The sequence below is a fragment of the Macaca mulatta genome, chromosome 5, assembly GCF_049350105.2.
Source record: "Macaca mulatta isolate MMU2019108-1 chromosome 5, T2T-MMU8v2.0, whole genome shotgun sequence".
Lineage (NCBI taxonomy): Eukaryota > Metazoa > Chordata > Mammalia > Primates > Cercopithecidae > Macaca > Macaca mulatta.
In genome coordinates, this window is record NC_133410.1 from 41,227,848 (window position 1) to 41,359,365 (window position 131,518).

Below are 131,518 nucleotides of genomic sequence, written 5' to 3' on the forward strand. Positions count from 1 at the left end.
AAAAAATTGGCTAAAAAGTAAAGGCCTGGGTATTTTTAGAAAGAGCAATAATTAGTGTAAAATGTCACAGAAATATAATATGTTTAGATTAATGTCAGGCAAAAGTTATTTCCAGCAAGCTTCTCAAAGACAAGAAAAGGAATGTTGGAGATACTGGGAAAAATTATAGTGAAATTGGTAAGAACAAATAAGCTGCAGTGAAGCCTATCTGAAGCCTTTGGAAGAAGACTTTGCAAGAGGCTCAGAATAGAATAGAGTAAGAATCTATCTCTGTTTATCTTTTTACCTCCCTATCCCTCTTGTATAGATATTGGAGTAAAAAGATGAGGAATGTTGCCCCTTGTTCTTCTCTCTGTGACTCACAACAGTGATGCTAAAGTGAGGAAGTGGCTTCAGACATGAACAGAGGTGGGGGATGGGAAAAATGATCAGTATTAAGAGGCATGTGGCATGCGTGAAGATTTAGGAAATTAAAACGTACACACACACATGGTGGAAGCTGGTAAGCCTTGCCTTTTATATACAGTTCTGAATTTTAACTCTGAGAAAAGCAAGGTTTCTCAATAGTGGCACTATTGATGTTTTTTGGGGTATAATTCTTTGTCGTGAGAGGCCGCCCTGTGTGTTGTAGGATGTTTAGCAGCATCTCCAGCCTCAACCCACTCGATGCCAGTAGTATCCAGTTGTGACAGCTAAAAATGTCTCCAGATATTGCCAACAGTTGTCCCAGGATGAGAACCACTGCTGCAGAGGTCACATGATGTGGTTGGGCAGGATGAGTATGGGACCTGGGGGGCAGAGTTGTGAGAGTTGTGGGGAACGTTTCCAATTTCTCCTGTGGAGAAATGGGAAGGTGGATGAAGGAAATGGAATGGCATGGTGGGAATGGAGTATGTAAATTCCTTAAAGAGAAGGAAAGAATCCTAAAGGCTGAAATAATTTTTTAAGACAGTAGATAAAAAGTCATGTAACATTTAAGGAGAAAGGCTTAATTTTTCTAGAAGGTTGATTTATATGTTTATTGAGAAGGCAGGAAAGTTAGTTGATCAGAAAAAGAAGGGGAAGGCGGGGATGGTAAATGAGTAAAAAATATATATATATAGTTAAATAATGAATAGGACTGGCCAGGCACGGTGGCTCACCCCTATAATCCAAGCACTTTGGGAGGCCGAGGCAGGTGGATCACAAGGTCAGAAGTTTGAGACCAGCTTGGCCAATATGGTGAAACCCTGTGTCTATTAAAAATACAAAAATTAGCCGGGCGTGGTAGTGGGAGCCTGTAGTCCCAGCTATTCGGGAGGCTGAGGCAGGAGAATCGCTTGAACCCAGGAAGCAGAGGTTGCAGTGAGCCGAGATCACACCATTGCACTCCAGCCTGAGCAACAGAGCAAGACTCAAACAAAACAAAACAAAACAAAAAAGACGAATAGGACCTACTATTTGATAGCACAACTGGGTGATTATAGTCAATAGTAATTTAATTGTATATTTTAAAATAAAGAGTGCAATTGGATTGTTTGTAACTCAAAGGATAAATGGTTAAGGGGATGGATACCCCATTTACCCTGATGTGCTTATTTCACATTACATGCCTGTATCAAAACATCTCATGTACCCCATACATACTCCTACTATGTATCCACATACATTAAAAATTGAAAAAAAGAAGTGGAAATAGATTGAAAGCTCCCTCTGTAGAGCAGAAGTTGGACAGATTTTGCAGAAATAACCTTAACCCCTTATTCCTCTCAGTGAAGAGGCCTATGAAATAAAGGAGAATTAAACATTATGTAGTTCTTATAATTTTCATTCCTTCATTCACTTACCTATATCCTAAGTCCCATGTACTATATTATACACTAGACAGTAAGGATAGAAAAATGGATAAGAAACAATCCCTGTCTAAAAATGTCCATAGTATACTAGGATAGACAAAGACGTGTAATCAGTATGATTGAGAATCTCACCTCAAGAGGCATAAGCATGAAAGTCATCATTTCTACACTTGGTATTTTGTCAGATTTCATTGCTTCTAAGTATCAGCCTCCTTAGTTATTAAAACTTTCATTCTAGGTATTGAGATTAGGTCCTACTCATTTAAAATATTAGTCTCATATTTATTTCAAAAACTTCTTCCGTGCCTTCCAGAGCAGACTAGACCTGTAGTTCCAATTCTCTTTACACGCAACCCTCTTTTCCATGTGTCTGCTCTTCCAATGGTGGGATCAGGAAGCTTAAGAAGGAAAACTGGCAATGCCTTAAATGTCTGACTGCCGCCACGTTGCTATGTGCTTTCTGTAGGTCATTGTTAGTGAGAATGCATGGGGTTCCTAACAGCTCCACTGATTAACTCAATATCAAGCAGTCCTCTATGCTTTGATAGCCCTTTGCAAGACTTCCTGCATCTGTCAGCTGATTCCCATTTGGCAGTGGTGAAACACATTCTTCTGATACATAGAAATCCCTTGTCTCATGTTATTCCATGGCAAGTGTGTTGGCCTCAATCTCATGTGCTCTCTGAGATCCCAGCTCTGTGGCCTGTAGATTCCGACAGGATCCATAGTCCAGATATCACCGGATTTCTCTGTAGTCCCTACCAACTCTCCCCAGTCCTCCAAAATTCCTGGAAATTCATAGCCTAGGGACAGTCAGCAAGCTTTGTGGCAGAGGAAACATCCAGATGGGGACTGGAGCTATCAGTCTCCTCTTGGAAGTCCCCAAAACTTTACTAGTATCATGTAATAGGTACAAATGTCCTGAACAGAACACGAAAGATACCATTAATGAAACAAATTGACAGTTTGGACAAATCCATAATTTATTTACTTATTTTTCTTTCTTTTTGAGACAGGGTCTTATTCTGTCTCCTGGCTTCGCTGGAGTGCAGTGGGGTGATCACTGCAGCCTCAACCTTCTGGGCTCAGGTGATTTTCCCTCCCGTCTCCTGAGTAGCTGGGTCTACAGGTGTGCACCATGCCCCGCTAATTTTTGTATAATTATTTATTTATTTTTTGAGACAGAGTCTCGCTCTGTTGCCCAGGCTGGAATGCAGTGGCACAATCTCGGCTCACTGCAAGCTCCGCCTCCCGGGTTCACGCCATTCTCCTGCCTCAGCCTCCCGAGTAGCTGGGACTACAGGCGCCCGCCACCAGTCCCCCCTAATTTTTTGTATTTTTAGTGGAGACGGGATTTCACCGTGTTAGCCAGGATGGTCTTGATCTCCTGACCTCGTGATCCACCTGCCTCGGCCTCCCAAAGTGCTGAGATTACAGGCGTGAGCCACTGCGCCCGGTCTAATTTTTGTACTTTTTCAGAGACAAAGTTTCACCAAGCCGCCCCCTCTGGTCTCTAACTGTATTTTAAAAATACAGGCGGCCGGGCGCGGTGGCTCAGCCTGTAATCCCAGCACTTTAGGAGGCTGAGGCGGGCGGATCACGAGGTCAGGAGATTGAGACCATCCTACCTACATGGTGAAACCCTGTCTCTACTAAAAATATACACATTAACCAGGCATGGTGGCGGGCACCTGTAGTCCCAGCCACTTGGGAGGCTGAGGCAGGAGAATGGCGTGAAACGCGAGAGGCGGAACTTGCAGTGAGCCGAGATCGCGCCACTGTACTCCAGCCTGGGTGACACAGCGAGACTCCATCTCAAAATAAAAAATAAAAAATTAAGAAATACAGGCAAGGCGCGGTGGGCTCATGCTTGTAATTCCAGCACTTTGGGAGGCTGAGGCGGACAGGCTGCTCGAGCTCGAGTTTCAGACCAGCATCAGCAACGCAGGGAGACCCCATCTTTACAAAAAAATTAGCCGGGCGTGGTGTCTCGAGCCCATAGTCCCAGCTAGGTAGGGCAGAAGTAGGAGAATCACTTGAGCCCAGGAGTTCCAGGCTGCAGTGAGTCGTGGTCGGGCCACTGGACTCCAGCCTGGGTGAAAGAGCAAGACCCTGTCTCAAAAAGAGAAAGGAAAAAATTTAACATCAAGAACTTTCGTCAAGACGCCACTGAGAGAATATGACAACCCACAGAGTAGGAAAAGAGACTTGTAATACACATCTGCAACAAAGGACTTGCTCCCAGAATACAGAGATAAAAATTAGCAACACTTCCGTTCGCGCCCGGACGGAACTTCCTGTCACGGAAAAGAACATCCTGAAGAATTTCCTGTCACGAGCAACAGTCCGCAGGAGGAAATGGAGGCGGAAAGGCTGCGACTCCTCGAGGAGGAGGCCAAGCAGAAAAAGGTAGCCAGAATGGGATTTAATGCATCTTCTATGCTCCGAAAAAGCCAGCTAGGTTTCCTCAACGTCACCAGTTACTCCCGTTTAGCCAACGAGCTGCGTGTGAGCTGCATGGAGAGAAAAAAAGTCCAGATTCGGAGCTTGGATCCCTCCTCTTTGGCGACCGACCGATTTAACTTCATTCTGGCGAGTACCAACAGCGACCAGCTCTTCGTAGTGAACCAGGTCGAAGTCGAAGGCTCCAAGTACGGCATTATCAGCCTGCGAACTCTGAAGATCCCTTCATTCCACGTGTACGTGCTCAGAAACCTCTACGTCCCCAACCGGAAGGTGAAGTCCCTGTGCTGGGCCTCGCTGAACCAGTTGGACTCTCACATTCTGCTGTGCTTCGAGGGAATTACAGATGCTCCAAGCTGTGCGGTGCTGCTCCCAGCGTCGCGATTCTTAAGTGTTCACACAAGAGTAAACCAGCCTGGCATGCTCTGCAGTTTCCAGATCCCTGAGGCCTGGTCCTGTGCCTGGTCCCTCAACACCCGGGCATATCACTGCTTTAGTGCAGGCTTGTCTCAGCAGGTCCTGTTGACCAACGTGGCGACGGGACACCAGCAGTCGTTTGGTGCCAGCAGTGATGTCTTGGCCCAGCAATTTGCTAGTACGGCTCCTTTGCTGTTTAATGGCTGTCGCTCCGGGGAGATCTTTGCCATTGATCTGCGCTGTAGAAATCGAGGCAAGGGGTGGAGGGCCACTCGCCTGTTCCATGACTCTGCAGTGACCTCTGTGCAAATCCTCCAAGAAGAGCAATGCCTGATGGCGTCAGACATGACTGGAAAGATCAAGCTGTGGGATCTGAGGGCCACTAAATGTTTAAGGCAGTACGAAGGTCACGTGAATGAGTCCGCCTATCTGCCCCTGCATGTGCACGAGGAAGAGGGAATCGTGGTGGCAGTGGGCCAGGACTGCTACACGAGAATCTGGAGCCTCCATGATGCCCACCTGCTCAGAACCATCCCTTCCCCGTATTCTGCCTCCGAGGACGACATTCCCAGCGTGGCCTTCGCTTCTCGGCTCGGGGGCATCCGGGGAGCAGCACCAGGGCTGCTCATGGCTGTCCGGCAGGACCTTTATTGTTTCCCCTTCAGCTAATTCCGCAGATTGCAGCGCGGCCGAATGTGGATTTGACTTAAGGAAGTTAAGAGTATCTTACTACCGTTTCTGTGAGAGCAGTTTAAGAGACGTGATATATATAGATCCCATCTATCCGGCTGCCAGGGGTAAGGTGTTAAGAGTTTTATGTGGAGACTTTTCCGTAAAGTTATTTCAGTTAAACTGGACTTAACTTGAAAGTCCTTTTCATAAAAGATACCTATTTCCTCTTGTTGAATGCCTTAGAACAGTTAACCATCTCCCCCACCCTTTTTTTTTTTGTAAGACTTTTCTAAGGACTGAAGATTGGCAAAAACTAAAATAAATTAAAGCAGCTTCTTTCACTAGTAGCCCTTTAGAGAAGCATAATGATGGTACTAGTAAGACTGACTAGTCACAAAGGGTCCCAGGCATCTGTGCTTGAGGAAGCCAGTGGGAGTGGAGACAAGGGAGAGGTAATTTCTCGGAGTCTCTACAGAAATATTTAAGGCTGCAGTTTGGAATCATTAAATTTCTCAAACTCAATAGCAGATCCCTTAAGATTCTCGTTTTATTATTATCCATAGGCATTGGAAGGAAAGAGGGATCTTCTTAAATACGAGAAGTTTTAAACAGTCTTTAATGTGCTTTTGTTGAAGTACCTTTCAGAATGTAAGGTGCAGCAGCTCCGGTTTCTATTATGGTGACTTGAAGTTCAGATTCAAGGAATTGGCTTTGACTTTTTGTAATCTAGGAGCAGCAGTTTGTGAGAGGTTTATTAAAAATGTTAAAGAGCCTGTTTTTCTACCAAGCAAGGAAGAAAAAAAAATGTAATAATGTTAGTTGCTATTTCTTAATAGCCGAAGCCTGGAAATTATCTGAATTTCCAAAATGCTAAAACTCGTGCTATAATCATACAATTGGATACTGCATAATAATAGAAAATAAGGCACACTTGCTATGTGAAACAGTATGGACCAATCTCAACATGGTGATTGAAATTAGGTAGAAATGAGTACAAACTGTATGGTTCAATTCTGAAGTTCAAAAGCAGTAAAAACTTGTCTATGGTGATTAACGGTAGAATAGTAGATACCTCTGTAGAAAGAAAGGATTTTTTTTTTTCTTTTTCTTTTTAGGATGCTTGAGAAGTGACATGGGGAAGCTTTAGGAATGCTGAGTTTTCTTTATCTTGACACTTGATAAATACATAATTCATATAGCTATATGCTTCACATTTTTATAGTTTACTGTATATATGCTATTCTTAAATAAAAATAAGAAAGCAATTAGGACACTATTGTAGTTAGTCAGGCAAGGGACAGTGATGCCTTGGACCTGCATGTGAGAAGTAGAAATGATCAGAAATGATTGCATTGGAAGATCATTCGAAGGTAGTATTATTGGTAAGACTTGCTGATGAGAGTAAACTAGAAAGTGAAAGAATAAAGGATGGCAGCAATTTTTTTTTTTTTTGGAGACGGAGTCTCGCTCTGTCGCCCAGGCTGGAGTGCAGTGGTGCGATCTCGGCTCACTGCAAGCTCTGAGGATGACAGTTTTTTTTGTTAACTTTAGAACTGGTAGATGATGGTGTCGTTTACTAACCTAGGGAGGATAAGGAGAAAAAAACTTTAGGTGAAGGGAATGATGCTGAGTTTTAGACATCTACTAAACCTCCAATTGGAGATACAAAGTATTCTGTAGATCTGTGGTCATGTCACGGCTGGTATTACAAATTTGGTGACTTCAATACATAGAATTAAAGTAGATGGGATAGATGTGCTTTATATGACCTAGATGAGGTTACATATTGATAGAAGATGAGTAGATCAATACAGAAGATATGGGGAGTGTGGTTAGGCACAGATTTTTGGAATCCTTTCAGTCAGTTTTTGATAACTAACTTGATATGTGACATGAGAAATTGTGTAAGCTTTACTTGTTGTTTCTTCAGTGTAAAATGTCTTAGACAATAAAACTAAATGATAAAGTAGATACAGGGTTAAAAGATATATACGTTGTCCCTTTTACATTATAAGCATTCAAAATAAAACAAAAAAATTAATGAAAAAAAGACATTGTAATCATTCAGTAAGAACTAGCTGCAGGTATATATATACACACACACATACATATGTCTGATAGTGATATGTCATTTCTTTGGCAATTGACAAAAAATGACTACATAACTTGATAAACTGTTTATCCTCATTTGCAAAGAAAACAAATGCAAAAAAACAAAAGAAAGAAATCAGTACGAAAAGCACAGACACCTAAAAGAAAGGTGGGCAATAGTCTTGAATAGGAGAAAAAGAGGAGATCCAAATGGCTAATATACATTTGAAAAGGCATCCAACTTCATTTATTGTCAAGGAAATGCAAATTAAAATCACAGTGCCACACCACTTTCACTATAATGGTTAAAATAAAATAGATCAGGTGGAGTGACACTGGGAGTTAAAAAAGAAGCAAATGTTGGTGCAGTTGTGAGCAAATAGAACTTTCATATACTATTGAGAGTGTATACTGGTACAAGCACTTGGAAAAGTTGGTAATTGCTAAAGCTAGGAGTTTGCATACTCTATGACCCAGTAATTTCAGTCCTAGGAATATATTCATCAGAAATGCATACCTGTGTCGACCATAATTTGTTAATAGCCCCAACTGGAAACTACCCAAATGTTCATTAATAGTAGAATGGATAAATTGTGGGATATTAACACAATGGAATCCTTTTTGCAGTAGTAAGAATGAACATAGCAGTATGGACAAATCCCACAAACATAATGTTGAAATAAAGATGCCAAACACCAAAGAGCACATACTGTACAATTAATGCACATAAAGTCCCTAAACAGACAAAATTAATCTATGTTCTTAGAAGCAGGATTAATGGTATACTTGCAGGGTAGGAGAGTAGTGACCAGAAGGGGATTCTAGGAAGCTAGCAATGCTGGTGTCATGCCAGACACCTGGTGACTCCAATAGGAATGGCACTGTGTCCGAGAGGCCAAAGAAGACGTGTAGACAACGAACAAGACTTGGGTTTATTGGGGGAACTTATATATAGGGATGGTCCAGTGGTAGTAGGCTGAATGGAAGAACCACTACTGTTTGTAAAAAGCATGCAGTTTATATAGCATTGTCATTTAGCACACTCCACCTAGCAACCTCCATTTAACCCAAAGCAAAGGACCTTGATCCCCTGTATTGCCTGTGTTGTAAGGGATGCGCTGGGGGTTCAGATGTCCTGCATAGATAAGGAGTGAAACTCAGGATTAGTCACTCCTGATTCCTTAATTTGGGATTCTGAGCACACACTCATTTTAGATCACAGGGTCATTGTCAGAGTATGGTTGTTACTGCTGTCAGGTGCATCTGCTGTATAGTGGGGTACTGGCTACACAGTTTTTGTTCACTAGTGATAATTCTTACAGCTGTGCCTTTATGTGTTTTCTTCTGTGTATTATACTTCAATAAAAAGTTAAATTTTTAAAAACCTAGTAAGACTTTCTCTTGCTGCCTCCCCCTGTGGCTTTGGGGAAAGAATTGACTCTTCACAAATGCTACCCTCTCTAAAAGTATTACATCTCCATGCTCTGTCTCAGCTTAATTCCTCTCAAGGATAAAGGTTATCAAACAGTCAGTCTCTTGTTTCCAGGAGTATTTAATAACTCAATTATTCCAGCTGTAATCTGAATCTTGTTTACTATCCTCTGAGGAAAAGGTGTGTGTGCATGTGTGTATATGTAATTTTTTCTCCACCACACAAGGTAAATTGCAGGAGCTTTTATTGGAGAAGCTAAGAAGTGTTGAATAAGAGAGCTATGATCCAGGAATATAGTTATCATTGGAGAAATCATTCTCCTTTTCTTGGATGAAAGTGGCAAAGAGTGAACCTAAGTTTAATGGTAGTGGAATACTAAATGGCTATTTGACAAGATAATTGTGATTTTAAAAATCCCACAAGTAATTTCATAGGATAATGTCAGAGGGAAAACCTGTAAGAACAAGCCACTCCTTTCTTCTCTCCTCTACAGTGCTCACTCAGCCACGTAAATTGATTTGGAGTTAGAGGACCTGAGTCTGATTCCATCTTCTATGACATTCTTGCTAAGTGAACTGTGGAAAAACCTTTCACCTCTCTGAAAAATGGAGATGAGGATTAGCAACCTGGTCAGAAACCATATCAACTGCATGTTTCATTTCTTTTGCATTTTTGCGTTTACAGGCCAAATGTGTCTGTGCAGACCCTTATTGCTTCTGACTATTGTATAGGAGAGAGGGGGTTTGACCAGATAATTCTTTTTACCCATGTATAAGCCACTTCTGTTTCGTTTTTTGTTTTGCTTTGTTTTGTTTTGTTTTTTGTTTGGTACAGATGGGATCTCATCGTGTTGCCCAGGCTGGTCTTAAACTTCTGGCCTCTTGCCTTGGCCTCCCAAAGTGCTGGCATTACAGGCATGAGCCACCAGCACCTGGCTATAAGCCATTTTCTTTCTTGCTTTTTTTTTTTTTCGATACAGAGTCTCACTTTGTCGCCCACCTTGGAGTGCAGTGGTATAATCTCAGCTCACTGCAACCCCCGCCTTCTGGGTTCAAGTGATTCTTGTGCCTCAGCCTCTTGAGTAGCTGGGATTACAGGTGTGCGCCACTACGCTCAGTTGATTTTTGTATTTTTAGTAGAGAAAAAGTTTTGCCATGTTGGCCAGACTGGGCCAATTTCTTATTGAAGTGTTCAGATGGGCAAGCTCCCTCCTTCCCCACTCCTAGAGGCAAAGAAAAAAATCCCCAAAACGTGATGACAACAAATATGTGTGTGTTCAAAATTAAATTTGTGTTCTTGGTAAGCCTCATGATAGAGCCACTTACTTTATTTTTAATGGATTATCTAAATCAGTTTTCCAGATAACCAGCCAAGTTTATCTCAAGATCAGAATTATTTTCCCAAAGCTATAGACAGGATGAAACCAAGGAATAGTAGTCAGCTCAACTGCACAAGCAAATTTCTGAAAGATGCTGGAACTTCTTCAGAGTTAATGGAAAACCTTGCAGGAATCATGGTATATGGTAATAATCAAATGACACTTCACTCCTCTCTTACTTCTATTTCTATCTGACTTAATAAAGTTCCCTGTATTTAGGCATCTATTTATATCATGAATCCTCATGAAACTCAGACAATTTTACACCACGTTGATCACATGAAATGATGTAAAAAATATCTGGGGAAATTCTCTTTTAACGTACATCCCAGAAAAAAAAAAAATAGAAACACCACATTTTCATTCGAGTCTTTTGAGAAGACCTCACATTTTTTTCCAAAGGGGTACCCACTGACTTAGAAAGAGTGGTGCTTAAGAGCAAGATCTTTGTGCCTTGGTTTCTCCATCTACCTATAACTTATTTAAAGTATTATGAATCAGACAGTGTACATAGAGGGCCTGGCAATTAGTAAATGATTAATATTACTACCGTTGCTATTACTGTTTTAAATTATCAATATGTTCATTTATAAATTTGCTGCCTCTTCCAATAGAAAATCAGCCCTATGATACTAGAATCTTACCTGTTTTGTATAGGCAACGCTGAATGTGTCTCAAATGGAGCATAAAAGCAAAGTCTCTTGGTAAGGATGGGATTTAGAGTCAAAGGAAATTCCCCTGAGGAACTCTAAAACTGACATTATCTTAAGTTTTAGCACTTGGGGAAGTTTCAAAGACTTTCCAAAAGGATAAGTATATCATGATATGTAGGTATAAATACCACGACAACTGCAGAGTTGTTTTAATCCAAGTCTGTTGAGGCTTTATTATGTGACACAGCAATGTGAGGGTTAAACAAGGTAACACGGAATGATACACTTTGTTCTTCAAACTTATTTGGCAAATCAAGGGTACTGGTAGTTTATAACAAATAGTAGTGTCTAAGTCAAGTTACACCTCAACTATACCAGGAAAAAGAAGGACAGGAAAAAATTAACACACGGTGAAATTTTACTGTGCACCAACATTATATTTTACACATCAGGTGGGCCGTTATGGAAATTAAGAACTCTGCACAAAATGTATTTTTTTTTAAAGTTTTGTATCACAAAAGGAACATATTTTCTTCTAAAAATGATTAGAACATACAGGTAAACAAAATAAAAATAATCCTATCACACAAATTAAAAACAAAACCTGAGAAGTTCTGATCAGGCTTGCCTAAAATGACAGTTGAAACCAGAGCCATTTTAAGAATGCAAAATATGAGATTAGTTTTGTTCAAAAATAATTATCCATAAAAGTTAACAGATGTCTGCACACAGTTACCATAAGAGGTAAGCCTTTATGTATTTTTACTTCATAATGTTGAATTTCTATTAAAATCTATTACAAGAAAGGGAAAGTAACTTTCCAGTAATATTCAGATTTTTTAGTAATACTGAGCCTACATTTATGGGACATCTCTTTATAATGTTTGTCCACTGAATATTTTAAGTTATGTTTGTCATAGGAAATTAAATTTGCTTACCATTCTTACGATAATTTCTTCACTTTCCTCATTTGGTTATACTTATCTCAATTAGTATAAAAGACTTGTTGATTTTTTTAAAATTAAGGACATACTAAATTTCCCCCGAGATAGTTATTTTGGAGTAATATAGATAAGCGACTCAGATTAACTTCAAAACAAACCACCATACATTCCATTCAATTCATTTTTGCCAGGCATTGTTTTAGCCTCTTTATACAGCCATGTACAAAATAGACAAGATTCCAGCATCATGATGCTTATTTTCTATTCTAGGTCACAAAATAGACAAAAAAAACCCCCAAAACCAAAAAACAAAACAAAAAAAAAACCCCATAACCTCAGAGTGATAAGCATTTTCAAGAAAATTACATAGGACAGCGGGGTAGAGAATGACCAGGCCTACCATAGCTAGGGTGGTCAAGGAAGGCCTCTCTTGAGTTTGAGCTAAGAGCTGAATGAGCATGGCAGAGAGAAACAGTTAACGTGGATACTTTCTTTCTTCCTGGGACCAGACTGTTTCGAAGTCTCCATACCTCCGTTTACCCTAACATGTCATGAACATATAAAACCTCTTATATTACAGGCAAAAATCCGAGGTTCACAGATTAGTAGGGCAAGTAACTGATTCCGAAGTGTGTACTTGCCTTTATGATACTGGATACACACTGGTGTTAACAAGGAGAACGATGTACGTAGCAGAGGTTCGGAGATTACTAGACATGTTGGCTCCAACCTGAGTTTATCCTGGCAGGCTCTAGGTAGAGAGGCTCAGAAAACCTGCGTCCATCCTTCCCATCTTTCCTCCCATTTCCAAAAGCATGGTCCTGGCTTCGAGTCTAGAAAAAAGGAATAAGTAGACAGAACTCCCAAAGGACAGCTTTCCTGGCTGACCAAGATGTAAACAGTTTACGTGATGATTTCCAAGCAAGTGCAAAAGTACAGGTGCAAAAGAAAACGGCGGACACCAAATTTCCCCTGCGGCCACGCCCTCCCCCCTTTGGGGGTCTGGGTCCCTGGGAGGGAAGGCCTCCTTATTGGTGTTCAACGCGTTACGTCACTTCCGCTGCTTCCACGGCAGGCGTCGCTAAATGACGTCGCCGTTTCCGGGTCACTGAGGCAGCCCGTGGCGGCGAAGGTATCAGTGTTCGCTGATGTCCAGTCTATGGAGTCAGTCGGTGTCGGTGGCGGCGCGGAGGCAGGAGGCGGTGTCCGAGTAGGGGCCCGTGCCCCGCCAGGATGTTACCGGGTTTGGCCGCCGCCGTCGCGGCCCACAGATGTAGCTGGTCCTCCTTGTGCCGGCTCCGTCTGCGATGCAGGGCGGCGGCCCGTGGCCCCAGCGACCGCCAGGGTGAGTGTCCCGCGCTGGCCGCTGGCTCCGTAGAAGCCGAATTGGAGGGCCAGGATGGGTTCGGCGCCTCGCCTGGGGCAGGTCCCCCGCTTGCTTTTCGCCAACCTCAGAACCTTCCTTTCCGGCCTCCGCCTTTCCAGTTCACCCTGCGCAGCCCGCGGGTGTCCTGACAGGTCTCCCTGACTCTGATGCCTCCTGCAGCCCTAGCATGGCCCCCGCGGGAACTTGTGGGCATCTCGCGGGCCGGATTGCACCTCTGAAGCCTACTGCTTTTTACCAAACAAAATGTTACGTGCGCATCGCGGTGTCCCGCGGTGACTCACCTCCGCGGTTGGAAATTGCGGACTCCGCAAAGTTCCAGGGTCTTTGGAGCTTTCCAGCGCACCTTCATTTAACACTAGGTTGAGATTTTCTTGGCCTGTTCTTTTTCTTATACTCCCAACTTATTTTCTTAAATTTTCTAAAAGGAAGGAGGAGTGCTACTCAATACGGATCTTTCGGAAGAAGTACGAAAGTATCCGACGATCATTGAATGAACCCAGTTTGGAGCCGAAAAACAAAGGAACTCTTCAGCTCGGCTGAGCAGTCTTTTTGGTGAAAAGGTGTCAGTTGTAATTGTAACCCAGAAAAAAAAGGTGGTTGAAGAGAATTTTCATCTCTCTCAACATTCTTTTCTGACTCAAATTTAAATGGTTTGAGAGTTTCCAAAATAACATTGAACTTCTAATAAGGCTTACCTTCGTTTTTGCCGTAGCTTGACACATTGCTTGACACTGAGAACTGATAGGAACTCTGAGGGAGAAGACAGAACTAAGTCCACCCTTAATCTAATCCCTCCATTCTTAGGATGCAGAGAGTATTTACCGAAACATTCATGTTTGAAGCCATGCATGGTGGTGCGCTCCTGTAGTCCAGCTACTCGGGAGGTTGAGGCAGGCAGATCTTTTGAGCCCAATAGTTCTAGGCTACCCTGGGCAATATAGTGAGACCTGTCTCTAAAAACATATCATGTTTGAAAAAACCCGTAGCATGTTTGTGACCTCCTGAAAGAAGGTGGAAGTTGCAGTCATTCGAGATTTTATGTAATATAAGCTATAATAACTGTGCTGTGCATATAAATTAGAATATATTCATATCTTTTATTTGCAACAAATGTAAAAGCTGGCTCTTAAAATTTCAAACGGATAAATTTTAACAGCACTATTCCCAGGGCTTTTTGGTAGTGATAGAAAAGTGTAACTGTTGAGTTTTTCCATATTGGCAATATATTGCCAGGTTCTCTTATGGACAAAATGAATCGTCGGCTGGGTGCAGTGGCTCATGCTTGTAATCCTCAGGAGGATTGTAAACCTTAGCACGCTGAGGTGGGTGGATCGCTTCAGCCCAGGAGTTCAGACCAGCCCGGGCAACATGGCAAAACCGCCTCTCTACAGAAAATTAGCCTGGTTTGGTGACATGCGCCTGTAATCCTAGCCTGTACTCCGGAGGCGGAGGTGGGAGGATCGCTTGAGCCCAGGAAGTTGAGGCTGCAGTGAGCCTTGAGTGTGCCAGTGCACTCAAGCCTGGGTGACAGAGTGAGACCCTGTCTCAAAAAAAAAAGAAAAAGAAAAATGAATCATCTCCAGAATCCCCAAGTAAGTTTTTAGCACAATTGTTTCTATTGACCAACCAATTTTGGCATTTTACACTGAAATTACAGTGGCTGTTAAATTTAGTCTAAACTGCCCTTTAAGTGTTGACAAAAAGGAGTAGAAACAGTGTAATTTGTAATCGCTCTTCTGTGTAGCTGTAATCATGTTGAAAATTATGTGTTCTTTGTCTCATCTGTCTGTGAAACATAGATAATTATTACCTATCTTAGTGGTCAAAATGACTTTGCAAAGTTGTTTGGAATGTTTATTACTACAAAAAATTAAAATGTTTTTTCACACTTAAAAATGCTTAGTAGGGTTTTAAAAATAACTTTGTGAAAATTTAGTTTCAATAATGAAACATTTCTTAAAAGGGCAACCATTATTATGGCAAAATTTAAAAATCATTTAGAAAAAGAGTACTATTTAAATTGGATGCATGTGAGAAGACTATTTGAAGAACTTTTGGAAAAAGAAAATCAAAACAGATGTTTTTATTTGTCTAGAAGTAAGGTTTAGTTTATGCTTCTAAAATGCCTGTGGCTGGGAAAAACTTATAAAGCGTAAAGAGAGGAGGAAACCTTGAGGGATTGCTTGAATACTTAAAAATGAGAAATGCCTTTAAAGGCAAAATAGAAACTGTCTAAAAGAAATATGAGAACCCTGTTTGTAATTTTGAGTTGTCTGATAGCCATATTTAAAAAAAAACAAAATTAAAGATTAATTTTAATATATTCTAGAATTAATTTAAATAATGAAATTAATATATTTGAATAATAAAATTAAAATTGAATACTATTTTATCAAGTATATTCAAAATATTTCAACATGTAATCAATATCAAAATTATTGAAGTATTTTACATCGTCTTTTTGTACTGTCTTTAAAACCCAGTGAGGTTTTTTTTTTTTTTAATTCTTTTTTTCTTGGCTTTTTTTTTTTATTATACTTTAAGTTCTAGGGTACATGTGCACAACGTGCAGGTTTGTTACATATATATACATGCACCATGTTTTGCTGCACCCGTCAACTTGTCATTTACATTAGGTATATCCCCCAGTGCCATCCCTTCCGCCTCCTCCCACCCCACGGCAGGTGTGTCATGTTCCCCTTCCTGTGTCCAAGTGTTCTCATTGTTCAGTTCCCACCTATGAGTGAGAACATGCGGTGTTTGGTTTTCTGTTCTTGCGATAGTTTGCTGAGAATGATGGTTTCCAGCTTCATCCATGTCCCTACAAAGGATATGAACTCATCCTTTCTTATGGCTGCATAGTATTCCATGGTGTATATGTGCCACATTTTCTTAATCCAGTCTGTCATTGATGGACATTTGAAAACCCAGTGAGTGTTTTACACTTACAGCACATCACAGTTCAGACTAACCACATTTTAAGTGCTCAGTAAACAGTGACTACTCAATTAGATAGTGTAGAGTTAGTATCTTTAAGTTATAAAGAATTTTTACAAACCAGTATACATTCCAATAGGAAAATGGACAAAGGAATTGAATACAAAGTTCATAAAGTTGTTCAAGTGGTCAATAAAAATGTAAAAATGTTCCATACTTACTAAAAAACAGAGACTTTAAAGGGTTTTACTTCTCACTGCCTATCTCATTTTTGCCGAATTTTTCATAATGATGATACCCCATATTGAGGATGTGGGAAAACAGGAACTCTCTTAACTACTGATTGAAAACTTAAAAGGTTTATGCCCTCTGACCTAATAGTTTTTACTCAAAAGGATTTAAAGAAATAATCATATACATATTAAAATGTTTGCAGAAGTTTACTATAGTAATAAATTGGTAGTTTATAGTTATGGAGAGTTGGAAACTGAAATATATTATGATACATTTATTATGGGCTGGTGATATTTACAACCATTTTTTAAAAACTTACAATTCAGGGCCGGGTGTGGTGGCTCACTCCTGTAATCCCAGCACTTTGGGAGGCCGAGGTGGGTGGATCACCTGAGGTCAGGAGTTCGAGACCAGCCTGGCCAACGTGGTGAAACCCCATCTCTACCAAAAATTAAAAAATTAGCTGGGCGTGGTGGCGGGCACCTGTAATCCCAGCTACTTGGGAGACTGAGGCAGGAGAATCACTTGAACCCAGGAGGCGGAGGTTGCAGTGAGCTGAGATTGCGCCACTGCACTCCAGCCTGGGCGACAAGAGCGAAACTCCATCTCAAAAAAAAAAAAAAAAAGAAGTTATAATTCAGAAGAATAGTGACATGGAAAGTACTCTTGTGTTATTAGGTAAAAACTAGAAAAATACAGTAAAAATGTATACTGTGATATTAACAGTGAGTTTTCATATCTAAAATTTTTTTAATTTGTGTTTTACAAATGATCTACAGTAGACATATACTTCTAAAGAATAAAAATGTTACTTAGTTTCTGTAGTAAGTATATCCTTTTTTATAAAAAGTTCTTTGGGTTAGGATAGAGCACATATTTCTTTTCTTCATGTATTTACAGGTGGCCTCATTTGGCAAACATTTGAGAGGGGAAGACGCTTAAGTATACTAGATGAACACTGAAATTAATAAAAGTGTAATTTTTAAATAGAAAATAGAAATCAAACATACTCTGTTATTATTGTCTCTAATCTGCTGGTATTTATTGTCATAAGGAAAGTAGACTGAGAATTTAACTTTTATCCCCAGCAGAGGTCCCTCCTCCTCCTCAAACTCTTTAAATAACTAAGAGTATTGACAGTTATAAAAGACCAGCATGGCCAATTTGGTGAAAGCTCGTCTCTACTGAAAATACAAAAATTAGCTGGGCATGGTGGTGGGCACCTGTAATGATAGCTACTTGGGAGGCTGAGGCAGGAGAATTGCTTGAACCCAGGAGGTGGAGGCTGCAGTAAGCTGAGATCGCGCCATTGCACTCCAGCCTGGGCAGCAAGAGCAAAACTCCGTCTCAAAAAAAAAAAAAAAAAGCAAGCAAACAAACAAAAAGACCATTTGGGCAGGTCGACAGAAAGATTCTATGCAGATCAAGTTCATTGTAGAATTTATTGTACTTAAGTATAAAATGAAGCTAACTGTAGTATGTACCTCCTAGAGTTGTTGTGAATGAGAATCAGCATTGGATGCCAGGCATTATTGTTGCTGATAGTGTAGTGCTGAACAAGGTAGTTGGTTTCCACCTTTCTTCCATCAGAAGCAAATATATTTAAAGTGCCATAGAAGAGATAGGCAGGATGATGGGCTAGAAAGTAGCCAGGACGGGCTAGTTCATTAGATAAGATGGCCTGGGACTCCAACTTTTCTGAGGTGATGACTGAGCCTAGGCATGAAAGATGAAAATGAGCAAGCCATGTGAAGGTCTGGGAGAAAGAGCAATTTGGGAAGAGTAAAGAGGAACTGTAAAGATCAGACTAGTATGTATATATGTATGTATTTTTAAGAAAGGGTCTTGCTCTGTCACCCAGGCTAGAGTGCACTGGCACGATCCCAGCTCACTGCAGCCTTGACTGCCCGGGCTCCAGTGATCCTCCCACGTCAGCTTTCTGAGTAGCTGGGACCACAGGCTAACACCACCATGCCCAGCTAATTTTTGTATTTTTGTTACAGACTGGGTTTCACCATGTTACCCAGGTTGGTCTCGAACTCCTGAGCTCAAGCATTCTACCCATCTCAGCCTCCCAAAGTGCTGGGATTACAGGTGTGAGCCACTGTGTCTGGCCCAGACAAATAGTTTTAAGGAGCAGAAAGAAACCTGTTGTGTCTAGGGTGTGGTGGGGTGGTATGAAAATAAAATTGAGTTTTTTCATTTTTTGGTTTTTTTTGAGATGGAGCTTCGCTCTTGTTGCCCAAGCTGGAGTGCAATGGCGGATCTCGGCTCACTGCAACCTCCGCCTCCTGGGTTCAAGCGATTCTCCTGCCTCAGCCTCCTGAGTAGCTGGGATTACAGGTGTTAGCCACCACGCCTGGCTGATTTTTGTATTTTTAGTAGAGACGGGATTTCACCATGTTGATCAGGTTGGTCTTGAACTCCTGACCTCAGGTGATCTGCTTGCCTTGGCCTCCCAAAGTCCTGGGATTACAGGCATGAGCCACTGCACCTGGTGGAAATTTGAGTATTTTAAGCCACAGTCTTAGAAAAAGAGGAGTGTTTTTAAAATGTCACTCTTGGCCAGGCGTGGTGGCACATGCCTGTAATCCCAGCTACTCGGGAGGCTGAGGTGGGAGAATCACTTGAACCCGGGAGGTAGAGGTTGCAGTGAGTTGAGATCATGCCACTACACTCCAGCCTGGATGACGGAGTGAGACTCTATCTCAAAAATAAATAAAAATGGAAAAAAAAATAGAATTAAGCAAGGCAGTAGAGATGTATGTCAAGATGCAGTCCAGGAAGTTGTCGTCATCTATTGTTTCCTAACTCAAAAAAAAAAAAAAGAGATTCTCTGTTTCTTACTCTGGTCTGGAGAAAAGTTACATCAGCAGTGATCTTCTAGACTAAGCTGCTCCATCCAGGTCACACTTTTGCTTGCTATGTGATTAAGGATAAAAAGGATTTTCCTTTAGTTTTGGCCAGCTGAAAGGATTAAAGTAAACCAGAGATAGTCAATCTGTTAATGGTAGACTATATTACAAATTGTGATGATGATGTTAATAAGACCTTGATGAAGTTTCAGATGATTTAGCAATTGATATATTCTTAGGGTTTTTTTTTTTATTATTATGGGCATTTTTTAAAATACAGGGAAAGTATAAGGTATAAAGTAAAAACTGTGCATAATCCAGATATTTCACCACATTTTTAGTAGTTGAAATCATACTGTACAAGTCTCCTGCTTTTTTTCATGCAACATTAGAGCATGAGTGTTTTTCCTTGTTATTAAAAGTTCTTAATGAATACATAATAAAAGTATAAGGACCTGCGGTAACTTAATCATTGTTCTATTAGGAAACATTTGAGTTGTTTCTGTTTTTTCCTGCGATGAGTAATACTATAAGGAATAATTTTTGTGTTCTATATTATGTATTTTAAATTCATAATAACTTCTTTAAAAGGTTATATAACCTCTTGGTAACCTCTTTTAACAGCTATTTAGCTTTCATATATCACTGCCTTAGAAATTTTGGAAAATAATTACTGAAATAGTCTCTTAACTAAGGAGACTGAAATCTAGAAGACAGGCTGCAAGCTTGACTTTGTCTCTGAGGTTAGGCGGAAATAAACTCACATTGCAAGAAATCTTTTTGTTTATTTTTAGTTGTTGTTGCGGAAGCAACATATAGAGTAGACTGAGTTGTCAGTTTGTGTGAGAGAAAAGGAGCATCTTTTTGTTGTTATTCGTAGCCTAAAAATGATGGTCAGATTTTCTCTGGAAGCCAGAGTAAGTGGTAGGTGACAAACTAGATTGGAGAGAGAGGACAAGTAGTGATCACTGGCAGTGGCCATTAGGTCATTAGCTACAAAGGCCATGAGAGTAAAATAAACACAGAAGTGTGGCTGTTCTGAATAGACTGATGATAGGATACCAGTAGCTCTGCAGTCTTGAAGACATAGCCCTTATGTACACAGTTCTTGTCCAGGCCAGTAGAATAGTAAGTGCCAGAGTAAAGACTTCCATATGTAGGTTGTTTAGAAGTTACCTTGAAAAAAGAGTATTAATGGTGGGTAATATTTTTCACTCTGTCTCTCTGCTTACTAGAATTAATGAATTCAGTAATTCTTTTTTTGTTGTTGTTGTTTTGTTTTGTTTTGAGATGGAGTCTTATACTGTCGCCCGGGCTGGAATGGAATGGCACGATCTTGGCTCACTGCAACCTCCGCCTCCCGAGTTCAAGCAATTCTCCTGCTTCAGCCTTCTGCATAGCTGGGATTATAGGCGCCCACCACCACATCTGGCTAATTTTTGTATTTTTAGTAGAGACGGGGTTTCGCTATGTTGGCCAGGCTGATCTGAAACTCCTGATCTTGTGATCCACCCACCTTGGCCTCCTAAAGTGCTGGGATTACAGGCGTGAGCCACTGCACCCTGCGGAATTTAGTAATTCTTTAACCAGTGGTTGTGTTTCTATTGCTATGTGTTAGGTATTATATTTGTTTTATTGAGTTAAATGTGCTCCAGTACAGTTGTTATAATATACAGTGTTAAAGGTGGTAAATGTATGTGCCATTTTCTGTCTTGTATTAATGCCAAATGTGTACTTTTAAAGTTGCTGATACCTGAATTTCTACTGGTGTTAAAAATTAAGGACTTTTCAAAACAGCCAGCAAGAAAGCTTTCAAAGATTATGGGGACAGTGTCAAAAGCACTTGGGAGTCAATTTTAAGAGACCTCTACTGGCCCAAAATAGAACAGTTTGAGCATTAGTCAGGATGATGACTAAACTAGATTGAAAAATGCCAAGTAATGTTTAAATTTATGAAGTTTTCATGATATACACACAAATTAAAAATGTGTCACTATTACAGGACCTTAGGTAATTAACGTATTATTTTGAGAACTGGTAAACAAAGGGAAAGAAGCATTTAGTCTGACTTTCCTATATGAACTACTTTTCTGAATAACCAATAAATGACGGATATTTTCTCTTTGTAGAAGTATTCTGAGTAGTAAATGAAGGAGTAATAAAATTAGTATCGTTTTGTAACCACCTAATGAATAAATGATTCTAGGCATTGAAGAACAGTAGACATTATCATCCCAAATAAATCAACCAATTACTGTGTGGTTCCTGATTAAAAAAACTCATCACCACTTAACAAAGTACTGTTGACCTAATAAAAAGAGCCTGAAGTTAGATAAAGCCTTTACAGCCATTGAGTTATAGAACATATAGAAGAATGTGCTAAACAATACCATAGGAATTCAGTCAGCAAAATCAGCCTGGGAAATCACCAGGACAAAAATTCAGGACAAACAACCTGGCTTTTTCAACATAAAAATTGCAGTTAAACAGAACAAAACAAAACAAAAAAAAGCAGACATTCTGTAGCTTAAAAGAGACTTAAAAGACATCTCAATTAGTCCCAATATGTAAACTTTGTCTGAATCTATTCACGTAGAAACTGAAAAAAAATTATAACATTTGTAACAACTGGAAATTTGAAATTGAGAATATTTGATGATACTAAGGATTTTTTTAAAATTTCTGCTAATGGTGTTATGGTTGTGTTAAAGTGTTTGTTTCTTGTAAATACATACTGAAATATTTATGGATGAAATTATGTCTGAGATTTGCTTCAAATTAATATTGGTGCAGGTAGCGATGAGATGAAATTGACCATGAGTTGATCATTGTTGAAAGTAGGCAATGAGTACGTGACAGTTTATTGTGCTGGTTTTTCTACCTTTGCATATGTTTGAGATTTTCTGTACTGTTTTAAAAACAAAGGAGAATGTTGAAAAAAATCTAGCATCAAGTCATGGAAATGGGTCATCTTCCAAGGAAGGACTTTTAAACTGTGGAGTAATCCCTCTTTAAACATCTTAGCACAAATTCTATGAAAGTATTTCATCAGTGTGTGAAAAAAAAAAAGTAGCATATTGCCTTTGTCAGGTAATAATTACAGAAGATATTTTGAATAGGGCTGAAGAGTCGGAACACCAGTGGCCAGGATGAAGAAGATGCTTTTCTGGAGTGTGTTTCCTATGAAAATCTGCTTTAGCCCATATTTACTAATTATTTTTGCTAGCAGGCAGCATATTTTAATGTGTAGGAATCTTCTGTTATATTTGCTTTACTGACCCTTTAAAAAATAGACACAAATGACCAAAAACATTCTAGGCCTTCAACAGTTTCCCAAATAAGTAAAAGAATCAGTTGACATCAGAAACTTTTTCAAGGAAGTAAGTTCTAGGCCTGAAACTTGAGTGAATACTTATATTCCCTTATGCCCTTTGTGCTCTTCATATTATCTTCAACATTAGTAATTTATGTTCCTGATGAATTCTCTGCGCCATTAAGAAATGACTTTTCTTTCAGAATGCATATATCTGCACACACAATACATGAATTAACATTTTTGGAAGATCATTATTAAGCAGTTAAAAAAGTTTCAACTCTTAAACGCTCAACCCTCCATCCTTGGAAAAACTTGACTATCTGTAATGATGTAATTTGATTTCACCTAAAACTTTACAAAATATATGAATATTATCTAGATAGGGTTTTTGGGTTCTTTCAAAAAGAGGAATTCTCAGTACTCATAGTAAAAAATAAAAGAGAAGGAGGGTCACAGGAAAATAGAGACAAATTTGGTTTTCTTGTACTTGGGTAAATTGTGGAATATATTTTCCTTCTGTATTTGAGCCCTTCAAAGCTCACAGTAAACCCAGAGGAAGCAGCTGAAGTGCTTTGTAATTAGTCTTCTATTCTTCACTCAATTAAAATTCCCCATATACTGAGGCATCTCACCAAATGTTGATCTAATTATCTGATTAAAAAATTGGTGACAGTATGAATGAATGATTAATATAATTCACTTATTGATTGTGAAATGAAAGAGGAATGAATCTTTAGCTAGTGGAAGAAGGACACAGGATAATTTTGTGTAGGAAGTCTTCCTGACCTTCCCTCCCAGAGTCCTTTATTCTGAAAAGTAATTATGCCAAAATTTTTTTAGCTTGCAACCAGCATGCAAAATAAAGGGTTTCTATTATGTACTATATACCTTTCAAAATAACTGACTAGCATAAATATTTTATTTGATTTTTTACTATTTTTAAAAATTTCCAAATAAGTTTACAGGTTAGAGAAAATTAGAATGTTGTCACTAATTTTTCTTTACAAAATGTATTTCCTGTGTACCTAGAAGCAGTGAAACACCTCCTCTGGAGAGGGTGACTTGGCAATTAATTGTGCAGCTGGGAGTTGGTTTGAAATCAAAGTATATATGTTTTTTCTTTTAGAGTGGCAGAATTTAGTGACATTTGGAAGCTTTTCAAACATGGTTCCCTGTACTCATCCATATATTGGTACACTGAGTCAAGTAAAGTTTTACTCCACAAATGTTCAGAAAGAAGGACAGGGATCACAAACTCTCAGAGTGGAAAAAGTACCGTCATTTGAAACAGGTATGTATAAATTTTTTTAATGTATTTTTTTCTGTATACTGGAATAGTTTGTGTGAAATTATTTGTTCCCTGAATGTTTGATAGAACTTACTTATAATACTGTCTGGACTGATGTTTTCTTTGTAGGAACTATTAAACCACTTGTTTAATTTCTTTATTTTTTCTGTTTCTTTGTGACTCAGTTTTCTATGAAAAACTATCTACTTATCTACTTAAACTAAATTTTTAATTTATTGGTATAAGGTGTATAATGATATTCCCTGTTTACTCTCAATAGCATATGTAGTTGTGTCCTTCTTTCATTCCTAATATTTGTTTTATTTTCTTGACTAGTCTTCCCAGAGGTTTGTCTTTTATTATTTTTCCAAGTAATTTTTTTTACTTTGAACCATTATATGTTTGTATCCTATTTCATCAATTTTTGCTTTTTAATTATAGCCTCCTTGCTGTCTTTTTTTGTGTGTTTGTTCTGTCATTATTTTTTCTCTGTTTTATTGTTTTATAACTTCAACTTTTATTTAGATATAGGAGGGTACATGTGAGGGCTTGTTACATGGGTATTTTGTCTGATGATGAGGTGTGGGGTACACTTGATCTCATCACCCAGATAGTGAGCCTAGTACCAAATAGTTTTTCAACCATTGCTGCCCTCTCTCTCTCTCCCTCATCTAGTAGTCCCCAGTACCTGTTTTTGCTGTCTTTATGTTCATGCGTACCTAGTGTTTAGTTCCTAGTTATAAGTGAGAACATGTAGTACTTGGTTTTTTGTTTTCTGTGTCAATTTGCTTAGGATAATGGCCTCTAGCTACATGCATGTTGCTGCAAGGGACATAATTCATTCCTTTTTGTGGCTGCATGGTATTCCATGGTGTATATGTACCATATATTCTTTATCCAGTACACCATTGATGGACAACTAGGTTGATTCCAAGTCTTTGCAATTGTGAATATTGCTGCAATGAACACCAAGTGCATGTGTCTTTTTGGTAGAATAATTTATTTCTTTTTGATATGCACTCTCTAATGGGATTGCTGGAGTTCTTTGAGAAATCTCCAATCTGCTTTCCACAGTGGCTGAACTAACTTACATTCCCACCAGCAATGTATTAAGTATTGACTTTTCTCTGCAGCCTCACTAGCATCTCTTGTTTTTTGGTTCTGTCATTCTGTTATTAATTGTCAGTTAGATACTTAGTTTATTAATATTAACCCTTCCTTCCTTTCTGAAGTAGACATTTAAGCCATAACACATTCCACAGTTTTGATATATAATATTTTTATTATTTATAATTCTAAATGTATTCTTATTTCTGTTGTGATTCTTCTATGACTTTTTAGTTGTTAAAGTATCATTTTAAATTTACAGATAGATGGAATTTTTGTTTATCTTTTTGTATTAAATGTTTTTCACAAACTGTGGTCTGTGTTGATTCCGTCTTGAAATTTGTTGAGTGTAACATTTTGGTTTAGCAGTTAGTCAGTTTTTCTAAATGATTTTCCTGTCTTGAAAATAATATGTATTTTTAATTGCTGGTGTGGTGTTTATACACATCAATTCTTATTTTTAGTGTTCAATACAAATCTTTGTCCTGTTTTAAAAATTCATTATTACCAAGGGAGATGTTGGAGTATCAGAGTCTGATAGTAGATTTGATGGTCTTTTTTTTATGGTTCTGTAAATTTTTACTTTTTATAATTTGAGGCTGTCATTAGATGCATACGTATTTAGAATTATTACATAACACTGATGAATTATACCCTCTATCATTGTGCAGCTACTCTTTTTCTTTAGTGACCTCTCCACTACATTTCTTTTGGTTACTATTTTCCCATCCTTTGATTTTAACTTTTTGTCTTAATACAATCATCTATGTCTTTTAACTGGAAGTTTAAGCAGTTTACATTTACTGTAATCACTGATATAGTTAAACTTATTTCTACCATTTTGTCATGTTTCTTTGTCCTGTTTTCTTAAATTCCTTTTTTGCCTCTTTTTTTTCCCCTCATTCCATCATCCCCTCTCCAATATTCTCTTTCTTTCATGTGAAAGTTTCAGACTCTGTGTCTGTACTTCAAAGACTAAAGTTAATTGATAAATTTACTTTCCTTCTGAAAAACACAAAAGCTTTAGAGTGCTTTAATTCTGATCGCCTCCTCCAACTTATGTACTACTTGTTGGCTAATATTTTCTGTCTATTCTGCTCTTTCTCTGCTATGAAATATACATTGTTGTTTGCTTAGATTTATTCAGAGTCTTTGTTAGCCACCTTTTCTTATATCTAATCTTTCTGTCTGATGTGCATCCTATAGAAGTTCGTTTAGGTGAGGATCTTTTGTGGGAAAGGCACATTTAAGATGTTACTCAATTGTCTTTTGGCTTCCACTAATTGTTGAGAAGTCAGATACTATGCCTTTGTTTGTATATCTTTTCTATTTGACAGCATTTTAAAATTTGATTAACTTTAATTTGAAAGTCTTTTTCTTTGGTATAAATGGCAGTTTTATTATGAAGTAACTAGCTATGTATCTCTTTGTATTTATTCTACTTGAGATTTGTTGGGGTTCCTAGATCTGAAGATGGGTATTTTTCTACAATTCTGGAATTCTACAGTTCTCTTATTATCCCTTCAGATATTACATCTTCCCATTTCTGTATTTTCTTCTGGAACTTCAGTTAGAAATATGTTACATCATATGTTTTTCATGTCTCTAAACCTCTCTATCATATTTTCTATTTCTTTACCTTTTTGGCCTGCATTCTGTATTATTTCCTCAGGTCTACCAGAATCACTAATTTCCTCTTTAGTTGCCTCAAATATGCTGGTTGATTATGTATGTTGGGTTTTTAACTTAAATGATTATATATATATATATATATATATATATGTACGTCTGTGTATATATGTGTGTGTGTATATAGAGATGTGTGTGTGTATATATGTGTGTGTGTGTGTATATCTATCTATCTATCTATCTATATATATATATATTTTTTTTTTTTTTTTTTTTTTGAGACCAAGTCTCATTCTATTGCCCAGGCTGGAGTACAGTGGTGTGATCATGGTTCGCTGCAGCCTCGACCTCATGGGCTCGACCTACCTCAGCCCCCCAAGTAGCTGAGAAAACAGGTGTGTGCTGCCATGCCCAGCTAATTTATTTTTGTATTTTGTAGAGACAAGGTCTCTCTGTGTTGCCCAGGCTGGTCTTGAACTCCTGGGCTCAAGCAATCCTCCTGCCTCAGCCTTCCAAAGTGCTGGCATTACAGGGGTGAGCCACCATACCGGCCATATTTTTCATTTTTAGCAATTGTTTTTTACCTTGCTTGGTTGGTCTTTAATTCTTTGGTTGTATTTTCAGACTTACCTTTTATTAGATACATTAAACATAACTATTTTAAATTTTTAACAGAAAATTCTGCTATATGAAATCTTTTTGTTTCTCACTATATGATCCTTTTCTTACCTTTTTTGCTCTTATTCATGATGTCATAACTGTGTTTTATAACTGTGAGTTGTTCATTTTCCATGATGTTTTTGCATCTTTAAAGTATTTGATGTTTATCTGGACTGAAAATGACTTTCTGCCAGGAGGGATTTGTTTTGGCTTTTGTATGCTACTCTCTAGTAGCATTATTGGGACCACATTAAATTCAGTTCTCTGCTTTAGATTTACATTGTGAATTCAGATGTATACTTGTGTTAGGGTTCACTTGTCTGTAGGATTTTCAGAGGAGTAGTTTTTTCTTCCCCACTATTTAACACCAAAATACAGACAGGCCAATTTCCTTGCTGTTCCCTTCTATGTGTATTATTTATTTCTAGTTCATAGTGATTCCATGGCTGTGGCTTTTTACTTCAGTGTCCCCTGTTAGACTCCTTATCTTGGGCAGAACCTAGTCTTATTCTCTGGTCTTCCATGCCCCTTGTAGGTCTGGAGGTAGAAATAAGCTCAAAGAATCCAAGCTTCAATAGAAATCAAGGGAGAGCTGGCTTTGATGTGTTCATTTATTCTGTAGAGGTTCTACTTTCACTTCATTTTTGCCCTCTTCATATAATTTTTTGCTAGACTAACAATGCATTTAAAAAGATTTTGCTTGAGGTACAATAAAAGGAAGCATTAAAGGAAGTCCTTTATTCATTAATTTACTCAAGAAGTATTTATTGAGTACTTTCTATATGACAGAAAATGAGAATGACTCAGAGCTGATACTAAAGCAGAAAATTAAGCAAACAAATATTGTATTGTAACATTTAGCCCTGTATTCATATGTTCTGCATCTGTGGATTCAGCCAAACAAGGATCAAAGGATTTGGGGGGAAAATGGATGGCTGCATCTGTACTGAACATATACAGACATTTTTTCTTGTCATTGTTTCCTAAACAATACAGTATAACGATGGTTTACTTAGCATTTGCATTGAATTAGGTATTATAAGTTATCTAGAAATGACTTAAAGTAAATGGGAGGATGTTCATAGGTTATATGCAAATACTGCACCATTTTATAAGGTGGACTTGAGCATCCATGGATTTTGGTATCTATAGGGAGGTCCTGGAACCAATCCCCAACAAATACTGAGGGATAACCAGACTGTGATAGGGGAAATTCATTGTGCTGCAGGGGCACACGGGAGAGGCACTTAACCGAGTTTTGAGTGGTTAGGAAAGCTTTCCATAAGGAAATGATACCTACTTCGAGACATGAAAGAAAAGTAGGTATTGGCCAGGTGTGGTGGCTCACACCTGAAATCCTAGCACTTTGGGAGGCCAAGGTGGGTTCGAGACCAGCCTGAGCAAGATGGTGAAACTCTTGTCTCTACAAAAGATACAAAAATTATCTGGGCATAGTGGTGTACAGCTGTAGTCCCAGCTACTCAGGAGGTTGAGGTGGGAGGGTCACTTGAGCCTGAGAAGTCAAGGTTGCAGTGAGCCATGATAGTGCCTCTGCACTCTAGCCTGGGCAACAGAGTGAGACCCTGTCTCAAAAACACACACACACACACACACACACACACACATACACACACACACACAAAAGTAGGTATTGGTGTGGTGAATGGTGGAAAAAGGAGGTAAAATTCCTGGAATAGTGAGTAGAGGATTTGGTGGTGTCGGTAGCATTGAAAGTACAAGAGAAGGTAATCCATCTTCCATATTCCTTTTAATTTTTTTTCTACCACTCTCTTGCTTACTCATTGTGTTTCAGCCAAAGCAGTCTCCCTTTTTCTCAGCCATCTTCTGAGAAAATGGCAAGAGTTAAGCAGTGGTCAGATCGGACTCTTGTTCGGGAGTTTGGACTTTGTTTTGTAGGTAGTGGGAATAACAGAGTATTATTAATACAAGTAGGGGACCAAGACCAGCTCGGTCGGAGAGACCCTAACTCAGCGGCGCTAGAGGAATTAAAGACCCACACACAGAAATATAAAGGTGTGAAGTGGGAAATCAGGGGTTTCACAGCCTTCAGAGCTGACAGCCCTGAACAGAGATTTACCCACGTGTTTATTAACAGCAAGCCAGTCATTAGCATTGTTTCTATAGATATTTGATTAACTAAAAGTATCCCTTATGGGAAATGAAGGGATGGACCGAATTAAAGGAATACGCTGGGCTAGTTAACTGCAGAAGGAGCATATCCTTAAGGCACAGATCACTCATGCTCTTGTTTGTGGCTTAAGAATGCCTTTAAGTGGTTTTCTGCCCTGGGCGGGCCAGGTGTTCCTTGTCCTCATTCCAGTAAACCCACAACCTTCCAGCGTGGGTGTTATGGCCATCATGAACATGTCACAGTGCTACAGAGATTTTGTTTATGGCCATTTTTGGGGCCAGTTTATGGCCAGATTTTGGGGGGCTTGTTCCCAACAGGGGAGGTACTTGATCAGGTTTAAGGTTTTAAAAAGATAACTAGTTGCAAAATGGCAAACAGATTGCAAAGGAGGGAGATTGAAAGTAGTAGTACAAATGGAGTTCTGGACTAGGGTAATGATAATGCTTTTTTTTTTTAAAGGGGTAGATGATCTTAAGAGACCTAGGAGCTGAATAATTAGGACTTAGTAATTGAGTCTGGGGGATGAAGAAGAGGGTCAAGCCAAGGGCAGTGCTTGGTTACTGTTTGGCCAATTGTCTAGATGATTTCAATAATTTCTAAAATTAGGAAATTAGGAGTACCAGAGTTGGAGGATATTTTAATAAGATGATGATGATGGCTTGGTTTGGACATCCGAATTATAGATACCTATGGAAGATCTTAACGGATGATGCAGTGACCAGTAGGCAGTTGGTTATCCAGTGAATGTACTAGTCACTGCATCATCTGTTAAGATGTCACACATCAGATCGGGCGTGGTGGCTCATGCCTGTAATCTCAGCACTTTGGGAGGCCGAGGTGGGCCAATCACGAGGTCATGAGATCAAGACCATCCTGGCTAACCTGGTGAAACCCCATCTCTACTAAAAATACAAAAAATTAGCTGGGCATGGTGGCAGTCACCTGTAGCCTAGCTACTTAGGAGGCTGAGGCAGGAAAATTGCTTGAAACCAGTAGGGAGGGGTTGCAGCGAGCTGAGATCGCACCACTGCACTCTAACCTGGGCGACAGAGCAAGACTCCATCTCAAAAAAAAAAAAAAAAAAAGAACGTCACGCGTCTTAACACAACTACTATCCTACTTTGAGCCATCATTATCTCTTGTCTGATTTACTGTGGTGGTATTCTCCCTGGGATCTCTGTTTCCATTCTTGTCCTTCTGTAGTTCATTTTTCACATAACAAATGTGGTCTTTTTAAAAACAGATCATGTCACTTTTTTAATTAAAACTCTCCATTGGCTTCTAGTTACCCATAGAACAAAGCCAAGACTGCTAGAATAAAATTAAAATTTATTAATCTGACTCTCAGAGTTCTCTCTAGCTGATCTGGCTTCCATATTCCTCTTTATTTTCTTCTACTACTCTCTTGCTTGTTCATTATGTTTCAGCCAAAGCACTCTCCTTTTGGTTCTGAGAAAATGGCAAGCTTGTTGTTGTAGGGCCTTTGCTCTAGTTGCTTTCTCTTTCCAAGGTGCCCTTCTTCACATGGCTTAACCTCTTCCGGTCATTCATATCTCAGTTTAAATGTCACCTCTGCATAGAGACATTTTAAAATCACTCAACCTAAAGTAGCTACCCAGTAAGTCTTTAATACTACCCTAATTTAATTTTCGGCATAGGTAGCACTTACTCCTGATTGATGTTTTCAATCTTTTATTTATTTCCTCATCACCTACATGTTTGCAAGCTCCATGACAACATGAACCTCAGTGCCTTGCTGATAGTAGGGACATAATAAATATTTATAAGTGAGTGAATGCTTAGAGTTCTAAGCTGGAGCTAAAGATTTAGGAGTTTTTACGTATACATACATGGTAACTGAAACCATTGGTCTGTTTGAGACAGTGCGGGGAGTGTTTAGAGTAAGAAGAGATCTTCTAGTATAAAATCCCCCACATGGGTGAGGGACAGGTAGAAGAGGAGCATGCAAAGAAGACTTGAGAAGGAGTGGCTGGAGAAAAACCAGACTATCTGGTGTCAGGAGAAGACAGTGTTTGAAGAGTAATAAACATTTCAAGACCATTTTTCCTTTAGTTAGATGTCTTTCACAGGGGAAGATTTTACAGATTCCTTGAGAAACCTGTATATATTTTAATGGTTCCTTGTTTTCATTATTTTTCCTAAGCCTCATCCTCCCTTTGGGTTTACCTGTGCAATTTCTTCTCTTTCTTTTGTGGTGATGGAGAACTGCTGGGGTAAATATTGATTGAGAGTTTGATTTTATGCAATGAAAGAATGCAGAGTGTAATGAGTCCCTAAGTTCCATAAATAAGCATGTTTATTAGAACATAGTTAAGGGAAAAGAAATAGGGATGAAATAATATAATTAAGGGTAAAATATGTTATAATGCTCTGCAGAGGTGAACATAGACAAAGGGGAAAATATTTAATATGGTTCCACCATTCAGAATCTTTCAAATTGAGATCCATGATTAAGTTTCTTTTTTCTCTGCTGACTGGAATAAAAATGTTAGTTTATTTTCTTATATTAGAAATGTATTGTTTATTGACAGTTTTATTTTGGGCTCAATTTTTCAGTACTTGCTTAGGCCACATTAGACCTTGTTAGCCATCAGATAGAGAGCAAGTAATTGCTTGATTGAAAGGTAATTTGTATATTTAAGGATTTGAGATTGAGTTTTGAATAATTCAAATCACATGATGAAGTCAGGAACAGCTCATTAAGAAGCAGAGACTTGCTAAGGAATCCTTAAGTTTTTAAGGAGCATTCAGATGTGTTAAATTTTGGTAAAATTAGTTTTAATTTTGCTAATGACAGCAGATGTGTGGCAAACAGCCAGCGTTGGGTTTGAGCTTAAAACAAATGTCTAGAGATATTCATGGATAGAATGTTTGGTTACTGATTGAAATCATAAAGATTCTACTCCAGTGATGCAGTGTGAGTTTATTAAGTTGGTGCTATGTAAAATAAGTATTCATACATGCGTTTAAGCCGTTTACTAGCATTCTTGTTTGTGCTGTATAACACTATATATTTAGTAACATCTAGACAGTTTGTAGTGAGAAGAATATCCAGAAATACACAGCTTAGAGCAACTCATTTTATGTGATTTAGTTGAATAAATTTGAGCATTGTAGAAACTACTGTTGTTTCTGAAATTTTTGACAGTAGCTATCAGTTGTTTGGACATTAGGTAAGTTTTGAAAATGTATTATTCTACCTTTTTCCCTTCACTCTTCTCTGCCCTGCTCTCTATTTCCCAAAGCTAAATTGTAAGAAATGGATATATAGATTCTACAGATAAAGATAGTTTAGAATTTACTTGCTGTGTAGCCAGACAAAAATAAAATAATAATAATTTAACTTTTCAAGGTCAAATGTAGTTAGTAAATAGAAGTGTTTTTAAGCTTATCTTCAGTTTACCAGTATGACATCATAACCTACTTAGGATTTGACAAATACTTAAAGCCTTTTTAGATTTTCTGTACATGCTTTAGGTATCAAAACATACCGTATTTTGGTCAAGTGCAGTGGCTCACACCTGCAATCTAGCACTTTGGGAGGCCAAGGTGAAGGATTCCTTGAGGTCAGGAGTTTGAGACCAGCCTGGGTAACATGGGGAGACACTGTCTCTACAAAAAATAATTATCCAGGTGTGGTGGCATGTGCTTGTAGTCCCAGCTACTTGGGAGATTGAGACAGGAGGATCACTTGAGCCCAACAGGTTGAGGCTGCAATGAGCCCTGATTGTGCCACCACACTCCAGCCTGGGCGACACAGCAAGATCCTGTCTCAAAAAAAGGATAAAATAAGCACACACACAGTATTTAGTCATTTTCCAAGTGGTTTTCACTGCAAAACAATTGCCAAGAAATATACTAAAAATTATGTGTAAAATATTTTGCTTTTATTTCAAATAGGGCTTTGCTTTTGTTAGTGCTTAATATATTGGCATTTAATTGCTTCACATAAGCTTTGAAAGAGGTAACTCAGTGGATAGGCAGAACTTCTGATCACAGTGGTATTGTGAATACATGCTTTGAGGCACCTGTTCTACTAACCACTCATTTGAATAATAAAGCATAAAAAGAGAAAATTGAAGACATAGTTGGACTAAAAAAAGACATGTTATATCAAAGAAATGGAACAGAAGCTTCTGGATTCTAGGTCTGTAACCTGGAAGTGGCAGCTAGGAGTCTGGCTTGTTTGGAGTAATATGCTGCATGTGCTACATGAATAGCAAGGTACTGGAGTCAGACTCACTATTTGAACTTATCCACCCACCCCCATAGAAGAAGGCTGAAAATAGCTAATTCCAGTTGCTACCCGAGGCTGTGTCTTACAGGAGGCTGTAGGTCTAGGGAGGCAAGGAGAAGACCAATGTACTAGTCCATTCTCATGCTGCTGTGAAGGAATACCTGAGCCTGGGTGATTTATGAAGAAAAGAGGTTTAATTGACTCACAGTTCCACATGACTGGGGAGGCCTCAGGAAATTTAAAATCATGGCAGAAGGCACCTCTTCACAGGGTGGCAGGAAAGAGAATGAGTGCAAATGGGAAATGCAAGACAGTTAGAAAACCATCAGATCTCAAGAGATTCACTCGCTATCATGAGAACAGCATGGGGGAAACTGCCACATGATCGGATTACCTCCTCCTGGTCCTGCCCTTGACAAGTGGGGATTATGGGGATTATAATTCAAGGTGAGATTTGGATGGGGACACAGAGCCAAACCATATGAACCAGGAACTGAAACCTGCTGTTTCCTGGCTTAGAGAATGGCTTGAGGGGAAGGAATTTCAAACTGGCAATATGAGATCAAACTGGCAATACGAGTTCTGCATAGAGGTATTAGACTGAACTCTGAGCACAAGAATGTGAAGAGGAGAATGAAGGATATACCCTATTCAGGGTAAGATGGTGAACTCTGAAATTTCAAAGTACATGAAGAATCCTAATGCTACGAAAGCCAACAGAATCAACAAATGTGAATTAATTCCAGATGAAGCTAAAATAACAGCTTCAATTGCTTTAAAATAAGTTTAATGTTCTCAAAAGGTTAAATGAAGGACTCATATTCATTAAAAATGACAGGGAGTTTTGAAACACAAACTTGCAGAAATAAAACCAGAGCAAATAATTAGGTAAAGGAGACAATTAAAAATCTTAGAAATGAAAGCGTAGCCACTAAAGTAAAAATGTAGTAAACTAAATAGTCATCGTCAGCAGGAGAGTTAGCAAATTGAAATTCAGTCTGAAGGCACATAGGAAGGCAGAAAGATTTTCCAAAAATTGAAAGCATTTAAGAGCATGCAGCTCTAGCCTACATTTAATAGGTAGAGAAATGGCGAGGAATCGATATATAAAGAGATAATGGATGAGAATGTTTCAGAATTTGAGAAAAACAGGAATTCTCAGATCAAAAATATGTTTTGAGTACCAAGCAGGATAAATAAAAAGAAATCCACCCCAGACACTGTGTAGAGAAACCACAGATTTAAAAACCAAAACACGAAACAACCCAACTTAAAAGCTGACAAAGAGAAAAATCAGAATACTATCAGCCTAATTGTTGTTTTACTGAGGTAGACTTTTTACCTGCAAAAATATGCAGAAAGCAAAGATGGGGGAGTGATTTGGAGTAATATCCAGGAAAGAGTAAGAGGAAAAAATCAATGCTACTCTAGAATTTTATAGTGATCTAAATAATCCTTATAAAGTGAGGGTAAAAATAGGAATGTTATCATACATATGAAGATGAATGCCATTTTTAAAAAAACTTATTTTCTAAAATTTTGGGAGGTACATAGTAGGTGTATATGTGGAGTACATGGGATGTTCTGATACAGGCATGCAATGTGAAATAAACGCATGATGGAGAATGGGGTATCCATCCCCTCAAGCATTTATCCTTTGATTTATAAACCAATTACATTCTGTAAGTTATTTTAAAATATGCAATTAAGTTATTGCTGACTATAGTCACCCTAATGTGCTATCAAATAGTAGGTCTTACTCTATTTTTTTATCTGTTAACCATCTTCATCTCCCAAAGATTAGAGTCATTTTACTAATCAACCCCTCCACATTAAAAAACAAACAAACAAAAACTCTTAAAAGCATGTACTCCTGCAAGATGCAGAAGAAACCCTGAGTTACAGAAGGGATGAGATATCCAAGAGACAACGATGAACAAGAAATGGATAAAATGTCCTGGTAAAACTATTGATAATAAAACAGTAAACTTTCTTTTAATATTAAATGCTAAAACTCTAATCAACCAGGCTCAGTGGCTGAGGACTGGTACTATAACCAGGCTCAGTGACTCAGGCCTGTACTTCCAGCACTTTGAGAAGCTGAGGTGGGAGGATCACTTGAGCCCAGGAGTTTGAGAACAGGCTGGGCAACATAGTGAGACCTCATCTCTACAAAAAATTTAAAAATTAGCTTGGTGTGATAGTGTTCACCTATTGTCCCAGCTACTAGAGAAGCTAAGGTGGGATCACTTGAGCCCAGGAGTTGGAGATGGCCGTGAGCTATGATCTCGCCACTGCACTACAGCCTGAGTGACATAGCAAGATCCTGATGCTTAAAAAAATAATAATAGTATGATGGAAGACATTTAGATCACTATGAAATTCTAGAGAAACATTTATTTTTCCTCTTACTCTTTCCTATGTATTATTCCAAATCACCCCCTACCCACCTTTGCTTTCTGGGCAACAAGAAAAAACTGTGGAGGAATTATATTACCTGACTTCAAATTGTACTACAGGGCTTTAATAATCTAAACAGCTATAGGTTTAGGTTACTAAACCTAAATCCTTTGTGCTGTTTTACTGGCATAGAGACAAACACATAAACCAATGGAACAGAATATGGAGCCCATAAGTGAATCCATAGATACACAGTGAACTCATTTTCGACAGATGTGCCAAAAACATACATTGGGGAAAGGACTGTCTATTCAACAAGTGGTGCTGGGGAAAATTGGATATCCATATGCAGAAGCATGAAACTAGACCCCTTCTCTCGCCATACACAAAAATCAAATAAAAATGGATTAAGACTGAAATCTAAGACCTTGAATGATGAAACTACTTAAAGAAAACATTGGGGAAACTCTCCAGGACATTGGGCTGGGCAAAGATTTCTTGAGTTAGATCCCAGAAGCATAGGCAACCAGAGCAAAAATGGACAAATGGGGTCCATTTTTAAAGGCTTCTGCACAGCAAAGGAAACAGTCAACAAAATGAAGAGACAACCCACAAAATGGGAGAAAATACTTGTAAACTATCAATCTCACCAGAATATATAAGCTTAAATAACTCTAGGGGGAAAAAAATCTAATAATCTAATTAAAATGTGGGCAAAAGATCTCAAGACACGTTTTCAAAAGAAAATATGCAAGTGGCAAAAAGGTATATGAAAAAGTGCTCAACATCATTGATCATCAGAGAAGTGCAAATCAAAACAATAATGAGATATCATCTCACTCCGCTTCAAAGGGCTTTTATCCAAAAGACAGGCAATAACAAATGCTGGTGAGGAAGTGGAGAAAAGGGAACCCTTGTACATTGTTGATGGGAATGTAAATTAGTACAGCTACTCTGAAGAACAATTTGGAGGACCCTCAAAAAACCAAAAATAGAACTATCAGCAATTCCACTACTAGGTATATTCCTAAAAGAAAGGAAATCATACCAAAAAATTAGCTGGATGTGGTGGCACACGCCGGTAGTCCCACCTACTCAGGAGGCTGAGGCAGGAGAATCGCTTGAACCCAGGAGGTGGAGGTTGCGGTGAGCTGAGATCGTGCCACTGCACTCCAGCCTGGCGACAGAGTGAGACTCCCTCTCAAAAATAAATAAATAAATAAATAAATATGGAAATCGGCATATCAGAAGAACTATCTGCATTCCCATGTTTATTGCAGCACTGTTCACAATAGCCAAGATTTGGAAGCAAACTAAGTGTCCATCAGCAAAAGAATGGATAAGGAAAATGTAGTCTATGTATACAATGGAGTATTATTTAGGCATGAAAAAGAATGAGATCCTGTCATTTGCAGCAATACGGATGGAACTGGAGGTTGTTACCTTAAGTGAAATAAGGCAGGCACAGAAAGGAAAAGGGCATGTTCTCACTTATTTGTGGAGCTAAAATTAAAACAAGTAAATTCATGGAGAGAGAGAGAGTAGAATGATGGTAACTAGGGACTGGGAAGAATAGTGGGAGGTGGAGAGTGAGGATGGTTAATGGGTACAAAACTGCAGTTAGATAGAATGAATAAGATCTAGTATTTGATAGCACAACAGGGTGACTGCAGTCAGCAATAATTTATTGTACATTTAAAAACAACTAAAAGAGTATAATTGGGTTGTTTGTAACACAAAGGATAAATATTTGAGATGATCGATGCCCCATTTACCCTGATGTGATTATTACACTTTGTATGCCTGTTTCAAAATACCTCACGTACCCCATAAATGTATAAATCTACTGTGTACCCATAAAAATTAAAAATAAAAAAATTAAAATATAAAAGCAAATGTAACCAAAAACCCAAAAAATTAATAATAAAAAGGTTTTTTTAAAGAAAAATAATGTTAAACAATAGAAATATAGTCTTGGAAATTCTAAATAGCATTTGGGAGGACAATATAGAAAACTTTTTCAGTCTAAGAGATGGCAGGAAAAGCGAAATAAAAATAAAAGCAAAGAAAACAAGATGGTAAACTGAAAAATGGCAGAAGTACAAATGTACCACAGTTAAGTAGTCAGACTTAGTGATATTCCATATCATTTAAATGAACTCATAATCTAAATATGTGGAATTAGTTAATTTCTGTTTCATTCCATGTTTTCAGAGACTTATATTCTGGGTCCCCTACTATCTCATCTGCTCAAGGACTTTGCTTTTGGGATTATCCCGTTAGCCTACTTTATATTTTCTTCATGGTTATTGCATCATTCCCATCTCTATGTAAAATGCAGTCAACCTTTCCTTGAATCATTCTCTTTTTCAGCTCGTGCTGAAAGTCCAAATACTACTTCCATTTAATCTCCTGTTTTCTCCCCAACTACTGTGTCCATTCCCATTCTTGTCCAGAAACTGCTGTTTTCAGGAGGTTCCAGTGATCTCCATGTTGGTAATCCATTATCTACTCCTTTTTTACCCCCTAGAAAAATGCACAAATACCTACACATAAAATTAAATATTGTTCTAAACACAGGCAATACAGGAAAGTGGTTAAGAGTATAGAGTAATCAAAATAACTGTACCTCCATGTTTAAAATACTAGCTGTGTGACTTTGGGAGAATTTACAAAACCTTTCCATGCCCCAGTTTCCTCATAATAAGGAAAACTGGCTCTGTGACTTTGGGGGAAGTTACAATAATCTCTGTGTCTCAGTTTCCTCATAAGATGAAGATAATAGTATTTTCACTCAGAGCAATTTTTGGACAATTAAATGAAATAATTTGTAAAGTGCATAGGACAGTACATGGCACATGTTAAATACTTAGTAAATGTAGCCATTCTTCATAAACTCTGAAATATTATTGAATGAGGATATAAATATAATGGAAAATGTTTTAAGGGTGAGATTTTTACAATGTATTTGATACATACAAAAGGATATTATAATGCATATATAAGTTTAAAAACATAAAATCAAACCTTGGAATTTACTACTCAAGCTAAGAACTTCACTGTCTTGATCACATCCTCACATCTCCATTTGTCCTATGTATCCATGTGAAAAAAAAGGAAATAGCTTTGTACATTTGTATATAGCCCTGATTGTTTACTTTTGCTTGTTTGTGAACTTCATTGTGATAGCTTATTGTATGTGTTCTTTTGTGATTTACTTCTTTCATTAAATTTAGTTGCTAAGATTTATCCTGTTGATTGGTGTGTGTGTCTGGTTCATTAATTTTCTTGGAGATAATTATAGCACATACTGTTCAGGGATGTTGTATAAGTTAAATGAGTTGATACATGCTTAGAGTAGTACTTAGCACACAGTAAAAGCTCAGAGAAAGATGGCCATTATTATGTTTGTTATTATTCATTGCTGTATGAAATGTTGTGTGAATATAACATGTTCTATCTATCTATCTATCTATCTATCTATCTATCTATCTATGTATCTATCTATTCTCTTGCTAATGGGCGGTACTCTGAACACTCACGTACCTCTGTCCTTGTGCCCTCATGCAAGAGTTCCTTGAAGCCAAATATATTGACCTAGAAGAATTGCTGGGTCATAATTTATGCTTGTGTTCAACTGTAGTAGATAATGCCTACTTGTTTACCAAGGTATTGTGCCCGTTTATATTTCCACCAGCAGTGTATGCGTTTTCATTGTGCCATACCCTTGCCAATATTAGGTATTGTCATATTTTCCTTTTTCTTGATCTGATGGTTATAAAATAGCATCTTGTGATTTCATTTGGACTCTATTAATGATGAGGCAGACATTTTTTCAAATGTTTATTGGTTATTTGTATATCCTTTTCTCTGCAAGATTGTCCTTCCTATTTTTTTCTAATGGATTGTCATTTTCTTGATCTAGAGGACTTATTTAAATATTCTTGATTACTTTTGTTGATTCTATTTGTTGGAAATATCTTCTCTCAGTTTGAGGCCTTTCTTTTTTCTCTGTTTTTTATGGGATTATTTGATAAACAGTTTTTCTGAGTTTTAACTTGGCAGAAATTTATCCAGTTTTTCTTGTGTTGTTTATATCTTGTTTAAGAAATCTTTCTGTACCATAAAAGTTTTCTGTATTGTCTACTATGAGGCATGTAAATACCTTAACATTTAAATAATTAATTAATCTACCTGTAATTGTTTTTTCTTTATGGTGGGAGGTAGATTCAAATTTTTCTTATTTAATGTGTTTTTTTGTAGTTGTAGGGTTGTAGAGTTGTCCCAGTCCTACTTGATAATCCTTCTTTATTCATTGAATGATATCTCTGTACAGTTTTAAATGGAAGAACTGCGCATTCTTTTGTTCCTTAATTTAAAAATGCATTTAAACGTTCACCATTAAAGACAATGTTTGTTGTAGGTTTGTTTTACCCTTTAAAGAAATTCCTTTTTGTCCTAATTTTCTAAAAGCGTTTGAGATTTGCATGGATGTTGAATTGTATTAAATGCTTTTTCTTTAGCTTCTGAAATGATGGTACAGTTTCTCTTCTTTAATCTGTTAATGAGATAAATAGCTTTTGTAATGTTTAACTACTCTTACATTCTTAAGATGAATCCAACATGGTCTATGATACATTGTCGTTTTGATGCATTGTTATATTACGTTGGCTAATATTAATTAAGTTTATAGATTTGTGTGAAAGCAGTTGTTCAGTGTAAACTTGTTTTAATAAACTTTACAGCAGAAGATATAGGCGCAGAACTCAAAGCTCCACTTAAGCAAGAACCTCTCCAAGTAAGAGGTAAATATATTTTATCCTATTTTTTATTATAAAAATGTTTTGAATTAAATATATAACATTGGTTTATGTAGAGCTCTTTATAGTTATATTATTCTAAGAGTATAGTTTATTTTTGCTTTTATTTAAATAGATTGACCATAAGGATTTATTCTCTTACATATTAAAGTAATTTTCCATTAAATTTATTTTGCATTTTTGTCACAAATTTTTTCAAAAGCCCAAAGAAAGGAATAATGGCAAATAAGAATCATCAATTGCATTATCATTTTTAGAAGAGTAATGCAGTTAAAGAACAAGAGGCCCACACCTTTCAGCTACTGCTTATTCAAATCCAGGTAGAGTTTGGCCGTTCTTGTCTGACTTTCTTTTCTGGGAGAAATGGAAGGAATTCCCGTTTGTAGCTCTTTTCTGTATAACAGGCTATGGTTCTCATCTCCAAAGCAGCTGTTTCATGGAGGCAGCAACTCTATCATTAATAGCACTGTGGCTTTGGCATCAGACAAAACTGAACTAAATTTGTGGCTCCAGTTCTTACCAACTGGCTGACCTTGAGCAATTTACTTGACTTCTCTGAGGCTTAGTTTTCTCCCCTATAACGTGGTGCTTGAAAATGAGACTTCTTTTCTAGGGTAACTTTGATTAACACATGGTAGACAGTCAATTAACTAATGTTGTTATAGCAGCCGTGATTATCATTATCATCCTCATCTTCATCATTAATAACCTGGGCCAGGATTTTTTAGCTATTTGGAAGACATTTAAAATAAAAAACTTTTTTTAAATGTAAAAGGCAGTTTAGAGACCTGAAACTCATGCAAAAAAAAAAAACTGTATTTTCTTTATGTATTTTTTTCAGATAAGGTTTTGATTTTTTAATTGAACTTTATTTTTGAAATATTCTTATTACACAATGTTTGTGCATTTAATGTAAGTATGTATTATTTTAGGAGTCTTTTTACCCACTGTAGTGATAGGTAATCTTAGGCTGAATTTGCTCTTTCAACTTGGAAGTAGAACAGAAAATTGTGAAATAATAAATGTGAGAATAGAACAAGTGAATAGGTGACAATTTGAAATAGAACACGTGAGTTTGTTATTTTGCTCTTGCACTTAAGGTATTTGCTTATTTATCTCTATCATATGACCAAAAGTCTCACCTTATAATGATTTATTAACATAGACCAATGTTGTGTAATTTTTAACTCACAGACTATAATTGATGCCAAACTGGTATTGGTGTTGGTGTCACTGGCCTTTTTATGAGCAGTTTGATACTTGACAATAGAAAACAATTTATTAGAAGGCAATATTTAACCTATAATCTGTAATGAATTTTTTTGTAATTTTTAACTGATGAAATTATTCCATCCTTTTCTTTAGTTGTATTACATTATGTGAAATGATCTAGTGGCTTTAAACTTTTATGACTGCAACCCACGTAAGAAACACTAATTAGCAACTAGTATACATATAAATTAGTATATGTAAATGAAACAAAGGTTTTCACAAAAAAATACTTATATGTAATAGTCTTTAATTACTTTATAGTTCTGCTTTGTATGAAATGCTAATTTCACCTCACAATTTGAAAAGCACTCAACTACTCTGTAATTTTTTTTTTTTGGACAGAGTCTGACTTTGTAGCCCAGGCTGGAGTACAGTGGCATGATCTGGCTCACTGCCACCTCTGCCTTCCAGGTTCAAGTGATTCTCATGCCTCAGCCTCCTGAGAAGCTGGGATTACAGGCAACTACCACCACACCTGGCCAATTTTTGTATTTTTTTAGTAGAGAGAGGGTTTCACCATGTTGGCCAGGCTGGTCTCAAACTCCTGACCTCAAGTGATCCACCCGCCTCAGCCTCCCAATATTCTGTAATTTTTTATCGAAACTTCAGTTCATTTTCATTTAGACCCTAAGCAATTTAAATTATACTAATATTATTTAGACAGACCAGTAATACCTATTCAAGGTGTTCATTAGGCAGAGGTTGACATTTTGGCATCGGTTATAGATGATCTATAGAGACAAAAGCTAGATGGCTACAAATGCAATTTCATCCTATTCTGCACTTGGATAATTTTTTCTCTGATGTCATTTGGTGAAAAAGATCAGTTTTCTGTGAAATTAATTCGTGAAGCCTCTTAAATATCAGCCTATATTCATCTTCACACGTGATTTTCAATGTGCATATTTATTGTGTTTTCCTGTTTTTTGTTTAGTTAAAGCAGTCCTTAAGAAAAGGGAGTATGGATCAAAGTACACTCAGAATAATTTCATCACTGGAGTCAGAGCAATAAATGAGTTCTGCCTCAAATCCAGGTAATTAAAAAAAAAAATGTAGCCGTGTGCCGTATCTAAATAATCTAAATAACTTTTCCTTTATTAGAGTGTGTTACCTGCTACCATCCATATATGGAACATTTGCTACTGGCTCCTTAAAATGGAGAAATATTTTTATTCAGTCAAAAATGTTAAAAATTGTTAGCAAACTAAACTGAATCTTGCCCCAACATTACCAATTCTAGTCTTTCTTAGTTTCTTAAACCCACAATGGTAAATTCTTCAAAACCTCTCTATCACATAAGAATCTTAGGAGTTAAATTTTAAGTCATTGATATGTGACAGAATTCTCAGTAAGATTATTTGCATATTTGTGTGTTTGACTCTTTTGGTTTTTTGGCCAGCAGAGTTGAGTACTTAATTTAGAGTTAAATTTATATTCATGCTCCCAACTGTGGTTTCTGTTGAGTATAAGTTATTTTTACTATTTTCCAATATCTGTCATTATTTATTTCTCATATTTATATTTATTGAAATTATGTTAGTCGCAAATTTAAACTTTTCTCCCTCCTTTGTGTGCCAGTTAGAGAAATCAGATGATCTTTTTTTCAGTCTTCCTCATTGTCACAGCCACTTTGGTATATATCAAGAAATAGGTATTCCTATAATTTTTAACTTCTATAACTATTACATCAACAACCAATTATAATATTGATTTAGTTCTCACAAAAATTTTGTGAATTAAGTGGATTAGGCATTGCTGTCTCCACTTTAGTAGGCCAGGATGAACATAATATAAGATGTTAGTGATTGACCCAGCTCATTTAAGTGAGTCAGTGACCGGGAGAACTAGAATATGTATCTTTTGAAAGCTGATCCATACATTTTTACTAACATGTGATGGCTATTGATGTTTTTTAAATCTAGGTTTAATTTCTAGAACTTGATAACATTATATAGTCACAGACTTTTTATTTATAGGTTATTTCATTGCTTTTACAAAATTTCTATAGGAAGATCCATGATTAAATACAGAATGACTATTTAGCAGTGACTTGATGAATATATAAGCCTTTCAGAATTTAAGAGAAAGGGAAATAAATAACATGTAATTGACATATACTCTTTATGACTTCATACCTTTGAATAGCTATTACCACTTAGTATTAATCTACATATAAACAAATAATGACTGTAAATTTTTAACTTAAATTCTTAAGTAGAGGGATGATATTCTAATCCATGTTCTTTCTTCTTCTTTTTTTTTTTTTTTTTTTTTTGAGGCAGGGTCTCACTCTGCTGCCTAGGCTGGAGTACAGTGGCACAGTCGTGGCTCACTGCAGCCTCTGCCTCCTTAGACTCCAGTGATTCTCTGACCTCAGCCTCCTGAGTAGCTGGGACTACTGCTGTGTGCCACCACGCCTGGCTAATTTTTGTATTTTTTGTAGAGACGGGGTTTTGCAGGTTGCACAGGCTAGTCTCGAACTCCTGACATCAAGTGATCCACCCATCTCAGCCTCCCAAAGTGCTGGGATTACAGGTGTGAGCTACCACACCTTGCCTATTTTTCACTTTTTTTTTTTTTTTGAGACGGAGTCTTGCTTTGTCTCCAGGCTGAAGTACAGTGGCATGATCTTGGCTCACTGTAACCTCTGCTTCCCGGGTTCAAGCGATTCTCCTGCCTCAGCCTCCTGAGTAGCTGGGACTACAGGCAGGCACCACTACACCCAGCTAATTTTTGTATTTTTTTTAGTGGAGACGGGGTTTCACCATGTTGAGCAGGCTGATCTCGAACTCCTGACCTCAGGTGATCCACCTGCCTTGGCTTCCCAAAGTGCTGGCAGTGAGCCCCCATGCATTACCTAACTTTTCACTTTTTTTCCCGTATATTAGAGATGGCAGTGGTGTGCCCATAGCAGATAAAAATATAAGCATTGGTGAGGGAATTGAATCTCTACATATTATATTGTAGTGTCTACACTGAGCATCAAGAGTAATTTTTTTTCACCGTCTGTAGAATATTTTTTGTATACAAAATGTCATCTTTAAACAGATCTTTAAAAGCCATTCACATCTCTATTCCTCTAAGATGGGGATCAGTGTTGTTGCTTTTATCTGCCCTTAGTAATCCTCTTTAAGTATATAAACTATATGCACTTTGTCTGAATGAATTCAACATGTTTCTTTCTCTAGTGATCTAGAACAACTTCGAAAAATCAGACGACGAAGTCCCCATGAAGATACTGAGTCTTTTACTGTATACTTGAGATCAGATGTGGAGGCAAAGTAAGAACATAGTTCTTTCAGAATAAAAGTGCAAGCCAAATTTTGGATTAATAAAAATAGATTTTAGACAGATTCAGAATTTTTTAAATGACTTTTTAAAAACAATATTTTTGTATTTGCAAATTTGTATATTTGTGAGTTACTAATATGTACTCATCAACTAAATATATGTCATAATGTGTAAGAAAATTTGCTGTTGAATTTATTCTAATTGTTTAGATTTCATTTGGAAAAGTTCCTTAAGTTCTTTATATTTCTCTGAAAGCACCTTATGCTTTGTTGTAAGATTCTCACTAGAGAATTTAGATTTAAATGTGATGTCAGTAAGTCATTAAAATTATTCATTGTGGTGACCATGTGTGTATGACAGATCTTTGGAAGTTTGGGGAAGCCCTGAAGCTCTTGCCAGAGAGAAAAAATTGCGTAAGGAAGCAGAAATAGAATACAGAGAAAGTAAGTATATTCAATTTGAAGTCAAGTTAGTTGAAAAGTAACTTGTAGGTGAGAACTGTGCCTGTAAGAACTCTCTAGTGCTAGCATACCTGTTGGCCTAGGCTCTGTTGCTTCCAGCAAATACTAGTTTCCGTTTTGGGATTCAATTATTTCACAAAAACAGGAACTGTGTTTTTGTTTTCTCCCGTATAGCTTTTTGAAGATGATGAGAGGAAGAGAAGCTACAGTTTATCATTTTTATAAGACATATAACTATCAGAACTTATGATCTGATTTGAAGATTATGCTTGTTATAAAAGTGATAGAATAGGAAGTAATTGCTGTATTAGTCTATTTTCACACTGCTACAAAGATACTACCCAAGACTGGGTAGTTTATAAACAAAGGAGATTTAACTGACTCACAGTTCCACATAACTGGAGAGGCCTTAGGAAGCTTACAATCATGGCACTAGGAGAAGCAGGCACGTCTTAACATGGTGTCAGGCGAGAGACAGCTTATGTGTAAGAGGAACCGTCAAACACTTATAAAACCATCACATCTCGAGAACTAAGTATCGCAAGAACAGTATGGGGGAGACCATCCCCATGATCCAGTCACTTCCCACCATGTCCTGTCCTCAGTACGTGGTGATTATGGCTATTATAATTCGAGATGAGACTTGGGTGTGGACACAGAGCCACATCATAGCAATTGCTTTTTTATAGAAAGGTCTATTAACTCAGCTACATTAATTAATTCAGCAGGTATTTATCCAGTACCCACTATGAACAAGAAGCTGTACTTGGTGTTTGAAATGTATATGCAAGTAAGACTCTTAGGAGCCAGGTGTGGTGGCACATGTCTGTAGTCCCAGCTACTTGCCTGTAATCCCAGCTACTCAGGAGGCTGAGGTGGGAGGATCACTTGAGCCCAGGAGTTTGAGACCACCCTGGGCAACAAAGACATAACTGGGATGATACTATACATATTGTTGTACATCTTACTCTTTATATAGTGGTGTAATCATAACCGTTTTCCATATCTACGTATAGAAATCTACCTCATTCTTTTCAGCAGTTGTATAGTACCCCATTATATGGATGTAGCAAGATTTATGTTCTTCAGTTTTTCACTGTTACAAAGAATACATCAATAAATATTCTAATTTTTTAACATGTTAGATAATTGTGAATATTTACATAGGATTGAGTTGTTAGTAGTATAATTTTAGGATCAAATGGCATAGGTATTTAAAAATTTGATAGATCCTAAAGAATTACTCTCTGAAGGAAATATGGTACCAGTTTACATTTACAATCACAGTGTATGAGTGTGACTGTTTTTTCATACCCTTGCCCATGCTGGATATTAACAAGATTTTAACTTTTTTGTGTATTTGATGGGCAATAGATGGTACCTCGTTTAATTTTGAATATCTCTGACTGCTACTGAGGTTGATTATCTTCTATGTGTATTGGTTTTTCTTAGTTCTTCTGTAATAATTTTTATATATTTTGTTCACTTTTCTATTAGATTGTGTGTCTTTTAAAATTGATTTAAATAAGTGTTTGGTGGATTTTAACCAAAATCTAACCACGTTAGTTTTATTTGTTCTAAATATTTTCTAACAGTCTATCTTGAAATTTGGTTTCGCCTCTTTTTAGTAGGGAAATTTCAAACATATTCGGAAGCGCAGAGAAAAGTATAATAACCTTTTAATGCCCATCATCTGGCTTTACAGCTATCAACACATGGCCAGCCTTGTTTAATGTATATCCCTTTCACTAACCTTCATTCTACTGGATTACTTTGAAACCAGGTCCAGACATTGTATCATTTTATTTATAAATATTCCAGTATATATTAAAAGGTCAGGATGTCTGTTTTAGTCAGTTCATGTGATGGTGTTGTTTGAACTGTTTTAGAAGAGTTAACTATCCATTGCCGGTAGTAAGCTGTCAGTCTTAATAATCCTCTCATTTGCCCTTTAGTTGAAGATCTAGGATGTTCTCGAATAGCTTTAATTCTGACAAAGAAAGTGATTGACCTTCTGTTGATGATTCCTTTCTTGGCAAAATTGAAAATGGCGTGTCTCTTTTCAGCTAATCTAGTCAGGAGGAATAAGGAGTATGTTTGAGATTCTTGTGACCTGGAATATATAATATTAAATCATCTAGATGTTGAATAAGTATAGTTTTCCTTGTAAAATCCAAGTTTTTTAAATCATTGGTTTGGCATTTTTAAAAGTTTGAAGGAGACAGTGAATCCTAGTATCAAAGGATTTTTGGCATCAGAAAAAGTTGTTGATTATCTTTTTTTTTTTTTTTTTTTTAAGAGATGGGGTCTCACTGTGTTGCCCAGGCTGGAATACAGTGGCTATTCTCAGGTGCAATCATAGTGAATTATAGCCTTGAACTCCTGGGCTCAAGTGATCATCCTGCCTCAGCGTCCTGAGTAGCCAGGACTACAGGTGTGTGCCACCATGCCTAGCTGACTATCTTTATCCACAGATATGCTAAAGAGAACTGCACTTAAATTAACAGAAGTGAAGTATTTAGTTTCAATGGAAGAAATACATACCGGGGACAGGTAGTCCTGGAAATTCTGATATACTATTCAGTTAATGGTTTCCATTGAGTTTCTTTATAGGTAATATAGGTGCTAATATGGGATACAATCAGATAGGGCATATTCCATTGGGGAATTAGATATTGCCAGTGCAGTTATATAGTTCTTTTACTCTTGGGCACTTATATATGGTAATGTGTCAGGATTAAAGTAGAGATCTATGTGCTAGTATTTATGAAAAATGTATACATATTTTTCTTTGATAATCAGGCCAACTTTATCTGTTAAATGACTAAGAGATTTTATTGAGCATCGTGAGGGTTTCTCAGAACAGTATGATTGCTGTTATTCCCTTTTCTGATTTGATAGAACAATTTATTTTTTAGTGTTTATACTTCTTATCAACGACACTGATTTTTATTAGTATTAGACGAGATCGGGCGCGTTCAGGGTGGTATGACCGTAGACGATTTTTATTAGTATTAGAAAGGGACTGCACTTGCTTAGGGTTTGAGAAGTTAATAGAGTTTGCCTTGCATGGCTGTTGAAAGCCCTAAGTTTGTTCCTTTTTTTTTTTCACCTTCTCTTTTGGTTTCTTGACAGTGCATTGCAATTTAGTTTTTCCAACATGAACTGACTGCCAGCTCATTTTAATCTTTCTTACCACCCTATTTTTAACCTAAGGCGCTTTAACCAAAGAGAGCATAACGGTTCCTTCGGCATTCTACATCAGGGTCAGTGTCCACATATTGTTTATTTCTAGCAAGTCTAATTCTAAAATTGCCTGTCAACTCTGTGGAGTTTTTTTGTTTATAGTTTTGGATTTTAGTGTAATCAATTTTAATAGAGGATGGCTTCCTAGATAGCTTACAACAACCTATGTCCCTGGCTCTTAATAAATAACTTTTGCTGGTGTTACGGAATCTGTCTTCAGTAGCCAGAGTCGGCAAACTATGGCCCATGAACAAATCTGGTCCACCGCCTGTTTATGTATAGTTTATAAGCCAAGAGTGGTTTTCATATTTTAATGACTGACAAAAAAGCAAAAGAATAACAATATTTTGTGACAGATGAAAATTAAATGAAATTTAAATTTCAGAGTCCACAAATAAAATTTTATTGAGATGTAACCATGATCTTTTATTTACCTATTGTCTATGGCTGCCTTTGCATATCAACAGCAGAGTTGAGTAGCTCCAACAGAGACCACATGTGGTGCTCCTGTCACTTTGCACTGCTGCTCAGTATACTATAATTCAGTAACAGTTATAATTCAATAGTATTTCAAATGTCATAGGTATCCTTGTACATGACCTCTTTTTTTTTTTTTAGTATGAGTGCATACCTATCTGGTGAGTAAGAAAAGTAGTCATCTAGTGTTGTGCTTTTAAGTCACAGTTGAGCATGGATTATTTTTTATTGAATTAGATGGCAAAGTACTGTGTCTACTATGCAGTGACACCATAGCTGAGTTAAAAGAATATAATATATGTTGACATTACCAGATTAATCAATCATGACAGTATTCCTAATTCACAGGAGTGTAATAGTCAGAAAAACTAGAAAATTTAAGATGGAATCTATTACAGCAGAATTTGTTAACAAAAATAGAAAATGAAAATGAGGCTGCAACCAAAGTTGTGATTTCTGAGTGGCTTATTAGTCAAGCAAAGAAAGTAGTTTTCTAATGACAGGTAAATTAAGTCCTGTTTAATTTGAGCAGCTGAAGAAATATATCCAGTACAGTGGTCTTTAGACAAGACTAGTTGCTTCAAGAGTTGAGGACACTGGGGACAGACATCAGTAGTCAATTAAAAAGCAAGGCAAATGATTTTGAATGATATTCCTTGGCTCTTGATAAGTTGACCTATGTACCAATACTATTTGAGGAGTGAGTGCTGAGTTTGAAGAGACTGAAGAATTACCCTTTGTGAATAGTCTGTGTGGAACAACCACAGGCAAGAATTTTTTTTTTTTGAGACAGAGTCTCGCTGTGTCGCCAGGCTGGAGTGCAGTGGCATGATCCCAGCTCACTGCAACCTCCACCTCCTGGGTTCAAGCGATTCTCCTGCCTCAGCTTCCCGAGTAGCTGGGATTACAGGTGTGTGCCACCATGCCCAGCTAATTTTTTTTTTTGTATTTTTAGTAGAGACGGGGTTTCACCATGTTAGTCAGGATGGTCTCGATCTCCTGACCTTGTGATCCTCCCACCTCGTCCTCTCAAAGTGCTGGGATTACAGGTGTGAGCCACTGCGCCCAGCCATACAAGAATATTTTCAAAGAAGATGTGAAAATACTAATTCGGTAAACCTGATGTGGAATCTGCTAAGATGTCTTAGACAGTGGTGGTAAAAATATGTGTAGAGCAGAAAAAGCCTTAGTTGGACAAATTTATAAAGCTTGTGAAAACATAAGATGTTGAAAGCCTTTTCATCGGTAGATACTTCGCAGAAAATATTTGTCATGAGTAGGAACTTTGTGGAAAATACTTAAATCTCTTGTTTGCTATTGAACCAGTAGTATCACCTTTGAACTTGTGGACTTAACCACTGAAAGAAATAGAAGCTGATTATCCTGACTTGTCCATCTACACTGCATTTCAATGGTTTAGCAGTTTTACTGCCATTTTTTGAGCTCAGGATTGAAAAATTCAAAACAAATTTTTCTGAATAAGAAGACCTACCTGTCAACCACTATTATCAAACACTGAATGGCTTAGAAAATTAGTTTTTGCTGCAGACCTTATGTTTCTTAATGCATTCAATATAAAATTATAGGGGAAAGCAGTGTTTAAATACAAAACTTACTCTGCTATAAAGTCATTTCAACAGTAGATTCATTGTTTGAATTAAAGTAACGTCAGTCAGCTTTATGTACTTCCCATGCTGTTAGAAGTTTAACAGAAGCACTCAGATCCGCAGCGGCAGTGGCATGTCCTGTCTGTGGAGAGCCAGGCCAGAGACAACTAGCAACGCCTCAGAGAACGCCAGGGTGCGTCCCGAAGCCACCTGCCCTTCCGACTGCGGCAGCTGCTGACCCACCGTTGCCATGACCTGCAGGAAAGCCAAGAAGGAGGGCAGTTGGAAGAAATTCATCTGGAACTCAAGTTTTGGGGCAGGACTGGTGGCAGTTGGTTTAAGATCCTTCTGTTCTACATAATATGTTATGGCTGCCTGGATGGCATCTTCATCGGAATCATCCAAGTGGTGCTGCTCACCATCAGTGAACTTAAGCCCACATATCAGGACCACATATCAGGACCCCACCAGGATTAACACAGATATCTCAGATCCAGAAGACTGAAACTGCCTTTCATCCTAATGATCCCAAGCACTGTGAGGCATATGTGCTGAACGTAGTTAGGTTCCTGGAAAAGTACAAAGATTCAGCCCAGAAGGATGACTTGATTTTTGAAGATTGTGACAATGTGCCCAGTGAACCCAAAGAACAAGGAGACTTTAATCATGAATGAGGTGAGCGAAAGTTCTGCAGATTCAAGCTTGAGTGGCTGGGAAATTGCTCTGGATTAAATGACGAAACTTATGGCTACAAAACTATGTGTTGTTATAAAGCTCAAGCAAGTTCTAGGCTTTAAACCTAAGCCTCCCGAGAGTGAGTCCTTGGGGAGTTACCCAGTGATGAAGTATAATGAGTATGTCTTTCCTGTTCAGTGCACTGGCTAGTGAGATGAAGATAAGGATAAAGATGGAAATGTGGAGTATTTTGGACTGGACACCTACCTTGGTTTTCCTCTGCAGAATTATCTCTGCTATGGCAAACTCCTGCAGCCCAAATACCTGCATCCCCTCCTTGCTGTACAGTTCACCAACCTTACCATGGACACTGAAATTTGCATAGAGTGTAAAGTGTATGGTGAGAACATTGGGCACAGTGAGAAAGATGGTTTTCAGGAATCCCTTGATGTAAAAATTGAAGTTAAGAGCTGATCACAAGCACAAATCTTTCCCACTAGCCATTTAATAGTTTTAAAAAAGATGCAAAAACCTGTTAGTCTTGAACAAACTGTCATACGTATGGGACCTACACTTAAAGCATAATCTATGTGCTTTACACTTGCTTTCTGCATTTAATCGGTTAGAATGTAGTTAGTAGCAATAGCAACAAAATATTCTACTGTAAGTGACAAGAAAAATTGAGCCTTGAGATGTGCTAATTTTTTCTGTAAATTATGATTCCATAAGTGACTTGTAAGGAGTGTTTCTGGCCTCTAAGTATTGCCTCCTGTATTTTATTTAGTGTACAGTAGTATAGGTGCATACTCTGGTCGTTTTTCAACCCATGTTTTATCATATCTGTTTTGTAATTTATGTGAGCAGGGTTTGCTGTCCAAGGTATAAATATTCAATGGGAATAAAACTGGCATGGTTTATTTATTTATTTATTTTTGCTCTTTCAAAGATAATGGCCCATCAATGAGCATTTTAAAAAAATATATCAATGTGTTTTAATCTATTATGGTTATCACTCTTTTTTTTAATTATACTTTACATTCTAGGGTACATGTGCACAATGTGCAGATTTGTTACATATGTATATATGTGCCATGTTGTTGTGCTGCACCCGTCAACTTTTCATTTACATTAGGTATATCCCCCAATGCCATCCCTTCCCCCTCCTCCCACCCCACGACAGGCCTCGGTGTGTCATGTTCCCCTTCCTGTGTCCAAGTGTTCTCATTGTTCAGTTCCCACCTATGAGTGAGAACATGTGGTATTTGGTTTTCTGTCCTTGCGATAGTTTGCTGAGAATGATGGTTTCTAGTTTCATCCATGTCCCTACAAAGGACATGAACTCATCCTTTTTTATGGCTACATAGTATTCCATGGTGTATATGTGCCACATTTTCTTAATCCAGTCTATCATTGATGGACATGTGGGTTGGTTCCAAGTCTTTGCTATTGTGAATAGTGCTGCAACAAACATACTCGTGCTTTGTCTTTATAGAAGCATGATTTATAATCCTTTGGGTATATGTCCAGTAATGGGATGGCTAGGTCAAATGGTATTTCTAGTTCTAGATCCTTGAGGAATCACCACACTGTCTTCCACAATGGTTGAACTAGTTTGCAGTCCCACCAACAGTGTAAAAGTGTTCCTATTTCTCCACATCCTCTCCAGCATCTGCTGTTTCCTGACTTTTTAATGATCGCCATTCTAACTGGTGTGAGATGGTATCTCTCATTGTGGTTTTGATTTGCATTTCTCTGATGGCCAGTGATGATGAGCATTTTTTCATGTGTACGTTGGCTGCATAAATGTCTTCTTTTGAGAATAGTCTGTTCATATCCTTTGCCCACTTTTGATGGGGTTGTTTGATTTTTTTTTTGTAGATTTGTTTGAATTCTTTGTGGGTTCTGGATATTAGCCCTTTGTCAGATGGGTAGAATGGGTAGATTGCAAAAATTTTCTCCCATTCTGTAGGTTGCCTGTTCACTCTGATGGTAGTTTCTTTTGCTGTGCAGAAGCTGTTTAGTTTAATTAGATCCCATTTGTCAATTCTGGCTTTTGTTCCCATTGCTTTTGGTGTTCTAGTCATGAAGTCCTTGCCCATGCCTATGTCCTGAATGATATTGCCTAGGTTTCTTCTAGGGTTTTTATGGTTTTAGGCCTAACATTTAAGTCTCTAATCCATCTTGAATTAATTTTTGTATAAGGTGTAAGGAAGGGATCCAGTGTCAGCTTTCTACATATGGCTAGCCAGTTTTCCCAGCACCATTTATTAAATAGGGAATCCTTTCCCATTTCTTGTGTTTGTCAGGTTTATCAAAGATCAGATGGTTTTAGATGTGTGGTATTATTTCTGAGGGCTCTGTTCTGTTCCATTGGTCTATATCTCTGTTTTGGTACCAGTACCATGCTGTTTTGGTTACTGTAGCCTTGTAGTTAGTTTGAAGTCAGGTAGGGGGATGCCTCTAGCTTTGTTCTTTTGGCTTAGGATTGTCTTGGCAATGCGGGCTCTTTTTTGGTTCCATATGAAATTTAAAGTAGTTTTTTCCAATTCTGTGAAGAAAGTCATTGGTAGTTTGATGGGGATGGCAGTGAATCTATAAATTAACTTGGGCAGTATGGCCGTTTTCACAATATTGATTCTTCCTATCCATGAGCATGGTATGTTCTTCCATTTGTTTGTGTCCTCTTTTATCTTGTTGAACAGTGTTTTTTAGTTCTCCTTGAAGAGGTCCTTCACGTCCCTTGTAAGTTGGATTCCTAGGTATTTTATTCTCTTTGAAGCAATTGTAAATGGGAGTTCACTCATGATTTGGCTCTCTGTCTGTTATTGGTATATAGGAACGCTTGTGATTTTTGCACATTGATTTTTCTATCCTGAGACTTTGTTGAAGTTGCTTATTAGCTTAAGGAGATTTTGGGCTGAGACGATGGGGTTTTCTGAATATAGAATCATGTCATCTGCAAACAGAGACAATTTGATTTCCTCTTTTCCTAATTGAATACCCTTTATTTCTTTCTCTTGACTGATTGCCCTGGCTTGAACTTCCAACACTATGTTGAATAGGAGTGGTGAGAGACAGAAAACTGTCTTCTGCCAGTTTTCAAAGGGAATGCTTCCAGTTTTTGCCCATTCAGTATGATTGGCTGTGGGTTTGTCATAAATAGCTCTTATTATTTTTAGATACGTCCCATCAATACCTAGTTTATTGAGAGTTTTTAGCATGAAGGACTGTCAGATTTTATCGAAGGCCTTTTCTGCATCTATTGAGATAATCATGTGGTTTTTTTTTTTTTTTTTTTTTGAGACAGAGTCTCGCTCTGTTGCCCAGGCTGGAGTGTGTGCCCGGATCTCAGCTCACTGCAAGCTCCGCCTCCCGGGTTTACGCTGTTCTCCTGCCTCAGCCTTCCGAGTAGCTGGGACTACAGGCGCCCGCCACCTCACCCGGCTAGTTTTTTTGTAATTTTTAGTAGAGATGGGGTTTCACCGTGTTAGCCAGGATGGTCTCGATCTCCTGACCTCGTTATCCGCCCGCCTCGGCCTCCCAAAGTGCTGGGATTACAGGCTTGAGCCACCGCGCCCGGCCAATCATGTGATTTTTGTCTTTGGTTCTGTTTATATGATAGATTACATTTATTGATTTGCTTATGTTGAACCAGCCTTGAAGCCAACTTAATCATGGTGGATAAGCTTTTTGATGTGCTGCTGGATTCAGTTTGCCAGTATTTTATTGAGGATTTTTGCATCGATGTTCATCAGGGATATTGGTCTAGAATTCTCTTTTTTTGTTGTGTCTCTGCCAGGCTTTGGTACCAGGATGATGTTGGCCTCATAAAATGAATTAGGGAGGATTCCCTCTTTTCCTATTGATTGGAATAGTTTCAGAAGGAATGATACCAGCTTCTCTTTGTATCTCTGGTAGAATTCGACTGTGAATCCATGGGGTCCTGGACTGTTTTTGGTTGGTAGGCTATTAATTATTGCCTCAATTTCAGAGCCTGTTACTGGTCTATTCAGGGATTCAACTTCTTCCTGGTTTAGTTTTGGGAGGGTGTATGTGTCCAGGAATTTATCCGTTTCTTCTAGATTTTCTAGTTTATTTGCATAAAGGTGTTTATAGCATTCTCTGATGGTACCATTATATAATGGCCTTCTTTGTCTGCTTTGATCTTTGTTGGTTTAAAGTCTGTTTTATCAGAGAGTAGGATTCCAACCCCTGCTTTTTTTTTGTTTTCCATTTGCTTGGTAGATCTTCCTCCATCCCTTTATTTTGAGCCTATGTGTGTCTCTGCACGTGAGATGGGTCTCCTGAATACAGCACACTGATGGGTCATGATGGTAGGTAGTTTGTATTTCTGTGGGTTCAGTGGTGATATCCCCTTTATCATTTTTTATTGCATCTATTTGATTCTTCTCTCTCTTCTTCTTTATTAGTCTTGCTGGCGGTCTATCCATTTTGTTGATGTTTCCAAAAAACAGCTCCTGGATTCATTGATTTTTTTGAAGGGTTATTTGTGTCTCTGTCTCCTTCAGTTCTGCTCTGACCTTAGTTATTTCTTGTCTTCTGCTATCTTTTGAATGTGTTTGCTCTTACTTCTCTAGTTCTTTTAATTGTGATGTTAGGGTGTCCATTTTAGATCTTGCTTCTCTAGTTCTTTTCATTGTGAAGTTAGGGTATCAAATTTAGAACTTTCCTGCATTCTCTTGTGGGCATTTAGTGCTAAAAATTTCCCTCTACACACTGCTTTAAATGTGTCCCAGAGATTCTGTATCTTTGTTCTCATTGGTTTCAAAGAACATCTTTATTTCTGCCTTCATTTTGTTATGTACCCAGTAATCATTCAGGAGCAGGTTGTTTAGTTTCCATGTAGTTGAGCGGTTTTGATTGAGTTTCTTAATCCTGAGTTCTAGTTTAATTGCACTGTGGTCTGAGAGACAGTTTGTTATAGTTTCTGTTCTTGTACATTTGCTGAGGAATGCTTTACTTCCAGCTATGTGGTCAATTTTGGAATAAGTGTGATGTGGTGCTGAGAAGAATGTATATTCTGTTGATTTGGGGTGGAGAGTTCTGTAGATGTCTATTAGGTCTACTTGGTGCAGAGATGAGTTCAATTCCTGGATATCCTTGTTAACTTTCTGTCTCGTTGATCTGTCTAATGTTTACAGTGGGGTGCTAAAGTCTCCTATTATTATTGTGTGGGAATCTAGTCTCTTCGTAGGTCTCTAAGGACTTGCTTTATGAATCTGGGTGCTCCTGTATTGGGTGCATATATATTTAGGATAGTTAGCTCTTCTTGTTGAATTGATCCCTTTACCATTATATAATGGCCTTCTTTGTCTGCTTTGATCTTTGTTGGTTTAAAGTCTGTTTTATCAGAGAGTAGGATTCCAACCCCTGCTTTTTTTTTGTTTTCCATTTGCTTGGTAGATCTTCCTCCATCCCTTTATTTTGAGCCTATGTGTGTCTCTGCACGTGAGATGGGTCTCCTGAATACAGCACACTGATGGGTCATGACTCTTTATCCAATTTGCCAGTCTGTGTCTTTTAATTGGAACCCAATTATTTAATTTAGCCCATTTACATTTAAGGTTAATATTGTCATATGTGAATTAGATCCTGTCATTATGATGTTAGCTAGTTATTTTGCTCGTTATTTGATGCAGTTTCTTCCTAGTATTGATGGTCTTTACAATTTGGCATGTTTTTGCAGTGGCTGGTACTAGTTGTTCCTTTCCATGTTTAGTACTTCCTTCAGGAGCTCTTGTAAGGCAGGCCTGGTGGTGACAGAATCTCTCAGTATTTGTTTGTCTGTAAAGGATTTTATTTCTCCTTCATTTATGAAGCTTAGTTTGTCTGGATATGAAATTCTGGATTGAAAATTCTTTTCTTTAAGAATATTGAATATTGGCCCTCATTCTTTTCTGACTTGCAGAGTTTCTGCTGAGAGATCTGCTGTTAGTCCAATGGGCTTCCCTTTGTGGATAACCTGACCTTTCTCTCTGACTGCCCTTAACATTTTTTCCTTCATTTCAACTTTGGTGAATCTGACAATTACGTGTCTTGGAGTTGCTCTTCTTGAGGAGTATCTTTGTGGCGTTCTCTGTATTTCCTGAATTTGAATGTTGACCTGCCTTGCTAGGTTGGGGAAGTTCTCCTGGATAATATTCTGAAGAGTGTTTTCCAGCTTGGTTCCATTCTCCTCATCACTTTCAGGTACACCAATCAGACGTAGATTTGGTCTTTTCACATAGTCCCATATTTCTTAGAGGCTTTGTTCGTTTCTTTTTACTCTTTTTTCTCTCAGCTTCTCACTTAATTTCATTCATTTGATCTTCAAATCACTGATACCCTTTCTTCCACTTGATCAAATTGGCTGCTGAAGCTTGTGCATGTGTCACATAATTCTCGGGCTATGGTTTTCAGCTCCATCAGGTCATTTAAGGACTTCTCTACACTGTTTATTACAGTTAGCCATTTGTCTAATCTTTTTTCAAGGTTTTTAGCTTCTTTGTGATGGGTTCGAACATCCTCTTTTAGCTTGAGAAGTTTGTTATTACTGATCATCTGAAGCCTCCTTCTCTCAACTTGTTAAAATCATTCCCCATCCAGCTTTGTTCCGTTGCTGGTGAGGAGCTGTGTTTCTTTGGAGGAGAAGAGGCACTCTGATTGTTAGAATTTTCAGCTTTTCTGCTCTGGTTTTTCCCCATCTTTGTGGTTTTATCAACCTTTGGTCTTCGATGATGGTGACGTACAGATGGGGTTTTGGTGTGGATGCCCTTTCTGTTTGTTAGTTTTCCTTCTAACAGGACACTTAGCTGCAGGTCTGTTGGAGTTTGCTGGAGGTCCACTCCAGACCCTGTTTGCCTGGGTATCAGCAGCAGAGGCTGCAGAATAGCAAATATTGCAGATTGGCAGATGTTGCTGCCTGATCCTTCCTCTAGAAACTTCGTTTCAGAGGGCACTTGGCTGTATGAGGTGTCAGTCGGCCCCTACTGGGAGGTGTCTCCCAGTTAGGCTAGTAGGGGATCAGGGACCCTCTTGAGGAGGCATTTTCTCTGCTCTCAGATCTCCACCTGCGTGCTGGGAGAACCACTACTGTCTTCAAAGCTGTCCCACAGGGACGTTTAAGTCTGCAGAAGTTTCTGCTGCCTTTTGTTCAGCTATGCTCTGCCCCCAGAAGCGGAGTCTACAGAGGCAGGCAGGCCTCCCTGAGCTGGGGTGGGCTCCACCCAGTTCGAGCTTCCTGGTGGCTTTGTTTACCTACTCAAGCCTCAGCAATGGCGGATGCCCCTCCCCCAGCCTCGCCGCCTTGCAGTTTTATCTCAGATTGCTGTGCTAGCAGTGAGTCAGGCTCTGTGGGTGTGGGACCCTCTGAGCCAGGGGTGGGATATAATCTCCTGGTGTTCTGTTTGTTAAGGCTGTTGGAAAAGCGCAGTATTAGGGTGAGAGTGTCCCGATTTTCCAGGCACTGTCCGTCATGGCTTCCCTCTGCTAGGAAAGGGAATTCCCGGACCCCTTGTGCTTCCCAGGTAAGGCAATGCCCCACCCTGGTCTGTGGGCTGCACCCACTGTCTGAGAAGCCCCAGTGAGATGAACCAGGTACCTCAGTTGGAAATGCAGAAATCACCTGTCTTCTGTGTCACTCATGCTGCCAGCTGCAGACTGGAGTTGTTCCTATTCAGCCATCTTGAAACCTACTCAATGAGCATTTTAACATACTCTGTAGTCTTTTCCTGTGGCGTTAGGTCTTACTTTATTATTATTTTTTCTCCTGGGATTGGGATGGGGGTTTGTCATGGGGGAACTGCCCTTTAAATTTTAAGTGACACTACAGAAAAACACAAAAAGGTGATGAGTTGTGTTGTGCTTGTTTTGAATGCTGTCTTGACATCTCTTCCTTTGTCCTCTAGTATGTTCTAAAGGTTTGTCTGAGATCTGAATTTGCCCATCACTTTGGCTAGTAACAGGCCTAATTAATTTGCTTTGTACATTTTGTTTTACTTTCCTTTCTTCCTTTCTGGAGGCATCACATGCTGATGGTGTGTCTTTATGAATGTTTTAACCAGTTTCATGGTGGAAGAATTTTATATTTATGCAGTTGTACAGTTTTATTTTTTCCTGCAAAAAAAAATGTAGTGTATGAAATAAACCAGAGTCACTTATTTGAAAATAAATCTTTATTTTGAACTTTATAGACAGCAGTGCAGCACCCCATAGACTAGTGTTAAATGTTTTCTACCATGCAAAATCCATGTTCTAATAATTGCCAGGAATACAGTGCTCTTGTGGATCATGTATTCAGTCAGGTTAAAACAATGGACAGTAAAAGAATGAACACATAAAAAAAATAACAGAAGACATCTGCAGCAGATATATTTTCCAAGCCCAACCAGAAGTGTTTTTTAGATTTCCATGCAAGTGCAGAGGAAATTTGCATATTTCAAAATCTGTTGAATTGTGCAGTTTAGCAGCTTTCTCCTAACTTCAATTGGAAGTGATTAGTCCTCAATGTAACAAGATGCTAAAAGGCAAATATCAACAAGAATTTCATATAATTCTATAAATGCTTTCAAAGCTATGAATATAGTTATTTAAAATCACATTTATAGATTTCTATCAGTATTTGGCAGTACTTACCTATAAGATTTTCAAGATGAAATAGTAAAATATCAGATCATCGTCAATAGATGAATATTTGCAATTAATTTTGATGATAAGGAATACTAACTGAATTCCAATTAAGTGAAATATTTTATCCTATCTCCCCAAAAAGTATTCTGTTCTTCTGATTTGTAGACCTGTGTTACAAAGAATTGCATTCACGTATTTTTATTATATTTTAAATTTTGTCAATAAATTTCATGGAAATTTGTAGTTATTTCTTATTATACCTTTATCATATCCTTTATATTATCTCTTGGCCTCCAAAGCATAAAATATTTGCTACCTAGCTATATTAGTCAGTTCTTGCATTGGTATAAAGAAGTACCTGAGGCTGGTTATAAAGAAAAGAGGTTTAATTAGCTCAGAGTTCTGCAGGCTGTATAGGAAGCATAGAAGCTTCTGGGGAGCCTCAGGAAGGCAAAGAGGGAACAGGTATCTTACTTAGCAGGAGCAAGAGAGAGATGAGGGAGTGCCTCACACTTTTAAATGACTAAATCTCATGAGAATGAACTCACCTGTCATGAGGACAGTACCAAGAGGGATACTGCTAAATCATTAATGAGAATTCACCCCCATGACCCAGTTATCCCCCTACCAGGCTCCCCCTCCAACAATTGGATTTCAATTTGACATGAGATTTGGATGGGGACACAGGTCCAAACCATGTCACTAGTCCTCTTGGAAAAAAAGTTTGCCAACCCTATTTCAATGGTTTCATTAGGATTCCACCCCATTTTATTTATTTTTGTTACTAGTAACCTGATAAGAAATTATGAAACTGGAAGGATATGAAACGAGAAGCCTTGGAGTATAAATATTTAGGAGGACTCTAAACTATTTGATTATCTCAGTTCTGCACGGGACCAAGGCTTAGAAATGACAATATTTCCTTTTTCAGATGAGTTGGCAAAATTTCAAAGTGGAAATTGTGAGACAATTATGGTCAATAACCCAGGAAGAAAAGGGATGGAGAGAGTTTCTTGAGAGTACAGGAGTTCATTACCAAGAGGGGAGCAGCGGTATAGGAAGAGAGAAGAGGGAGAAGAAAACATGCAAGGAATAGAACAAAGTAGCAGTGGTCAAACTGTCCTAATGTTGATCAATGGAAGCGCCTCAGTTGGCTCCTAAGTCCCTTTGTCATAACTCTAGTATCATGGCGTCCTTACTTTTAGGAATAATGTGTTTCAGACTCATATTGTACGTTTCCTATCCTGGGGTGGTAATCAACTATTTCTAAAATGAGCCACTTTTACTGGAAAATAAAATCAAGTTAAAGTAATTATTTAATTGATTTATTCTATGTCTCTACACACATAGAGAATAAAGTGTAGTTTCAAATAACAGTATTAATATTAACAATGTAATTTAAGATTGCTTTTCTTTGTATCTTTAGTATATATATCCCACTAGAGATTCATACTTCAATTTCTGTGTTATAAAGTCACTTAAAATTTTTCTATATAGAAATACCATCAATAGATATACAGTTAGGCTCATTTGTTTCATTTTGCTTCTGATTTTTAAACATAATTTTGTTTTTATTTTATAATTGCCTAAAAATTTACATGATTTCTTAGTCAAACCTACAGAACAGATATTTCAGAGGACTCTAGCTTCCATCTCTGTCCTTTCCACTCTAAGTCCTCTCTCTTGTATAAGTAACTGTTTTAAAAATTAGTTTTTGGTGTTTTTTTTTTTTTTGTACTTAAAATATAAGAAAATAAAGCCAGGCTCCATGGCTTATGCCTATAATCCCAGGACTTTGGGAGGCTGAAGTCGGCGGATCACTTCAGACCAGGAGTTTTTGAGACCAGCCTGGGCAACATTAGCGAGACCCTTTTCCCTACCCAAAATTTAAAAATAAAAATAATATTTAAAAAGAAAATAAACATACACATTTGTATTAAACTCCATACCCTTCATAAATAAGGCATACTATACATACTTTCTGCTCTTGCTTTTTTTTTTTTGAGATGGAGTCTCGCTCTGTGGCCCAGGCTGGAGTGCAGTGGCGCGATCTTGGCTCACTGCAACCTCCACCTCCCGGGTTCAAGCAATTCTCCTGCCTCAGCCTCCCGAGTAGCTGGGACTACAGGCGCATGCCACCATGCTTGTCTAATTTTTTGTATTTTTAGTAGAGACGGGGTTTCACCATGTTAGCCAGGATAGTCTCGATCTCCTGACCTTGTGATCCGCCTGCCTTGGCCTCCCAAAGTGCTGGGATTACAGACATGAGCTACCACGCTGAGCTGCTCTTGCTTATTTTACTTAACTCCGTCCTGAGGACTATGCCATAGCAGTAAATAAAGACATTTCTTTGTTTATTTTGTAATACTCTATTTTTTGATATACCGTAATGTATTCAGTCATTCCCCCATAGGACGTTTCTCATCTTTTGCTATTAAAATGATACCATGAGTAGCCTTGTAAATAAAAGTTAAAGGAATTTTTTGTAATACAAAAATTTGAGAAAACACATTAATAGAAAAACTCTCATATTTTTCAACTTTGAGGTAAAAATGAAGGACTTTTGTTTTTATATCAGGCTTAATTAACTTTTTTAAAGGTAATATTGAGAAAAGAATCTTTCCAAACTGCCTTTATCTCATTGCAAATCCAGATTCTCCTGCCTCCTTTTTTATTGTGGTAAAAAACACATAGCCCAAAATTTACCCTTTTAACTATTTGCAGAGGTACAGTTCATAAGTGTGTAAGTGTATTCACATTGTTGTGAAACAGATCTTCAGAGGTTTTTCATATTGCAAAACTGAAGCGCTATACCCATTAAATAACTACCTCCCGTTTCCCTGCCTCCCCCCAGTCCCTGGCAACCACCATTCTGCTTTTTGTTTCTATTAACTTGAATACTTTAGATACCTCATATAAGTGGAATCATACAGTGCTTGTCCTTTTGAGATGGGCTTATTTCACTTAGCATAGTGTCCCCAAGGTTTATCCATGTTGTTGCATGTGACAGGATTTCCTTCCTTTTTCAAGGCTAAATAATACTCCATCATCATATGTTTATACCACATTTTGTTTATCCATTCATTCATCCATCCGTGGACATTTGGATTACTTCGCCTCTTGACTACTATTGTGACTACTGCTGCTATGAACATGGGCATGTGAATAGCTTTTTGAGGCCCCAACTTTCTATTCTTTTGGACGTATGTCCAGAAGTAGGATTGCTGGATTATATGGTAATTCTGTGTTAAAATTTTTTTTAGGAACCTTCATATTTTTTTCTGTAGCAATTGCACCATTTTATATTCCTGCCATCAGTGCCCAAAGGTTCCAGTTTTGACACATTGCCACTACTTGTTATTTTCTGTTTCTTGTTTTTTTAATAGTAGCCATCCTAATGGATGTGAGGTGATATCTCATTGTGGTTTTCATATGTATTTCTCTGATGATTAGTGATGTTAAGCATCTTTCCATATGCTTGTTGGTGGTTTCTATATAATCTTTGGAGAAATGTCTATTGAAATCCTCTCCCTATTTTTAAATCAGGTTACAAATCCAAATTTTTTATAACTTAATATTTTTGCTGTTAGCTTGTAGAGCATATTTAACATAGTCCTAAAGAGAATATCATGTTAATCTAAACTGTGACTAGTAAGAATATCTGTGACCTAAATTTATTTTGTTATTCTTACAGGGCTATTTAGAAACCAAAAAATATTAAGAGAGTACAGAGATTTCTTGGGAAATACCAAGGTAAGGATATCTTTGTAATAATGTGTATGTGTGCGTTGTACCTCAAAATTCTAATATCAGTCCATTGTAAAATTCTAGCCTGTCTGTGATCTCAGTCTAAGATTTTCTTGAGTACTTTGTAGTTCACTGAATTATAGTCTATTCATTCATTTCTGATTTTCCTTTTTTTTTTGAGATGGAGTTTCGCTTTTGTTGCCCAGGCTGGAGTACAGTGGCGCGATCTCGGCTCACTGCAATCTCTGCCTCCCAGGTTTGAACGATTCTCCTGCCTCAGCCTCCCGAGTAGCTGGGACCACAGGCACGCCACCATGCCCAGCTAATTTTTGTATTTTTAGTAGAGACAGGGTTTCACCATGTTGGCTAGGCTGGTCTTGAACTCCTGACCTCAGGTGATCCACCTGCCTCGGCCTCCCAAAGTGTTGGGATTACAGGGATGAGCCACCGCACCCAGCCTGATTTTCTTGAAATTTAAAACATTCGTATGTAAGTTTTCTTTAAAGTCATGACCATGTTATGAACCTTAAGCATGTAGATATAAATGAGGAAGAAGACTTTATTTTCTTAGGTTTTAGTGAGATTTATATCTGTCATACACACTCTTAATTTTCTTTAGCCTCTCTCTTTCTGCTCCTGACTCTGGTTCAGCATTCAGACTGCCAACTCTATGCTTGTATCAAGAAGGTTAGCCCTTGGAGAAGAAAATTACCCAGCCAGTGTGATTGTTCTTTCTTCATTATATGACTATACAGAATCAATGGATATTCAATATTATTTGGCAGTCTTACTAAACTTCCAGAGTATGTTTACCTTCCCACTTTTTGAAATAGCTATTGCGTATCTTTTTCTTTCTTCCCAACAGCCTCACTCTTTACTCTTCAGCTCTTGCCCTTGCTTCATATTTTATTGAAAAAATAGGTGTAATTTCATAAAAGTACCTGATCTTTTCCATCACCTCATCTTTTCATCACCAAATTTACTAACTCATCTACACATGTGACAAAATACTCTGCTTTCCTTCCTACTAGAAGAAAATTAATATTGGGACACATACAGAAAGTTTGCCTTTACTGTTCTACCTCTTATTTTCTCCTGAACCTAATCCAACTGGGCTTTCAACTCCACCACTCCACTGAAATGATTTACCAAAGTCCCCAGCACCTTTAAGATGCCAAGCAGTCTATGGCCAAGTTGACTTTCCATTTAAACTTGACTGGGAAGGATCTCCTATCAAGAAGTTAATGTCATATTTGGATAAAAAGCTACCTATGCATATTTTCTTCTCTCTAGTGGCATTTGAGACATTGCACCCCTTTTGCAAAGTTTAGACATTGGCAGTGATGATAATTTTAGCCAAATCTTATTTGATATGCTTTCCTTTTCCATTTATTATCTTCAAGACCTCTTAATTTCCATTTCCCCTTTGATCCCTGCATTTCTGGCACCCCAGTGCTGCCCTGAAGATGTGAACTCTCCTCTGGTAGAGCCTTCATATGTCTTGTGAGCCAGCATTTTCACACTCATGCCTAAAGGGCTACTGCCATTGCCTCTTGTGCTGGGATAACTTATGCTGGTGAGACCTGCCTCCTGGGAAGATTCACTCCTCGCCTTCACATCTGTTTCACATGGAGAATCATCCTCACCAGATTTTCTAATAGTAGCGGTTGACTTATGAAATCTCTTGTTATTTCAGGCCTTTAGAAGATTAATATTGGTCAGCTTTTGAATATTCCATGTTTTGAATCGATTTTTTTTGCTATTACAACCTTTCTTGCAGGGACATTAGGATAAAATTAGTATTTCATTTCCCTCTACTATACCCCTGTTCCCTTAAGGAATGGTTGTTCTCCCACTGAAGATGGTTGCTTTCCTCTCTGAAACATAAGGCTAATCCTGTTTGCACAAATTAAACTAATCCTGTTTGCACAAATTAAATGCCTTGTTCTTTCTTTTTTCTTTTTTTTTTTTTTTTTTGTTATTTCTGACCCAGACACTTGTTTTTCCAATATATTCTTAACTCATGAGAACTCCAGTGAGATATATGAAATCACAATGTTCTGGGTCTGCCTCTCTGGTACTTAATTTCTTGTATAATAATTCTCCCTTCAATATATTTCTACTTTCCCATGCCTTCCCTTCTATTTCTAATTCATGAGTTTCTTGAATAGTACTTCAGAAAATTGGAAGTACCTTTATCTCTGCTTAATATATTTAACTCCACAATAGTATCACCTTGAAATGCATCAATAATGCTTTGAACAATTTATGCTTCTTTTCCTGGTAGTTCTCTCTGAAATCTCTCCAAATTTTCTTCACTTGTACCAATATTAAAGAACCTTGTTTATTGTGAATATTTTCAAAGATATATAAAAATAGAAAAAATAGATATTGGCTATCCAGTTTCATTAATTTCTAACATTTTACTGTCCTGGTCTTCAAAAAGGGGCAGTTCTCCAATTGCTCTGATTATGGAATTTTTTAATATTTTATTTAATTTATTTTATTTTATTTTTGAGACAGAGTCTTGCTATGTTGCCCACTCGGCTCACTGCAACCTCCGCCTCCCCGGTTCAAGAGATTCTCATGCCTCAGCCTCCTGAGTAGCTGGGATTACAGGCACCCACCACCACACCTGACTGATTTTTTTGTATTTTAGTAGAGATAGGGTTTTACCATGTTGCCCAAACTGGTCTCAAACTCCTGAGCTCAAGCAGTCTGCCCCTCTTGGCCTCCCAAAGTGCTAGGATTACAGGCGTGAGCCACTGCGCCCAGCCTGATTATGGAATTTTTGAGTAGCTTTTACAGGATGCTTCCCAAGCGGGTTTTGGATCCTGGTTCCTTGTGATCTCTTGTTTTTCCAGATTTTTATTCTCTTCTTAGAGTCCTTGTGCCTTATCATTATTCCTAGTTACTACCAACACATCTTCCCTTTTGCTGCAGCCTTCTTTACTAAAATGGTTTGAACCCAGTGAATATTTTTCCTTATTTTTTTTCTTATTATTTCTTATTCTGATCTTAAAGATCTCATTTCTTTTCCCTGTTTTGCCCCTCCCATGAGTTCCCAAACCTTTCTTCTAAAGAAATCTTATGTTTCACCTTAAGCAGCATTCTGTTATTCCCATAATAATTTCATTGAGTTTTTTCTCTATTCAACCAAAGAATACAATAGATTCTTGTTATAATAAAACATATATTCTGTTTGTTATCAATAAACAGTATAATTCAGAAATCTAGACCCATAGTTAGAGTTTATGGCTTACAAATCGAAGTAAAAGTTGAGACCACATGGACAAGGTTTATCCCTGTGTAGTTCCTTCACTTAGCTCTGAAGGCAGGTCAATACAGAATTTGGGGTGTCTGATTTCACACATTCTTAGAGCATATGAATTTCAGCTCAGTGCATTTTTCTACTTTATTACTAGTTTTTATATAGCCAACTCAGATCCTTTCTGGAAGAAGGCAGGGCATGAATTACAAGGAAACAAAATAAACAAGGTTCCGGAAAGAGACCCAGATATCCTGTCTGTTTTAATCTTTCCACTTTCTAAACAAGAACTTCTAGAAAAAAATAAGTAACGTAATTCAGAAGTTTTGATAGAGGAAACTTTTCTGGTCTGTCAAAGCCACCAGTTATAGTGCTTCTCTGCAAAATTTTGGAGATATTAAAAAAAGTTTTTATTTTTTTACAGCCACGCTCCAGAACGGCATCAGTGTTTTTTAAGGGACCAGGAAAAGTGGTGATGGTTGCAATTTGCATGTAAGTACTGAAAAATAAGCTTTGTGAAATAGAATATATTCTTTTAAATGTGTATATCCGTGAATATGTAAACTTATTACCTAGTAGCTAGCTATAGAGTTTGAGGTTTATTTTGTTTTAGGAGGAAATTGAATAAGTATTTATTACTGACAATATATGGGGAAAGAGCATGAATTCATATAGACACCCATGCTCATTCTCTGTATATTTTTGATGTAGTTAGATCTAAGAATAGTTGCTACCTGAAAATCCTTTCTTATTTTTATTGGAGTTGATAGAAGTCTTTTTTAAAGAAATTAGATTGGCCAAGGTTATTTTTAGAGTAGCTAAACCAACCTGGGTTACAGCTACTGAATAATATCTTTGTGCTTATTATCTTTATTCCACTTATCTCAGAAGAACATAATTGTTATTTTTGCCTCCTCTGTTTTTCTTTTGGAGACAGAGTCTTGCTCTGTCACCAGACTGGAGCGTGGTGGTGCAATCTCAACTCACTGCAATCTCTGCCTCCCGGGTTCAAGTCATTCTCCTACATCAGCCTCCCAAATAGCTAGGATTACAGGCGCACGCCATCATGCCCAGCTAATTTTTGTATTTTTAGTAGAGATGGGGTTTCACCATGTTGGCCAGGATGGTCTCGATCTCTTGACCTCTTGGTCTGCTCACCTCAGCCTAAAGTGCTGGGATTACAGGTGTGAGCCACTGAGCCCGGCCTTGCCTCCCCCTTTTCCCCTCTATCTTCTTGATTTCTATTGTTTTGTTCACCTTTTATCTATTTTTCTGATTAATTTATTTTAGGATGTATGAAATCCTTCAATAATTCATTAGTTCTTTTATTTTTAAATATATATGTAAAATATCAGATATCATTGATCTGAAAATATGAAGATATAATATGTAATTCTTTAAGGATTGGAGGGACACTAAACTAGAGGAAGGCATTTATAATACAAGGGATAATGATGTCATAACTACAAATAGTGGTGGTACAGATAGACATGGACAGCTTCAACTTCTTTGAAGGTATGTTCAAGGATAGTGACCAGGTTTCTGGCTTGTACAGTTGTATAAATAATGTACCATTCACTGAGGAGAACACTGAAAGGAGGAGCAGGGTGGGAGCAGAGAAAATGATGAGCTCATATTTGAGCTGGTGGTGTGTTTAGGGCACCCAGGTGAAGAGAGTCAACAGGGTTCTTTTCACTAGTAATACAGGGATAGTGATTATAGCTTTTCTTATTGGAGGGATGTATGTGTGAAAAGTGCTTAACATCGTGCCTGCTCTAAGATATGTACTTAAGAAGTATTATTGTTAATATATATTGGTCTGAAGCTCAGGAGAGAAATCTGGGTTAGAGATATGGAGTTGATAGTTTTTAGTATGTAGAGTATAATTAAAGCCATAAAAGTAAAGATCACCTGAGGAATGTATGTATATGTAGTATGAGGAATAAAAAGCTCTCCGGAAGAATTCCTTGAGGAATGTTAACATTAAGAAAAAGGTGGAGGAAAAAGTGCCTGCAGAGGAGATTGAGGAGGAGTAAGGAAAAAAAGTAGAAAGAAAACCAGGAGTGTATTAGTCGATTTTCATGCTGCTGATAAAGACTTACCTGAGACGGGGCAATTTACAAAAGAAAGAGGTTTAATTGGACTTACAGTTCCTGTGGCTGGGGAAGCCTCACAATCATGGTGGAAGGCAGAGAGGAGCAAGTTATGTCTTACGTGGATGGCAGCAGACAAATAGAGCTTGTGCAGGGTAACTCCCATTTTTAAAAACCATCACATCTCGTGAGTCCATTCACTATCATGAGAACAGCACTGGAAAGACCCACCCTCATGCTTCAGTCATCTCCCACTGGGTCCCTCCCAAAACATGTGGGAATTATAGGAGCTACAAGATGAGATTTTCTGGGGGACACAGAGCCAAACCATGTCAAGGAGTGTCATGAAAGCCAAGGGAAGACAGTGTTTGTTTTTGTGTGTGTGTGTGTGAGACGGAGTCTCACTCTGTCCCCAGGCTGGAGTGCAGTGGCGCAATCTCGGCTCACTGCAACCTCCGCCTCCCAGGTTCAAGTAATTCTCCTGCCTCAGCCTCCCGAGTAGCTGGGACCACAGGCGCGCATGTTTTAAGAAAATAGCGGGCCTGGTACAGGCTCGCACCTGGAATCCCAGGCTTTGGGAGGCTGAGGCAGGAAGATTACTTGAGTTCAGGAGTTTAAGACCACCATGGGCAACATAGTGAGATCTTGTACCTACAAAAATTTTTTTTAATTAGCTGGGCATGGTGGGTGATGTGCGCCTGTAGACCTACTTAGGAAGTTGAAGCAGGAGAATCATTTGAGCCCAGGAGTTTAAGGCTACGGTAATCTGTGATTACACCACTGCACTCCAACATGGGCAAGAACAAGACCCTGTCTTTAAAAAATAAAATAAATAGCCAGCCGGGGGGTGTCTGGCAAGATGGCTGGATAGGAACAGTTCCTGTCTACATCTCCCAGCAAGATCCATGCAGAAGGTGGGTAACTTCTGCATTTCGAACTGAGGTACCTGGCTCATCTCATTGGGACTGGTCAGACAGTGGGTGCAGCCTGTGGAGGGTGACCTGAAGCAGGGTGGGGCGTTGCCTCACCAGGGAAATGCAAGGGGTCAGGGAACTCCCTCCCTTAGCCAAGGGAAGCCATGAGGGACTGTGCCGTGAGGAACTGTGCATTCCAGCCCAGATACTACACTTTTCCCATGCATGGTCTTCACAACCTGAAGACCAGGAGATTGCCTCAGGTGCCTACACCACCAGGGCCTTGGGTTTCAAGCACAAAACTGGGCGGCCATTTGGGCAGACACCAAGCTAGCTAGACTAGTTTTTTTAATATTCCAGTGGTGCCTGGAATACCAGAGAGACAGAACCTTTTACTCCCTTGGAAAGGGGGCTGAAACCAGGGAGCCAAGTGGTCTAGTTCAGCAGATCCCACACCCACGGAGCCCAGAAAGCTAAGATCCACTGGCTTGAAATTCTGGCTGCCAGCCCAGCAGTCTGAAGTTGACATGGGATGCTTGAGTTTGGTGGAGCAGGGGTGGGGGTTTGGAGGCCACCATTACTGAGGCTTAAGTAGGTGATTTTCCCCTCACAGAGTAAACAAAGCCATCAGGAAGTTCAAACTGTACAGAGCCAACCATAGCTTGGCAAAGTTGCTGTAGCCAGACTGCCTCTGTAGATTCCTCCTCTCTGGGCAGGGCATCTCTGAAAGAAAGGCCCAGCAGCCCCAGTCAGGGGCTTATAGATAAAACTCCCATCTCTCTGGGACAGAAAACTTGGGGGTAGGAGCGACTGTGGCAGCAGACTTAAACGTTCCTGCCTGCTGGCTCTGAAGAGAGCAGTGGATATCCCAGCACAGCGCTCAAGCTCTGCTAAGGGACAGACTGCCTCCTCAAGTGGGTCCCTGACCCCATGCCTCCTGATGGGGAGACACCTCCCAGCAGGGATCAACAGACCCCTCATACAGGAGAACTCCGGCTATCATCTGGTGGGTGCCTATCTGGGATGAAGTTTCCAGTGGAAGGAACAGGCAGCAATCTTTGCTGTTCTGCAGCCTCTGCTGTTGATACCTAGGCAAACAGGGTCTGTAGTGGACCTCCAGCAAACTCCAGCAGACCTGCAGCAGAGGGGCCTATTAGAAAGAAAACTAACAAACATAAAGGAGTAGCATCAACCTCAACAAAAAGGATGTCCACACAAAAACCCCATCTGAATGTCACCAACATCAAAGACCAAAATTAGATAAATCCACGAAGATGAGGAAAAACCAGTGCAAAAAGGCTGAAAATTCCAAAAACCAGAATGTCTCTTCTCCTCCAAAGGATCACAACTCCTCACCAGCAAGGGAACAAAATCGGACGGAGAATGAGTTTGACGAATTGACAGAAGTAGGCTTCAGAAAGTGGGTAATAACAAACTCCTCCAAGCTAAAGGAGCATGTTCCAACCCAACGCAAGAAAGCTAAGAACCTTGAAAAAGGGTAGAGAAATTGCTAACTAGAATAACTGGTTAGAGAAGAACATAAATGACCTCATAGGCCGAAAAACACAGCACGAGAACTTTGTGAAGCATGCACAAGTACCAATAGTCAAATCAATCAAGCGGAAGAAAGGATATAAGAAATTGAAGATCAACTTAATGAAATAAAGCATGAAGATAAGATTAGAGAAGAAAATGAAAAAGAAATGGGAATATGTGAAAAGACAAAACCTACGTTTGGTTGGTGTATGTGAAAGTGACCGGGAGAATGGAACCAAGTTGGAAAACACTCTTCAGGAGATTATCCAGGAGAACTTCCCCAACCTAGCAAGACAGGCAGACATTCAAATTCAGGAAATACAGAGAACACCACAAAGACAGTCCTCGAGAAGAGCAACCTCAAGTCACATAATCATCAGATTCATTAAGGTTGAAATGAAGGAAAAAATGTTAAGGGCAGCCAGAAAGAAAGGTTGGGTTTTCCACAAAGGGAAGCCCACCAGACTAACAGCAGATCTCTGTGCAGAAATCCTACAAGCCAGAAGAGAGTGGGGGCCAATATTCAACATTCTTAAAGAAAAGAATTTTTAACCCAGAATTTCATATCTAGCCAAAACTAAGCTTCATAAGTGAAGGAGAAGAAAAATCTTTTACAGACAAGCAAATGTTGAGAGATTTTATAACCACCAGTCCTGCCTTACAAGAGCTTCTGAAGGGAAGTACTAAATATGGAAAGGAAAAATTGGTACCAGCCACTGCAAAAACATATCAAATTGTGAAGACCATCGACACTGTAAAGAAACTGCATCAACTAATGAGCAAAATAACCAGCTAGCATCATAATGACAGGATCAAATTCACACATAATAATATTAATCTTAAATAGAAAAGGGCTAAATGCCCCAGTTAAAAGACACAGACTGGCAAATTGGATAAAGAGTCAAGACCCATTGGTGTGCTGTATGCAGGAGACCCATCTGACGTGCAAAGACACCCATAGGCTCAAAATAAAGGGATTCAGGAATATTTACCAAGCAAATGGAAAGCAAAAAAAGAAAAAAAAAAAGGAGGGTTGCAATCCTAGTGTCTGATAAAACAGATTTTAAGCCAACGAAGATCAAAAAAGACAAAGGTCATTACATAGTCATAAAGGGATCAGTGCAACAAGAAGAGCTAACTATCCTACATATATATGCATCCAATACAGGAGCACCCGGATTCATAAAGTGAGTTCTTACAGACCTATATAAAGAGACTTAGACTCCCACACAGTAGTAGTGAGAGACTTTAACCGCCACCCATTGTCAATATTAGATGGACCAACAAGACAAAATTAACAAGGATATTTGGGACTTGAACTCAGCTCTGGACCAAGCGGACCTGATAGACATCTACAGAACTCTCCACCCCAAGTCAACAGAATTTGCATTCTTCTCAGCACCACGTCACTCATATTCTAATATTGACCACATAATTGGATGTAAAACACTCCTCAGCAAATGCAAAAGAACAGAAATCAAAACAGTCTCTCAGACCATAGTGCAATCAAATGAGAACTCAGGATTAAGAAACTCACTGAAAACCACACAACTGCATCAAAACTGAACAACATGCTCCTGAATGACTACTGGGTAAATAACTAAATTAAGACAGAAATAAATAAGTTCCTTGACACCAATGAGAACAAAGACACAGTGTACCAGAATCTTTGGGACATAGCTAAAGCAGTGTTTAGAGGAGAATTTATAGCACTAAATACCCACAGGAGAAAGTGGGAAAGATCTAAAATCAACACCCTAACATCACAATGAAAAGAACTAGAGAAACAAGAATAAACAAATTCAAAAGCTAGCAGAAGACAAGAAATAACTAAGATCAGAGCAGAATTGAAGGAGATAGAGACACAAAAAACCCTTTAAAAAATCAGTGAATCCAGGAGCTGATTTTTTGAAAAGATTAACAAAATAGATGGACCACTAGCCAGACTAATAAAAAAGAAAAGAGAGGAGAATCAAATAGACAACAATGAAAAGTGATAAAGGGGATGTCACCACTGATCCCACAGAAATACAAACTACCATCGAGAATACTGTAAACACCTCTACACAAATAAACTAGAAGATCTAGAAGAAATGGATAAATTCCTGGACACACACACTCTCCCAAGACTAAACCAGGAAGAAGCTGATTCCCTGAATAGACAAATAACAAGTTCTGAAATTGAGGCAGTAATAAATAGCCTATCAACTGAAAAGCAAAAAGCCCAGGACCAGACGGATTCACAGCCATATTCTACCAGAGGTACAAAGAGATGCTGGTACCATTCCTTCTGAAACTATTCCAAACAATAGGAAAAGAGGGACGACTCCTCAACTCATTTTATGAGGCCAGCATCATCCAGATACCAAAACCTGGCAGAGACAGAACAAAAAAAGAAAATTTCAGGCCAATATCCTTGATGAACATCGATGCAGAAATCCTCAATAAAATACTGGGAAAGCAAATCCAGCAGCACATCGAAAAGCTTTTCCACCACCATCAAGTTGGCTTCATCCCTGGAATGCAAGACTGGTTCAACATTTGCAGAATAATAAATGTAATCCATTACTAAAAGAGAACCAATTACAAAAACCACATGATTATCTCAATAGATGCAGAAAAGGCCTTCGATAAAATTCAACACCGCCTCATGCTAAAAACTCTCATCTTAAACTAGGTATTGGTGGAACATGTCTCAAAATAATAAGAGCTATTTATGACAAACCCACAGCCAATATCATACTGAATGAGCAATAGCTGGAAGCATTCCCTTTGAAAACTGGCACAAGACAAGGATGCCCTCTCTTACCACTCCTGTTCAACATAGTATAGGAAGCTCTGGCCAGGGCAATCAGGCAAGAGAAATAAAGGGTATTCATATAGGAAGAGAGGAAGTCAAGTTGTCTCTGTTTGCAGATGACATGATTGTATATTTAGAAAACCCCATCATTTCAGCCCAGAATCTCCTTAAGCAGATAAGCAACTTCAGCAAAGTCTCAGGATACAATATCAATGTGCAAAACTCAAAAGCATTCCTATATACCAATAATAGGCCAACAGAGAGCCAAATCATGAGTGAACTCCCATTCATAGTTGCTACAAAGAGAGTAAAATACGTAGGAATCCAACTTACAAGGGATGTGAAGGACCTCTTCAAGGAGAACTACAAACCACTGCTCAAGGGAATAAGAGAGGACACAAAGAAATGGAAAAACATTCCATGCTCATGGATAGGAAGAATCAATATCATGAAAATGGCCATACTGCCCAAAGTAATTAATGGAATCAATGCTATCCCCATCAAGCTACCGTTGACTTTCTTCACAGAATAGAAAAAAACTACTTTAAATTTTATGTGGAACCAAAAAAGAGCCTGTATAGCCAAGACAATCCTAAGCCAAAAGAAGAAAGCTGGAGGCATCACGCACGCTACCTTACTTCAAACTATGCTACAAGGCTACCATAACCAAAAGAGCATGGTACCAATATCAAAACAGATATATAGACCAATGTAACAGAACCGAGGCCTCAGACATAATGCCGAACATCTACAACCATCCAGTCTTTGACAAACCTGACAAAAGCAATGGGGAAAGGATTCCCTATTTAATAAATGGTGTTGGGAAAACTGTCAAGCCATATGCAGAAAACTGAAACTGGACCCCTTCCTTATACCTTATACAAAAATTAACTCAAGATGGATTAAAGACTTAAACATAATACCTAAAACCATAAAAACCCTAGAAGAAAACCTAGACAATACCATTCAGGACATAGGCATAGGCAAAGACTTCATGATTGACACACCAAAAGCAGTGGGAACAAAAGCCAAAATTGACAAATGGGATTTAATTAAACTAAAGAGCTTCTGCACAGCAAAATAAACTATTATCGGAGTGAACAGAACAGGCAACCTATAGAATGGGAGAAAATTTTTGCCATCTATCCATCTGACAAAGGGCTAATATCTAGAATTAATAAGGAACTTAAACAAATTTACAAGAAAAAATAACAAACAACCGCATCAAAAAGTGGGTGAAGTATATGAACAGACACTTCTCAAAAAAGATATTTATGCAGCCAACAAACATGAAAAAATGCTCATCATCACTGGTCATTAGAGAAATGCAAATCAAAACCACAATGAGATTCTATCTCACACCAGTTAGAATGGTGATCATTAAAAAGTCAGGAAACAGCAGATGCTGGAGAGGGTGTGGAGAAATAGGAAAACTTTTACAATGTTGGTGAGAGTATAAATTAGTTCAACCATTGTGGAAGACAGCGTGGCGATTCCTCCAGGATCTAGAACCGGAAATACCATTTGATCCAGCAGTCCCATTCTACTATAAAGAGACATGCACATGTATGTTTATTGCAGCACTATTCACACTAGCAGACTTGGAGCCAACCTAGATGCCCATCAATGATAGATTGGATAAGGAAAATGTGGCACATATACACCATGGGATAATATGCAGCCATAAAAAAGGATGAGTTCATGTCCTTTGTAGGGACATGGATGAAGCTGGAAACCATCATTCTCAGGAAACTAACACAAGAACAGAAAACCAAACACCACATGTTCTCACTCGTAGGTGGGAGTTGAACAATGAGAACACATGGGCACAGTGAGGGGAATATCACACACTGGGGCTTATTGGGGAGTGGGTGGCTAGGGGAGGGATAGCATTAGGAGAAATACCTAATGTAGATGACGGGCTGATGGGTGCAGCAAACCACCATGGCACATGTATACCTATTTAACAAACCTGCACATTCTGCCCAGGTATCCCAAAACTTAAATTATAAATTTAAAAAATAAATAAAATAAATAAACATTGTTTTAGAAAAGAAGAAAATAGTGTCAGATGCTCCCAGGAAGTTAAGAGAAATACTAAAATGTTTCCAGGAATTTAATAGTATGGAATGGTAGGTGGCATTGACAAGATGAAGACTGACAGCTAGAATAAATATGATGTTTTTAAGAAGTTATCTGAGGTGGAGGAGACGGGAAAAGGGTAGCTAAAAGGGGACATACAGTTCTCTCATTTATAAAATGGGGGTGTTAATATTTGTATAACAGACTTGTAATATAACATGGTAACTCACTAGCATAACGTCTGAGATAAATCATATTAGTCATTACTGTTGGTATCTGAGCAGCTAGCTTCCTCAGAGTTAACTGTGTTTATTGTGGCATCTAGCTTCTTCTAGTATGACTCTGAGACTGCTTAGAGTCACCTCTGGCATCTGCCCCCTTAAGTAAACAGACTTTCACTGAAATCTTGCCTTTGACACTGGCCCACTGGACAGTATCAGGTGCAGATCTGCTTTTATCTACCTAAAACACATAATTGTCTTTTAAATTTTATCTTGTCGAAATATAGAAGACCCTCTTTTCTCACCAGTCTTCAAAGTACACTTAAGTAATTTGTTTACACATAGCATGCCTCTTAACAGTACATAATTTATATTTTTTCAAATTTTTACTCTTGTTACCTAAACAGAAAGTTTTTTAATGCTAGGGATTCTTTTAATTGTACTCGTTTTTGTTGCAGTTGTTGTTGTTTTTTAGAGACAGGGTCTCACTCTGTTGCCTAGGCTGGAGTGTAGTATAGCCTCGAACTCCTGGGCTCAGATGATCTTCCCAACTCAGCCTCTCGAGTAGATAGAACTACAGGCGTGTACCACCACACCAGACTAAGTTTTTTAAAAAAATTTAATAGAGATGGGGTCTTACTTTGTTGCCCAGCCTGGTCTTGAACTCCTGTCCTCAAGCCATCCTCCCACCTCAGCCTCTGAAAATGTTGGCATTATAAGTGTGAGCCACTGTGCTTAGCCTAATTTTACTTTCAACAGAATCTAGTATAGAGGTATATACAGCCGATTGAGTATGCTTTTGGCTTAAATTTTTATCCAAACCTATGCTAAATTGTTTTCTCCTTCTCTTCTAGCAATGGATTAAACTGCTTCTTTAAATTTCTTGCCTGGATTTATACTGGTTCAGCAAGTATGTTCTCAGAAGCCATACACTCATTATCTGATACTTGTAATCAGGTGAGGACTAAAGCTTTTTTATAAATCAATTTTGAAGTAATAGTTTTAGGCTTTAATCTAAAAGTTGATCTATTTTAAAACTGAATGATTCCAGTAGTTGGCTTGTGGGAGAAAATAAAAGTTTACTTTTCAGCAACGAAGTGCATAGAAATTTAATCATAGTATTTTAAGGCAGGTTGTTATGCTTTAAGAACCTCTGACAATGGAATGTGAAGTATAACATTATCAGTCACTGAGCAGAAATCTGGTCTCTGAATATGAGTTCTCAATGACTGTAATAGTCCATGAATTTAAGCTTTTGGAATAAAGATGTAAAATCATATGTAATCGGTTAAAATGCTTTCACATTAGATTCATAATTTGAATTACTTTCCTTGGCTTTGCAAATGGAGAAAAGTTTTTGTATTAATAAAATTAAAATACCATTTAAACCCCTTGTGGCCCAAATTGTGAAAACTAGAAACCCAAACCTTTTGTAAGAATATAATAAAAATTTCTGTGTGTGCATCACTATTACATTTTAAAGAGAGTGGTATATTAAGAAGATACCTTTTCAATATTTACTTATTTTTAATCCTGTTATATAAAAACAGATTTGGGAGAACTTCAATGAAAGACACAGATAAAATAGGAATATTTAAGACAAGGATAAAAATAATATGAAGATAAGGAGCAAGGAGAGCAATATTAATTAAAAATTAAGCCTGAGAACTTGTCTCACTCACTGTCAAATCAGATGGATTAAAACCCTTCATAAAAGTAAGGAAAGAAGACAAGCATTTGCCATTAGTACTAAGTATTTACCTTGAACTTAATTTTTATACTCAATATATACTTAATACATACCGTCTCTATAAAATTTTACCATTCAACTGTGGCATGCGGTGGGAGGAGAGGGGATGGGGGAGATATATAACTTATAATCTCTGTTTTCTTGTAAGCTTATCGAGGAAAGTTGAAATACAGAAATATTTGTCCATATGGCAAGGAGATATGTATGATGTTACTAGTTTCAATATTAGTTTTTATTTCAAACGTTGAAGACAATGTTTAAGTGTTCATACTCTATGCTATTCAGGCATTTAAAAAGAATGTAGTAGATATCTGTGTACTGACCTGGAATAATAACCATGATAAATTGAGTAAAAGTTGCAAAATATTATGTTCAGAACTTCTGCTTTCACCCATGACAGACTAACAGGAATTGAATTTAATCTTTTGCCATAAACAACTAAAAAATTAGACAGTATATTGGACAATAGCAATATAAGACCATGATCCCTGAGAGATAAGAAACAAATTACTTGAACTCTATGATCTCTGTGGCTTTTTGCTTGAAGGCATATTTGGGATAGTGGAGCAGGATGGGAAATAACAGTCTCATTGAGTTGAGAAGACAGAAATCAGTGTTCAGGGCATCTGAGGTGGCTAGAACTTACAAGGCAGAGTTCCACAGAGGAGGGAGCTACAAGACAAAAAGCTGTAGAGGTCTACATAGGGATTTCCTTGAATTGAATGTTTGCTGAATGTTAAGTTACACATGTCTAAGATGTGAGCATGAATCTTGGCAGAGAACCAGCAGGGAGCAATAATTGACTAATTCCCAGTACTCACACACAGCTAGGATACATTCAAGTTCTGACTAGCTGAGGTAAGAGAGTTCTCATTATCCAGGCCAGTAGAAGGCTCGCCTTAGGAGTAGGGCTAAATTATTCTTAATGTAAAGGCTGTTCTAGAACCCTCCCTAACAAATCTTCCTAAAAGTTCTAAAGGATCAAGCCAATCTTGAAATAATTTAATCACTTGCCAGGACAAAGCCTCACATTCTTTAATAAAGGCAGCAAAATCCAAACACTCAGTATAACATTCACAGTGTTTAGCATCCAATAAAAATACTAATAGCCAGTATAAGTAGCAGGAAAATTTGACTCATAACCAGGAGAAAAATCAGTCATAAGCAGGCTTAACAGATGATAGAATTAGCAGACAAGGATATTAAACAGCTACTTCAAGTACAGTTATGTATTGAAAGGAAAATATGAACATGAGAAATCAAAGGTATGAAAACTAAGCCAAATGAAACTTGTAGAGCTAAAAAAAAAGTCTGATATGAAAAATTCACTGTATAGAATTAACAGCAGATTAGACACTGCAGGTAAAAGTCAGTGAACCTGAGTATGTAACAGCAGAAAACATTCTTACTAAAGCCACAGACAAAAAAGATTGAAAACAATGGAAGAAGCCTCAGTAACCTATGTAACAGTATCAAGAGTATTCTATCAAGCATTTGGGGAAGAAACAATACTGAGTACACAGGCTTTCAGAAATAGACAATGAAATGTTTTCTACTGCTTTAATGAGGCCCTGATCCCAAAATTTTACAAAGTCATTACGAGAGAAAAAAACCCTACAGACCAGTTATTCCTCATGAACACAGATGCAAAACTCCTTAAAATATAATCAGATTGAATTATATAAATATATAAATATACATATAAAAATGATATTACATCATAATTAGGTAAGATTTCAGGAGTGTAAAGTTGGTTTAACATTCAAAATCAGTAAGTTAATATGAAGAAATTAATTGCATTTCTACTATCAGCAAATAAATGGAGAAGGAAATTTTAATAATTCCATGTGAAGTAGTATCACAAAATATTAAATACTTAGAGATAAATCTAGCAAAAGACATATAAGACCTTTACGCTGAAAGTCATAAAATGTTGCTGAGAGAAATTAAAACTTAAATAAATGGAGAGATAGAATAGCGTGTTCATAGATTGGATGTCATAGATCTGTTAAATCTCACTAAATTGATTTACAGATATAATGGAATTCCATTCATAATATGAACAGACTTTTCTGTACAATTGACGAACTGAATAAATTCCAAAATTTATATGGACATGCAAAGAACCTGCAATATTCAAAGCAACCTTGAAACAAATTTGGAGAACTTCAAGACATTATAAACCTATAGAAATTAGGACAGTGAGTTACTGGCATAAGGATTGACAAATCAATGGAACAGAATTGATCCAACAACAGAGCCACATTTACATGGCCTGTGACTTTTGGCAAAGGCATCAAAGCAGTTGAGTGAAGAAATGAAACTTTTTAAAACAAATAATGTTAGAAAAATTGGATCCATATGAGGAGAAAAAGGACCTTGACTCCTACTTCACACACTGTATACAAGTTTGAAATGGATCATAGTCCAAATATAAACGTTAAAACTATGAAGATTTCTAGAAGAAAACCTAGGAGAATATATTTTAGACCTGGTAGGCAGTGATTTCATAAATAGGACACAGAAACAATATCGTAAAATAAAAAGATTTACAAATTAAACTTCATCAAAATTAAAAACTTTTGCTCATTGAAAGACATCCTTAAGGAAATAAATAGGCATAGATTGGGAGAAAATATTCACAAAGCATTCTGAGAGGGGACTGGTATCCAGAATTAAGAACTTCCATGATTCAGTAATAAAATGAGAACCCAGTTTTTTCCCCCTAAGGATAAAGATTTGAACAGGTACTTCACAAATAAGGAAACATGAATGGTGGCTAGTGGACACCTGAAAAAGTGCTAACATCATTGATGATCAGGAAATGTATGTTGATACCACAAGACATCTCTGCATATCCACTATAATGGCTACAAGTTTAAACCCTGACAGCCAAATTTTGGTGAAGATGTGGAGCAGCCAGATCTCCCAGACATTGCTGGTGGAGTGTAATGGTACAACCACTCTGGAAAACATCTGGGAGCGTCCTATAAACATATGCTTATCCTGTGACCCACCAATTCCACTTCTAAGTATTTACCGAAGGGAAGTGGGAATGAATGGTCCCAAAAGATTTGTATAAGAATGTTGGCTGGGCGCGGTGGCTCAGGTCTGTAATCCCAGCACTTTGGGAGGCCAAGGCGGGCGGATCATCTGAGGTCAGGAATTCGAGATCAGCCTGGCCAAGATGGTGAAACCCCGTCTCTACTAAAAGTACAAAAATTAGCTGGGCATGGTGGTGGGTCACTGTAATCCCAGCTACTCGGGAGGCTGAGGCAGGAGAATCGCTTGAACCCAGGAAGTGTAGGGGTTGCTGTGAGCTGCACTGCACTCCAGCCTGGGCGACAAGAGTGACTCGGTCTCAAAAAAAAAAAAAAAAAAGGAATGTTTATAGCAGTTTTACTTATAATGGCTGAAAAAATTGGAATCAACCCAAATGTTTTTCAGCAGTACAGCAGATAAACAAATTGATACAATGGAATATTATCTGGCAATAAAAGAGAAAGAACTGCTTTTCTGACTGGCAACATAGATGTATCTCCAGCAAGGAACTTTAATTTTTAATAGTTTAAAAACCTTGGAAAAATAGTTGCTTCTGATGTGGGGAGGAAAGCGGCACAGGGAGCTTTTTGGGAGTGATGGAAAAGTTCTATGTCTTCATAGGAATATATGTTTCAAGGGTATGTGTATTTGTTAACAAACAGAACTGTACATTCTGGGCCGGGTACAGTGGCTCATGCCTCTAATTCCAGCACTTTGGGAGGCCGAGGTAGGCAGATGACTGGAGGTCAGGAGTTCGAGACCAGACTGGCCAATACGGTGACATCCCTGTCTCTACTAAAAATACAAAAAAATTAGCGCGGTGGCACATGCCTGTAATCCCAGCTACTCAGGAGACGGAAACAGGAGAACCACTTGAACCCGGGAGGCAGAGGTTGCAGTGAGTCAGGATGGCACCACTGTACTCCAGCCTGGGCGACAGAACTAGACATCTCAAAACAAAAACAAAAAAACTGTACATTCAGGATTTGTGCATTTCATTGTATTTGAATTTTACCTCAAAAAAATTCTCCCTATGTGGAAATGTGATTACACTTGATAATAGTAAGGAATTAGTTTATTTATTTTTATTTATTTTTTTTTTTGAGATGGAGTCTCGCTCTGTGGCCCAGACTAGAGTGCAGTGGCACGACCTCGGCTCACTGCAAGCTCCGCCTCCCAGGTTCATGCCATTCTCCTGTCTCAGCCTCCCAAGTAGCTGGGACTACAGGCGCTCGCCACCATGCCCAGCTAATTTTTTGTATTCTTCATAGAGATGGGGTTTCACCGTGTTAGCCAGGATGGTCTCGATATGGTCTTGATCTCCTGACCTCGTGATCCACCCGCCTCAGCCTCCCAAAGTGCTGGGATTACAGGCGTGAGCCCCCACGCCCAGCCAGGAATTAGTATTTAAAAGTCTGATAATAGTCTTGTGGCTGTATTTTCTAAAAAGCCTAGTTTTTAAAGAGATTCATCCACAATATTTAAAGATGAAATGGTATGATGCTTGGAATTTACTTCAGAATATTCATGAGGGAGTAGATATGGATGAAATAAAACGTATTTGCTTACATATTTATAATTGTTAAAGCTTAATGATGGATGATTTGAGTTTTTAAAAATGTTCTATCAGGGCCAGGCACAGTGGCTCATGCCTGTAATCGCAGCACTTTGGGAGGCCAAGGCAGGCAGATCACCTGAGGTCAGGAGTTCAAGACCAGCCTGACCAACATGGCAAAACCCCATCTCTACTAAAAATACAAAAATTAGTTGGGTGTGGTGGCATGCACCTGTAATCCCAGCTACTCAGGAGGCTGAGGCAGGAGAATTGCTTGAACCTGGGAGTTGGAGGTTGCAGTGAGCCGAGATTGTGCCATTGCACTCCAGCCTAGGCAACAGAGTGAGACTCTGTCTCAAAAAAAAAAAAGTTCTATCAGGTTTTAAAAATTATTCTGTCCGTCCATCCATCCATCCATCCATCCATCCATCCATCCATCCGCACATTAGAAAATTTTCATAAAACAAAGTGCAAAAAGACATTATAATTGTGGTCATATGTTTAAGTACATACAACCTTCTCCTTGAAATCCAACACAAAAATATTCTCAAAGGAATGTTAAAAAGTATATACAGATATGTATAAAGATAGTCCGAAATATACTCCAGACTCAAATAGTTCTTCTCCTATACTACTTGAATTTCTTTACAATGAGAATGTATTAGTTTTGGAACCAGAAAAACAAACGAATTTTTGTAGAAGACTGAACAACAAGACAAGAGGTAAATTAAAGTTTGAGACCATATGATATCAAGTGATTTGAAAATTCTTGGACGAAGAGTATGTCTCAATTAGAGTTTTCAAAAAGGCTTTGATGAAAAATATTTCAACTGGACCTTTCTGAATAGATGAAAATTGTATTTCAGAAAGTTGTTTCTTTCCAGATCTATAATATTTTAAAAATTTTAATTCATCATAATATTTTTTATGCCATATTTTTTCCTCACTTCTTGAGAGACTTAAGTACATCCAACTTTTAAATTAGACCTGTGTCTCTAATTATAATGTTATTTATTTATTTATTTATTTATTTAGACAGAGTCTTGCTCTGTCACCCAGGCTGGAGTACAGTGGTGTGATCTCGGCTTACTGCAAGCTCCGCCTCCTGAGTTCACGCCATTCTCCTGCCTCAGCTTCCTGAGTACCTGGGACTACAGGCGCCCGCCACCATGCCCGGCTAATTTTTTTGTATTTGCAGTAGAGACAGGGTTTCACTTACAACTGTTAGCCTTACAATTTCTGTTGCCGTTCATTTTGGAAAACTTTTCTGTTAAATCATGCACTTCATATCATTTAATATCAACTCAGATGAATTTATTGAGCACCTGAGTTTGCAATGTAGCAAGTGTTTAGAAGAAGGCGTGGTTCTTTCTGTCTTCTGTAAACAGATTATATGCACATGAAACAACTAGAAAGCTCTTCTGAGGTACCATTATGCAGGTGCTGGATAGTATGATACTTAAGGAACACCAGAAAGGTGAAGGGTAATCATGGAGTAGAGAGCATTTACAGTACTTCTTAGCTACTAGATGTTAATGTTCGTTATGCTGCAAACTAAACAAATGCTCTGTAGGTTATATATATGTAACTGATAGAGATTATGTTGTAAATGTGTAGAAAAAGGTCTGGAAGGATACATATCAAATATAACTGATTCTATCTTACCTCTGAGGGAGAACTGGTTGGGGTGGTCTCATTTTTGTTAGAACTAATAAATATGGTCCATATTCAGTTTATAAAATAGTTGATGGTATCTCACACTTCATTGCACAGCCAACTGAATATTAAGGATTTTTAAAATAATTGAATGTTTATTGAATATTTTTAAAATAATATAAATACATATCTATGTATACATATATACGCATAATGTGAATTAATAATGACTGTCACTTTTAATGTACAGGTGTGTATTAGTCCATTTTCACGCTGCTGATAAAAACATATCCAAGACCAGGCAATTTACAAAAAAAGAAGTTTAATTGTGGTTAGGGCAGCCTCACAATCACAGTGGAAGGTGAAAGACAGGTCTCACATGTCAGCAGACAAGAGAAGACAGCTTGTGCAGGGAAACTCCCCTTTTTAAAACCATCGGATCTCATGAGACTTATTCACTGTCACGAGAACAGCACAGGAAAGACTCGCCCCCATGATTCAATTACCTCCCACTAGGTCCCTCCCACAACATATGGGAAGTCAAGAAGAGATTTGGGTGGGGACACAGCTGAACCATATCTTTCCGCCCCAGCCCCTCCTGAATCTCATGTCCTCACATTTCAAAACCACTCATGCCTTCCTAACAGTCCCCCAAAGTCTTAACTCATTTCAGCATTAACTCAAAAGTCCATCCAAAGTGTCATCCAAGACAAGGCAAGTCCCTTCTGCCTATGAACCTGTAAAATCAAAAGCAGGTTAGTTACTTCCTGGATACAATGAGGGTACAGGCATTGGGTAAATAATAGCCATTCCAAAAGGGAGACATTGGCCAAAATAAAGGGGCTACAGGCCCCATGCAAGTCCAAAATCCAGAGGGGCAGTCAATTCTTAAAGCTCCAAAATGATCTCCTTTGACTCCATGTCTCACCTCCAAGTCATGCTGATGCAAAAGATGGGCTCCTACAGCCTTGGGCAGCTCCGCCTCTGTAGCTTTGCAGATGTAGCCGCCTCATGGCTGCTTTCAGGGGCTGGCATTGAGTGTCTGTGGCTTTTCCAGGTGGACTGTGCAAGCTGTCAGTGGATCTATTATTCTGGGGTATGGAGGGCAGTGGCCCTCTGCTCACAGCTCCGCTAGGTGGTTCCCCAATAGGGATTCTGTGTGGACTTACAATTTCACATGGCTAGGGAAGCCTCACAATCATGGCAGAAGGTGAAATGCACGTACATGTGGTGGCAAAACAAGAGAAGAGAGCTTGTGCAAGGAAACTCCTCTTTTTAAAACCATCAGATCTCATAAGACGTATTCACTAGCACAAGAACAGCAAGGGAAAGACCTGCCCCCATGATTCAGTTACCTCCCACCAGGTCCCACAACATGTGGGAATTCAAGATGAGATTTGGGTGGGGACACAGCCAAACCATAACAGGGTGTAAGGGAGTTATATCTTCCTTTCAATTTACTCTCATTCTCTTAGTTTAATTCCCTGAAAAATCATGTATATTTTAGGTGGTTTGCTCCCTTTTCCCATGGAATCCAGTGGTAAAAGCTTATAATATTCTGTGTATTTAGGATAGGGTTTCCAATATTAAGACCTAAAAATATATTTGTATTAATATTTTCAAGCTTGTTTAATCTCTATTTTTTGTTAGAAAAAATGTTCCTATTAAATTTCTTGGAGCCTAAGGGAAACGTCATCTATGAAGAAGTCATTATCTAGATTTACTTATCTGATTATTTGATATGATGCTGAAAAAAGGAAAAGCCTTAGATTAATCTACTAAAATTACATAGGGAATTTACTCAGAGGCTTTGTATTTCCATCAAATTTGAATGGAAAGAACTTAATAGGGACAAGCATAATGCTATTGAGAAGTTCCAGTGGATAACTCTTTAACAAAGGACAAAACTTTAAAAATCACCTAAGTGGAAATGAGAAAGAAGGAAGAAATGATGAAGGCAAGTGAGACAGAGGAGAGCAAGTAAGAAAGGAAGGAAATAAAAGAATGTGATATATAATTCCTGTGCGTGGTTTTGCAGCTTTAATAGAAATGTATGTTCCCATATACAATATGTATAGTTTAAAGTTTTTATCTTTTACTTGTACAGCTATGCAAGTTATTCTTCCTGTAAAAAGTCAAATATTACAGACTACCTTAATTTTTGCCTCTCTTCAGAGATATAAACATAGTTACATGCTTATTCTTTTTAACCTTTTCTGCGCTTTACATTATATGTAGTTTATAAAAACTACAAAGCATAAGTTCTGTACTGTATATACTGTTCCTAACTAGCTTTTTTCTCTTCTTCCACTTAATGGTATGTCTAGGAGCTTTATCCGTGTCAGTATAGAAAGCTCTACTCTAACCCTATTTTTTTAACCTACTGTAGAAGTAATATATGGTTTATCATTTATTTTGTCATTCCCAATTGATGGATTTTTTTAGGTTGCTTTCATGTTTCTCATCTTTATAAACAATGGTGTTTTGAACCCCTTTGAGTTCATCTTTATTTTTCTAAGGTAAGTACTAGAAACCAGAATTGCTGGGCCATTGGACATGCATATGTTGAGTGTTTCTTTGTCACTGTCAGCCTGCACCCTCCACATTGGCTTTACCATATTATACTCTCCATCTTGCTAATGATTATTCACCTTTTTTTCTTCTTCTTCATAGGGTTTACTAGCATTGGGCATCCGTAAGTCTGTTCAAACACCAGATCCTTCTCATCCGTAAGGACATTGCCTTATTTTGTTTTTGTTTGTTTTGTCAATAAGTCATTGAAATAACTAAATTTCAGAAATCTCCTGCCATTTATGTACCTGCAGTTTGTTAAAGAGTTGGTCCTTTCTTCCACTGTAGTATCTAAAATGCAGAACTTACCACTGTGTCAAAGTAAATTCAAGGTATAATTTCAAAATGGAGTTTAAGTTATTTTTATGCTTTGTAGCACAGCATGGAGATCTTGTTTTCTCCATATTTGATAATAATAAAGCACATATTTTGATCTTAGAGTTCTGTTTTATTTTGGTCCAAGGAAACATATATTCTAGATTTAGACTCATAGGCTGCCCAATCTAAAATTTTGATGGTAACTTCTATTATATACACACTTATTTTAATCTTCCTGTTGTGATTTGGAAATAGTATTTTGTTAATATATCAGAATTATTTATTTGTAAAGTGAGTATACTTTTTAGAATGTATTATTTTGAATCATAGCCATTATTTGATACAGAGATTTTTTTCTGTTGCTTCTGTTAACATAACCATCTAAACACTTTTGAATTCCACAAGCATCATTTTAAGACTAGCTTCAGTAATATAATTTGATAAATCTTAAGGCCAAAAATGCACTTTTATTTCTGTAAAGGAGTCTACCTCTGTTCTTTAGAAATGCCTTTCTTTTCTTGAAAGCAATACTACTGTTTTCCTATAAATAATATATTTGAATGTTTTGTAACTGTCAATAAGCTAGTATAGAGAATAGCTTTCTAGTGTGTTAATTACACATCATTACAGTATTTTACCATCTTAAGAAAAAAATTTTTTTCTTGGCAAGTTTTATATACAAAAGATTTAAAAACAGAAGGTACAAATTTTACATTTTTGGTTATAAAGATTTCTTCTCTAGGTATTTTTATAGTCTACTTTAAAACAGAATTTTCTGCAATGATGAAAATATTTTATATCTGTCCAGTATGGTAGTAGCTGACTACATGTAACTATTGAGCACGTGAAATGTGGCCAGTACAACTGAAGAACTAAATTTTAAACTATATTTAGTTTTAATTTATTTAAATTTAAATTGCCACATGTGGCTTGTGACTCATCATATTGGACAGTTTAGATCTACATAATTAAAATTTTCAATAAAAAGTTAATAATTCCTTGAAATCACCTAAAGTGTAAGTAATACCATTTATTTTAGATCTTAATTTACTTTAATATATTCTATATTACTTTGGGAGGAAACTTTAGAAGAAAGTAAATTTTTCTGAGTGAGCTGATTGTCACATTGTCACATCTATAAACTGGGAATTACCCATGGCAGGATTACATCTTTGCGAAAAGGAATTCCAAGAGCAGTTTGATTAAGAATTCTCGTTTAAAGCTGGGTGCAGTGGCTCACGCCTGTAATCCCAGCACTTTGGGAGGCTGAGGCAAGTGGATTACCTAAGGTCGGGAGTTTGAGACCAGCCTGACCAACATAGAGAATACCCCATCTCTATTAAAAATACGAAAAATTAGCTGGGCGTGGTGGCACATGCCTGTAATTCCAGCTACTCAGAAGGCTGAGGCAGGAGAGTTGCTTGAACCCAGGAGACGGAGGTTGCAGTGAGCCAAGATCGCGCCATTGCACTCCAGCCTGTGCAACAAGAGTAAAACTCTGTTTCCAAAAAAAAAAAAAAAAAGGCGGGCGCAGTGGCCCATGCTTGTAATCCCAGCACTTTGGGAGGCCGAGGCGGGCAGATCACTTGAGGTTGGGAGTTCGAGACCAGCCTGACCAACATGGAGAAGCCCCGTCTCTACTAAAAATACAAAATTAGCTGGGCGTGGTGGCGCATACCTATAATCCCAGCTACTTGGGAGACTGAGGTGGGAGAATCGCGGAGGTTGCAGTGAGCCAAGATCACGCCATTGCACTCCCGCCTGGGCAACAAGAGTGAAACTCCATCTCAAAAAAAAAAAAAAAAAAAAGAATTCTTGTTTAAATTTGTATTTCTCAGAAGAGTCCCACTCAGTTTGGGTTTGGGACTAAATTTTCCAGGAAATATTTTTATTAATGAGTGATTCTTTTCCTCCTCTAGTATGTTATTAATATATTTTTGAACACCTTTAATACTAAGTATTGTGTCAGAACTTAAAATAATACAAAATAATATACATATTGATAAAGCATGCTTGAAAAGTAATTGAGATTTTAACACCATGAAAACACCCAGAAAGCTGAAGATCTTAGTTCTAGTAATAGTTGAAAGTTGCTGTGTGCTAACCCGTTCAGAACCAGCAATAAATTATGTGTTGTAAACTTCTGTATCCAGCATCAAGTTACAGGTAATATAAATCATAGACTGGCTGCACAAAAAGATGGAAATATTCAATTAGAAGCTGCATTACAGGGAAATTTAAATGTTACCCTGTTCATTAAACATCTGAATACATTTTTTAAAAGATTAATTTTACCAGGATCTGTGGTACACAATAGTAAAGTAGCTCTCTAAATCAAAATAGGCTATTTGGAAAAGAGATCAGAAAAAGGCTGAATTAGATGGTATTCACTTTGTTTTTAGGTATTTTCAAAGATCTTACAGGTTTTTTCCACTTTCCATATTGCTTTTCAAGTTTGGCACTTAACATCTCACTTAAATATAAAATGATAACATCTTGATATTCTTAGTCTTTTTCATTGACCTATTAAGGTCAATATTTTAAAAGAAACCATTTGTATTTCTTGTGAACTATTTTCTTTTCTATTTTTCAGGTATGGATTTTCAAATATGCGCTATATTTCTTCGCTAATTAGTGGTGTTGGTATTTTCATGATGGGTGCGGGACTATCTTGGTACCATGGAGTCATGGGATTGCTTCATCCTCAACCAATAGAATCCCTTCTATGGGTAATCCTCTTTCTTTCTCCTCAGTTTGATGTCTTTATGACTTAGTGATTGTGTACAGTAGAAGGCCTTTGTTATATTGGTGTTAAAGAAGGGGAATGACATATACCTTCTTGACTGTGTAATATAGGGTTATGTATCTGTAGTTTATTTTTTAGAACATGACTGGACATAACCTCTAATTCCATAAGATTCAATGATGTTGAACAAGATCTCTGTAGGTACCGATTATCAAGCCCTGCTCCTTGGTTAAAATCTTGGGCAGTTCCATTAATTTGTGCAGTTACTGTTGAAGAACAAGAAAACCTCTGTTCACTTTTGGTCCCAAGAATAATCTCATTTCAGTAATTAAAATATCCAGACCCATGTAATAGTCATAAGTTGGAACTATATTTAAAGTTAGTTTCTGTTTTCCCTCATCCTGGGCTTCCTTCAGGTAGGAAGCCTGCACTGGGGGAATGGGAGGATAGCAGGGTGATCACCCGTGTGATCCCCTCTAGGGCTTCTGCTCCTCTCTCCTATTCCCTAGGCAGTGTTGCAGGTTGGGATAGGGGATAAAAACATACTACTTTACTAACTACAATGTTATTTTGCATTGGTTTCCTCTGGCCTTTGTAGATGTTTAAAGCTGTCTTTTTTTTTTTTTTTTTTCTTGGGCACTTCTTGGAGATTACCCTGCTTGGCTGCTCTGGCTATGGCTGCCCAAACTGGTCACATAGCATACCCTCTCAGCTTCTGCATCTCATGGTGTGGTTCCAGACAGTGCTGAAGTGGTCTTGCATTTGGAAAGAATGCCCTTTGAGCAGTAGATCTCCTTATGAAAGACTCCTAGGGACCTGTGTGTTAAAACAGACATGTTTAACACACTTTCTGTGGGAGTGCAGGTTTTTTCTCAAACCCAGTGATCTACTCTGCTGGTACAGCCAGTATCAGTTAGTAGGCTTGCATATGGATGTATCACTCAGGTATGCATCAGACAGTTTGCTGTGATATCCGATATCCAGGTACACACATCAACAGCTTTCACCAAAGAAATCTTCATTTTTGGCCTCCTCAATTTCAGCTTTTCTTATGTGGTCTAGAGGATGCGGACTAGAATGTAGTCTAGTGGGTAAAGGCCCCAGGTTTGGGCTACCTTCTGTTCAAGGCCTGAATAGATGGTGTAACACCTCCTTTTGGATTGCGGGGATACTTGTACCTATTTTCTTCTCTATTTTGGGTTACAGTCAGAACTAGACAGAATCACTCTGTCTAGTTTTTTAACATATTGTTATATCATGCAAATCTGCTTAATAACAAGCCCATTAAACTAGAGTTATTTGTTATTCTCTAGTTTTCTATAGTTTTAATTGACTAGTTTCTTACCATAATACATTTCATATAATTAAAAGAAACAAATGTATCTCCTCCATCCTGAAAAGATTTGGCCACTTTATGGGTACTTCTTTGTCCTAGCATTCTTCTAATTTGTTCAGCATCACTTTATAGAGGCAAGGCAGTCTCTGGAGTTAGAGATTAGGTAATTAGTTAAATTTTCAGTTGTGTATAAGTTTTAAAACTTTTAAAAGCTCTTGTGCCTTTCAGTAACTAAATGGATTTCCATTAGACTATGGCCCCTTTAAAAATAGTGTTGGACTAGGTGCAAAGTTTTCAGATCTCTATTTTAGGAAAGCCTAGGGTTCTAAACATTGTTGAAAATTCTGTAGATGTTTGGTTTGAATTTCATTAAAATAAAAAAATATGTGTTGCTAGGTTAACTTTTTTTTTTTTTAAACACCCCAGACTAAAGCTTTTCTTACCATCTTTAATTGAAGAGTGTCCTGGGATTGCAGGGAATGTGGTGTTACCAAAAAAACAAAAATTGGTTACTGTTTGTAACTATTTACCTTTCTGAATCAGGATTTTCTTGGTGTTAGGCATCCAAGCAAAATCTAGAAGTTACTTGAGTTTGGGTGTGGATCTTACTGTATCTGGTGTCTAGAACCTCTGATATCAAATATTTGAGTTCATATCTCATTGTCCTCCTCATTTGAGTTGTTTCCCATTAGTAACCTTATTGTCTGGCTTAGATTTGAATTCATGTTTTTGTTTATTACAGACTTTATATATGAACAATTGTGATTGGAAGTACTTAATTTATGCTTTGTTTTAATATTTCTTTTCTAGGCATATTGTATTTTAGCAGGATCATTAGTATCTGAAGGAGGTATGTACTGTCACAAAGTATGTCTCTATTCTTAATATAGTAATATGTATTCAGCTGTTCATATTATAGTTTGCTAAGTTCTGTTGATTAAAGAAAAGTAAGTGTGGGAATAGTCATCTAAGCTTTCTCTACTTTTAGGGAGTAAAGTCTTTGTATGATGTACTGTGGTTGTTTCTATAATGGATAGCTGTGGGGGTGTGTGTAAGTGCGCCGTGCCATGGGATGGCATCCTGGCCAGGGCTCGTTTCTTCTTGTGTCCTGAGCTGCTAGGATAGGCTCAAGTAGGTGACAGTCAGATAGATGCAGGACAATAACTGATGTGGCATGAAAGTGCTTAGCAAGCCCACCATATTTGTGGTTATTTTTAAACTATGTGGTGGTAAGAGGTGTTCCTTACAATTTTCACTTTGTTTTTTTTTTTTTGTTTTTGTTTTTTTTTGTTTTTTTTTTTTTTGAGACGGAGTCTTGCGCTGTGTCACCCAGGCTGGAGTGCAGTGGTGCGATCTCGGCTCACTGCAAGCTCCGCCTCCCAGGTTCACGCCATTCTCCTGCCTCAGCCTCCGAGTAGCTGGGACTACAGGCGCCCGCCACCACGCCCGGCTAGTTTTTTGTATTTTTAGTAGAGACGGGGTTTCACCATGTTAGCCAGGATGGTCTTGATCTCCTGACCTCGTGATCCACCCGCCTCGGCCTCCCAAAGTGCTGGGATTACAGGCTTGAGCCACCGCGCCCGGCCACAATTTTCACTTTGTAAACGTTATTCCTTGATTGAACCCAATACCACTGCTATTGCCGTTACTTGCTGATTCACTAAAAATTGGATAAATAATTATTTTATTTATTTTAAAGGGAAAGTATGTTTCGTTTTTGAGTATCATAATACTCAAAACATTTGAAAGCGAGTATAAAAAGCATAACTAAACTGAACTTTAAAAATTAGCACTTAATAGTGTTCATCAGAAGAAGCCAGGCTCTTGTGATACAAATATTTCAACGTTTTTGAAATACACCTCTATAGCAGTATGATGACAGAGAACTGCTAATATCAGTATAAAACTGCCTGATTCACTGCTGTGCTCATGTTTACTTCAAAACATTGTAACTTTCTGTGTATGATGTTCCCTTCATCTATTTTTAAAATTAAGATTATTTTTTATTGACAGATCCTAACGGTATATGTTTATGGGGCCTCTCATCTTTGAAAGTCTGTAAAATGGTTATAACACCACCTGTCTCAAAAGATTGGGAGGCTCAAAAATGATTGTGGTTAGTGTGGTGCTGCCAAATAGCAGCTCTTCAATAAACTAAAGCTGTTGTTATTAGTAATTGTATTTAATTATTATGGTTTAGAATTATGGGGTTCATTATATTATAATGATTAATTGATAACAACTAATTAACATATAACTTTTCCTGATCGCCATCCCTAGTTTTAAAATGTTGTGCTTATTTGTTTATCTTTTGAGATGCCATCTTTAAAGTTTGGAGGCATGAAGTTTCTGTCTTGCTGATATGAATGCTTTTCTTTTAGCAACACTTCTTGTTGCTGTAAATGAACTTCGTAGGAATGCTCGGGCCAAAGGAATGACATTTTACAAGTATGGTATGTATTTTAGAAAGCAGGTGTTTGTTTCACCTCCCTTATTTGCTTAAAATTACTTAGTACTGTTATTGCTTTGTTCCTAATAGATATGTACAAAATATATCTAAATATCATCCCTATGTGGCTCCTACATATCTTTCAGCCCTTATTAAAAAGAAAAGTAGTGTAGAAATTTGAACATGGATACTTTATATTTGGATTTGACTTAAGTGAACTAAGGTATTTCTTTATATGGTTATATAACTTGAGAAAGTAATTTAACTTTATGTATCAGTTATTGTTGACATTTAAGCCAAGAAATTATGTTTGCATTGAACAAGGTTTTTAAAATCATAATCTCTCATACACTTTTATCTTAATTTATGTCTTGATTTTAAATGGATACTTATTAAAATGTTACCTGGTAGTATCAAGTTAAAATTTTAGAAATTTATTTTTCTTGTCTCTTCCCCAATGACTAAGTAATGGAAAGTCGTGATCCTAGTACAAATGTGATATTATTGGAGGATACTGCTGCAGTCTTGGGAGTTATAATAGCAGCCACTTGCATGGGCCTTACTTCTATAACAGGTAAACATTTCTTAAATTACGGGTGATTTGTCCTACCTAAATAATTCTCTAATATGTGGGAATTTTCTCTTATATCATTGAATAATATTAAACCAATAAATTGTTAAATATTAATTCCATACTAATCATTGACTTGTATAAGATTTGGTCAGCAGAAGTATTCAGGTTTATTTGAATTAAAAATGTCTCTAAATTAGAAATAAGGCTATTTGTAGAGGATTTCTGTAATGCTGTAAGTCTTTCTAGCTGTGACTTTAAAAATTGTGCAATCACTGTGAACTTTTTATTTACCTATAAAAGTGTGGATAATATTTGCCTTGGTAACCTCATAGGTTTATTAAGAAAAGATAAGTTTTAATGAACTCTAAAGTTCCAAACAAATATACATAGATCCTAAAATAAATATATTTTGTTTTAATATATATTGTTATATATATATATTATAACATATATTAATATATATTAATTAATATATTAATATAATATATTATTATATTAATATATATTATTTTTATTAATTATATTAATTAATATATTAATTATAATTAATTAATTATATATTAATATAATATATAATAAATATATATTGTTTTGTTCAACTTGATTTTGTTATAACGTTGTTGCGAAAAATAACAATTCCTAACTGGGGCCACCATCTCTGTGGAGTTTGCTCATTCTCCCTTTACCTGCGTGGTAAAGGCACTCTACCTCCCACATCACAATGCTGTGCATGGTCAGTGAATTGGGGTGTCTAAATAGTCCCATTCTGAGTGAGTGTGGGGGTGTGTTTAAGTGTGGCCTGCCATGGGATGGCATCCTGGCCAGGTCTGGTTCCTTCTTGTGTCCTGAGCTGCTAGGATAGGCTCAAGTGGGTGATAATCAGACAGATACAGGACAATAACTGATGTATGAAAGCGCTCAGCAAGCCCACATGTTTGTGGTTGTTTATTTTTGAATTATGTGGTGGTAATAGGTGTTCCTTACAATTTTCACTTTGCAAACTTTATTCTTTGATTTAACCCACCACGACCACTATTGCCGATACTCACTGATTCACCAAAAATTGGGTAAATACTTATTTTACATAGTTTTCATTAATTTTTAAAAATGTACGTATAGCCCACATTTATTTTGGTGTTCAATATTAGACATGTTTTGGGTCTTAGAAGTTGAGTGATGTTTTTGTGACCAGAAATATGCCATAGGAGCTTAACTCTTTTTTTTTTTTTGAGACGGAATTTTGCTCTTGTTGCCCAGGCTGGAGTGCAATGGCGCAATCTCGGCTCACTGCAACCTCCACCTCCCAGGTTGAAGCGATTCTCCTGCCTCAGCCTCCTGAGTAGCTAGGATTACAGGCATGCGCCACCACACCCAGCTAGTTTTGTATTTGTAGTAGAGAGGGGTTTTCTCCATATTGGTCAGGCTGATCTGAAACTCCCGACCTCGGGTGATCCTCCCACCTTGGCCTTCCAAAGTGTTGGGATTACAGGCGTGAGCCACTGCACCCCACCAGACCTTAACTGTTGTTTATATTGGTTAGTTTATGGTAAAATTGGTTTTGTTATATGTTGTTCCCTATAAAGTCGCAGTTCTAAGAAACTATTGACAACATAAATGAAGACTTACCATATATTGTGGCTCTTGTTCATTTGTCTTTTTCTACCCTTAATGCCAATAATAACTACTGTTGCCTTCCTATTTCTTTAAGTTGGTTCTATCCTCATTTTGGTAGCTAATTAAGTGTTTTGAGGGCCAATACAATACAGGTAAATGAAAAGACAGAAATTCTATTTTATTTTTATTTTCTAAAACAAAGAACCATTTAGCATGAAAAGACTCAATTTATGAAGTTGGAATTCTCTTGGAAAGGAACGTCTTCCATTCTTCTCTATTTGTCCTTACATATTTAAAATAATTTTAAGTGACAAGCTTCCACAATTCTGCAGGGTTTCTTCAAATAGTCTGAAATATGAATACTTCTTTCTCATTCTGAGTGTGCATTTTAAGACCAAACCAGCATTCTCTGATGTTTATTGTGATCCAAAATATTTGTAAAAGTGTTGATTGTTTTTCTGGTTGACCATTTAGTTTTAGACTGTTTTTGAACATAAATTACTAGCGAAATTTTAGGCTTGAGGAAAGTGTGACTTGATGCAGAAGTCAACTTTGAATAATTTATTTTCTTTTACATAACAGAAACCAATCAGATCAAACTTACAAAACTATGTAATGTATTTTACATGAATTAAATTTTTCTTAATTAGCTAATTTATTCAAATTAAATTAAATAACATGCCAAGAAATAAAAGTTTTCTTTAAAAAGGTATTTTCTTTCAGCTAATATTCCTGTGATTTCTGTAAGAGTACATGAATGTATATATTTAAATAAAAATAACTTTACATTTGGATTTCTAAAGAGCAGTATTTGATTTTGAGCTCTATAATTACAAAACTTCTAATGGATAATGTTTTACAAGTGGATCATTTTTAACAGTATAGATAAACGAGTTTGCTTTTTAGTGTTATAGCTTAGCAAAATATATGTTTTGTCAAGCATTAAAAGAGTTAAATATATTGATGACATTTCATCTTTGGAATAAAAAGACTTGTCATAAAAGCCATGTGTAAAATTTATTATAAAGATTTAAAATGTATTTATTTATAAAGATTTAAAATGTGTCTATTATATAAATATTACTTATACATTCATAGATGATAAATCAGCCTTTCTCATTGGTTCTGGGAGAGAAGCCCTGACAACCTAAGGCAAATATTAGAATCAGAATCACCTACAGGGCTTGGGGAAACACAGAATGCTGAAACCCACATCCAGAATTTTTTATTCAGAGGCCTGAAATGAGGTCTGAGAATCTGCTTTTCTACCAAGTTTTCAAGTGATGCTGCTGGTCCAGGAACCACACTTTGAGAAGTACCACATTGAGGCACCTACGGCATATAATGAATTAAGTTCTCTCCTTTGTATCTAGAATGATACTAGCTATATATCATCCTTGGTTGGATGAGAAGAGAGTCACCCATATTATTTTCTGTAGGGCTTAATTCTCTTACAGAACATTAGTAGGAAGACGACACAGAAAATGGTTTCTTTCAGCTTTTGATTTTACTGTTATTTTGTCTGTGGTGTAGGAAAAGTGCTACTGATACATCTAAAAGAAATGACCCCGTCTCTACTAAAAATACAAGAAAATTAGCCGGGCGAGGTGGCGGGCACCTGTAGTCCCAGCTACTCAGGAGGCTGAGGCAGGAGAATGGCGTGAACCCAGGGGGGCGGAGCTTGCAGTGAGCCGAGATCGCGCCACTGCACTCCAGCCTGGGGCACAGAGCAAGACTCCGTCTCAAAAAAAAAAAAAAAAAAAAAGAAATGGACTCTTCATTATGTCATTTTTTTGTATTGGTGTCTGTGTGCTCAGAAACTTCACATATGTAATGACAGGTACAAGTAGATCTTAATTATGTCACATAATGCTCTTATGGAAGCAAGTTGTAGCATCCTCATTTTGTAGTATATTAAAATATATTAAAACTATTAGGAGTCATTAAAGGAAGTAATTAAAGAAATTAGGAATAAATTTCAAGTGCCTTGATTTCTGGTTCTGGTTCTTTGCTCTCTATAAAGTTCACTGAAATAATAGAAAATGTTAATTTACTGATTTTTTTTGTGTGTGTGCTTTATTTAGGCAATCCACTGTATGACAGCCTAGGTTCTTTGGGTGTGGGCACCTTATTAGGTGTGGTCTCAGCATTCCTCATCTACACTAACACAGAAGCACTCTTAGGGCGGTCCATCCAGCCAGAACAAGTACAACGGCTCACTGAACTCCTGGAGAATGACCCATCAGTAAGGTCAGCCTTATTCCAGTAATCCTGTTAAGGCTTACAAAAACATATTTAAAAACAGAAATGCTTCATTTGTAAATACTTCCAGAGGAAGTTTTGGATTCCTGGTCTTCAGAACTTTTTAGTCTGTAACTTTTCAGAATTATAATCCTGGAAGGAAAAAGGAATACACTTAGGAAACTCCTTGTAAGTTTCCTTTTAAATTTTCTATACTTCTAATTTTTAGAATAAGGAACAGTAAGTTGATATTATGAGAATAGAAGTTTGCAAAGTAGTTGTCTTCTTTTTTTATTTATTTTTTTATTATTATACTTTAAGTGCTAGGGTACATGTGCACATCGTGCAGGTTTGTTACATACGTATACATGTTCCATGTTGGTGTGCTGCACCCATTAACTCGTCGTTTACATTAGGTATATCCCCCAATGCCATCCCTCTCGCCCGACCCCACGACAGGCCCCAGTGTGTCATGTTCCCCTTCCTATGTCCAAGTGTTCTCATTGTTCAATTCCCACTTATGAGTGAGAACATGCGGTGTTTGGTTTTCTGTCCTCAGATAGTTTGCTGAGAATGATGGTTTCCAGCTTCATCCACATCCCTACATAGGACATGAACTCATCCTTTTTTATGGCTGCATAGTATTCCACGGTATATATGCGCCACATTTTCTTAATCCAGTCTATCATTGATGGACATGTGGGTTGGTTCCAAATCTTTGCTATTGTGAATAGTGCCACAGTAAACATATGTGTGCATGTGTCTTTATAGCAGCATGACTTATAATCCTTTGGGTATATACCCCATAATGGGATGGCTGGGTCAAATGGTATTTCTAGTTTTAGATCCTTCAGGAATCGCCACACTGTCTTCCACAATGGTTGAACTAGTTTATAGTCCCACCAACAGTGTAAAAGTGTTCCTATTTCTCCACATCCTCTCCAGCACCTGTTGTTTCCTGACTTTTTAATGATTGCCATTCTAACTGGTGTGAGATGGTATCTCATTGTGGTTTTGATTTGCATTTCTCTGATGGCAAGTGATGATGAGCATTTTTTCATGTGTCTGTTGGCTGCATAAATGTCTTCTTTTGAGAAGTGTCTGTTCATATCCTTTGCCCACTTTTTGATGGAGTTGTTTGTTTTTTTTCTTGTAAATTTGTTTGAGTTCTTTGTAGATTCTGGATATTAGCCCTTTGTCAGATGAGTAGATTGCAAAAATTTTCTCCCATTCTGTAGGTTGCCTGTTCACTGATGGTAGTTTCTTTTGCTGTGCAGAAGCTCTTTAGTTTAATTAGATCCCATTTGTCAATTTTGGCTTTTGTTGCTGTTGCTTTTGGTGTTTTAGACATGAAGTCCTTGCCCATGCCTATGTCCTGAATGTATTGCTTAGGTTTTCTAGGGTTTTTATGGTATTAGGTCTAACATTTAAGTCTTTAATCCATCTTGAATTAATTTTTGTATAAGGTGTAAGGAAGGGATCTAGTTTCAGCTTTCTACATATGGCTTGCCAGTTTTCCCGGCACCATTTATTAAATAGGGAATCCTTTCCCCATTTCTTGTTTTTGTCAGGTTTTTCAAAGATCAGATGTTTGTAGATGTGTGGTATTATTTCTGAGGTCTCTGTTCTGTTCCATTGGTCTATATCTCTGTTTTGGTACCAGTACCATGTTGTTTTGATTACTGTAGCCTTGTAGTATAGTTTCAAGTCAGATAGCGTGATGCCTCCAGCTTTGTTCTTTTGGCTTAGGATTGTCTTGGCAATGTGGGCTCTTTTTTGGTTCCATATGAACTTTAGTTTTTTCCAATTGTTAAGAAAGTCATTGGTAGCTTGATGGGATGGCATTGAATCTGTAAAGTAGTTGTCTTCTTAATGTGGAAATACTTAATATGGAACCTATAGAGTTGCCTTATATTTGCATTGCAATTACAAATTTAAAAAGATTTTTGTTCATTGAAAAATGATTACCAAATTAAATATAATTTATATTTATTTTGAAAATAGACTTTGTTTTAACTTATTTTTAAATATTTTTCTCATAATCTTTATCTTTTAAATTTTTAAAACTAAAGATTAGAGACTTAGGAGATAATCAGAAGAAGAGATATAGAATTCTAATAGTGCTTTTCAGTGAAATTCCAGCAGCATTGCGGTTTTATAATGAAATGAAAGAACAAACCTTTAAAAACCCAATTTTCTACTAACTTGTTATATATTTTTTCAAACTTTAAAATAAGATTTTTTTGTGTATTATACTTGAAATCTTTAAATCTTTTAAAAATGACATGCGTATCTGAATTAGTAAAACATATTAATGATTACTAGATTTATATTCTATGCCCTATATGTTTAATCTAGAAAAGTAACTATCTCATTGGAACAAGATTAGAAATTGAGAGATGGGCACAGTGGCACACGCCTATAGTTCCAGTTACTTGGGAGGCTGAGGCAGGAGGATCACTTGAGGCCAAGAGTTTGAGGCTAGTGTGCAACGATCATGTCTGTGAATAGCCACTTACCGCACTATAGCCTGGGCAGCATAGCAAAACCCTGTCTCTTAAAAAAAAAAAAAAACAAAAAAAAACAGATTAGAAGTTGAGCATTCTGAAAATCAGTATTAGATTTAGTAACATAATGTGAGATAATCCAAATTAATATCCTTTCCTTGTGATGTTTTTGTCTCGTTTTGGTATTAAGATAATACTGGCTTCAGAGAATGAGTTGGGAAATGTTCTCTCCTATTTTTTTTGGAAGAGTTTGTGAATAATTGATGTCAGCTTCTTTAAATGGTAGAATTCAGCTATCTGGATGTGAGCTTTGCTGTGTGGGTAGTTTTTTGATTCGTAATTCTGTCTCTTGTTATGGATCTGTTCAGATTGTCTATTTCTTCTTGACTTTGTTTAAGTAGCTTGTATTCTAGGAATTTGTCTTTTGCTTCTAATTTACCTAATTTCTTGGTATACAGCCATTTATAATATTCCTTTGTAATCCATTTTATTTCTTTAGTGTTGGTACAGATGTCTCATCTTTCATTTCTGTAATTTGAATCTTCTCTTTTGTCAGTTTAGCTAAAGGTTTGTTCATTTTCTTGATCTTTCTAAAGAACCAGCTTTTGGTTTAATTGACTTTCTCTGTTGTTTTTCTATTTTATTTTTCATGAATTTCTGCTTTAATCTTTATTATTTTTTTCATCTGCTTGCTTTCGGTTTAGTTTGCTCTTTTTCCAGTTTCTTTTCTTTTTTTTGAGACGGAGTCTGGCTCTGTCACCCAGGCTGGAGTGCAGTGGCGGGATCTCGGCTCACTGCAAGCTCCACCTCCCGGGTTTAAGCCATTCTCCTGCCTCAGCCTCCCGAGTAGCTGGGACTACAGGCGCCCGCCACCTCGCCCGGCTAGTTTTTTGTATTTTTTAGTAGAGACGGGGTTTCACCGTGTTAGCCAGGATGGTCTCGATCTCCTGACCTCGTGATCCGCCCGTCTTGGCCTCCCAAAGTGCTGGGATTACAGGCTTGAGCCATCGCGCCCGGCCTTTCCAGTTTCTTAAGGTTAAGCTTTTAATTTGATGTTTCTTCTTTTTTAAAATAGACAATTAGAGCTACAAATTTTCCTTTAAGTGTTGCTTTCTCTGCATTCCATACATTTCCGTATATTGTGCCATTTTCATTCATTTAATAGTATTTTCTCTTTTTTTTATTCTTTTCAGTTATTTAGGAAAATATGTTACTTAATTTTTACATAGTTGTGAGTTGCACAGATTTCTTTCCATTATTGGTTTATTATTTTGTTCTATTGTGGTCAAAGAACATATTTTTTATTATTTCTGTCCTTTTAAATTTACTAAGGTTTGTTTTATGGCCTTACATATAGTCTTGGATAATATTCATATGCACTTGAGAAGAATATATATTCTGCTGTTGTTGTATAGAGTGTTCTGTAGATGGTTGTTAGGTTTAATTGGTTTATAGTGACTTCAATTTCCCTAATTGTCTTCTTGCTCTATTGTTCTATCCTTTTTTTTTTGATGGAGTTTTGTTCTTGTTGCCTAGGCTGGAGTGCAGTGGCACAATCTTGACTCACTGCAACCTCTGCCTCCCAGGTTCAAGTGATTCTCCTGCCTCACCCTCCCAAGTAGCTGGGATTACAGGTGCTTGCCACCATGCCCAGCTAATTTTTGTATTTTTAGTAGAGATGAGGTTTCACCACTGGCCATGTTGGCCAGGCTGGTCTCAAACTCCTGAGAGACGAGGTTTCATCACTGGCCATGTTGGCCAGGCTGATCTCAAACTCCTGACCTCAGGTGATCCACCCGCCTCGGCCTCCCAAAGTGCTAGGTGTGAGCACTGCGCCCGGCCTCTATCCATTATTGAAAGTATTGAAGCCTCTAGTTATTGTTGTTGTATTATCTGTTTCTCCCTTCATTTCTTCTCGGTTTTGGCATCATATATTTTGGTGTTCTGTTGTTGGTACATACATGTTTATAATTTTGCATATATTGTTTAGTAAGTAGTGTCTAAAAAAGAGCTATAAACTGAAAGACTAGCAAATTCGAAATTTTCTGGAAGAGTGAAAATCTGTGGATTCAATTATTGGAAAAAAAAATACATTAGTAATCCAGAAAATTCATACAATTTTTTAAATAGTGTATTAGTTACCTACTGTTGTGTGACAGATTGGCCCAAAACTTAGGGTTTAAACAACATACTGTCATCTTACAGTTTCTGTGAGTCAGGAGTCAGGGCACAGCTTATCTGGGTCTTCGACTTCAGGGTTTCTCATAGACTGTAATCAAGGTGTTGACTGGAATTACAGCCATCCCCTGGGGAAGGGGCTGCTTCCAACCTTACTCACATGATTGTTGGCAAGATTTACCTCCTTGCCAAATGGGCCTCTTCAGCATGGCAGCTTGCTTAATCAAAGAGTGTAAGCTGATAAAGCAATAGAGAGTGAGTGTGAACAAGACAGAAGTCACAGATGAGTCACCTGATCTTAGAAATGACATCTTTGCCATATTTGGTAGGTATAGCCCACATTCAGGGAGAGAGGATCACAGAAGGGCTTGTGTGTAGATGCAAGGATTAATCATTGGGAACCCTCCAAACAGTTATCTGTCTGTAGTTAATTATATGTAAGAACATAAGGAAAAAGTATATCTAAATATATTTATTAGTTGCTATTTACATACCAGCCAAATAATGAAATGTATTAATACTCTGTGAAAACTAAAGTAAAAATGATTTTTTAAAATGAATAAATATGTTCTGTGAGTTACCACGAGAGGAAATAAAAAAAAGAATAAATGATACAGCCTCTTGCGGCCAAGTTTTGAACAAGTTTTGTTTTAACGTGAGCACGTGTAACTTTATAAATATTAAAACATTAATTCTTATTTCACCCTTGATGGTTGATTAAAATATAGCTTCTTTATATGGATAAAAAATTTTGGACTCAGTGTTTAGTAACTTGCTCAGGATCGCTCAGAAATTAGGGTCTAATGTTTTAAGAATACTTGGAGTCTTACTTAGGCTTGCTTTTCTAGTAGATCTCTATGTCCTCAGAATTCAGAGTGTTTGGTATTTCTTATATAGCTGTACAGAAGAGATCTTACAGTGATCACTGTAGAAAGAAGAGAATTTCTCAACAGTTTCTAGGGAAGATTGACTCCGGAGGGTTAGAGCAGGAGGAATGAAAAGTAGCTATGCTTGAGTATCTGCTTTCCTGTCTGGGAGGCAGAAGGGTATGATGCAAAGACTACTTACTGGGCTTGGATATCTGAGGAGCTGGGCTGGGGAGTCCTAGTCTGCTGTTTACTAGCTGAATTACCTTGAGCAAGTCACTTATGCCCCTCTGGGATGGTTTTATCATCTGTAAAATAAAGATGTCACCCTATCATCCACTTATGAAAGCCATTGATTAAATGTCTGCCTTATAGTTCGTACTATATTAAACATTTTATATATGTATTAGCTCATTATTCCGCACATCAGTCCCATGTGGCAGTTACTATTAACCTCATTCTAATAGAGAACTTCACAGCGTTGTATGAAGACTTTTAAAGAAGCTAGTGAACATACAATTGGTTAATGTACTCTAAAACACCATTATAAATTAAAACAAATTTTTATATGGCATTTAGGAAATTGTTAAGTGGATATATGGGGGCAAAAGCTTATGAGATAACATGATATTTTAGAAAAGTGATTTAGAGTTAATGAATATATATAGAATAATTATTATTTTTATTATTTTTTTTTGAGACAGAGTCTCACTCTGTTGCCCAGGCTGGAATGCAGTGGCACAATCTGGGCTCACTGCAACCTCTGCCTCCCGGGTTCAAGCGATTCTCCTGCCTCAGCCTCTCTAGTAGCTGGGATTACAGGCATGCACCCCCACACCTGGCTAATTTTTGTAGTTTTAGTAGAGACAGAGTTTGTTGGCCAGGCTGGTCTCAAACTCCTGACCTCAGGTGATCCTCCTGCCTCGGTCTCCCAAAGTGGTGGAATTACAGGCATGAGCCACTGCGCCCGGCAGAGTTAATGAATTTTTAATACACAAGCTTTATAACTCATATGTGTAAATTACCATAAAATAATATTCGTTAAGTTTGCACCTTTGTGTGATATCATGCCAAAAAAAAGTTAAATGGACAGGCCTTAGAAAATGATAGGTGGTACTTAATGGTGAATGCTCTGAAGCTGTCTTAGTCCATTCTCATAACTAGTGGGGAAAAAACCAATAATTCAAGCCTTTGTGCTATTAAAGTATGTATATATGTGTATGTATGTATAAATAAATTTGTATGCATTGTTATTGATTGCAGGGCAATTCATGATGTTAAAGCCACAGATCTGGGATTAGGTAAAGTAAGATTTAAGGCAGAAGTAGATTTTGATGGGCGAGTTGTTACAAGATCATATTTGGAAAAACAAGATTTTGACCAAATGTTACAAGTAAGTTTATCATTTTCTTACATAACTGAGAGTTAGAAAAATACTTTTAAGGTAAACAAAATGAAATTTTTTTATAGATCTTGAAGACACTTTAGCTCTCAACTTCTTAGGTTCCAAAATTTAACAGAGACCTTTATATTTACTATGGAGGGGTGCAGAGGAGACAGCAGCAGAACAAACTTACTACTAAGTGCTTGCTATGTGCATTTAATCTTTTTAAATCTAATTTACCCTCAACTACCCTGTTATTTCAACAATGAAATAACATTTTTATTTTAACATATATAGAAATTGAGACACAGAGAAATTAAGTAACTTGCCTGAAATTGTAGTGCCATAGAGATGGAGTCATATATGAATTTAAATCTGCCTGACTCCAGAATCAATTTTTTATTAAGAATAGTTTAAAAGAGAATTTATAAAAGAGAATATAATGAACAGCACAGATGTTACCACTTGCCCCTGTCAAATCTTAACATTTTGCTTGCAGTGTGTTTGCTTAAGGTCTTAAAAAAAGAAATCATTGCAAAAACAGTTCAAGCCCCCATTTTCTCTTTCTAGATCTTATTCTTCTTCTTCCGTCCCTAGAATTAAACATTATGCTGAACTTGGTACTTGTCTTTTCCATTCAGATTTTTATACTTTTCAGCATTTTTTAGTATAATGTGTAACTTTTGAATGTTTAAAAATTGGTATAAATGGTACCTTACTGTATGCATCTCTGCAATTTGCATAGCAACATATTTTTTAGATTCTTCCATGTTAATTTATATATCTCTAGTCAATTTTTCATTGTTACAGAGTATTTCATCCTATGAATATGCTGTGATTTATTTATTTTTTCTCCAGTTGATAGACATTTGTATTACTATTAGAAACAATGCCATGGCCGGGCTCCGTGGCTCACGCCTGTAATCCCAGCACTTTGGGAGGCTGAGGCAGGCGGATCACAAGGTCAAGAGATTGAGATTGAGACCATCCTGGCCCACATGGTGAAACACCGTCTCTACTAAAAAGACAAAAATTATCTGGGCATGGTGGTGCATGCCTGTAGTCCCAGCTACTGAGCAGGCTGAGGCAGGAGAATCGCTTGAACCTGGGAGGCAGAGCTTGCAGTGAGCCGAGATCGCACCAGTGCACTCCAGCCTGGGCGACAGAGCGAGACTCCATCAAAAAAAAAAAAAGAAAGAAACAATGCCATGATTGTATTCTCACATGTTTCCTTGTTCACATATATGAAAGTTTCTTTAGTATGGTATATATATATAGATAGCTTTAAATAGGTGAGCCATTAGGTATACTTATCTTCAGCTTGCCTAGGTCTTACCAAATTATTTTCCAAAGTGTGTCAATTTAACTTCCATCATTGCATATCAAAGTTCTTGCTTCATATTCTTACGATTGTAATTGATAGAGTTACTAAATTTTTGCCAGTTTCATAGGTGTGAAATAGTATCTTGTTCTAATTTTATTTCTTGGAGCACTGAGGTTAATAAACATTGAAGTTCGTTGACCAGTGGGATTTCCTCTACATTGCTCCCTGATTTTTTCTTTCTATTTTTGTTTTATTTATTTATTTTTTGAGTCGGAGTCTTGCTCTGTCGCCCAGGCTGGAGTGCCCTGACCCAATCTCGGCTCACTGCAAGCTTCACCTCCCGGGTTCATGCCATTCTGCTGCCTCAGCCTCCCGAGTAGCTGGGACTACAGGTGCCCACCACCACGCCTGGATAATTTTTCGTATTTTTAGTAGAGACGGGTTTCACCATGTTAGTCAGGATGGTCTTGATCTCCTGACCTCGTGATCCGCCCGCTTCAGCCTCCCAAAGTGCTGGGATTACGGGCGTGAGCCACCACACCTGGCCTGATTTTCCATGTTTTAAGTTCATTTGTATTCCACTTATAGATTTGAAAGCTCTTTATTTTATTGTGTTGTATTATTATTTTTTGATAGAGTCTTGCTCTGTCGCCCAGGCTGGAGGGCAATGGCGTGATCTCGGCTCACTGCAACCTCTGCTTCCGGGTTCAAGCAATTCAGCCTCCCAAGTAGCTGGGATTACAGGTGCCCGCCACCACACCCGGCTAATTTTTGTATTTTTAGTAGAGATGGGGTTTCACCATCTTGTCTAGGCTTGTCTTAAACTCCTGGAAAACTCTTTATTTTTAATATCCTGGATACTAATTCTTACTTGTATATATGCAATTATTTTTTTCCACTTTGTAGCTTCCTTTTCTTTTTGTTGTTATACAAAAGATTTAATATGATTTTTAATTTTAATGTCAGATTTGTAATCTTTTCCTTTGTGCTTTTTATTCTTTTGCATGAAAAATCCTTCCATATCCCATTATCATAAAAATATTATCTTCTCTTCTAGTAGTTTTGTGGTTTGTTTTTTACCCTTATGTCTTTCATCCATTTCAACTATTTTAATGGTCTGAGATAGGGATTAAATTTTTTTTCTTATAGGAAAATAATTATTCTAACACTATTTATTGACTCTATTATTCCCCAATAATTTTGTAGTGCTACCTCTGTGTAGTATTGTACTCAATTTTCTTGATCTGAATTGTTTTGGAAATAGGTAATCCATTGCCTGTGGCTTAAAGTTTTAAAAATGTTCATTAAACGTAATGGTGTTTGTTATAAGGTTTTTTTTTTTAAGGAGTCATCAGTGTACCACTATGGTTTTTAAAAAATTTATTTTCCTGTTTTCATTTTCTTTATAGGAAATTCAAGAAGTGAAAACTCCTGAAGAACTAGAGACCTTTATGCTTAAACATGGAGAAAATATTATTGATACTTTAGGAGCTGAAGTAGATAGACTTGAGAAGGAACTGAAAGTAAGATGTATTCATAAAAATAACATAATGATAATGGCAGCTATTTTTTTGAGTACTTAATCTACAGCAGACACTAAGTGCATCCATCACATGCATGCTTTAACCCACTCATAACTCCACAATGTGTAGGTATTTATAAGCCAGAAAATGACTGGTTTAGAGAAGTTGAATAATTTACCCAAGGAAATAGGGAAGTTGTGATTTGAACCAGATTCTTTACTTTTAACCACTATTTTATGCTGCCTGCTTAGTTTCTAAAATAGTCAAAGGATTTTTGTTGTTATTAAATAAGCATTTTGAAAGTTCCTAGAGAAAGATGAAAAGGGAAACTTTAGACTCTGGTCAAAAGTTAGAAAAAATAGAATGTGTATCTTGCTTTTAGTCCATTTGAAATTATTTTCTGTTTTTGTTTGTTTCTATTCAGTTGGAGGTTATTGTAATTTATTGGTTATGTTACTGAAATACTACCTGATCTGGATCAGGTTGCCTTTTAAAATGTCTCAGTGTTCTCAAATTGCCATTTATTGGCATTTGAATTATGTTTGCAATGAATAAAAACTTGTAAATGATCTTTAATGTATATAGTTTGTTGAAGGCAGTGCTTTTTCTTCAGTTGATATTGACCATTCTTTAATTGTGTAAAAAATGGAAGGAAAAATCTTCCATCTCTGTAAGTTTTCCTTTGAGAATCTGGATATCTGATTAGATTAATACAAGTACTTCAAATAAGATTTTGTTAATATTATAGTTCATGAGCTTTATCTGACAATTTTTGAAGTTTCTAGATGAGCATTTCTCAAATATTTTGGTCTTAAGACTCTTTCATTTTTAAAAATTATTGCAGACCCCAAAGAGATTTTATTTATTTAAGTTATAGTTATTGATATTTACCAAATCATACATGAAAGTAGATAAATTTTTAAATATTTATCATTTACTTTTAAAAACATACACCTATTTAATACAAATAACTTCTTTTTTTTTAACTAAGATAGAGTCTCACTCTGTTGCCTAGGCTGGAGTGCAGTGGCACGATCTGGGCTCACTGCAACCTCTGCCTCCTGGGTTCAAGTGATTTTCCTGCCTCAGCCTCCTGAGTAGCTGGGACTACAGGTGCCCACCACCATGCCCGGCTAATTTTTGTATTTTTAGCAGAGATGACGTTTCAAAATGTTGGCCAGGCTGGTATCGAACTCCTGACCTCAAGTGATCCACCTGTCTTGGCCTCCCAAAGTGCTGGAATTACAGGAGTGAGCCACCCCACCCGGCCACATTTTTTTTTTTTCTCAATTGAGACGGAGTCTCACACTGTCGCCCAGGCTGGAGTGCAGTGGCGTGATCTCAGCTCACCGCAACTTCCACCTCCCAGGTTCAAGGGATTCTCCTGCCTCAGCCTCCCGAGTAGCTGGGATAACAGTCACCCACCACCATGCCTGGCTTTTTTTTTTTTTTTTTTTTTTTTTTTGTATTTTTAGTTAGAGACGGGGTTTCGCTGTGTTGGCCAGGCTGATCTGGAACTCCTGACCTTGTGATTTGCCCACCCCAGCCTCCCAAAGTGCTGGGATTACAGGCGTGAGCCACCACGCTAAGCCCACATTTTTATATAAATAGTTATATTTTCCAAAATGAAAAACGTAGTTAGAAGAGTGATATTTCACATTTTTGCAAAAGTTTCTTATGCCTGACTTAGTAGAAGACAGCTACAGTCCCATATCTGCTTCTGCCTTCTGTCGTAGTGATTTGATTGTTTGGTCGAAGAATATGAAGGAAAAGGAGAACTGTTCCTATAGCCTTTTGAGATAATTGTGATATTCTCTTTTCATATGCTACTTGTGAAGGTAGGGGGCACAGTCTACAAGACTGTCCTTCCTTCTCATACCAACTGTGAGTTCAGGAGGTTCCCTAGAGCACTTCAGGTTTGATAATTCACTAGTACTCTCAGAACTCACCAAATCATGTTATACCCATTATGGTTTGGTTTATTACAGGTAAGGGATACTGATTGAAATCAGCCAACAGAAGAAGTGCATAGGGCAGGGTCCAGGAAAGTTCCAAACATGACGTTTCAGTTGTCTTTTCTCTGTAATGTACAGTATTACTCCCCTGGCAGTGAAGTTTGACAGTAGCATGACGTGTTGCCAACCAGGAAGCTCATCTGAGACTTGACCAGAGATTTTATTGAGGCTCCATGGTTGACTGCCTAAGTGGCTGACCTTTTGTCTCTAGCCCCTCTAGAGGTGGAGCAGATACTGTGTGGTCAAAGGCCCCCATCATATGTCACATTGTTAGACTGTCTGGTGGCTAATGCCCCCAGATAAACAAAGACACTCTTAGGCAGGACATGTCAAGGGCCTAGAAATTCCCTCCGGGTTATGGAGAACAAAAGCCAAACCTCCCTTTGGGTAAGATTAATTCTCTACTATACACTGTTATATTAAAATCTTTTGGTCTGTCTTTATACTCTGAATGAATCCTTTACCCATGCATGATTCTATAACATTATGAATTATTATTTTGGAAAATACTGGTTCAGTGAGGTACATAGATCTTTCAGATGTTGATACATTTCTAAATATGGGTACACTGTCAGGCTGATGGGGTGGATATGTTTTTCAACTTAAATTTTCACTTAAAAGCTTGCATTTTATCATTAGCAACAAATACTGTTATTTTCCTTGAAATAAGACTCATTTTGTTCATTTTTTTAGAAGATGCCTGCCAAATACCCAAATTTGAATAAACCGAGTTTGTTAATCTTTCAAATAAAAATATATTCTAGATTAAAAAGCAGTTTATTCAGCTCACAACTCAAGCAATCACAGAAGTACTTTTACATACTTTCCATTTTGTCACAGGATTTTAAAAGTGAACTCAAAGGTTGAGATTATCCTTGTACAATGGATACATTTGCTATTTCATGAAAGACTTTTAAAAATGAAACTGGCTTTTTTTCTTTTTTATGTCCAGTGTGGGACAGTAGAGACAATGACTACTGGTATGGTTCGATGCCATTTGCCTTGAATTGTGCAAATGTGCAAGCAGTTTTACCCACCATTGTTTTTATGCCATCAGGAAATGTCAGCATAGTAAAAAAAAGAGAAAAGAAAGTCTTAGAGTTACTATGAAAATAGTTCTGACCTTAGAGTCCCCCTAAAAAGGTCTCAGGACCCCAGCAGTCTTTGAACTGCACTTTGCGAACAACTAATGTATATAAAATGTGAGACGATGGTTATTTTTGTGCAAGGTAGCACAAGATTGAATAAACTTTGCTCTTTATTCTATTTGTTTTTATTTTGCTGGCAAGGAAAATAATGGACTAAATATTTGCTTTACATTTTAGTAGATACAAGAAATCAGAAGCCAGATTTAAGAATAATCAACAAATTGGTCATTATCACCTATATTTACTCTTATAACAATCAGACCTTATTGTTTTTGTTTAGTTAACTTTGTACTTTAAGTAGAGGCTATTAAATCATTAAGAATGTTTTTGAATTATGTAAGTCTTTCAAACCAGTAAGCTAAGTATAATCCATACATTCAGTTGGGAACATCTTTGGCTAAGATAATAAAGCATAATTAATCTTAAGTCAAAGGACATCTTCACAGTTGAGGTGCTAAACCAAAAGGGAATGCACGAATGTAATTGTTTTTCCTAGTCATGAAAAGAAGCTGATTTTCTTTTGAAAACTAAAACTTTGTTCACTGGCATATTCGTTCATTTTTAGTATCTCATGGTTGCCTTCCAAGTTTAAATTGTAATTATTACTGGATTATTTTGGAAGGTCACACTCATTTATGTAATTCTGTAGCAGTAGAGCCACCTCTGTTGAGTAATGCCATTGAGTGTTGAAATAGACTATATTTTTGGCTTAAAATTCCAGAACTTGTGGCTGGGCATGGTGGCTCATGCCTGTAATCCCAGCACTTTGGAAGGCCAAGGTGGGTGGATCAGCTGAGGTCAGGAGTTTAAGACCAGCCTGACCAATATGGTGAAACCCCGTCTCTACTAAAAATAGAAAAACTAGCCGGGCGTGGTGGCAGGCGCCTATAGTCCCAGCTACTTAGGAGGCTGAGACAGGAGAATTGCTTGAACCCAGGAGGCAGAGGTTGCAGTGAGCTGAGATAGTGCCACTGCACTTCAACCTGGGCAACAGAGCAAGACTCCATCTCAAAAAAAAAAAAAAAAAAAATTCTAGAACTTGTATAGTTCTTTGTAAAGGTGTTAAAAATAATAGAGACTAATTCGTAGATTCCCATATTACAAGATGGGAAGTACAAAATTAATATAAATATATCTTGTTATGATTTTAAAGTTCTTTGATCTGTTAAACATTTTTTTGTCCTATCTCTATATTTCTTTCTTCTATCCCTCCATTAAGTTTTTTGTTCATGATGATTAATGGAAATTAGTTCATTGGGAGACTGCTGTAGCATTCGTAAATTCCTTATAAATAATGTCTGAATTAAATGCTCTGTTCTCTACTTTGCCTCTGTTTCTCCAGTTTCTCTTATAGCATTGTTTTTAATGAATCTGCAGCATTGCAAAATAAATTATGTAATTTGGGTTTTAACTCTGTGCAAGTATTGGAATAAAATCCTCATGGTGTGTAAAATAGCCTAATTGGTATTGAGCAATGTAAGGAATATAGTAGATTTTAAAGTATTTGTTGAATAAGTGAATGAAAATTTTATGTTGGATACCAGTTATTGATTTTCAGTTCTGTTCCATAAATACTAGTTTCTAGTATACACATGATATCTTGTTAGGCAGTGAACATTGAGTTTTAAGGATATTAATTATATTTACTCATTCATTCAGCATATATTGTGTGCTTTGTATTGTGCACATACATTTTTACAAATTTGATTAGTTTACTCTGAAAATTTGATTTTTAAAAGCAGAGCCAATTTTTAGGGGTTTTTTTTAGATAAAGCTTTTATTAGTACACATTTGTTTATATTGTGCTTTTTAGATAGAATAATGTCAAACTTTCAATGAACAGGTAAATTTTTCAAGTCATATTAGGATAGGTAAGAGTTGATTGGAGTAGGCAGATAAAATTTAGTTTCATTTTTGTTTGGAGAATTTTATTTTTAATTCCATATTGAGTTTACAGAGTTCTAGAGACAGGGAATGGTTTTAAATAAGGAAAAGGTTGAGAACAAAAGGGTACCCTCCTTGTTAAAAGGTCCCTGGTCATTCTCACATTAGGATCTAAGAGGAAGGTACCCCCAGGCACACTTGAACGACACTAGTTATAAGAAAAATCCCTGTGTGCACTCAATAGAGTGTTCTTGCTGGAGCAAAACTCCAGTATTCTGCCAGATTTTGTTTTTATGACTGGATGCCTTTAATACGAGTAATATGCACATGGTCCTAGGATATTACTTTTTAAGCTAGGAATTATTAATCCTAACTGAATCATTTACAGGAACTTTTCTCCCCTTGTGATCTATTTTTGCAATTTCTATCAAATAATGCACAAAGTTTATAAAGTCAAATAGAACTGAAAAGATTATAACAGAAATAACTATCACTGCCTCACTTACCTCATTACTTATATTTTAAGAGATAAAATAATTTTTAATACTTTTAGTATGTCTTTATTTACTGCCATATTTCTATATAAAAGTCTTACACTACTTCTCTTGATTTAACAGTATTTCCTCTTCGATAGGTGTGGTAATTATACACTACTTTCTGTCCTCCCTTCTCACAGTATTAATATATTACATTTTATTATATTTGTAATTCCCCTCAAGTTGATTTAGGTGCCTTTCCTTTGTGCACTCACAGGAAAAAGAAACCCCAAATCTTTACTTTGCTCTGTGGTAGCCGAGTATTGTAATTGGCTACTTAATTTACCCGTATCACTTCACTACCAAACATAACTGAAGGCAAATACTGTTTGTTCCCAGTTCATTGTCATATACACTTCAATGCCTGGCACAGAGTAGGCATGTAATAGTAGACAGTATTGGTTGTTATTGAATTGAAGTTCCTTAAGCTAGCATATAAGATTTTTAGTAACCTGATTTCTGCCTGTCTTTCCAGCCTCATTACCACCCTACCCTTTTTGCAGCTTCTGTGCTAGCTACACCATAGTGCCATTGCACACTTTGCAGGCTGTCTGACTTTGCTGATGTTGTGTTTTCTGTCTAGACACTCTTCATTATCTACCTGGAAGGCTTACCATATGCAGACCTAGCTTAGATATTATACCCTCATTGAAATCTTTCTAGATCCCATGAGCAAAATGGCTGTCTCATTTTTGCTCCTAGTGTTATTATTTAGTACAGTGTAATAGGAGCTTGGGGTCTGGAATCAGGTCTGGAGTCAGGCCTGGAATCAGTCCTGGTTCCATCACTTACTAGCAGTGTGACTTCAGACAGGTTAGTTAATTTCTTCATACTTCAGTTTTCCCAAGTATAAGATGGAAATAATAATTAGGTTATTAGGCTTTTAAAACACACATACATGTGCACATGTAACACAGTACTTGATACTTCAGTAAGTACCCAACAAATGTTAACTTTTTATTATTAGCTCTAATACTTTAACTTGTAGGTGGTTACTGCTATGCTTGTCTCCCTAGCTAAACTGAGGCACTTAGGGTCAGGAACAGTCTTATTTAATAATCATAGCTCTGTTTTCTAGCACAGTGCCCGGCCCAAGAATATATGGATTGTTGCTGAAGTATATAAAATGAGTGGTTGTCAATTTACTCTTTCTGATTATTGCTTTGCAGTGATTTTCTTTTCACCACACAAAAATGTGTATTTCCAGTGCTTTGCAATGCTTGGCATGTACTAGATCCTTAATGCATTTTTGTATTAACGAACACATGAAAAAACTTAGGAAATGTGGGACTACTTATTGTACTGTTTATAGTATGTCTATTTACCTATTGATCTTTTTTTTTTTTTCTTATGCAACTGTTTCTCTTATTAGTATGCTGTAGTGAAATAGTTTGCAAATGTTTTCATTGGCTCTAATGATCAAGAGGAATAAAAAGAAACAAGATTTTATTTTGCTACAAATAATGTGGTGGTGATTTTTCTTTACAGAAACGAAATCCTGAAGTTCGACATGTAGATTTGGAGATACTGTGAGTTTGATGGAATGAATCACCTGGGTGGGGACCTTGGAAACAAGTTTGTCCGTCCACTCTACAAAGTTTCCTCCTCTCCTACACTGAAGGACTCAGTGCCATGCAGAAGCCTTTTTTTTTTTAAGATGAAGGAAATATTTTATGTAAAGAGCAATTCAGCAGGACACAGAACTAAAACTACTTCTTACATCTAAGAGAGGCACTACAAGTTGAATCCATTTGCAAATCATGTTTTTATGCTTCCATAGGGAACATTTTGGTTATTTAAATTGTTCATAATGTCCCATATTTCACCTGTTCAGTGTATACTGTACTTTGCAATCATCTTTTTTTTCACATTGGTAAAAATAAGTGACATCCATAGGATCATGATTTTTAATTTGTTGCCACTGAAGATTTCACTCCATCAGAATCTGCCAATCTTGAACGTTCTGGCTAAATCTTGCTATGTAGTTTTTAAACAGTCACTCCGTTTCAAAGTCTATATTTCCTTATAGAATGTGGAAATTATTTCTCCATACTTTGTGATTTTGACCTGAGTGCTAAGAGAATCACTCTCCTTACCTAGTTATCTACAAATGTTCATTCCAGAAATGTTTAGTTACTGAATTGAATGACGACATCTCAGTATACACTTTTAGGTCATAGTAGTTGCCACTTTGTAAAATTTCTTTTTTCTTCTTTGCTCTTTTCCCCTTATTTGGTTTAATTTTTAATGTTAGGAGGTACAGTCCTAGATGTTCCCATGGGCCAGTGTGATGACTTTTTTTTAAATGAGGTTCAGTACCGTAATGTTTATTTACTGGGAGATAATGCATTTACAAACATTTTAAAATTCCGTAAAATGGGTTAGAAATATTTATAATTTTACAGGCAGGACAGCATTTGACTTTTAATTTATTTAAAAGGCGGCACTACTTATGTAAATCTGAGCTGTGGGATATTTCTTGCTTTAAGAGAGACAGAATCTCTCACTGAAACTCATGGTCATGATTTTGTATAATATAGTTCATAGTGTGTCTGTGAGTTTCTTCCAGTTACAGATGGGCATTTAGCATAGAATATTGACTATAACATGTAAGTAAATAGCTTTCTACTGACCCTAAGTTATCAAGGTGAAAAAAACATGCAATTCAGTAATTGAAAATGTGGTGAAAAGCTACAGCTGTCATCATCAAAACAACTCATAACGTACTTTAAAATGTTCAGGTAGCAATGAGCATTGTTTATATGAGAATGGCGGCTGGGTGATCTCTTTGCTGAATAAAAGAGTTGTTAACATGTGGACACAACTGCCTGTGTGAGATCTGTGTCTTAAAACGTACTGAAATGGAAATTTATGAATTATTACAAATTGTAATGCTGGAAACAAAAAATAAATCCTTGGTTAAAGGGTTTGTAATGGTGATTTTTGATCTAGAAATCTCATTTACTGGAAAAATTACAAGCATTTACATTGGTTTTTTTGTGGTTTTTTTATTTTACTGTTTAGAGTATTTTGCATACTGTACATTTTAAGTGAAATAACATTCCAGTTTTTAAGATAGAAAATTGTGTTCTACATATATATATATATATATAATTTGATACTCTATTCTTAAAGTTTCAAATTCCTTACCCCTTCTTTACAAAAAAAAAAAAAAAAAACCTTGTTTTTTTTTACATGTTACAATTCACTCTATACTTTTTTCTTCTTCCTTCCCCTTTACCACTTGCCATTTGTTACTTCATGTCATTGCCATATGGGAAAGTACCAAATTATATCCAGTTTCCTCTTAGTGATATTACTCTGAAAAATTTCACAAAGCCAGACAAGAATAATTAACTCATTTTTTCCCCAAGATGACCCTCAAAGTTAATGTGCAGCAGGTATTCCAAATGGTAATTTTTTTTTAGAATTCCGTAAAAAAAGCCAGTTTCTGATATTTCTTTTTAAATCTGATTTTGGTTGAGGTCATACCATTCTTAAATAATAATTGAAGGTTTATATTGCCATTTTTTCTAATTCTGTTTTGCACTGATAAACTTACATAAAGTTTGTTTATGTAAAATAAGAAATAAAGGAGTACAACATATCAAGGAATTTGAGTATTTATGTGGAATCAGGAAATTTTTCTAGAGTCATTGAATTTTAAAATCAGAGAATTTGAGCTGGATATGGTGGCTTATGCCTGTAATCCCGGCACTTTAGGAGGCTGAGGCAGGAGGATTGCTTGAGCTCGGGAGTTCAAAACCAGCCTGGACAACACAGCGAGACCTCATCTCTACTAAAAAAAGTTAGCCGGGTGTGGTGGTGTTCACTTGTGCTAGTCCATTCTCATACTGCTATAAAGAAATACCTGAGACTGAGTAATCAAGAAAAGAGCTTTAATTGGCTCACGGTTCTGCAGACTGAACAGGAAACAGCAGCTTCTACTTCTGGGGAGGCCTCAGGAAACTTCATTCATGGTGGAAGACGAAGGGGAAGCAGTCATAGCCAGAGGAAAAGCAAGAGGCCCAGGGTAGGTGCCGCTCTTGTAAACAACCAGATCTCATGAGAACTTGCTATACAGTACCCAGAGGTGCTGAAGTATTCATGAGAACTCCGCCCCCATGATCCAGTCACCTCCCACCAGGCCCTACCTCCAACACTGGGGATTACAATTTGGCATGAGATTTGGTGGGGACACAGATCCAAAGCATATCAGCACCTGTAGTCCCAGCTACTTAGGAGGCTGAGGTGGGAGGATCACTTGAGCCCCAGAGGTCGAGGCTGCAATGAGCTACGATCGTGCCACTCCAGCCTGAATAACAGGGTGAGATCCTGTCTCAAAAAATCAGAGAATTTGGATCTCTTTCTCCAAAAATAATGTTATATTTAGTTTCTCAGGTTTCTTGTTATTTTACCAAATTAATGTTTCTTTGTATCTATTTCGGCATATAGCATTTGAATATTAAAGCATATAAATCATTTTTAAGAAAAATATTCTCTGCAGGAGAATAATTACAAAAATAATTCTGGACAGAGAGGAGGGGCAGTCAAGGATCTATGATGGATTCCTACTTGCCCAAAATTAAAATCTAGGATTTATCAAACGTGAGGTATACAGTGGTCCCTGACTTACAATGGTTGCATTTAAGAATTTTTGAGTTTATGATGGCTTTATTGGCACATAACCTCATTAAGTCAAAGAGCATCTGTACCTACTTTTAGCTTTGGTTCAGAATGGATCTCTAATTCACTGTAAGTAGCAGGCCCCAAACTCTATATAAGATGGCACAGTTTTCATCATAGCAGTGGGAGGATGAGGGGTGGAGATTTTTTTTTTCTTTTTTTTTTGAAACGGAGTTTCATTCTTGTTGACCAGGTTGGAGTACAATGGCACAATCTTGGCTCACCGCAACCTCTGCCTCCCGATTCAAGTGCTTCTCCTGCCTCAGCCTCCCGAGTAGCTGGGATTACAGGCATGCACCACCACGCCCGGCTAATTTTGTATTTTTAGTTTAGACAGGGTTTCTCCATGTTGGTCAGGCTGGTCTCGAACTCCCGACCTCAGGTGATCCGCCCTCCTCGGCTTCCCAAAATGCTGGGATTACAGGTGTGAGCCACTGCACCCGGTGATCTGTTTTTAAGTGGACTATCCTGGGGGCCTATAGTACCCAACTCCAAAGAGGTAGGTTCCTGAACATATACTAAAGAACCCGTGAGATAAGATCAGATGGAAAAATTTTCAAGATTTTTCAAAAGCAAAGTTAATCCCTGCATACATCCCCCTACAAACACACACATACTGCAAAGTGAATAACAAAATATCATTTAAGGCTTGAGTTTTTTGTATATGGCTTTCAGTGTTACCTTATCTCATAATTTAGATAATGATTTTTGCTAAAATACCATCTAAAGAGTTTCTAAGTTTTAAATCTGATGACTTTTTGAGGAAGAATGCTGGGAACTACAGAAAACTGCACAGGCATTTAGAATTTGTATTATCTTCTTAGATTGCATTTGTCAAGCTTTGGCAGCATTTCTTTTAAATGTGATGACCCCCAATTTGCCAAACTGTCAGAAGTCAGTGAAGCAAAGGATCGAAGGTAAAATGTTGATTCAAAGATTGTCTCCCCTAAATCCTTCATTCCTGTCTCTGAAATGGAACTTTGGAAGGCATTTATATAGAAGATTAGTCTGATAGCCTTTATATTTGCATGTTAAGTTTACTTGCATCCTTAGACTTGGCTTTATGCAAAAAGAAAATTTCATTTGTTATATTGTATTTCATCTGATTTCCCTGGCACATTAACATGGTCCTGGCCCCTCAGGATACTTTTTCCCTTAATAAATGTCATATGTAAATAAAGGCAACTCATTTATTAGTTTGGGATTTTTTTTCCCTTGAGAAATAAATGTTGAACATAAATTCTTCTTTACCTCATGTGCTAAGAACTAAACTGTATAATCTGATATATTTTACCCTAAAAATTATGCCTATGTTTTTGAACAGAATTTGTTACTCATTCAGTGTGCCTGTTAGTTTTTAAGATTCTTTTTGGTCATACAAAACCTAACTATAATAACTCTTAATCATTTTATAATCGGTTTCAGTTTAAAGAGAATTATTAACTTTTTGGTTTTATAAAACCAAACTATAATAACTTAATCATTTTATAATCAGTTTCAGTTTAAAAAGAACTGTTATTATATACTGTTTATTAACATATTAACTATTAATATGTGTTTGGTAAAACAAAATCTGGAAAGTTATATTCCTTAGTGATATATATTATCAGTATATTTTGACATACCTAGATTTTAATTAGGCTGTTTTGTTTCAGATGTGTCTACAAGAGTATATTTAGAGAAAAAAATGCAAAATATGGGAACATCAAAACCCTCAACCTAAGGCCAGCCTGCACTGTAATCTAAATTGAACTCTATACTAATCCTGTAGGAATTCCAACTGTATTTTCTTTTTCATGAGAAACTAAACCAAAGTAATTTGGTATTTTGAGAGGGTATAATTCCCTCCCAAAATTCAAAACTTATTGAAAGTAGAACCACTACAGTTTATGATTTGCACAGGAAAAGAATTGTATATGTCATTAAGGCCCAAAATAAAACCCTTTGAAAAGGGTTTTAAATAGACTGAAATATATACTTGTTAGTATTATAATAGCCATTAACAATATTTTGAGGTCTGTTTGCCAGGTACTGTCTTACATGTACACTTTTTTTTTTTTTTTTTTTTTTTGAGACAGAGTCTTGCTCTGTGACCCAGGCTGGAGTGCAGTGGCACAATCTCGGCTCACTGCAAGCTCCACCTCCTGGGTTCATGCCATTCTCCTGCCTCAGCCTCCGGAGTACCTAGGACTACAGGCGCCCACCACCACATCCGCCTAATTTTTTTTGTATTTTTAGTAGAGACGGGGTTTCACCGTGTTAGCCAGGATGGTCTCGATCTCCTGACCTCATGATCTGCCTGCCTCGGCCTCCCAAAGTGCTGGGATTACAGGCATGAGCCACTGCGCCCGGCCTACATATACACATTTAATCCTCACAAAGAGCCAGTGAAATGTGGTCTGTAATTCACATTTTTGCAGATGAGGAAACAGATACAGTAGTTAATATTAGTGTTTGAGGCTACTCATCCAATAAAAGGCAGTCAGAATTTGAACTCTCAAGGAAGCTTTCTGCTAAACAGAAAAGCCGAAAAGAAGTAACACTGTATAAAAAGTAGAAAGGAAATATTCATTATATTATTATACAGTTACCTAATTTATATTCAGTAGTCAGAATAGTTAGCTAAATCTAACCCAGACCTCTTGGGACAGGAGGATGACCGGTGGGGTAGGGCATGGATCATTGAGTTGTTTTTTTTGTTTTTTTGGGTGGGAGGATTTGGGGGGTTTTTGTTGTGTTTTTCTTTTGAGATGGAGTCTCACTCTATTGCCAGGCTGGAGTGCAGTGGCACGATCTCGGCTCACTGCAACCTCCGCCTCCCGGGTTCAAGCGATTCTCCTACCTCACCCTCCCGAGTAGCTGAGACTACAGGCAGGCACCACCACAGCTAATTTTTGTATTTTTAATAGAAACGGGGTTTCACCATGTTGGCCAGGATGATGTTGATATCTTGACCTCGTGATCCTCCCGTTGGCCTCCCAAAGTGTTGGGATTACAGGCGTGAGCCACTGTGCACGGTCCTCATTAAGGTTTTTACGGACGCTGAGGTCTTGTCTGTTATTTTAGGCTATTTTGTTTTGTTTTGTTTTGTTTTTTAGACATAGTAGTCTCGCTCTGTCTTCCAGGCTGGATTGCCATGGCGCGATCTTGGCTTACTGCAACCTTCGCCTCCCAGGTTCAAGCGACTCTCCTCTCTCAGCCTCCCGAGTAGCTGAGACTACAGGCACCTGCCATCTTGACCGGGTAATTTTTGTATTTTTAGTAGAGACGGGGTTTCACCTTATTGGCCAGGCTGGTCATTAACTCCTGACCTTGTGATCTGCCCGCCTCGGCCTCCCAAAGTGCTGGGATTACAGGCGTGAGCCACCGCGCTGGCCTATTTTTTACATGATATTTATTACTACCATGGATAAACATATCCAGAATATTTTGTTCAAATGTCAGTCATTGATTTGAACCATGTAGGAAAGAAATTCAGGGAGAGGTGTGAAAATTAGAATTAATCAGAAGTTTCAAAAATATAGTTATCCCAGCCGGGCGCAGTAACTCATGCTTGTAATCCCAGCACTTTGGGAGGCCGAGGTGGGCGGATCACGAGGTCAGGAGTTCAAAATCAGCCTGGCCAACATGCTGAAACCCTGTCTCTATTAAAAGTACAAAAATTAGCCGGGCGAGGTGGTGTGCAACTGTAGTCCCAGCTACTCAGGAGACTGAGGCAGGAGAATTGCTTGAACCCGGGAGGCGGAGGTTGCAGTGAGCCGAGATCATGCCACTGCACTCCAGCCTGGGCGACACAGCAAGACTCCATCTCAAAAAAAAAAAAAATTTATATATATAGTCATCCCTTGGTATCTGTAGGAATACCCTGTGGGGATATCCCTGGGATATCAAAATTCAAGGATATTGAAGTTTCCTATATAAAATGGCATATTTGCATATAACCTACACACATCCTCAAGGATACTTTAATCTCTATTATAATACCTAACACAATATAAATGTTATATAAGTAGTTGTCATACTGTATTGTTTAGGAAACAATGACAAGGAAAAAAGCCTGTTCACGTTTAGTACAGACACAATTTTTTATTCATTGAGTATTTTCAATATGATGTTGGTTGAATCAGAGATGCGAACCCATGGATACGAAAAGCTGACTATATTTTATAATTGTACTTGAATAGATAAAACATTCACATGATTCTAAATTCAGAATGTTCAAACAGATTTATAGGAAACATTCTCTCAACCTTGCTCCCAGCTATCCATTTTCTTTTCCCAGAGGCAACTAATGTTATAAGCTTGTGATATATCCTTATAGATATTTAATGTATATATTCATATATACATACATTTATTATATATTTCCCCTATTCCACAAAGATAAAATAGTATATATATATTAATGAACCTTCTGATAATTTAAGTACACAGCCTATTTCCAGAGTTGTGTTTACTGAAAATTACTACATCAACAGGAAGTAACACATAATATGCTTTACCATATAGTAGCCACTAGTGACATGGGGATATTTAAATTTAAATTAATTACATAAAATAAATTCAGTTCCTCAGTTGCATTAGCCACATTTTCATGTGTTCAGTAGCCACATGTGGCCAGTGACTGTGTTGTACACTGCAGATATAGAACATTTTCATTATCACAGAAAGTTGTTGTGGACAGTCCTGATGTGGTGGATTAAAGTAATCCTAATCTCTCTTTAATATTTGAGAGTGTCTGTACAGTGCACAACATTAGAGTGCCTGGTTTTTGTTGTTGGAGGCAGGAGGATAAAATTCTGGCTTATCTCTTAGAAATGTATCAATACAAATAGCTCTTGGGCTATAACTTAAGGCTACCAACTGGTAAGCATTGCTTTCAGCTAATACATTTCTCATGTTCAAAATGAAGAATTTGAATTTGACTTCCTCTCATTCAAATGCATACTATACATTCTGAACATTAGGGAACAATTGAACCCTACAAAAATGTTCTTGAGCCATCAAAAATTCTTACCCAAGTTGATAAATTATGATTCTGAATGTTCATGTTAGTTTATCTTGTGGCCAAGCAAAGGGCTAAATAAGTATGATACCATTCATCACGTAAAGGTCTCAGAGATCAAAATATGGGATTGGTGGGCCCAGGTGGTGAGAAAGGAAGGAGGTGCAGGTTTACCACACTTTTTTTTTTTTTAATTATACTTTAAGTTCTAGGGTACATGTGCATAACGTGCAGGTTTGTTACATATGTATACTTGTGCCATGTTGGTGTGCTGCACCCATCATCTCGTCAGCACCCATCAACTCATCCTTTACATCAGGTATAACTCCCAATGCAATCCCTCCCCGCCTCCCCCCTTCCCCATAATAGGCCCCGGTTTGTGATGTTCCCCTTCCCGAGTCCAAGTGATCTCATTGTTCAGTTCCCACCTATGAGTGAGAACATGCGGTGTTTGGTTTTCTGTTCTTGCGATAGTTTGCTGAGAATGATGGTTTCCAGCTGCATCCATGTCCCTGCAAAGGACACAAACTCATCCTTTTTTATGGCTGCATAGTATTCCATGGTGTATATGTGCCACATTTTCTTAATCCAATCTGTCACTGATGGACATTTGGGTTGATTCCAAGTCTTTGCTATTGTGAATAGTGCCACAATGAACATACGTGTGCATGTGTCTTTATAGCAGCATGATTTATAATCCTTTGGGTATATACCCAGTAATGGGATGGCTGGGTCATATGGTACTTCTAGTTCTAGATCCTTGAGGAATCGCCATACTGTTACCCATAATGGTTGAACTAGTTTACAATCCCACCAACAGTGTAAAAGTGTTGCTATTTCTCCACATCCTCTCCAGCACCTGTTGTTTCCTGACTTTTTAATGATCGCCATTCTAACTGGTGTGAGATGGTATCTCATTGTGGTTTTGATTTGCATTTCTCTGATGGCCAGTGATGATGAGCATTTTTTCATGTGTCTGTTGGCTGTATGCATGTCTTCTTTTGAGAAGTGTCTGTTCATATCCCTTCCCACTTTTTGATGGGGTTGTTTGTTTTTTTCTTGTAAATTTGTTTGAGTTCTTTGTAGGTTCTGGATGTTAGCCCTTTGTCAGATGAGTAGATTGCAAAATTTTTCTCCCATTCTGTAGGTTGCCTGTTCACTCTGATGGTAGTTTCTTTTGCTGTGCAGAAGCTGTTTAGTTTAATTAGATCCCATTTGTCAATTTTGGCTTTTGTTGCCGTTGCTTTTGGTGTTTTAGACATGAAGTCCTTGCCCATGCCTATGCCCCGAATGGTATTACCTAGGTTTTCTTCTAGGGTTTTTATGGTATTAGGTCTAACATTTAAGTCTCTAATCCATCTTGAATTAATCCATCTTGAATTAATTTTCGTATAAGGAGTAAGGAAAGGATCCAGTTTCAGCTTTCTACTTATGGCTAGCCAATTTTCCCAGCACCATTTATTAAATAAGGAATCCTTTCCCCATTTGTTTTTCTCAGGTTTGTCAAAGATCAGATGGCTGTAGATGTGTGGTATTATTTCTGAGGACTCTGTTCTGTTCCATTGGTCTATATCTCTGTTTTGGTACCAGTACCACACTTTATACAAGAAATAAGTTCCTGTGCCAGGCGCGGCGGTTCACACCTGTAATCCCATCACTTTGGGAGGCCAAGGTGGGCGGATCACGAGATGGAGACTGTACTGGCTAAAACAGTGAAACCTCATCTCTGGTAAAAACACAAAAAATTAGCCGGGTGTGGTGGCACGTGCCTGCAGTCCCAGCTACTCAGCAGGCTGAGGCAGGAGAATCGCTTGAACCCAGGAGGCAGAGGTTGCAGTGAGCCAAGATTGTGCCACTGCACTCCAGCCTGGCTGACAGAGCGAGACTCCATCTCAAAAAAAAAAAAACAAAAAAAAGAAAAATAAGTTTCTGGACATTGTGTAAATTAAATATTTCTAAATCTATTTTTAGATGCACTAGAAGAGTTCACAATTTAAAGAAATCCTCCCGTAATGTATGATTATTTCTATTTTGTTAAATCTATTTAAAAGAGATTTTATAAGATGAATTCTAGATTACTCCTGGAACTATGGCAGATCACATTGAGGTTAAAAGAGCATTAAGAGATTGGGTGATAGATGGTCTAATATCATCACTGCTTGAAGTTCCAAGGAATTACTCAAATTGATTGAATTTCCTTATGACATTTTCTATATGGATTGACAGCCCATGTCAATTATTGAACACTTACTATATGCAAGCTATGACATACTAGATGCCCATGAGGCCCTTAGAAGATGGAAGATGATGGCAGTGTTGTCAACCAGATAATCATTCCTGATGGTCACCGTGGGGGATGACCCATCCTGATAATCCCCTCATCCAATAACCAGGACAGAATTACTCATGGCTGTGGCCTCTTGTCCTTCTTGAGGTCAATAAGGCCTGCCTTGATCAGAACCAAGCAATTCTTCATCCATCATGGCCCAGTGATTTCAAGTATAGAAGATGCTGGGACCCTAATTTGAGTCCACTTAATGGGAGGTATCCTGGGAAATGGCCATAATTAATTTGTGTTTGCTTTTCCAGGTTTCCTTAAGCTTCCTAACTAAGTTTCATAATGTGTAAGATATTTACAGAATTCCTAAATTTTTTTAAACATGCTGTTATTTCTCCCATCTTAGAAAAACAGACTAAAACACCACGACCACACTGCCACACACACAATGCGTAAAAACAAAAAAATCCTTCACTTATTTTCTCATTTATTTACTTCCCTTTACAGCAAACTCAAAGGAGTTGTCTGTATTTGCTGCCTCTGTTTCCTTTTCTCTGAAACCCATTCCAGTCAGGCTTTTGTCACTCTCTCCACTAACCCTGTCCTTGACCTCCATACCACTAAATAAAATTGTCAATCTTAGGTTCTCATTTTGACCTGTCAACAGCATTTGACACAGTGAATCTGGCTTCCAGAATTCTACTTTCTGGGTTCTCCACCTACCTCTGTGGCTACTCCTTTTCGGTTTTTTTTTTTTTTTTTTTTTTTTTTTTGCGGGGGGAGAGTCTCGCTCTGTCGCCAGGCTGGCTACAGTGCAGTGGCACAATCTTGTCTCACTGCAACCTCCACCTCCCGAGTTCAAACGATTCTTCCACCTCAGCCTCCCTGGTAGCTGGGACTACAGGTGTGCATCACCACACCCAGCTAATTTTTGTATTTTTAGTAGAGACCGGGTTTCACCATGTTGGCCAGGCTGGTCTCGAACTCCTGGCCTCAAGTGATCTATCCGCCTCGGCCTCCCAAAGTGCTCAGATTACAGGTGTGAGCCACCATGCCCAGCCTTCAGTCTCTTTTTTTAGGTTTCTCCTCATTTCCATTACCTCCAAACATTGGCATATCCCAGGACTATGTCTTTTCTTTGTCTATATTCATTCACTGACTGATTCAGTCCTATGGCTTTCAAAAAAGAAAAAAAAAAAAAACCAAAACATTATTTATTGAAACCTTGATTCTCCACTTCGAATCCCAGAATCAAATGTCCAGCTGCCTACTTGACATCTCCAGGTTTGAGATAGGCATTCCACTCTGCTGCTGATGGGGGTGTGAGGTAGGCCCAGCTATGTCGGGGGTACTATAGCTGAAGATATTAAGAGTGTGGAAAAATATGGCTGGGCATGGTGACCCATGCCTGCAGTTCTAGCACTTTGGGAGGAGGAGGTGGGTGGATTGATTGCTTGAGGCCAGAAGTTACCAGCCTGGTCAATATAGCAACGGTTTGTCTCCAGAAAAAAGAAAAAGAGTCTGGAAAATAGTCATACCCTTTGACCTATTTATTCCACTTCTAGAAATACAGCCTAATAAAAGAGTTGCTTCAGTATGAAAAAATTAGGAAACATTTAGGGGAATAGTTAAATAAATTATGGCAATTATAGCATATTTGTAAGGTAGGATAGAATACAGTCTTTGGAGGCATTTTTTGCAGGATATTTTATATGGCAAAATGCTTATGATAGAGAAAAATATAAAAATACACATCTTGGGCTGGGCGTGGTGGCTCACACCTGTCATCCCAGAACTTTGGGAGGCCAAGGCAGGAGGATTGCTTGAGCCCGTGGTTCAAGACCAGCCTGGCCAACATGGTGAAACCTGGCCTCTAAGACAAAAACATACAAAAATCAGCCAGGCATGGTGGCACGCACCTGTAGTCCCAGCTATCTGGGAGGCTGGGGTGGGAGGATTGCTTGAGGTGGGAGGAGGTGGAGGTTGCAGTGAGCCAAGATGACGCCACTGTACTCCATCCTGGGCAACAGAGCAAGATTGTCTAAAGGAAAAAAAAAAAGAAAAGAAAAGAATATACATCTTGCAGTTCAAGTTGTTACTGCTAAGCTTTGAGATTGGAGCGGGACATAAAAGACATTTTTATGAACAGGTATTAGTTTTTTAAATTTTAAAAAGTGCTTAAGATTAATTTTCTAGTGAAAAAACAGGATACATAACTATATTCAGAATAATTTCAATGTGTACATAGAAAAAGGATCAAAAGCAAATACACTAAATATTAACAATTTCATACGTGGATAATTTTTATCTTCTCTCTTTTTCTGTCATTTACAGATTTTCTACAATGAGTTTGTCTTTTATAATAAAAAGTTAATTTAAAAGGACAAGCAATTCAGGCTGGCACAGTGGCTCACACCTGTAATCCCAGCACTTTGGGAGGCTGAGGTGGGTGGATCACCTGTGGTGAGGAGTTCAAGACCAGCCTGGCCAACATGGTGAAACCCCGTCACTACTAAAAATACGAAAATGAGCCAGCCTTGGTGTTGGACACCTGTAATCCCAACTACTCAGGAGGCGGAGGCAGGCAAATCGCTTGAACCCAGAAGGTGGAGATTGCAGTAAGCTGAGATCACACCACTGCACTCCAGCCTGGGTGACAAAGTGAGACTCTATGTCAAAAAAACAAAAAAAAAAAAGAAGAAGAAGAAGAAGAAAAAAGGACAAGCAATTCTTCAATCTTGGGATAATTGAAGATATTGAAGTGTCATAAAACTAAGGTGTGAGAATTTTTGAATTAGAATTTTAATTTTAATACCTACTTTCAAGAGGAGGTAACAACCAAAAGTTTTAAAGGGAAAAGACTGAAGATGAGCATGTTTCTTTGAATTATAAAACTTGGGTTTAATACCACTAGACTCTAAATTTCCAACCCTAGTAATATGGCATATGCTGTTGGAACTCAATGTGGTCGTTTGCTCAACTTTTTGTTGATAAAATCTGAAATGATCTTAAATCTCACTGTGGAACATCATAAAAACAGCATATTTGTCAGAGAAGAGTAGGACAATTGTCCTATTAAGTTGGAAAACTGAGAAATAAAATTTAAAAATAGACTTCCATTATTGCATTCATATGACAAATCCTTTTTGAGTGTCTGTGTCACTGGGCACTGTGCTACCTCGTAACTACCTAGACACTTGGGGTAGGAAATCCTCCTTGGGGAAGTACCCTTTGTAAGGCCAGGCACAGAGAAAAACAAGGGTGAAGAGGACATGTACAAATAGATGGCTACTGACTTTCAGTTGATAACTATGTCTAATTAGGTGAATACCATCTTATTCTAGCAAGAGTATCAGAGTGCGTTCATTCCTGAGGACCCTTTCCCTGGTGTTGAAACAAATTGTCTCTAGCCTTCAATATGAAATAAATTCCCTTTTGCCACATTTCTGCCAAATCTGAAGAATCACAATGGATGAGTCTCATGCCTATTTCAAAAATGGTATAGAGTCTCTGGGGGTTCAGTATATTTAACTTGTTTCCTCATAAGTGTGACTTTAAGATATCGTTTCATGCTGGAGTTGTAAATTGTGATTTATCCATTCTCTGTAGAAAAATAAATTGAAAAAATTACAAAACCCATTTTTATTGTAATTTTTCTTACTGAATTTTAGATACAGCTTTAAGATTATTTGGTAAAAGATGAAAGGAAAGGTGGGTGTTAAACTCAGATTGAAGCAATTTAAGATTTTATAGGCAGTTATATTTGATATATAACTTCTCAGTTTATTATAAAGTGGGAAAAGGTTGGATCTCTAAAAGGAAAAAATATATGTCGCAGCTGTTTCCGTCTTATTTGTTCCATAGGACTCTCTTACAGCCCCAGCCCTGCAAGATTCCTCCAGGGGTCTCCAGCTACCTCCATTCCTTTGAGGACTTTGTGTGTCCAGAAGACAGGCCCGGTGTTGCAACAGGACCTCCTATCGAGGCTTGGCAATGTTTTCAGATTAGAATTCAATTTTCTTTACTTAATTTCTTGATACCTATCTCCAATCCAAATAAACTTAGCTACAATATTTTTGAAGATTTACACTCCTAAACACTTAATTCTTGAATTAATTTTTCCTTAATAATGATAAGCTTCACTATTTAAAAAAATTTTTTTAATCAACTCATAATTGTACACATTTATGGGGTACTATCTGATGTTTCAATATATGTATACATTGTATAATGATCAAATCAGGGTAATTACCTTACCATCACCTCAAACATTTATTGTTTCTTGGTGGTGAGAACATTCAAAATCCTCTTCTAGTGATTTTGAAATATACATTGCTAACTATAGTTACCCTACTTGCAATAGGACCCAGAACTTATTCCTCCTATCTAACTGTAACTTTGCTCCTGTTGGCCAATTTCTCCCTATCTCTTCCCCTCCCTTACCTCCCACCCTTCTCCCCCAGCCTCTGATAACCATGGTTCTACTCTCTACTGCTATGAAATCAACTTTTTTAGATTCCACATATGAATGACATCATGTGGTATCTGTCTTTCTCTATCTAGCTTATTATGCTTAACATAATGTCCTCTAGTTTCATCCATGTTGTTGCAAATGACAGCATTTCCTGTTTTGTTATGGTGAAATAGTACTCCATTGTGCATATATACCACATTTTCTTTATCTATTCATCTGATGATGGGTACTTAAGTTGATTCCTGACCTTGGCTCTTGTGAATAGCGGTGCAACAAACATGAGCATGCAGATGTCTGTTTCACATACTGATTCCAATTCCTTTGATAAATAGCTAGTGTTGGGATTGCTGGGTCATGTGGTAGTTGTATTTCTATTTTTTTGATAAACCTCCAAACTGTTTTCCATAATTACTATAATAATTTACATTTCCACCAACAGTGTGTAAGGGTTCTTTTTTCTCCACATCCTCATGAACACTTGTTATTTTTTGTCTTTTTGGTAATAGCCATTCTTACTGGAGTTAGGTGATACTGTGATTTTGACTTGCAGTTCCCTGATGACTAGTGATGTTGAGTATTTTTTCATATACTTATTGGCTATTTGTATGTCTT

The 131,518-nt window shown here is 37.5% G+C and overlaps 2 protein-coding genes and 1 pseudogene across 5 annotated transcripts; all 3 read left to right on the forward strand.

Moving 5' to 3' along the window:
* The first annotated feature begins 3,929 nt into the window (after positions 1 to 3,929).
* On the forward strand, positions 3,930 to 8,862 carry DCAF4L1 (DDB1 and CUL4 associated factor 4 like 1). Its single transcript, XM_015138293.3, has one exon. It carries the CDS (start codon positions 4,194 to 4,196, stop codon positions 5,382 to 5,384), a length of 1,191 nt encoding a protein of 396 aa, XP_014993779.1. The 5' UTR covers positions 3,930 to 4,193; the 3' UTR covers positions 5,385 to 8,862.
* Positions 8,863 to 12,987: 4,125 nt separating this feature from the next.
* SLC30A9 (solute carrier family 30 member 9) lies at positions 12,988 to 117,390 on the forward strand. Of its 3 annotated transcripts, XM_015138294.3 has the most exons (18): positions 12,988 to 13,230; positions 23,741 to 23,905; positions 40,854 to 40,913; positions 43,135 to 43,234; positions 45,389 to 45,481; positions 45,852 to 45,934; positions 64,280 to 64,338; positions 68,025 to 68,092; positions 78,101 to 78,203; positions 87,923 to 87,978; positions 90,732 to 90,867; positions 93,031 to 93,070; positions 94,602 to 94,673; positions 95,136 to 95,243; positions 98,942 to 99,107; positions 105,913 to 106,042; positions 108,767 to 108,880; positions 115,952 to 117,390. In XM_015138294.3, the coding sequence occupies exons 1-18, from the start codon at positions 13,119 to 13,121 to the stop codon at positions 115,994 to 115,996; spliced, it is 1,710 nt and encodes a 569-aa protein (XP_014993780.1). In that variant the 5' UTR covers positions 12,988 to 13,118; the 3' UTR covers positions 115,997 to 117,390. The 3 variants fall into 3 exon arrangements, 2 of the variants coding, with proteins under 2 accessions (XP_014993780.1, XP_077859490.1); XR_013417830.1 differs by lacking the exon at positions 105,913 to 106,042; XM_078003364.1 differs by lacking the exons at positions 105,913 to 106,042; positions 108,767 to 108,880.
* Positions 51,398 to 52,861, forward strand: LOC100426600 (sodium/potassium-transporting ATPase subunit beta-1 pseudogene; annotated as a pseudogene). The gene has a single exon (XR_013417831.1). The product of XR_013417831.1 is annotated as a sodium/potassium-transporting ATPase subunit beta-1 pseudogene (transcript).
* Positions 117,391 to 131,518: the final 14,128 nt, after the last annotated feature.

Coding starts and splice junctions, on each gene's coding strand:
- DCAF4L1 (XM_015138293.3), top strand. CDS start 4,194: ATGGAGGCGGAAAGGCTGCGACTCCTCGAGGAGGAGGCCAAGCAGAAA.
- SLC30A9 (XM_015138294.3), top strand. CDS start 13,119: ATGTTACCGGGTTTGGCCGCCGCCGTCGCGGCCCACAGATGTAGCTGG. Junction 95,244..98,941: donor GGGCCTTACTTCTATAACAG/GTAAACATTTCT, acceptor TGCTTTATTTAG/GCAATCCACTGTATGACAGC. Junction 108,881..115,951: donor GACTTGAGAAGGAACTGAAA/GTAAGATGTATT, acceptor TTTTCTTTACAG/AAACGAAATCCTGAAGTTCG.